The sequence below is a fragment of the Equus caballus genome, chromosome 5 (assembly GCF_041296265.1).
Source record: "Equus caballus isolate H_3958 breed thoroughbred chromosome 5, TB-T2T, whole genome shotgun sequence".
In the NCBI taxonomy this organism is placed as follows: domain Eukaryota; kingdom Metazoa; phylum Chordata; class Mammalia; order Perissodactyla; family Equidae; genus Equus; species Equus caballus.
In genome coordinates this window covers 29087636-29231814 of record NC_091688.1, presented here as the reverse complement: position 1 = coordinate 29231814, position 144179 = coordinate 29087636, and the positions used below count along the sequence as shown (strand labels likewise).

The window sequence follows — 144179 nt, the reverse complement described above, 5'->3', positions numbered from 1 at the left end:
GGAACACCTGATATTGGACGTGGTCACCTCAAGAGGTCACCATGTAGCATAGTGAGCATCACTTTTGAAGGATGAAAAGCCTTATATTCTGACTCATTTGACTGGTGGGAAAATCTGGTTTGGTGAGTAACCATGACCATGAGGAGAGATCTGGGAATCCAGCGGCTGTCACAGGCTAGGCTCACAAGATAAAGTCTCGGAAGCTACTGAGCTGTCTTACCTACCTGTTTTGTTTTGTTTGAGTCCTCTATTAAAGCTGAAAGAAGCAAATAAATCTCCTGGTGGGCACACCCTTCGTGCGTAATTGTGAAGGGCTTAGCTGGAGCGAGCTCTGCTGAACCACCTCCCCTCTCATCAGCCCGTTGTGTTCCCGGGATGCTACAGGAGAAGGGGCTCCTCGGGAGCCTCTAAGGGTGTTGGTAGAATGTAGATCGCCAAGACAAGACTACGACTGTGGCTTTTAGATTGGATAGAGTCAACACCTCCTGAAAATTTTCTTTTTGCCTAGAACCGTGGTTCTTAAAATGTGATGATCGCTGACCAGCATCATCAGCATCACCTAGGAACTTGTTAGAAATGCAAATTCTCAGACCCCACTGAAGACCCACTCGATCAGAAATTCTCGGGGGGCAGGGTGTGTTTTAACCAATACTCTAGGTAATTTTGGTGCCGCTGAAGTTTGAGAACCACTAATTGAGAACATAGAACATCAGTACTCTATTGGGCTCCTGTCTTCATGCAAGTTACAATACGAAATATAAGTAGGAGACATGTTCTCTGTCTCCAAAGAGCGTACAGCCCATTTGGAGATGCAGACTACCATTGCAGTGATCAGTGTTCAAGTGCATGTTATAATAGCTGACTCATCGGTGTGAAACAAGTATGCAAGCATTCAAAGGCAGAGTCTGTGGCCCATGTGGATTGGTCAGGACTAAAGGCTCCAAGGAGCAATGGGTAGGTCTTACTCTGGGCCATCCTGGCAGGATGGGAGAATGGGAGCAAACTTAGCAAGTAGGACTGCCTGACATGCATTCCCTCATGGCCCACTTGTTTCTTAACCCTCAACACATGGGCTTCTATCTTCTACCATTCCCCAAACTTGGCTGTCCAAGGGGCCCCCTCACCAAAGCCGAGAGCATATTCTTCGTCTGCTCATGCATCGTGCCAGAGGTGTCCACTTCTTCCGTTTCAGACTCTTCCCTACATTTAGGGTCTGTACTGCTCCTCATCCCTTTACACCTTGAAAGCTCTTTCCATGTGTGAGAGCTGATTGCATGCAGAGGGCTTTCTCGGTGAGTGATGGTGCACGTTTGCTTGGTCACACACCTTTCCCTTTTGGGGAGTGATGCTCCTCTGCTAACACTTAACAATCCCACACTTTTCCTCCTCTTTGGCTCTCTCCTTAGTTCCTGGAGGGAGGAGCAGGAAGTATGGACTACATGGCCTGTAAGGTCCCTCTCGTGATCTGGATCTGCCCTCTCTATCCTTATCTCCTGCTGTTCCCACCATTTGCTGTGGTCCAACCACACAGACCGCCTTTCTGTCCCTTGAATGTACCAGGCTTTTTCTTACCTAGAGCCTTTGCACTTGCTGTTCCCTCTGATTTGAATGTTCTTTTCCCCAGAAGGTCGTGTGGCTGTTTCTTCCACATTCATGTCATTGCAATGTTGCCACAGCCAAGAGGACTTCCCCGATGATCCTGCTAGAGTCGCCCCGCCCCTGCCCTCCACACCGTTGCCCTGTCTGTCCTCCAGAACAGTTCTCAGTCTCTCAGGTGGATTCTTGTTTGCACCTTTGATGTCAGGCTTCTGTCATCATGAGAATGTCGGCACCGTGAGGGCTGGGACCCCATCTTGTTCACTGCTGTATCCCCCACACCTCCACAGTGCCTGGCAGATAGTAAGTGCTTCATATATTGTGGTCAAATAAATGAATTAAGTGTTCTCAGACTCATTATGCTGGCCATGCTAAGAAACTAACTCCCTTTCGGAATCTAAGTAGACCAGCCTTTTGCCAAATTTGAATGTATTTTAAACAGTAGCCTAACGAATTTCTATCACAGTATTGATTTGTAGAAGAATCAGTATCTCCTTATTTGGGAAGTATTAGATATGTGGACACACATGTACACTTACCAGTATTTACAGTGTCTTTTTATTTGCATCAACGTTTATGAAGTGTTCATACCCGATGCTTGTCTAGTTTATCTCACCGAATTCTTCACACCATCCTGTGAAGTAAGCAGTACGGATTTTCCCCATTTCATGGAGACATTGGACAACATTCCTGGGCTCGCAGAGGCAGCGTGTGAGCACAGGTCTGACTCTAGGATTCCCGCTGTCTGTGCTCCCATGGATTTTCCCATAGGAAAAGAGGAACCATAAAACACTCTTCAGTTCTGCTAGGAGTGAAAAGATTTCCAAAAGGATCTCTACTCTTAACTACGTGACAGAATTTTCTAATTAAAAGGAAAATCAGAACCTTTTGAACCTTCAATTTAATGTTCTCTCCACTGAACTACTTTGACTCAAGACTGCCAGGAAACTGAAGTAGAAGCATACACCTGTGCAATTCCTAATAAGGAGCGAACAGAAACACTTGTGTCCTGTTTCTGCCTTTCCTTAACCCATTTAGTTTCATTTTTGTGGGATTTTTTTTACACCCAGTTTCTGACCATTGCCATGAAGGGAAACATCTGGAATTGGATATTTGTTTACTTGTTTGCCTGCAATGCCACTAGAACATGAGCTTTGTGAGGGAAGGGCCCAATTCTGGCCTGTTCGCCTCTTCATCCCCGGCTGCATGAGGGTTTGAATGACAGCAGGTTGCTGATTTCCATAGTCAGTGCTAGAAACCCACTTCCTCCTCAATAGTCCTGCTTTGCAGCTAATATGTTTTAACATGGCTGGTTATGAAGAGTTCAGAAAAGGAGGGGAATATACGTAGTTCAAAGCTTTCTTTGCCATTTTCAAATGGTAATTCTAAATTATAAATTCTTAAATGTATTTCATTACCATTTATTCAAACATCCCCTTTTATGATTGGATAGGGCAAAGACAGTTAACAGAACATTAACATACATAGTATCACTTGATATATATCATTGTCAGATACTTACTGTGAGTCAGGCGTCATGATGGGTGTTAATAGACGATGCTTCTGTTTAATCCTCACAAGCACCATCGGGGTGGGGTAGGTACCACTTTTATTTCCATTTAACAAACAAGGAAACTGAGGCAGCTGAAAGACAGTGAGTAATTTTCCCAAGGACGCTCAGCTAGGAAGTGTGAGAACCAGGTTCTGCGCTCAGACAGTTTGATTCCAAACTGGACTCTTCACTGCGGAGCTGTGTGTACTGCACGTGGCGGGTAAATGTCAGCCTTCGCGCTAGTTGTCAGGCGAGCCTTTGGTCCCATCATTACATACGACCTGTTCCTATCTTCTCAATTGCTCATTATTGTCAGGCCACTTTTTATGTAACTTTTTTTGATATACATTTGCTCATTTTGGAAATTAGAGAAAAGTACAAAGGAAAATCTGTGATTCAGCCGTCTAGGAATAACTATGCTTATGATTTTCATATTTTCTTCTTTAATTTTTTTCTCTTATTGAGAAAACTAAGATGAGACCTGCATATACACTTTGTTTTCTTTTTTCTTCACCTAACATGCTATATATGTTAAGCCTGTTTGAACATCTTCAATTTTTGTACACACCATTTTTGATGGTTGTATAATATTCTATTTTATGGGTGTATTATTTATGTAATTAGTCCTCTTTGCTTGGACATGTGTACCATTTCTGGTGTTGCTATTATAAATAGTGCTGAAGTGAATGTCTTTGAACCAAATCTGTTTGCATTTCTGATTATTACCTCAGGATAGACTCCTAGTAGAATTAATAAGCCAGAAGGTAGGAACAATGTAAAGAATATTGCCTGTTGCCAGGCTGTTCTCCAGATGATTCTGTTTTACACTTCTCCCAGCAGTGCATAATAGTGCCAACTAGGTACTTTTAAATATGTACCTAAGTAAATTTTTCTTTATACAAATCATAAGTTTTAATGTAAACAGCTGGTATATGACTAACCTTGAAAACTGCATAATGATTAACAAATGTATTATACAACCCAGTGAATTGCAAAGTAATCTACACCTGTATTGAAAGTTTAGCTCCGAAAGGACGGTTGGAGTGTGTATTGTGTCTAGTACCATGTGGAAGACAAAATCTAAGGCAGAGTTCCCACTCACAAGAACCTTATCTTGTTGGGTCAGTAAAAGGGTTGCTGGTGACACAGAATAGGTATGTAATAAACAAAATGTGGTGTGCAACCTGAATGAGTGGTCACGCCCGAGAGAGGTTATGTGCCAGTAATCAGCTTCTCCATCCAGTGCCCTGGATGCTATCTACCAGCTCCAGGGCTCTGGATAGCCTCTGCTTTGGCTGTAGCTGCCTGGGGTGTGGCAAGTGACCTGCCTCCCCTTTCCCAGTGCACACACCTGCACCCGAACCCACAAAGGCCAGTCTCTAAGGGGTGGGAGCATCCATCTCTTTGCCCAGGATTCCTCAGTAAATAAGGATTCAGCAAATGATAGTGGTTTTTTTTTTTTTCAAACCATGAATGAATCAAGCTGATTCTTTCCTTAAAGGATGAGCCTTAACCATTTTCAGTCCCTACTGGATTTATGTTTTCAGCAGCCATGGTGACAGAGAGCTTTTCTCTGTGGTCTGATCTCTTTCTCAAGTCATCCATATACCCATTTGCTTCTGTTGTTATAATAGATACTTTTGAAGGAAAAAAAGGAAAACTTAAATTGCTTAGGTGCATACTTTATGCCAAGTACTGTTCCAGGTGAGGAACATTATCTCAGTTGGAGGGGACATTCTTGAAAACTACCTGGAGTTGCAGCTTGCTTCATTTATTCCACAAGGAGCCATAAGCACATGCTCCGTGCTTGACATGGAGGATGCCAGACAAACACAGTCTCTCCCTCATGGGAGCTTAGCAGCAGATGTAATCAGCTGCTCTCTGTTTTAGCCCTGGTTATAGCTAGGAAGTGCTGGCTACAGCGGCCGGTGAAGAAGGACTCCTCACTTGGTGGGGGTGCAAGGAGGTGTCAGGGAGGGCTGTCCAGGCTGTGTTCCTGCACCCATGCAGATGTGTCCATGGCTTCTGCAGGGAGAGCCTCGGGGAGGCCAGGCACGCTCCCCAACTCCGCCCTGGAGAACTCTTGCTGATTATGCGGTCCTTTGCAAACCACCCACTCTACCATCAGACTCTGGGGCCCCCTTCTTTGTAACTTCTCTGCCCTTCAAAGGTACTTATTGTTCTGGCTCTGCTTGCCCCCCCCCTCCCCCATTCCTTTCCCCTCAGTACCTATCATCTTAGCACAGTGTGCGGAGAGTAACTTTCACTAGGTGTGAATGCCTAATGGGTTTAACCTCCCAGATTGCATTTATTCTTTGGAAGAGGCAGTAAATATTCATTTCTAACTATGGATTTTTGAGCAGTTGCTTTTGAGTGTTGATTGCCTGCAACAGAAACATCTGCTTAAGAGGCATTTCTCTGTCTTGCCACCTAGCTTCTCCTACCCCAAGACCTTCCAAATCAGAAAAACAGAGGTCAGTGACTACGTCACCAAATTCTAATGTCTTACCTGGGCTGGTTGGAGTGTTTGGGGAAGAATTCTAAAACCTGCTCTGGTCTTAGCTCTGCCCTCATCTAGCTGAGCTTTCATTTCTTTAGCTATAAAATGGAGCTAATGGGATTTTGTGAAGATTAGAAGTGTGCTAATAGTGCTGCGCAAACACAAGGGGGCCCCACGCTGCCAGGGAGCCAGCACCGCGTCCACAGGTGAGGGTCTGGAAGCAGACCTAAACCAAACATGCTTAATTCTATTGTCCTTAAGCAGGCAGCTGCTGACAAAGGTAGAGACAGCTTCATTTTAAAAGGCCTGTTTGGCCCAAATATGTTAAATTGCAAGGATATCAGGTAGGTTGGAAAGCTTAGTCATTTATTTTCAAAGAGGTGTGCAGAATTCACTCATTTTTGTTTTAATAATTACTACTGAAGCTTCCTCCCCGAGCTGATTCTCTGGACTTGGGAAATGACTAATTTTAGAAGAGAATGAGGACGGGGAAGGTTGGAGGGCAGCCAAAGACTCCTTGCTCTCTTGCTGCCTCACAAGGTGGCCCGGGAGGTGCTGACAGGAGACAGTTCCTGTGCCGAGTCACGGAGACGGCCTTTTGCCGTCTGTGTCCCCCATCCCGGAGGAGGGGCGGGTGGGCGAGCAGCTCAGGGTGAAGACTGTACAAGACTGATGAGCATCGTTGTGAACCACTGTGGGGGAGGGGACAGATTTTTAGGATTTTGGCCCCAAATGTTATTTTTCAGACCTAAGGAAAACCTTTTAAAGAACTGAGCTGCTTGCCCACCACAAATTCCACATTGAGAAAGATCCTGTGATCCCAATGTCAGTTCTGCTTTCAATTTTCAAGTAGGATTGAAAGGGGATATGGGAACCAAATTGGAATCTAAATTTGAATCCTAGCTCTGATACTTTCTATTTTAGACCTTGGGAACGTTACTTAATCTCTAGGCAGTCTCTGGAAAGTAGGGGTATGACCATCTTGTTGGGTTGTTTCTGAGGATGAGTAGAAACATTTCGGAGCAGGGTAGCCCTCCCATGCTTACAGGAGAGGCTGCAGCCAGAGAGTTATCAGGGATAGAAATTTGAAACTGAATGCAGAACATACACAGGAGCTGCTGGCCTGTGGCAGCCTTGCACACAATGGGCCAGTGGCTTGGGCTCTCGAAGCATTGCCTGCCATCCTCTTACCCTCGTTCTGTCTGGTGCTCAAGGCTCAGAGAGGTTGGAGGGGCAGCTCTAATATACCTTGAAGTTATTAGGGCTTCCTCCCACCTGCCAAGTTTTCTTCTCCTTGATGTCCAGTCTCTTTCCTTCTCTCCTTATTTCCTTCTGGGGCAGGACAAGAACGAAAATCGCAGAAATTGTTGAACACTGAAAAATGCTGAGATTAGTTTTTTCTCCAAACATTTTATTATAAAAATTTTCAGACATATGGAAAAGTTGAAAGAACTGTACATTGACCATCCGTAGAGCTACTGCCTAAATTCTATAATTATTTGCTATATTGGTTCATATCATTTTTTGATACATTTCAAAATAAGTTGCAGACATTAGAACAGGACAAAGGGCTCGTTTTGAAGAGGTGAGTTGATGAGCAACCTGGGGCCCCAGGAGCTGCCCCAAACTGTCTGTCTTGGCAGAGTGACAGGCTCAAGTGCCATGCGCTGCTTTCAGAGCACTGGAACTGGGCCTTTCCCCAGCTGGTATTCTGCTGCTGTCCCAGCACAAGCCCAGGGTCCAAGGAAGGCCCCAAGCTTCCTGCCCTCAGTGTCCCCCATGGCAACAGACATGCAGACAAAAAACTTAGAATCATTCTGTACTTACTATTTTATATCCTGTTCTCTTTTTTTGTAATTTAATATGTCCTTTAGCATTTTTCCATGTTAAATGTCTTTTCAAAAATGTGGTTTTTAGCAGTCTGTCATTCTATAGCAAGGACTAACGCAGTGGGATAGATAAATTTCGTAAAGTTAATGTTGATCCAAAGAACCCAGGCACAAGAGAGAACATACGATATGATCGTGTACTTTTTTGCATGTATATCTCATACTTGAATAATTTTCAAATTCCGTTCTGTGATACACAGTAACATCTCTAACTACCTCTTAGAAACATCAGATTTACTCACACCTCTTTATCATCTGCAGGGAGAGCTTTGCTGGTAACAAAGCAGCGCGCTCCTTCAGGCCTCCTGCAGTGCGGTGCCCCCAGTGCTGGGCGCCATCCTCATGTGTCCTCTCTTCCACAGAGCCAAGATGGCTGTCCTCTCCAAGGAGTATGGTTTTGTGATTCTGACTGGTGCTGCCAGCTTCATCATGGTAGCTCATCTAGCTGTCAACGTGGCCAAGGCCCGTAAGAAGTACAAAGTGGAGGTGAGTGGGCACATAGCTAGTGCTTTCGTAGGCTTGTCCAGTGGCAAGAACTTGTTTTCAGTTGTGCAAGGAGAGGTGAGAAGCTAGTGGTCAGAGATGGCAGTTTCAGAACTGCACCTCTGAGGAATTCTGCCCCTTGCTGGCAGGAAGAAGGCAAGAGAGTGGGGTCCTGCTGGGGAGCAGTTTCCATCTTGTTTTTGTCTCTGGTGGAAAGACCAGGGGTGCTGGCCTTTGAACAGTATGTTTTTGGCTGGAGCTCTTGGCTAGGAAGAGTGTTATTTTCTAAAGAGGGTTAAATGGCAACCATGTTTCCTGGTGTGCCACTTTGAAAATGATGTCTTACAGTGATTTTCCTGTTTCCCGAGTAGAGGAGAAATACGTGGTGCTGAGGTTAGCCTGGGCTTAGACATGACACGTAGGCGGGAGGTCTCTTAATGCTTCCTTTAGTTCTAGCTGATCTAGAAGGGATAATTACTGAAGTCGTCCCTGGTGAGCAATTTTAAATGTCTATTTCTGTTTAGGAACTTATAATTAGGCTCCCTAACTAGGGCTTCTTTTAAAGTTTTCATACCTAGTTTCTGTTTTTTGTTTTGTTTGTTTTGTTTCGTTTCTTTGTTTTGCTGAGGCAGATTGGCCCTGAGCTAACATCTGTTGCCAGTCTTCCTCTATTTTGTATGTGGGTTGCTGCCACAGCATGGCCACCAATGAGTGGTATTGGTCTGCACCTGGGAACCAAACCCAGGCCACCAAAGCGAAGCCCACTGAACTTAAGCAGTAGGCCCCCAGGGCTGGCCCCTAATTTCTGTTTTTTTAATGAACACATCCAGTAAAATTCTCATACACTCAATTTCTGTTCCCCCATTAAGGGAAATCTTAAAAGGATGTGGCATTTGATGACTCTTGAGAAGGAGCTCTTTCCCTATATCTTTGTAATGCATCGGAAAGCCACCAGTGACGGCTTTATGTCAGTGAAAAGCCCTGAGTTTGGCACAAGCCACCTCTATTCCTTGTGCAGCTACAGCTCAGACTTTCATTCTTATTGCTGAATGTTGACAGAAATAGATTGAATCTGCCTCTGAGGATTGAGACCCTTGTCACTGCAAATATTTAAGCAGAAATTGATCATTTCTGAAGGGTACAACAGAAGAGGCTTTGAGATAGATTACCTTTAAGGGTGACTAACTCTCAACAGTGAGTGCTACTCTTCAGCATTTGATCAGTGTGCGTTTGGTTTTAACAGTATCCTACCATGTACAGCACGGACCCTGAAAACGGGCACCTCTTCAACTGCATTCAGCGAGCCCACCAGAACACGTGAGTGTCGGCCCTGCTGGGCCCCAGGGGCATCAGCAGGTGGCGGTTTCTGTCCAACGTCTCTAGCCTTCGGTACTCTGTTTGCGAGTAATAGTGATGATGACAATCATGGGTATGTTAAAAGCATCATTAAAAAATATGGATGTGAAAAGATTGGATATGAAGCAAAATTAGGAGTTGATAGAGTGGTGGGATTCTGAATAATCTTTTCACAGACGTCTTTTTTGTTGCATGAGCGGTCCACAGTATGTGCAGCATGTCCGTCGAAACCGATACTGAGTCTCCCCGCCCTAGAATGGAGAGGCTTTGAGCTCTGTAAGGAAATTACTCTAATTCGCCGAGAGCTTCCTCCTCGGTTTCTTAGGGTTGAGGTCTCTTCCTCATTGTGTTCTGAGTTACCTCTAATCCCAAGCAGAGCAAGAGAGGTTGGATCCTAGTGGCCGGGTCTCCCCCTCCAGTCAATGTTTACTTTTACTCTCAAGTTTCTAACTTGGTGTGTAAGAATGTAAAGCCTTCTTCGTTTTACGTAAACATACTTACAGGGGGCGCTTTTTTATAAAAAGTTTCTGTCTGTCTATTCCAGGCTGGAAGTGTATCCTCCCTTCTTATTTTTTCTAGCGGTTGGAGGTGTTTACCACCCGGTAAGTCTTTCCCGGGGCAGGGGGTGGGGGGCGGTTCATCAATTTGGCTTTAGTTCACTGAGCTATCGGAGAGGGAAGAAGGAAATGAACATTTAATAACATCTTCAATGTCTCCTGCCGTGTGTTTAAAATAACTTCATTCAATTACATCTTACAGAGTTCTTTAAAGTAGGTAGATTTTCCTCCTTTCTTACAGATAGAAGGAAACCTCTTGGATACCATGTAACTTTCACAAGGTCAAATAGCTACAGAGTAGAAGAATCAGAATTTGAACCCAGGGCTGTCTGATTCTAGAAGGTTCGTGTCCATAAGAGTTTTCCTTTGCCGTATTCACTCATTCACGCAAAAAACATTCAGTGGTCTCCTGAGGTTACAGGAGTGAGTGAAACAGGCAAAGACGCCTGGTTTCACACAGCTGACTTTTAATTAGGGTCACAGACAAAAGCAAACTGAGTGCACTGGGGAGGTATGTTCACAGGTGACGTGCGCCACCAATGGGAACAAGGCAGGGGACGGGGGAGGGAGTGTGGGAGCAGGGACATGGCTGTGAGTCAGGTGGTCAGGGAGGAGGGCCTTGCTGAAAAGCTGACGGTTAAACAAAGATTAGAAGCTGAGGGAGGAGAAGTCTGCAGACATCTTCTGGGCAGAAGGAGAGCGAGGGTGAGGCCCTGAGGCAGGAGCTGCCTGCTCTGTTTGGTGAACAGTGAGAAGGGCAGGTCGGCGTCCGTGGGAGCAGCAGGTGAGGGCAGAGCGGGGAGGGGCCAGACCACGGGGCCTGGTAGGCCATTATGGCCCTTGTAGGCCTAGATTCGGTCTACACTATGCCTTATCTAAATAAAGCAAGTGTATCTAAGTCTGAGTAGTTACCATTGGGTCTTGCCTTGAACAGAAAGTATTTCCCTTTCAGGGACCAGACTTTCCCCTAATTGAGTTCTGACCACAGTGCTGGCGCTTCACATTTCTGGTTCTAGGCCTTTCCTAAGCCTCTGGTCTGTACCTGAATGGCCTGTGCTTTTGTTATCAGCTGCCAGAATGGCACGTCTATAGTTCATGACCTTGAAGTCTTGTATCTTTTCAAAGAAACAGCTGCTCATCTCACAGAGAAGGTATTTCTTTCGTGTGCCTCTATAGAGCCCCAATCCTAGCAAGTGACCAGACTAGCTGGTCTAAATAGACTAGCCGGTGTCTCTAGATTAGGCTTCACCTGCTCTCCACTCCCATCCCCTTCCCTGTCCCACTTCCCTAGATCCCATTCCTTATGCTTAATTCCTAAAAATACTCTGAGGACAAGCACCTACTGTTCCTAGGTTGATAGTTATCATGCAGCATTACAGTCAAGAATAGCCTGGCAGAGACTACAGAACTTGCAGAGAGTGACTTATGGGCCTGGGGTTTTTCAGTTGTTTCAGGCACCTACAGATATTTAACTGTATCCAAAATCAACTAAACAAACAAACAAATATCCTAAAGCAGTAAACTTACCCCCACTGATTCCACTAAGTTGGAAAGGCACTTGCGGACAGTGACACACAATGTTTCATGTTCTCACACACCCTCTTTCTTTTTTTCTTCTCTTCTGACTCCTTTTGACCAAATGGGTCACCCCGGGGTGGTGCCCAAATAGAAGGATTTTTCATCTTGCATAAGATTTTACTCTCTCTTCCCAAGGGTGTTGGGCACGGGGACACTTCCCCTCCAAGACCGCGTATTCTGGGTTCACAACATGACACACTCTCGCCGCTTTTTCTAGTGGAGCCCACAGCTGTGTGCGGGCCGCAGCGCAGCCTGCACAGAGCCCCCTCCAGTGGGGACCTCACTGAGACGAAGCAGCACACAGCAGCAGGGGTTCGCAGTCCATCTCCTGTTCACAGGCCCATTTGAGACAACAGGGCTTCTGCTCTAGTCTTGACTTCCCATTGGTTTCCTCTCCTGGCTTACCCTTCGACCCCCAGGCCTGCCTCTCCTTCTCTTGTGTTCTAGCATGTTGAGTTTCCCGGGGCAAGCTGGGAGGTTCCTTCCATCCCACCTGGGAGAAAGCCAGCACTCACCTCCCAAGTCCAGGAGCTGTTAGAAGACTCACAGATCTTTGATTTTCCTGACTGAAACAAATAACTTAATTCTACCCTCACACTGATGGGGAGCATTTTACCATATCCATGAAATAATTAACTTTTTGTTAAAACGTTGTGTAATCAACCCTAGATGTTAATAAAGATTTGCCTGTTTCTTGAATGCACATACTAACGTAGCCCTTTTATTTTAGCGTATAGCTTCTGGCTTGGGCTGGGCCTGGATTGTTGGACGAGTTCTTTATGCTTATGGCTATTACACAGGAGGTAAGTGCATGTGGACATCTGCCAAAGAAATAAATTTAAAATCTTATACGACTACATTTTTCTTCTTAGCAGGGCTTTAAGAAAAGGGGAAGTAATGTGATATTTAGGAAAAGTCTGTTATCTTCTTTTTATTAACCTTTGAATAGTAACAAAACATTTTTATTGAGCATTTTCTATGTGTCACTTACTGTTCTAAGAACTTTGCATATGCTCTTTAACCTACCACAATTCTATGATATAGGTAATATTACCCTGTTTGATAGATGAGGAAACAGGCTTAGAAAAATTAGGGCTCCAGGTCACAGAGCTACTAAGTGTAAACTACAAGCTGTGATTCAAACCTGGGCAGCCTGAGCCCCTGCTCCTAATGCTACTATAAATAGTGTGCCCAAGAGAGAAGGGGGAAAAAAGACATTTCTGGCTGTGCTTTCTTCTTTGAAGAGAAGGAAACACTCCCAAAGGCCCTGGAGCAAAACTGCTTTAATTATTATCCCATAATGTTTTTAAGGTCCAAGCAATGCTATGACACACTACTTTGCATGCAGCATCTGACGTACTGACAGCTTTAGGCTAAAGAGTCGGTTGACCTCTTAAGACCAGAAGGTCTAATGTCTAATCCCACATGCCTTGATAGAATGCTTGCGGATGTTGAAAGCACTGTCATCCTGGAGCATCCCAGCTAACTTCCGCTCTCTCTTCTTTTTCAGAACCCAGCAAGCGGAATCGGGGAGCCCTGGGCTCCATCGCCCTCATTGGCCTGATGGGCACCACTGTGTGCTCTGCCTTCCAGCATCTTGGTTGGGTTAAACCTGGCTTGGGCAGAGGGTCCAAATGCTGCCATAAAGAATTATAGGATGTTTAAAAACTCTCATTCATTTTGAGTGACTTACTTTAATTTCCAGTTATATTTTTTTTTTCTAAATATAATAAAAACTTATCTGGCATCAGCCTCATACCTAACCCTGACTCTATCACTATTTCTTTTTGAGTCTTTATCTAAAATAAGTAGCCTGTTCCTACAAATAAGAGAGGAGCCACAGGTAGTGGGCACCCGTCCTCTCCCTGCCAGCAGATGCTTACCAAGGACGTGAAGCTGGGAAAACGTCTAATTGTGGTACTGTGTTCATAGTCATGCCACAGCGGTGAAAAGTTGGGACTCAAAGAAGGAAAGCCTTTTAGCTCTGGTTAGGATATAAGATTATCTTATCACTTGCTACTAATATATATGATGACAGTAAGGATTTTTAAAAATCTCTTAAAGATTGCTTTTATCGCTTACAGACTGAAATTATAGACTCAATTTAAGATTATGAAACTTAATAGGGGTCAGCCCAGTGGCACAGTGGTTAAGCGCTTTGGCGGCCCGGGGTTCACAGCTTCAGATCCCAGGTGCGGACATGACACCGCTTGGTACACCATGCTGTGGTAGGTGTCCCACATATAAAAAAAAGTAGAGGAAGATGGGCACGGATGTTAGCTCAGGGTCAGTCTTCTTCAGCAAAAAGAGGAGGATTGGCAGCAGTTAGCTCAGGGCTAATCTTCCTCAAAAAAAAAAAAAAACCCTAAAAAAACCAAACTTAATAGAGATGAATGTAACTTCCCACATTTGGATACAAAATCTGATTGCATAGGTACAAATGGGAAAGGACACCTGAGCCACAAACTGGCAGCCTGACAAGGTTTTGATTGACTTGGAGAACAAGGCGAATGGGTAGAATGAGATGGCTGCTCCAAAAGTGAATGTGGCATAAACTACATTAACAGAAATATGTCAGGACCTGTGCTGTCCAGTACAGGAGCCTGTAGCCACAGGTGGCTATTATTATTTAAATTAATAAAATTTAAATAAAACAACAAAAAAATCAGTGCTGTAGTTGCTCTGGCCGCATTTCAAGAGCTCAGTAGCCTATGAGGATGAGGGAGGGGATCTGAACCCAGGATTTAGGCCTGACTCTCAAATCCACGATTTTTCCATTGTATCCCTGTGCCACTCAGAGGAGATGTATCATTTAGGGATAGAATGCTCTGGATGGCCACTGAAGATGGGCAGCCTTGGCCAGATGACCACCTGGAACCCTCGGGCCATTTGATGAGGTTGGACTAGACCGGTAAACACTCCAGTGTGTGTTTGTGAGACATTTTCACGAGTGTAGAGGAAAATAAGGACTCTTTTCATAAAGCTTTAGCTTCTATTCTTTTTTATATTAAAATGTCCCCTTATGAAATGATGGTGATGATGAATGTGAGGGGTTTTTTGGTCCTGACTTGAAAAATTAACATAATTAAGAATTTGTGATAAGTTGGTTTGTGGTTTGGGGGGATTTTTCTGTTTGGTGAGAAAGGCACCTTGGGCAGCTGGAGCCCTCAGGGGGGTCCCCTTTCTCATGGCAGAGCGCAGGCCTCAGTGAAGCAAGGCAGGGAGACCTGGAGACAAAGTGGTGTTTTCACCTTTGTTTGAAGTCTTAACGGGGCCTGCTTTTCAAAGTCCCGTGACCTGTCGTCATCATTTTGCTATTAGAATGGGCTCAAATGAAGCTTCATAAGGAACCCCAACACATAAAAGGGTGCTGTGGCTGTGCCGGAAGTGGGGAACCCAGAGCTCTGCCTTTGCACTTCCCCAGCTCCCCACTAACAGCACTGCCGGGCACCGAGGGCTCAGCGGGATCCCGTGTGGGTAGGATAGGCCTGTCTGGCAAGCTAGGTCCTGTTAAATTCCCTTGTCTTATGGAGAAAAAAGTTGGCATAAGTACCTCTACCACTCACTGCTGACACAGTGTACATGCCAAAGAGTCAGTTTATTTCTCAAGAAAGACACATCCTGCATTTTGTTACAGATGGAAATGAGAGCATCATGCCAGTCTACAATTGCTTCACACTGTACCTCAAGGATCCCTGCCTGCAGGTCATTGTGTGCCCTTGGGCAACTTTACGAGCCTCCCTAAGCCTCAGCTTGCCCGGCTCTAAGTTGGAGATAGTGATAATATTTAACTGTACAAAGTTCTTGGATCAAACGACAGCGCAGGCCCGTGCCTGGCACCGTGCTTCCAGGGCCAAAGGGAGCTCAGGTTCCAGCACACAGGGTGACAGGAAGCGTGGGAGCCGCCTGCTGGTGAAACTCATCACAGGTCAGCAACCAGGTTATCCTCATGTTCTGAGGAGCCCCCGCGTGTGCCCTGCATCCCTGTTCATCCTTTACAGCACTTGCCTCCAAAGATGCTCTAACTCAATAGAAACTGTGCAGCCTCAGGGGCCTGCCTGGTGGTGTAGTGGTTAAGTCCGTGCACTCTGCTCCAGGGGTCCAGGGTTTGCAGGTTCAGATCCCAGGTGCAGATCTACACACCATTCATCAATCAAGCCACACTATGGCAGCATCCCACAGACAAAATAGAGGAAGGTCGTCATGGATGTTAGCTCAGGGCCAATCTTCCTCACAAAAAAAAAAAAAAAACAAAAAAAACCAAAGCTACACAGTCTCTCAGTTCCTTCCCTCCTAAGCAGCACTGTCCAGTAGAACTTTCTGACATGATGGAAATATTCTACATCTGTCTTGTCCAATATAGTAACCACTACCCATGTGTGGCATTGAGTAATTGAAGTGGCTAGAGCAACTAACGAGCTGAACTTTAATTTTAATTAATTTAAGTGGCTACCTGTGGCTAGCGGCTACCGTACTTGGAGGGCACAACTCCAAAGCGGTGCTTCTCAACCTCGGCCACCTGTTAAGTTCACGCAGGCAGGACCTTTCAGGAATCCAGATGGCCAGGCCACACCCCACATCACCTTAATTAGAATCTCAGTATTTTTTAAGCTCTCTCTGGGGAATTCTAACGTGCGGCCAAAGGGGAGAACCATGGCTCTGAAAGCAGTTTGGCGAACAATTTTGCATAAGAATCACCTGGGGATCTTGTTCAAATGCAGATTCTGATTCCCAGGTCTGAGGCGGGAGCCGAGATTCTGCCCGGCTGACAAGCACATGTGGCCGGTCCCAGGCCACACTGGGAAGCATGGCTCTCACCCCGCCCTCCAATCCCTTCCCTTCCGCACACATGGGGTCCTCACCCTTGAGCCCCGCGGCACGACAGTTCTGGCCTTTAGAGTTTACATTCTAGTTGGAGAAGATTTAATAAGCATGTAAACGATTTCAAATAGTGATTAATGCTTTGAAGTAAACAAAACAGAGCAGTGGGATAAGGGGCGTGTGTGGCCACTCTAGCTTTCAGGAGGTAAATGTTTAGCTTTTGGCTTAAGAAGCCCACACGGTGAAGATGTAGGAAAAACATGCTCCCAGAGGAAGAGAGAACAGCAAGGGTGAGGTTCGTGAGGCAAGAGCAAGCCTGGCAGAGTAAGGAACGGGTGAACAGGGAGGGTGATGGAGGATGAAATCAGAGAACACCGATGGTCACAGGACGAGTTTTTATTCTACCTGTAATTAAAAGCCACAGCAGGGGCTGCAGCAGGAGCGTGATGAATTCTGATGTACTCTGCAAAGATCACTCACTGCTGATCTCATTTTTTGATAGTTTTTCACAGCATCCTTTAACTGCTAAGGCTTGGTCTCCTTTATCCCCTTTGCTGACGTCCCCCCTCAGACCCCAAAAAGAAAAAGGTCTTTAGGTACAAGAAAAACCAAGGAATCATTTTTATTCAGAGGAAGCTCAAACTCAGAAGGAGGCATTTCAGAGAAGCTGGGGTGGAGAGTCTGCCCTGGTGAAAGGCAGCCAAAGACTCAGGGACGCTCCCACTTTTCTGGAAGTTCCTATTGGATACCTTCGGTGAAGCATGTCAGCGAACTTTAACCAACTTTCATTCGGCAAGACCCTAGGCAGCAATAGGATCTATGATCTATCAATCAAGAAATAAAGGGCAGGGGGAGGAAAGAAGGAGCCCAGTGGCTGCCTTTTCTAAGTAAAAGACCTGCCCAAGTGAGAGACTGCTTTGACGGGGTCACTGAAAAACCAAGTCAGAGATCAGGATTCTGGGCTATCACGAGGGAATGAGCCAACATGAGACTTCGTTTTTTCTTCGTTCTTGCTTTACCCAAAAAATTTTCAATCAATACCTTTAGCACAGGAATCTGTCAACCAAAGGACTCTTAAAATTTCTATAAAAGGATATGAGTTGAATCTTACAGGGGGCCTCATCAGTATACGGGGTTAATTAGCAGTTACTCCTTTTAAGAAAATCTGAGGAAAGATATGCACCCAAATGTTAACAGCAGTTACCTCTAGGAGCCAAGATTAGATGAGAGAGAGACAGAAAAGGGTACCTTCTGCTTCTTAACTCTAAAAAGTATATCAGAATAGTAGTAGAGAAAAAAGATGACTTCAGGAGAATTTAGCTAGATGACACAATTTCTCTCAAGTCAGAGGAAGGCCTGGCCTCTTGGTTAAATCAATGTTTCCTTAATGTGTTTTGTAGATGTTAATTATTACTCTTACAGGTCACTTCACTAACAAACGAGGTTCTGGGGTCAGCCCGATGGCCGAGTGGTTAAGTTTGCCCTATCTGCTTCGGCAGTCTGGGGTTCACAAGTTCAGATCCTAGGCATGGACCTAAACACTGCTCAACAAGCCATGCTGTGGCGGCATCCCACACAGAAGAGCTAGAATGACCTACAACTAGGATATATAACTACATACTGGGGCTTTGGGGAGAAAAAAGAAATAAAAGAGGAAGATTGGCAACAGATGTTATCTCAGGGCCAATCTTCCTCACCAAAAGAAGAAAAAAGTAAAACTCACTAAAAAGCTCTCTCACCCCAAATGAGTGTGGCTTCTTTAAAAAAAAAACCCCACAAAACATGAGGTTCTTTGTTCAGGTAAATTTGTGAAATACAATAGCTGATGACATCCTGGAACACACCTTGAGCCATGCTAGGTGTGGTAGGCTGAATAATGCTGCCCCCAAATATGTCCATCTCCTAACTCCCAGAACCTGTAAATGTTACCTTCTATTTGGCAAAAAGAGACTCTGCAGATATGATTAAGTTCAGGATCTTGAGATGAGAGATTATGGACTATTCAGATGGGCCCTCAAAACAATCACAAGGGTCCTTATAAGAGGGAAGAAAGGGAGGCTTGACTACATAGAGACAAAGAAGGCAATGGGAGCAGAGTCGGATTTGAAGACGCCAAGGTGTTGGCTTTAAAGATAGAGGAAGGGACCCTGAGGCAAGGAATGCAAGGAATGCCGCTCCAGATGCTGGAAAGGCAAGGGAAAGGATGCTCTCCTGGAGCCTCCGGAAGGCGTGGCCCTGCCAACACCTTGGTTTCTACCCCGTGAAATCATCTTGGACTTCTGATCTCCAGAACTGTAAGATAATCAGTATGTGTTGTTTTAAAGTCACTAAGTTTGTGGTAAATTGTTACCGCAGTCACAGGAAACTAACACTGAGTTAAGCTCTAGGAATTAGGGAAGGATTGCAGAAAGCACAAGAGTCGGAGTCCCACATGCCTGGCTTGGAATCCTGCTCCTCAACGACTGACTTGACTGGGACCAAGACTTCTCCGGTTCTGTTCCTTCATCTGAAAATCAGGGCTAGCATCTTCCTTAGGTTTCGTGTGAGTACTGAATGGGAAGGGATGTCGCAGTAGGAACACAGTGAGAATTCGACTGTGGGTTCCCTTGCCCCTGCTGTTTTCACTTTAGAAACAGGAACTAAACCTTCTCCCCGACGGGGCCTACCATTTAAGTCACACGAGGATCCCCTGGACATGGGTGAGGCACTTTGTTGGCCTTGCTCAGTATCACATATGTGCCCTCTGCAAATAAACACCAAGAGGTTGATTCCATTGTTGTCATGTTCTAAAACTTCAGTATTTGCCCAACACAATACATAATTAAACGTAGGCCCAGTAACAAGAATCATCCCCTACCTCTAACTACTAAATTAGTTGTTGTGATGGTTAATTTATGTGCCACCTTGACTGGGCTAAGGGATGCCCAGATGGCTGGGAAAACATGATTTCCAGGTATGTCTCTGGGGGTGTTTCCAGAAGTCATTAGCATTTGAATTGGTGAATTGAGTAAAAGCAGAAGCCCACCCCTTCCCCCCCCCCCCCCCCCCCCCCCCCCCCCCCCCCCCGCCATGGGTGGGCATCATCCAATCAGCCCAGGGCCCAAATAGAACAAAAAGGCAGAGGAAGGGTGAATTCACTCTCTCTGCTTGAGCTGAGACATCCATCTTCCCCTGCTCTGGGACATCAGCACTCCTGGTTCTCAGGCTCAGGGACTCAGGCTTACACCATCCGGTGCCCTGGTTCTCAGGCCTTCCAACTCAGACTGAATTACACTCCCAGCTTTCCTTGGTCTCCAGCTTGCAGATGGCAGACTGTAGGCCTTCTCAGACTCCATAATCACGTGAGCCAATTCTTATAATCAATCTCCTCTTAGACATTATCTGTCTACCTTTCTACCTACCTACCTACGTATCATCTATCTGTCTATTTATCTGCCTTTCTATCTATCTATTCTATTGGTTCTGTTTCTCTGGAGAACCCTGACTAATATGGCTATTGATATAAACTATTGCACTGAAAGGATGAGAAGGGGGCAGGACGAGGACCACAGCAACAGTCTGAGAAGTCAGCGTTGTCTGCTGGCTCCTCAAGGTCCGGGTGCTCATCAAGGTGAGGAAGAACATGGAGCCTACAAGTTAACAAGGACCATAAAAAGATGACGTCAGCAACTAGAGCTCACTCTCGGGTACTTACTGCAAAGAAGGTCAAGTCCTCTGCCTTATATACTTAACTTCAGCCCTACCCGGTGTCCTTCTACAACCATGAGATGTGTTTAGTTTCAAAACATCAAACCGGAAGGATTAACAGTACGATTTATTGAACTTCAGTATACTATAGGAGCAAACAAATAATACATATACTTGAAAGGTAACCCTTCTGTCCTAAGAGAGCACGCTGTGGTTCAAGGACTCGAGACAGGCTTCCTCCACCACAGCACTGAATGGAAACCAAGCGCTCGCTCTGGCAAGTCAACAGTCACACAGAGCTGACCCCGTCCACTATCTGATCCCCTCTAACCCGACTGTCCACTTTCTCAATGGAATGACAGGAGACAGAGCTTAAAACGTCAGTGAGCAGAAATCATCTCTCCTCATCTCACCAGGACCCTCTAAGGGAAGAAGTTCTCTCAAGGAAGCTAAAGAATGAACACCATCAGTGGGTCAAATCTGTGGACGAAGCATAACCCTGGTGCCACTCTCTCTGTTCTCCAGAAGTATGTTACTGGGTCTTAAAGACATCACAGAAATTTGCTTTAAGGAAAATCACAGCTTTCTTGATTAGTATCTCAAAGGCACTTACGCACATTTTCAATTAGGAAGATGATTGAGTGATGAAGAATAACACTGATCCATTCTCTTAACCTGACTGACCAAAACCCTGGATTTAAAACAGCACGGATTTTAAATGGCACTGCCTCTCGTCAAGAGAGCCGATTCTCATTAGTCCAGAGCTTGGCCACGGTGACTGGTTCCACTGCACATTTTCAAAAAGCAGATTCCACATCACCCATCTCCACGCACACAGTCTTTAGTTGTGAGTAATACTCAATTGTCACACGGCCATTCTCTCTGCCAAACCCTGAAAGGAAGAGAAAGGGTCAGGATGAGCCATCACTGCAATAGTCTGAAAAGTCACACGGATTTTAGAGATGCACATTGCTTCTCCGGGCTGGAGAAGAACACAGAACCCAAAAGTTTTGGGATTAAGTCCTCAATTGCATACATTATCTGAGGAGTTACGCAGGGGAAAAGTGACCCTCTGGCCTTTGGGGATGGGGACAGAGAAATCCTCAGGTCTCATTTCTTACCAATACGAATCTTAATTCCAGGTATTTACTACTCTGGGTTGAAGTCTGAAAAGGTCCAGACTTTCTTATCAAGCTTTAAAGCATTCTTTACAACAATCTACCTGATGCCTTTGAAAATCGGTGTTAACTTAAGACTGAACTCTAAATAACAGGTTTGGTCACCTTTTCTTACACTAAACCTGTGAGAGCAGCCTGCTACTTACCCCTGCCCACTCACAGGGAGGAGGGGACTCTCCAGGTCCCTTGACGTCCCAGACATTGCCTGATCTCTAGGTCACAGGTTCAAAGGACAGCATCTCATGCTGGTCCCTCTTGTGCATCCTGCCCCAGACAAAGGTGGGCTCTGCCTCCTGAGGGCAAGGCCCAGTTCCCGAAAATGCACATCTCCAAGGGGCACCATTCAGAAGGTGACACACACAAAGGTCTGGGCGAGGCCTCATTCTGTCTTTTGTTCCTCCCCAAACCCTCTAACACGGAGCTGGCCGGGTATGTTAGGCCAGGTACTGCTCTGCAGGTCAGGTCATCTTTCTGTCTCTCTCACCCCGTGTAGGCACGTCTGTGAGCACTGATCTGAAGATTTAGATTTGGGGAAGGGGAGGTCGGCCTAGGAGGCCTCATGAAGGCCTAAGCTGCAGATTCCAAACAAACTTTTCCCTGCGCTGAGGGTTAGGTACTAATAAAACAACACCTTGGCTCCCACTCTGCCTCTGGGCCTGTGTGTACATCTCCTCTGGGTACCCCACAGGGACGAGGATGATCACTGGAGGATGATTAGGGAATACCAGGATAATACCAAACAGTATTGCCAAATTAACACCCACCATCTCATCAGCTTGCATCAGGGTTTACATGTTTGCCAACACTGTGATAGTCATAAATATTTGCCAAGAGGGGTCAGACTCTTCAAATGGGCCTCTACAATTCCAAGCCAATTTCCATAGAGAAGAGTATGAGAAATCAGTGAATATTACAGGCCACAACTCCAACGAAAGAACCTCTAAGTAATGGCTATATTCCTGATGCTTCAAGTCTCCTCCTAACATGCTAGACTTATAAATTTGCCATGTTAACATGTCTGATAGATTGTCATTATTGAATGAATGAAATGAATGCACAGGGGCTTAGGGAAAACATTCCTATATGCCATCCAGTGTAATAATAATGACTACAATTGATTGTGAGAGGTTAGATTAAGGGATTTTTTCTTTCTTTCTTTCTTTCTTTATTTATTTTTGAGAAAGATCAGCCCTGAGCTAACACCTGCTGCCAACCCTCCTCTTTTTGCTGAGGAAGACTGGCCCTGAGCTAACATCCATGCCCATCTTCCTCTAGTATCTATGTGGGACGCCCACCACAGCATGGCTTTCCAAGCGGTGCCGTGTCTGCACCCGGGATCCAAACCTACGAACCCCAGGCTGCCGAAGCGGAACGTGCAAACTTAAGCACTGCGCCACTGGGCTGGCCCCTAAGGGATTTTTATTAATTTGGCATAATAGGGAAAACAAAATATATGCTTTCTGAGATACTACTTTAGAGACACTTTACCTAAAAGGAATCTAAAAACTCCACAGTGGATGGTGATGAACACCCCAGTTTAGAACCTCTAAGAGTGGTTTTATGTTTACAGCTACCACAGATTGTGAAGAAAAAGTAATCCTACCCACAAGATAAACCTTTTGAGATGTATATCAGCAGTTCACAAGCCAGGCTACACATGAGAACCTTCTGGAGAGCCTTTGGAAAAAAAAAAAAATGCTTGGCTTCCACTCCCAGAGACTGATGTGGTGGGTCTGGGGAGCACCAGGAATCTATATATTTTCCCAGGTGATTCTGATATACAGACACGTTTAGGAACCTGGTCTACAAGGACTGAATTATGACCGGTAACTCCAGAAACCCGGGTTTGCTCTGACAATCCCCAGCTCCTCACCTGATTTCTTATATCCACCAAAGGGCAGCTCCACTGGGCTGACATTATAGTTGTTAATGAAGCACATTCCAGCCTGAAGCTCAGCCACCACTCTGTGAGCACGCTGGATGTCCCTATGAAGAAAAAGAAAACTGCGTTGGTTATTCATAGTTTCTTTTGCTGCTACTTTAACAGGAAAAGTTAGACTGCCAGTTCTAAGGGTCTCAAAATATTGCCAAATTCTTATTTCTTCAAAATATGTTTTAAAATCTTGTGCCATCCAGGCAAAATAGATAAGAATTGGAGTTTTATAGTCTCATCCAAAAGCACCTATAAAGTAAGTAGCAGCAATACGGCGCCAAAACAATTCAATGGGGGAAAACAGTCTTTTCAACAAATAGTGCTAGAACAACTAAATATCCACATGCAAAAGAAGGAAGGAAGATCTTTCTCTTACACCACATACAGAAATGAACTCAAGCGGATCACAGACCTAAAACGTCAGAGTGAAAACCATACAACTCTTCGAAGAAAACAGGAATAAATCTTTATGACGTTGGGTTAGACAAACCTTCTGAGACATGACACCAAAAGTAACAGATAAGAGAAAAAATAGAATAATGAGACTTATCAAAATTAAAAAATTTTCTGCTGCAAATGAGGCTATCAAGAAAGTGAAAAGACAACTCACAGAAATGCAAATCAAAACTGAGAGACACCACTTCACACCCACAAGGACGGCTACAATCAAAAGGACAGACAGTAACAAGTGCTAGCTAGGATGTGGAGAAACTGGAACCCCCATACATGGCTGGCGGGAATGTAAAATGTGCTGCCACCTTGGAATGCGGTGTGGCAGCTCCTCAAAAAGTTAAGAAGAGTTACCACATGACCCAGCAATTCCACTCCCACTTATATACCCAGCAAAAATGAAACATATATCCTCATAAAAACTCATATACGGATGCTACGTATTCGTAATAGCCAAAAGGTAGAAACAACCCAAATGTCTATTAACAGGTGCACAAACAAAATGTTGTATTATTCATACAATGAAATATTACTCAGTAACAGGAAAGAATAAAGTACTGATACATACTACAACATAAATGAACCCTGAAAACATTATGCTAAGTGAAAGAAGCATCACAAAAGGTCACATACTGTACGATTCCATTTATACAAAATATTCAGAAGAGACAAATCTACAGAGACAGAAAGTAGATCAGTGACTGCCAGGGACTAGGGGGCGAAGAGAATGGGGAGTGAATGTTAATGTTCTTGGGATGATGAAAATGTTCTAAAATTAGATTTGGTGCCAGTAAATATACTAAAACCCACTGATTTGTACACTTTAAATGGGTGAATTGTACGGTACATGAATGATCCAAACAAAGCTGTTTAACAAAAAGCAACGCATACCGGAGCTACCCTCCTTTGCAATTGGCCTTTGTCTGTATTTCGGTCGCAAAGAAAGCAAAAGCAGAGACTTCACTCATTCAATCCTTAAATTTAAAAAGCACCTCCTCACAGGATTTTTAGGGCAGTGAAACTACTCTGTAAGATACTATAATGGTGGATGCATGTCATATATTTGTCCAAACCCACAGAATGTGCACCACTAAGACAGAGCCCTGAGATAAACTGAGGACTTTGGGTGGTGACGATGTGTCAATGTAGGTCACCAACTGTAACAAAGGTAGCACTCTGGTGGGGGATGTTGATAATGGGGAGGCTATGCATGTGTAGGGGCAGGGGGCATATGGGAAATCTTGGTACCTTCTCCTCAATTTTTCAGTGAACATAAAACTGCTCTGAAAAATAGTCTATCAAAAATAAAAAGCAGCTCCGCAATCTTTGAGAAGCTATGACATCAGGTCCTTAACGGAGCCTTGGGTCTTTCTTCCCAGGTTCCTGACCAAAAACTACAAAAAAATTTACCCTTATATATCACCAAGGAAGCAGCATAATCCCAAGTGTAAAGCAGTCTTAGAAAATGGCCTACTACAGCCAAAGACTAATCAAAGTTTACATATAATCGAGCAATCTGCAATCATTTTCAAAGAAATTTTGCTCGCAAGTCACTTTTTGCTTTTATGATAGTGGTTCAAGTTTACAAACAAAGATATTAATTACAGCATTACTTACAATAGTTAAAATCAGAAACAGCACCCTAAACATACAACAATAGATAAAAGATCTACATGTGTTACAATGCATTCCAGTTAGGAACTACTATAACGCCACTAACCATCATGTTTTTGAAGCATACTACCCAGTATTTACTTGCTTATAGGGTTCTAAATTCCTTGCCGTGTATGTTTTAAAAGGCTCCTAACCCAATACTTTACGTAGATCAGGATCTTATTCATCCAATGAATGAATGAAAAAAGACAGACTTTTCATCAATAAAGTTTACAGTTCAATTTAAACTCAGTAGCAGCATTCTCTGGACATGCAGGGCTAAGTACAAAATGCTATTTTGGCATCTTCTGACTTTACTGAAGCAAACAGAAAATGCTGATGAAAATGTAGTGAGGCAAACTCCAGTGAGAGAATAAGATCAATTAAACATCTAAGCAGTTACTGCAGCTCCATTTCTTCAGAGCTGCTTGGGGCATCCTTCCCCACGTACCTGGTGAAGACACCAGCAGCTAGTCCAAAAGAGGTATCATTGGCTCTCTCCAGAACCTCAGCTTCAGTGTCAAATGATAAAATGGACATAACTGGTCCAAAGATCTCTTCTTTCACACAGGTCATGTCATCTCTGCAATTAGCTGCAAACATTATAATAAAACCAAACATCAGTGAAGGAATTATTATTCCTGGCACTTGAAAACGTCTTCTTGTTCATGGTAAACAGTGAAATACAGAGCTTTACAGAAACGTCAATATGACATTGCTAGTGTGAATATAAATTGGAATATCTTTTCTGCATGGCAATTTAACAATAGCTATTAAAGAGCTGTAGTCTTTGTGTAATTCAAATCCACTTTTTTAAATTTATCATGAGGAAATATCTAATGGGGTGAACAAGGATGTATGTATAAGGATTTTCATCACAATATGACTTATAATAGTGAAAACCAGAAGCAACAAACTAAACATCCAAAATAAATGGAATGATCACATGAACTATCCACATCCCAATGGTGAACTTTTATGAAGCTTCTAAAAGTAATGTTTTTGAAGAAAATTTAATAAGTAAATGCTCATGATAAAACATTCACTGAAGAAGATACAAACTGTATAGGATATTGTCCCAATTTCTGTTAAAATGTTACACATGATTAATTTTTTTCTACTTTTCCACATGTTCTTAATAACTGTGATACGAATTAGAAACAATGCTATAAAAAAAGAAAATCCACTATATAAACACAAACCTAAATAATTGAAGGGGTGTTCACTTTATACGAAAATGTACTTAAGTTCCTTAAAGTGGCTAATTCCCTAAAATTATTTAATTCACACTTGACATTTTAAAATACCCATATCTAAAGAAGCTCTTATATCTAGATGTCTAATCCCGAGCCCCAGTAAGTCCCAAGAGAGTGGTGCATTTACTTGCATCGTAGCTGAAAGCTGAAAGCTTATGTCAGTGCTGGTAATCACCGCATGGAGTAAGACATGTTGCTTAAAAGTTGTGTTATACACGTAAACAACGTGGAGGCCGAAAAAAAGCTTGAGAACCCTACTCTAAATACCAGCTTTGGGGCCAGCCCCGTGGCCGAGTGGTTAAGTCCGCACGCTCTGCTTTGGCAACCAAGAGTTTCGCCAGTTCAGATCCTGGGCACAGACACGGCACTGCTCATCAGGCCATGCTGAGGCGGCGTCCCACACAGCACAACCAGAGGCACTCACAACTAGAATCTACAACTAGGTACTGGAGGGCTTTGGGGAGAAGAAGAAGGAGAAAAAAAAGATTGGCAACAGATGTTAGCTCAGATGCCAATATTTAAAAATAAATAAATAAATAAATATCAGCTTTATACTAGCCCAAAGTGTAAAAACCAACCACTCATACATCTACAAAGACGATGTCTAAAATCTCCTACGAGATGGATTAGAGCTGGTGTATACAAAGTAAGAATAGCACACTGGTCACCTGAGTGTTAACACTGCACTGTAGGGACACATAAACTATCTTCAAAGACATATTAAATAATTCTTGGATTGAGTTTAAGGATCGTTTATGATGTTCTAAGTCTTTGAAAAGTAGTAATCCACATCTAATTTTTAGGAAAATTGCTAGCCAGAATATTAAATTACCCAAGACAATTCATTACCCAATAGTCCCAGAAAATACTTTATCATCTTATGCAGGCTGATAATGCCATATGGCTGTGTGTGCAGTGAGTTCTTGGCTGGAGAGTCAAAGAGGTGAGGGGATAAGGTAGCAACTGACATATAACAACAGGAAGGGTTCCTGCCGGAAACGGCTCACTCACTATACTGTAGCCCCCAAATCTCAAGGAAACGAATCTAAAGATCTAGACTCTGGAGTCATTCTCAAACTTCAATGTGCATAAAAATAAACTGGGGACTTATTAAAATGCCGATATCTGGGTCCCACCGCCTGAGAGTTACATTCAGAGGTCTAGGGCAGGGACCAGGAATCTGCCATTTTAACAAGTTTTCCAAGTAATACTGATGCCCTGGACCACAAACCAGGCTTTCAGGCTCACTAGAATAAAGTTATGGTAGTTAGCTCCCTAATCTTTGCCTTGGTTCACAGCTTGTTTAAAAGTAAGTTTTTTTTCCTAATTGTAAAATACATGGTCTCTGTAGAAAATCTGTAATAATCAGAAATGCACAAAGTATAAAGAAAATCACCTTTAACCTCAGCATCCAGTGAAATCCACTATTAATATTATGATGCATACTCCATTCCTTCTTTTTCCTATGTGCATATTTGGTTTTTAATAGATTTACGATAATACCATATAATGATTGTTTGATCTATATTTTTATTTTAAAATATACTGTAAGCCTTTCTTACTCATCTAATAACTACAAGCTAATCCATGGTATGGATGTTAGGTTCGAGGCTTTTCAACATGAGCAAATCTCTCTTTGGCAAGGGCTAAAGGCCAACCCACATCAAATATCAGGTGTTGAAACTGATATGTCTATCACCGTAGGGACAAAAATCAGCTAAATCCATCTTCAAGATAAGGTGTAAGGAATTATACAACATAATTCAACCTATATATAGTTTTTTCTATAATAATCATTATTTTAATGTTTTAATAGTAATTATAATAATTTTATAATAGTTTAATTGTATAATTTAAAATAATTTATGGTTTTTAAGCCTATAAAACTACAATATCTTAGAGAGGTGCTAACATACATTATAAAACGATAGAGAAAAGCATGAGAATGACAATAACAACATCTAGAACAGTGGCCCCCCCGAGGTAGGAGGGAAGTAAATGGGTTTGAGGCCAGAAGGATGACCATATCCTTGATTGTTCAAACCAGGAGATATTTAAGATTGAAAGAAGGTGCTGAAAATTATTAAATTACATAATTTTAAAAAATATTAACATACTGTCTGACAAATTATTTTTTTATATTGATGACCTATAGTTCAAAGAAAAACACATTCTTTACCAACTTTCTTGAGAAATGAAATTCATTACTTTTTAATCAAACATGCACTTTCATTTTTTTGAGCTCTTCGCTTCCAGGACAAGAGGTGTACACTGAATAAGTCCCAGGCGAACTAACACCTATGGTCATCCAAGGAGGTGGGGACACACAGGAGGCTTCAAAGGTGATACCAAACTTCTACTTCTTAAATCTGGGTAGTGGGGACACACAGTTTGCCAACCCTCACTTTACACCATATACATAGTTTATAAAGACTCTTTTATATCTGACATTTAATTCAAACTGTTTAAAAGCAAACAAGGAGACATACTTAATATACAAGGTCTCATGTAATACCCATCCTTTAATTTGGGGTCTTCAGGTACATACAGGTCTCCACCACATAACACTTTAGCACCCTGTCAAAAAAGAAAAAAAAACATAAGAAAAATATGATGCATATTTTATATTAAACATACAACCCCCATGTGCATTTCTGAAATGTTAAGTGTGTCCTGGACAAATGTGTGTAGCAGTCCTCCCTTACCCCTGGTTTCACTTTCCTGGGTTTCAGTTACCCACAGTCAACTGAGGTCCAAAAATACTACATAGAAAATTCCAGAAATAAACAATTTCCTAAGTTTTAAATTGCATGCTGTTCTGAGTAGCGTGATGAAATCTTGCACAGTCCTGCTTCATCTCTCCCAGGACATGAATCATCCCCTTGTCCAGCGTATATGCCACCTGCTCCTCGTCACCAAGTAGCCCTCGGGGTTGTCAGATCAACTGTCACTGCATCATGGTGCTTGTGTTCAAGTTAACCCTTATTTTACTCAATAACAGCCCCAAAGCACAAAAGTAGTGATGCTGGCAATTTCGATATATCAAAGAGAAGCCAAGAAGCGCTTCCTTTAAGTGCAAAGATGAAAATGCTCGACTCCATAAAGAAAGAAAAAAATAACATGCTGACGTTGCTAAGATCTACAGTAAGAACGAGTCTTCTACCTGTGAAATTGTGAAAATGGAAAAACAAATTCGTGCTAGTTTTGCTGTCACATCTCAAGTATGAATGTATAGGAGAAAACTTAGTATACGTAGGGTTTGCTACTGTCCAGTTTCAGGCATCCACAGGGGTTCTCAGAACGTGTCCTCCATGGCTAAGGGGGAACTACTGTACTTAGTCTCTGCAGTGCAAGCGCAAAGCAGAACACTGCTCACGCCATGAAAGCCAAGTGCATATTAACATGAAAAGGGCACAGAGCAAGGAACTTAGGCAGAATTACCCACCTGCTCGCCCCACCCCACCTCCACTTGTTTCTCACCTGCTGCTTTGCCACTTTAACAAACCCGAGGACTCGCTCCAGGTGTGGCCGGTTGATCAGGGGACCCATCCTTGTATCTTCCAGAAGGGGATCTCCAATTTTTATCCTTTGGGTCTGTTTCACCACTTCCTCTGTAAACTTATCAAGAATTTCCTTTTGCACAAATACCCTTGTGCCATTACAACAAACCTAAAGGACAGACACAAATTTACACATAAGTAAGGAGGAAAAAAGGGAAGGGGGGAAAAGTGAGTGCCTTTAAAGTGACAGTATACTTCTTTAAAAAAAGTTCCATTTCTAAAAATTATCCCCATACTGAATAGGATCACATATGTAATTATGGACATAGCATCCTACAAGCGAAACTGTTTGCCTTTTGTGATAAAAGTTATATCTTTTTGTTTGTTTAAATTTTCTTAAGGCCATTAATAGATCAATATGACCCACAGGACTTCTCCTAGTTGCTCACATCAGCTGCTCACTTTGACTGTATATTTTAAGAGTAGGAAGTGAGAACAGGAGAGGAGTGAAAGAGTGAAAACAGATTAAAAACTGAGGGCTTGAGCCTAATAAAACCCCAAAGCATTTCGCAGTCAATGTATGTCTCTAAAATCACAAATTGTGACTATTTAGACCCTCCCATAGATATGAACATAAATACTGTTCAAATGCTATCAGAACAGCAGAATAGAAAAGGAAGTCCAGAAATGGATCCAAGTGCTCGTGGACGTTCAGTTTATGATTCAGGTAGAATCTCAAACCACTGGAACAAAGATGAACTAGTAATAAATGGTGCTAGAACAACTGGTGGGAAATCAGATACATATCTCACATCAAATACAAGAATAAACTCTAAATGTATCAGAAGTCTGAATATGGAATATGAAACCATACAACTACCAAAAGAAAATACAGGTGAATTCCTCTATAACCTAGGTGTAGTAAAAAGATTTTCTAAGTAGTACTGAAAATCTTGATGCAATGAAAGAAAAAGAATGATAAATTTGATAAAATAAAATTAAAAATCTTTTGCATAGCAAAAACAGCCTAAACAAAGCCAAGACAACTGACAAACTAGAAGGAAATATTTGCAATGTAACCACAGATAAAGGGTAGTATCACTAATATTTAAATAACTTATAAAAATTTAAGGAAAATCAAAACTAATAGTTTAATACACCAGAAAAGTGAACTTTACTATATATGAACAAGAAAAAAGAAACTTTAAAAAATTGAGGGAAATGACCGGATGTTGAATTTAAAAATGGACAAAAGTTACGGAAAATTTATGTACATACACACACATAAATGGTCCTTAAGCCTAAAAAAGATGCTCAATCTCATTCGTAATTAGAGAATTGAAATTAAAATTACAGTGAAATACCATTGCTTACCTCGTGAGGAAATAGGCATTCGTACATTGTTGGGAGGAACACAAACTGGTCCAACCCATTTGGAGGGGCATTTGGCGCTATCTTATAAAATTACATATGTACTCAACATCACTAATCATTAGGGAAATGCAAATCAAAACCACAATGAGATATCATTTCACATCCATTATGATGACTACCATCAAAAAACAGGAAATAGCAAATATTGGCAAGGATGTGGGGAAATTGGAACCCTTGGGCATTGCTGACGGGAATGCAAAATGGTGCAGCTGCTAGAAAACACTATGGCATTTTTTTAAAAACTTAAACACAGAATTACCATATTATCTAGCAATTCCACTTCTGGGTATATACCCCAAAGAAGTGAAAGCAGGGATTCAAACAGATATTTGTATGCCAATGTTCATAGCAGCATTATTCACAATAGCCAAAAGGTACAATAACCTAAAATGTCCACCGGCAGATGAATGGATAAAGAAAATGTAATATACACATACAATGGAATATTATCCAGTCTTAAAATGGAAGAAAATTCTGATACATGTTACAACATGGATGAACCTTAAAGACATTATGCTAAGTGAAATAAGCCAGACACAAAAGGACAAACACTATAATTCCACTTCTATGAGGTACCTAGAGTAGTCAAATTCATAGAGAAGGAAAGTAGAATGGTGGTTACCAGCGACTGGCAGGAAGGGGGAATGGGGTTCTTGTTTCATGAGCACCGAGTTTCAGTCTTGTAAGAGGAAGAGTTCTGGAGATGGATGGTAGTGATGGTTGCACAACAATGTGAATATACTTACTTACACTGAACTGTACACCTAAAAATGTTTAACACGGTCAATTTTATGTTATGTATATTTTACCACAAACCATAGCCACAAAAAGTTACATATGCATTTACCACTGCTAGGAATTTACTCTGAAAATATATCTCCAACAATACAAAAATTCACATGCACGAGGTTATTCACCACAGCACTGGTTTGTAATCACAAAATACTGGAAACAGCCTAAACACCCAAACAAAAGAGTAGTTGGATAAATTATACCAGCTGCACAAAGATTTACACTATGCAACTGTAAAAGAGAATGAAGACGTTTTCTTTGAAATGAAATGGAGTGATTGCCAGGATATATTAGGTGAAGAGAGCAAAGTGCAAACACGTGCCTCTAATAGCTATCTTTCATAAGAAAGAGGAGGAAATAGGAAATACACAAGTACCTGCTCATTTGTGTAAACAGAAACACAAGAAGGAAAATCGGAAACAACTTAGGCTGGCCACCTACAGGGGGTCGGCAGGAAGAGGGCAAAGAAGGAAGGAATGGGACCAAGGAAGAAGGAATGGGGAAAACTGCCATTTCTGTGCGCATTTTGGTAAAATTCTGACATTTAGAACCATGTTAGTATTTCACCTAATCAAAATAAATAAATTTTTTAAATATGCAAGGATGGGGGAAAATAAACCCCAAATGAAAGACATGTAGAAATAAATTTCTTATTTAAAATGAGTATCATAACCATATTGAAAGGGGTGGTGAAGGAAGACCCAACCCAATTAACTTTTGAATGCAGAATTTTAACTAGTCATTTGCCACGTTTCAGTCAATGACAGACCGCATATACCAGTAGTTCCCCTAAGATTAGTACCGTATCGCCTAGGTGTGTAGTAGGCTATACCATCTAGGTTTGCTTAAGTACACTCTGTGATGGTCGCACAAGAAAACCACCAAATTTCTCACAATGCATCCCCATCATCAAGCAATGCATGACTGTATACCCTCAGACTTAAGACAAAAAGCTCTGTAAAAAATTTTGAACTCTAATTAGAAGGTTTATTTTTCACAGTGGTGTAGGATCACAGATCTGAAACTATTATAAATGTTCTAGGACTGAGTAATTAAATAAATATATTGTGGATAATGGGAGCCAAATTTCTCACTGTCAGAAAAGGAAATTAGAAACATGGAACAGAAGAGGCTGAAATAAACCCTATAGTATTGGAAATATCTGTATGAACTTCAGGTTATAATACAGATAGATACAGAAATAGACCTGTGTGTGTGCGTGTGTGTGTGTTTACGTACATACACATATGCAAACATCTATTTCCTAGCTCTGCCCTCTGAGAGGGCCTAGAAGCAATGATAGCCCAGTAGCAACGAGTATACCTGGCACCCAGATCATGGTTTCTAAATACCGTTTACCACTAAACAGAACCAAGGCTCCTTAGAGAAATGGCTGACTCCACAGCTTGGCCAGGGAAAGCATAAGATGGGTCTAGAACACCTTACTATGCCAGAAAGTAAAGAAGTGCTAAAAACAAAATAATGAGAACATATCATAAGGTCACAGAAAGGGGCTCCCACTAGCTGAATCTGAAATTATTTGAGCATCAAAATAAATAACGATAGTAATGAGTTATAACCCACAGAATGAAGTAAGAATCCATGGGTCCATAATTCAATTCAAGAATCCACGATAAAGACAAATGAATAGGAAACAAACAGGGAGAAGGGAAAAGTATTTCTTACAACAGAACTAAATACATGTAGAAGGTATAACAGAATTGGAAAACCATCATTTGAAGACCACCATAATAAAAACTACCTCCAGCAAAAATCATCAAAGGGTGCTCAACCTAGTGGGTGAAAGTGGGATGAGGGACAGGATAGCCTTGCGCCATCTCCTACGTGACACTTATTAACTATAAAAGAAGAAACAGTAACTTTGCAGTGAAAACCCATCTTAAGCAAGCGATTAAAGTTAACAACACTGCTGAGAAGGACAAAACATCACTTTTTTGGTGTTTTTCTTGCCAAAAATATATAACTTGAATCTAATCAAGTGGAAACACCAGACAGACCCCAAATGAGGGACATCCCACAAAATAAATGGCCTGTAGTCTTCAAAAACGTCAAAGTCCCGAAAGATATGAATGACGGAAGAACTGTTCCAGACTTAAGGAGACATGACAACTAAATGTAATATGTCTTCCTGGATTAGATTTTGGATCAGAAAAAAAAGTTTTCTTTTACTAAAAGGACATTAGTCAAATAAAATGGCAAAATCTAAATAAGGGCTGTGGATTGAGTAATAGCACTATATTAAGTTATTGACTTTAGCAAGTGGACTGTGCTTATGTAAGAGATTGCACTCGTTTTTTGGAAATACATATAAATATTTTGAGGTTAGGGGTCTTATTCCTGCAACTTTCAAGCAGTTCAGAAAAAATTTAACATGCGTATGTACATCCAGACAGATAAAGAGAAGGACAAAGTGAATGTGATGAAATGTTAACATGTGAGGGACCTGGATCAAAGGTACACGGGAATTCTTCGTCCTGTTGGTGCAACTTTTCTGTAAGTCTGAAACCATTTCAAAATAAGAGACTTTCAAACGTGCTGTTGGCTGGAAGGGTGGAGATTCCTATGAAACCTCTCCCTGGGATAGGTACGTACCTCGCCTTGCGTGAGGAAGTTGGCCATCAGCGCCCCCTTCACAGCATTCTCCATATCACAGTCTGAGAAGATGATCAGTGGAGATTTGCCTCCAAGTTCCAAGGTAACAGGTTTGATTCCTTTCGCTGACATCTCCATGATCTTACAGAACAGCAACAAAAGCATTCAGAAGTTTGACACAAATGAGATCACATGCTGGGTAAACCAGACCCTGAACCTCCAAAGCCACCTTGAACTATGCATGACCTGCAGCCTTGTTCTTCTCAGTACACTTTGCCCTTTGCCTATTTAAAATATCCTTTTCCAGCACACTGAAGAGAATCCACAGAACTGCACTCGATGTTCTGAAGAGAGGGAATTCATTTTAAAATCACTGTCCATTCCCCTGACTGTCATGGGCAGAAACTCTTTTGAATTACTGCTCCTGTGTTCAAGGCTGATGGAGCTCAGAGCACACGTTAAGATCAAAACAATGAATCTGAAATAAGCTGAGAAAATACTCTTCTTTCTGAAGTGGCTGCTATAGATGAGGTAAGTCACCAGACAAGAGAAGTGGCAGCCCAGGCCCTGAGCTCTCAGACACAGGCAGCAGCTGATGACTTCTGTCACCAGCGGGCCTATCACCAGTCTGCTGTGCTCACCACCCTGAGTGTGTTCCCTTTTCCCGCTCCAGACCTTTGCCAATAATACCTAGGGCCCCTCCCAGTTCAAGTAGGTGAGATCAGAAGATAAGCCTCCAACAGACACTCTGGGCAGGCCTGACGCTGCCGTATCGAGATGCCATGTGTGTAAATTAATACTAGTTTTATCTTCACCTTCGTGCCAGTGGGCACACTTCCAGTGAAGGAGACTTTGGCCACATCGTGATGCTGACACAGAAACTGGCCTGTGGCAGCCCCTCCTTGCACCACGTTGAAGAGCCCAGGAGGCATGCCAGCCTCAGTATAGATTTCAGCCAGCAGCAAGACAGACACAGGTGTGAAGGGAGACGGCTTAAAGATCATGGCGTTACCTGCACAAACCCAAGACACAAACAGAGACTTTTTAAGACCGGTGATCCTCGGAGGACAGGACTAGAGGACAAGTCAAGAACAACTCCAACTGTTTCCTGTTCCCCCATCAAATCTGGGGCCAAAAATCTTATTAAGAAGTTAACATATCTTGTTTTTCCCACCTTTGTTTCTCTCATTAAACAGACCCCAAGGCACACACGTGCCCAGTCTTGACCACTGATACCCTAGACTTGCATGTCGGGGCCTTCCCCCAGATCAGTAATTTGGCACTTGCAAGAGCAGCATGAAGTAGGTACAATTAGTTCTATTTTACAAAACTTGAAACTGAAGATTGGAAAGGTTAACAATCTCAAGGAGAGTCCCCAGAACTAGTGACTTAATTAATTTCTCCTCTGTCACCCAGGAATACGCAGAAAGAAGAACAGGAAGTGGCAACAAGAAAAAAGCTGCATTTCAATACAATGTTATAATAGTAATGCTTTTTTAACCTTACAGTTTTTTCTGAGATATAATAAATCATCTTTTCCCACAGATTCTTCAGTTTAAATATTACGAGAAAACTCTTCAGGTCAATCAGCCAAAGCTTCTCTGATGGAAGCCTTGTTAATCATCTCTCTTAAGACACAAACGAAGCAGGAAGTTTATCTTCTGCTTTCCAAAAGAAGTCAAACTTCCGTGCTGCCTCTACAGAGAAATCCATGTCCAGAATCCTTGTCCAGAAAGGAAGAGAACTTTCAAGCAGCACAAATCTAATTTGATTTGACAGTGAAAAATAAGACGTCCAAGGGCTAGCCCATTGGGACAGTGGTTAGGTTCAGTGCACTCTGCTTCACCGGCCCAGGTTCACAGGTTTGGGTCCCAAGCACAGACCTACACCACTTATCAGCCATGCCATGGTGGCATCCCACATACAAAATAGAGGAAGACTGGCACAGATGTTAGCTGAGGGTGAATCTTCTACAAGCAAAAAACAAGAGGAAAATTGGCAATGGATGTTAGCTCAGGGCTAATCTTCCTCAGTAAAAAAAATAAATAAGACCGTCAATACCAAAATCAACTTTCTTTCTTTCCATAAACAAAAATAAATTAGATAAATAAAAATGGGAATATATAGACATGATCTGTGTGCATAACCTACAAGGTAAGCTTAATAAGGGGCAGGGCAGGAATGAACCCACGTCCTCTGAGGCTTTCTATGCCCAACACAGGCCCCTTCTGATGTGAAGTGTGGGTATGTGTGTGGACAAGTAAGGGGCAGAAAATGGGGAGAGAACAGACACTCACAAGTGGTGGAATAATTCATTCTTACCACAAGCTAAAGCTGGAGCAGACTTCCAGCAGGCAATCTGAAAGGGGTAGTTCCAGGCTCCTATTCCCACACACACGCCAAGTGGTTCTCTTCTGGTATAACCAAAGGATCCTCCTGGGAGCTGGATATGTTCGCCTAAAGGGGAAAGAGAGGAGTCAAGAAGGAGGCAGTACTGCTTTCTTAAGACTTCACCAACACCTGTACTCACCTGGCACTCCAGTCAGACCAGCCTCCTCGCTGCTCCCAGGACAGCGGGCTCACCTTATCTCCATTCTTTCATTCGTTTCATTCTTACACTGCTTCCGCACGTTCTCTCCACAAAAAGAATCCTTTCTAGCCTTCAAACCCATGTTCATCAACTTAATATAATTTTCCAAAAATCTACTGGGTGTCCAATAGACAACACAGATGAAATGAAATGGAAATGATGGGAGACAGCAGCAGAGTCTGAGGACCTTAAAACCTCAGACTTCTGGCTCCCCAAGCCCTCCTCTTGCTGTTAAACCATCCAACATGAACTGTGGTAAACTTCATAAACAGTAGATGAACATTTTTTTGCTAAATAGGTAAAACTAGTAAATACGATGCACTCGCTGATTCTTGCAAGAACTGGTTTTTCAACAACTTGATCTAAAGCTCAGGTACCAGGCTAGGTGCTTTATATACATTATCTCATTGAAGCCTTATGATAATCAAGGAGACAGGGATTACTATCTCCATTAAACAAGGAAAGATAAAGTAATTCCCAGTGTCACCCAAGGAGAGAGTGATGAACCTACAATTTTAATCCAGACCTGTCTTAAACCCAAATCTTTACCCTGTGCCATTAGGCTCTGCTCTTCTGCCTTCTCGTCAGCTGGTCACAGAGGGCCAGGTGAGGGCTTACCAGCCATGGATGCAGCCAAGCCTGCATAGTACTCCAGGGACTGCCAGGAAATGTCAATGTCGAAGCGGGCCTCGAAGATGGACTTGCCATTGTTGATGGTCTCCACCTTGGCAATTTCATCCCTCCGTTCCTTGGGGTAAAACCGAAGACTAGATTTAAGACACGTTACCACACACCTCAACACATTCACCACTCAAACAGAACACATGGCCCAATTTTAAAAACTGAAACAGCTTGCACTTTAAATGAAAATAAAAGAAATGGTAGTGTTACATTTGGAAGAGAGATAAAAGCTCTTGCTAAATAGCAGCCCTGTTCTCCCCCTCAAGTTAACTGTCAAAGATTTAAGACCAATACCTCATTTCAAGGTCAGTTAGAAAAGGAATGTTTTGAGAAATGATTATTATGTATGTATACGTCTATAAATATGTATACATACGTGCACATATGTTTGCATGTATAGAGAAACAGAGAATAGTCCTTAGGAAAATTATACAGAGTAACCAAACACACAATTGGCATCTAAGAGATTATATTCACACACGGCTTTAATTCACCCAAAGAAAGGCAGCACGTTAAAGTCATACATATAATTATTTTCTAGTGCTCAGTACTCATCTATTCTCTTCTCAAATATTGTTTCCAGTTGTAGCCCACACAACTTAGAGAAGCTCGAGATGATCCAAGGATAAACTTTAGAAAGGTTTGAGGAGCCAACTCCATGGCCGAGTGGTTAAGTTCACACGCTCCGCTACGGCGGCCCAGGGTTCGGATCCTGGGCGCGGACATGGCACCGCTCATCAGGCCACGTTGAGGCAGCGTCCCCCATCCCACAACTAGAAGGACCTGCAACTAAGATATACAACTATGTATGGGAGGGTTTGGGGAGATAAAGCAGAAAAAAACAAAAAAAAAGATGGGCAACAGTTGTTAGCTCAGGTGCCAATCTTTAAAAAAAGCTAAGTAGGGGCCAGCCCTGTGGCCAAGTGGTTAAGTTTGCGCGCTCCACTGCAGCGGCCTGGGATTTTGCGAGTTTGAATCCTGGGCGTGGACATAGCACTATTCATCAAGCCATGCTGAGGCAGCATCCCACATGCCGCAACTAGAAGAACCTGCAACTAAGATATACAGCTAGGTATAGGCAGGCCCCAAAGAATTTACTTCTAAAAGAAAAAGTTAGTAAGTTCTAAATAAATTACTAAGTAGACATGTTCCTTCAGAAGAGATAATTTGTCCACATTCAAACATAGTCTAGGGGCCGCCCTGGTGGCGCAGTGGTTAAGTTCACATGTTCCACTTCTCAGCAGCCCAGGGTTTGCTGGTTCAGATCCCAGGTGTGGACATGGCACCGCTTGGCACGCCATGCTGTGGTAGACGTCCCACATATAAAGTAGAGGAAGATGGGCACAGATGTTAGCTCAGGGCCAGTCTTCCTCAGCAAAAACAGGAGGATTGGCAGTAGTTTGCTCAGGGCTAATCTTCCTCAAACAAACCAAAAAAAAAAAGCCACATGGTTTAAATCAAATTGTCTTTTAAACCAACAATTCACTTTCTCTTCCCCTGATTCTATACTCACCAAAACAATCTTTTTTTTTTTCCTGAGGAAGATTTGCCCTGAGCTAACATCTGTTGCTAATCTTCCTCTATTTTGTATGTAGGCCACTGCCACAGAACAACCACTGATAGACAAGTGGTGTAGGTCCGCACGGTCAAAGTGGAGTGCACCAAACCTAACACTAGGCCACCGGGGCTGGCCCAAAACAACCTCTTAACACTTAACTTGTTTCCCAGTTACACTGATACTGGAAAAAGGGTACCTAGGGGGTAAACAGGCATCAGTTCTTAAACCAGGTATAAATTATTCCCCATTCTTGAGTTCGTTGAGTATGATTAACATGAAACATTCTTCCAAAAGCAGGATCAACCATGAGCAGCTTAAACTTCCTTTCTAGAATGCAAGAGGCCAACTAGAGCCCAAGAGGAAGTCAGTTCTGGTTCCCTAGTCGGCATGAAGAAACTGACGGAACAGTACACTCCATTTTCAACACATGAAGAAATATTAAACTGGCAAAAGTGAAACGCTGTTGGCTTCTGCGTTAGTACAAGATGAACAGATAGGAAGTAACCTGTGACTATTGCTGCAAAGCCTTGTAATATTTACTAAGAATAGGAAGCTTTATTCTCTTGAGATTTTTTTTTAAAGATTGGCACCTGAGCTAACATCTGTTGCCAATCTTTTTTTTTTTTTCCTTCTTCTCCCCAAGCCTCCTCAGTACATAGTTCTACATTCTATTTGTGAGCTCCTCTGGCCGTGCTATGTGGGACGCCGCCTCAGTATGGCCTGATGAGTGGTGCCATGTCCACGCCCAGGATCCGAACTGGAGAAACCCCAGGCCATGAGCAGAGCAGGCAAACTTAACCACTCAGCCTCAGGAATGGCCCCTTGAGATTTTTTTTTTGGTAAACAATGGACAGGCAATCAGCTTTGAAGACTGTTTCAAGGTTTCGACTCGCAGCGAAAATTCAATTTACTGGTTGGCCACTTGAGATTTTTCCCTGTCTTATTCCATCATCCTCTACCCTCAGAAAAGGTTATTTCTAAAAGTCCATTGTGAGATCTTTTGATATACCATATAAGGATCACCAAAAAAACGTCCCTGACAAAGATTAACAAGGAGTCCCACTTGGATAGTTTAGATCTACTAAAGTCTCTACTAACACTTAATATTGCTTTAGGGAAAATGGGATTCCTTTACCCTCCTGGAATTAAGAGGGCAGAGCAAGAAGGGGAATCACAAAATAAGATTGTCCCCCATAACCACACAGAGCTACACGTATCTCTTGGGACACGTGTGCCTTGTATCTAACACTGTCCTCCTCTAAACCACCCTGCTTCAGAACACAACCGGACAGGCGTCCATTGGGATGAAAGACAAGAAACAAAGGGCAGGTGCCTGGCCTTTCTCCTCCACTTTACATCTCTCAGCAGGCCGTGTTGAGCTTTTATAAGACCGCCGTATGAGCAAAGAAACACTCATCAGAATCCTGACAAGCCCAAGCCCCCGCCTGCTTCAGGAGCCGGAGCTCAGCAAAAAAGTCACAGGCTTCGAAGGCGAACAGACCAGCTCTTCCACTTACTAGTGATACGACCTTAGACAAGCCACTGAACCTTTCTGAGTCTGTTTCCTCACTTGTTACTAAGTTAAATAACAGCTACATTTCAAGATGTTTTTGATATTTAAATACAATCATGCATAAAAGCACCTTGCACATCATAGAAATTTTTTTATAAAGGTAACCCATTTCTGTTCAGTACTAACTGTATAAAGCCTTGCATCTGCTTACAAGCAAGGGACAAGCTTTTGTTTCACCTTTGATAACCTCACAACCAGTTCTAGCATCCTTCACTCTGGTCTCCCCACCATCCTGGAGTGTGCTACACATTCTCCTTACATCTAACTCATTTTCCCCTTCTCTCTCAGAAGGGGAAAGTGCTAACGGGAGGAAAATAGGGGCAAGAATTGTTTTACAGGAGTAATGCTAAATTTCAGCAAAGGTGAAAGGTTATCAATTATAGTCTAAGGCTCACACGCAACATAATAGATGGAGATTTCAGAAACAAAGAAAGGGAGAGACGGAGGAATAAAGAAAGGAAGACAGGCAGGTAGGCCATTTGCTCAGGGACATTAAGAGTGTAAAGGGGAAAGAAGGCAATAAACCAATAATAACAACACAGCCTATTAAATGCGACAGACATAAGTCCAAGAGGCAAGAGAAACAAAGGAACAGCACCAGACTCAGCCTAGGGAGGTGAGGGAAAGTCCTCTAGGGATGATGAAGCTGGAGAAGCTCTCCAAGGAGTACCGCATCACAGCAAGTACAAAAGCATGGGATGTGAGAATACACACACGGCAGAGGAAGAACGACCACTGGGGCTCGTTGTATGTGAAGAGGAGAAGGAAATGAGGCTGGAGAAACAAGGGTTGATCCAGAGGACCTAATGGGCCATGTAAGGAGGGGAGGGCCATCGGAAGTTTTAGCCAAGGAGGGCCACGATCAAACGTGCACTTTTAGGAAGATCCCTCTGGTGGTGGGGTAAAAGATGGACTGATCCGGGGTAGGGCTGAAGCAGGTGCATAATCTACACACACGACCTTTTCTTTTATTTGAACAGTGCTGTCATAGTTTTAAATAAGATCTTCTCTCTCCTTTTAAGCCAAATGATAGCTACTCTCATAAGGAGACCCCAACTGAGGAATGATTGGGGCCTGTCAATAAGATCTCTATAATATGATAAAAGTACCAAAAGATTCAAAGTAAAAGGGGGAACATAAGATCAGGGAACATACAAAAAATATATATATTCATTTTCTCTAAGAATCAATGGGCTTGCAGCAAAGGCGGAGGAATAGGGACCAGATTTACTCTCCACCTTAAGCAACTGAAAACATCAGACAAAATACAGCAAACAACAATTTTCAGACACTGGACGTGAGGCAGCTCAGGTCAGTGATCCTTGAGGGGGAAACCAACAACACAGCTTACTGCCTGGAAAGGTCACAGAGCAGGGAAGAAGCCTTAGGTGGGGCCCAACAGACACCTCAAGTTGAGGAGACAGGTTGGGAGTTCGGGACGATATGATGGCAACAGTCTGCAAGGCTGAGTACGGGAGAGAGGAGAGCTGCACAGAAAGAGAACCCCAGAGATGTGCACAGTCCTCCACAATGATCAATGTGAGGAAACTACCCAAGGCCAGCAAAAGAACTAACCAATAAAGACAGTGAAAAAAATCCCCAGAACTCACACGGGGCCAGGAATAGTTCGTGTTCCCACTAGCCAGGGAGAGAGAAACCTCACTAATACACAGAGCATTGGGTTAAGTATTCAGGAGGGTACTCAGTAGTGGGGAAAAATTAGCTGCTCTGGTCACACCTAACAAAGCGTAAAATCAAGCCTTGCAAGGATTGAACTGATTCCAAGTAACTTCACCGTATCCCAGAACACAGCTCAAGAATATTTTTTAAAGTACAAGGATATTCAGCAACCAACAACATAAAATTCACAAGGTCTAACAGATGGCCAATAAACACATGAAAACATGTCCAACATCACTAATCATCAGGGAAATGCAAATCAAAACTACACTAAGATACCACCTTATGCCTGTTAAAAGGGCTATAATCACTAAGACTAAAAATAACAAATGTTGGAGAGGGTGTGGAGAAAAGGGAACTCTCTCACACTGCTGGTGGGAATGCAAACTGGTGCAGCCACTGTGGAAAACAGTATGGAGAGTCCTCAAAAAACTAGAAATAGAACCACCACATGACCCAGCTATCCCACTACTGGGTATCTACCCAAACAATGTGAAATCAACCATCCAAAGTAACACATGACCCCTGTGTTCACTGCAGCACTATTCACAATAGCCAAGACATGGAAGCAACCCAAGTGCCCATCAACCAATGACTATCAGGATAAAGAAGATGTGGTATATATATACAATGGAATACTATCGAGCAATAAAAAAAAGACAAATTCATTCCATTTGAAATAACATGGAAGGACGTGGAGGGAATTACGCTAAGCGAAATAAGCCAGCCGGAGAAAGACAAACACCAGATGATTTCACTCATATGTGGAATATAAACAAATACATGGACAAAGAAAACAATTCAGTGGTTACCAGGGAAAGTGGGGTCAGGGGTGGGCAGTGGGGGTGAAGGGGAGCACTTCTATGGTGGCAGTCAAGAAACAATGTACAACTGAAATCTCACATTGATATAAACTATTATGAACTCAGAAAAAAAGGTAAAAAGAAAATTCACAACGTGTAGTGATCAAAAATTACTAGGCACGCAAAAAGCATATATATATATATATATATATAGTTATATAACACGTAACCAGGAAGAAAAACCAATCAACAGAAACAGATCCAGAGATGACATATAATAGAACTAGCAGACAAAGATATTAAACATTATTATACCTATATTGCATGTGTTCAAGAAGGCAGAGGAAAACATGAGCATGTTAAGGAGAGACATGAGACACATAAAAAAAACACAGAAAGACCCAAATTGGACATCTGGAGATGAAAAATAGACTGGATGGGATTAACCGCAGATTAGACACTACACAAGAAAAGGCTGCTGAACCTGGGGTGTAACGATGGAAATTATCCAAAATGATCAAGGTGCTAATTCTTAAGAAGACATAACTCTAGAAATCCAGCCATTTGTGACGACATGGATGGACCATGAGGGTATTATGCTAAGTGAAATAAGTCAGAGGGAGAAAGTCAAATACCATATGATCTCACTCATAAGGAGAAGACAAAAACAACGACAAACACACACACAGCAACACAGACTGGACTGATGGTTACCAGAGGGGGAGAGGAAGGGAGAAAATGGTGATTAGGCACTTGTGCGCGGTGATGGATTATAATTAGTCTTTGGGTGGTGAACATGATGTAATCTACCCAGAATTCAAAATATATTATGATGTACATCTGAAAGCTATGTAATGTTATAATCCAATGTTACTGCTATAAAAACAAAAGTAAAAATAAAAAATTAAATTAAATTAAAAGAAGACACAACTCCAAATGCTTATGTCATAGGAAAAAGTGAAAGACAAAATTAAAATAATAAATTATCAGCTTTGTTATCACTTTTGGTCTATCAAATTGAAAATAAATTTTTAATAATAGGGGAAGACATTTTGTTGGGAGAAAATTCTCCATCAATATTTTGACACTTCTGCATGGTCCAGGCTTTCTAAGCAAAGGACCCAAGCAAGTTGTTTGAAAAGCAAGGGCCTCAGCAGTTAAGTTTGCACGTTCTGCTTCAGCAGCCCGGGGTTTGCTGGTTCGGATCCCGGGTGCGGACATGGCACTGCCTGGCATGCCTTGCTGTGGCAGGCGTCCCACATATAAAGTAGAGGAAGGTGGGAATGAACGTTAGCTCAGGGCCAGTCTTCCTCAGCAAAAAAAAAAAGAACAAGAAGAAAAAAAGGAGGAGGATTGGCAGCAGTTAGCTCAGGGCTACTCTTCCTCAAAAAAGAAAAAAAAGAAAAGCAAGGGCCTTGGAAGGCAGAGATACTGTGTCCCTAAAGATACAGACTTGACTTGGTAGAGATGTGGAGATATAAAGCTCTCTACTTCCTCTTCTGGACACATTTGCTTACATTCCAGAATAATAATCCTAGTGACACTTCCCCCTTAACCCTGGAGGAGATCTGCTTCGTGAGCAATCTCTCTCTCCAGAGGAAAGGATGGGCAGATGTGACAGCAGACCCTATTATATATAATAGGGTTCCTCTTCTGTGGTGCAACCCACTGCAACAGGGTAACACCAGCTCTCACTGCATCATCCCATGGGGACTGAGGCTCAGAAAACTAGTGCTAAGGTATTGGCCTGGCTGCTGCATTTTGCTGTGAGTAAGAAACCATCTCTTTCTCTAATCCAGAAACTTCATGTCTTCTATCAGAAGACACACTCTTGGAAGCTGGGTCACTCTCAGACCCTTCACAGTTTCTGACTTTACACACTTACGAGAAAAAAATTACCACAGTCCTACCATCGAAGATACCCATGATTCATCTTTTGGTGTATATCCTTCAGAATTTTCTAATTTTCTGTAATGAGTATCCGGCACTTTTGCTTTTTAAAACTGTAAAAGGTTTAACTTTGTTTTTTAAGAGGAGAACATCTAAGAATCTATGAAATCTTTCCAGGCAATTAAGATAGAAAATAAACCTGAAAAAGAAAGACTTAAGAGTCATCAGAGGAAAAGCATAAAGGAACCAAGGACACATAGACGAAAAGAAAAGGAGACAAGCTACAAAGGATACATTATAACTCAAACAAAGATGGAAAAGAAAATCTGCCAAGGAGAGGTCACAAAGAGCCCAGATCCAGACAGGAACTACCGAATGAAAGCCTGTTTTATATACCAAGGTGGGCATATGGAAATATTTTTCGATTTCATGAAGAAGGTATAACCTAATGGTGCATCAAAGTGTACCTGCAAATCATCACAAAGAACCCTCAGAAGAATGTGAGAGGACTTTTCCAGAGGAGAATAAATGAAAACATACCCTTATTATCCTGGCAGCCTCCAAAAGGATTCGGCAACGCTCCATGCCAGATTTCTGACTCCATATTTTAAAGGCAGCCTTTGCATCCTGAACAGCCAAATTTACTTCCTTTTCTCCAGAACATGCGAAAGTAGCTATCACTCGGCCTGTAAGGATGGGCAAGTCAGTGTTTTCTCATACTGTTGCCACACATGAAAGTATTGTGTATTCAGATTTCTTTTTAGTGATCCCCTTCTTGTTTTTAAGTATGGTTTGATTCAGTAACCACCCCTATACCAGCAGTTCTTTACTCAATTTTGAGATCACTGATCCCTTTAAAAATCTAATAGAAGTTGCAGACTTTTCTCCAGAAAAATGTACTTAACCATATCACAGAATTACAGAAAGATAGTGTTCTTTGCCCTAAGCACACCATGAACTTCGGGTTGAGAACTCCTGCCCTCATCTATTTTACAGCTGGGTTTACTACCATTAACTTCCTATCAATTATTCTGCAATGCTCCTTAACAATGTTCGAGAATCTCAGGGTCTTGCAACAGCAAAGTTGAAACTGTCTCCTCGGTTATGAAAGCTGATTTTAAATCCCTGGTCTGTGATCTACATAAATTATATTATACTACTAATACTTGATGAACATGGTTAATAAACAGCAGTATCAGGAAAACATATCCCTAAAAGAATATTTCTTTCTCAAATATAAAAAAATCCAGTCTCTCCTTTTCTTATTCCTACCTTATTCCCTATCGCTATTCTGAGGCAAAATATGAAATGACCCGTTTTTCTAGACCCAAGAGGTGTGACTGACTCTACCAACAAAAATTCTTTAAGTATGTCAAGTCATCAGTTCCTGCTCCCCTCTCACAGGAACTCCTGGGACTCTGCATCTTTCAGAGAGATTTCACAAACCTGAAATTTCTGTTACAAACTTGAATAGCCAGGTGGTAAACACAGTGGCTAAGGATTAGCACACATTGTAGGTAATTAAATAAGAGCAATTTTTCTTTCTTTTGTTTCAATATAGCGGTGGGGACAAAGAGGCTGTCTCCTAAAGAACGTGATGCTCTCTGTGGCCCTTTCTGCTCTGACAAGTTACTGCTCTGTGGTTTAGTACCATTGGTCAGTCCTAAAGTCTCCAGTCCCTTGCAATCCAGTTTCATCCTCGGCTACATACCATACTGGTTTGCACAAAACATTTACATATTTCTCCCCACAAATATTCGATAAAACCCAGCAAAACAAACACACAAAAAACCAAAGCAAAACAAAAAACCGCTTCCTCCTTAACTTTGTGATCTTTAGTGTTCCCAGAGGAAATCTGGGGCACGGTGCTCGGCACACATTTCACACTGGATACAAGCAGGGTTTTTCTCCCTTTCCCAACTCTGATTCACGTCTAGAAATATTTTAACACTAGGGGATGCAACAAAGGCCTCATTCACGCTCATTAGAATCATCTGCGTGTGCTCCTCCATCCTCGACACAATGTTCATTTTCTGCCGCGTCCTTCTGGAAATCCTCTTCTTTGCACACGGTTGAAGACATTAATGCAGTCTCAGCTTTAATTTCTTAATAATTAACAAAGGCACAACCTCACGCACCGGGGCTTTGTGGACTCTCTGTTCAGGCCGTTGTGAAATTACTCATGACGCCAGCACCCAACTCACCAGCTTTCCCAGTTTCCCCCGACTCCCTTCGTGTCCCTGGCCAGACGCACTCGTGCTTGCACGGAATCGTCCGCTGCCTATTACAGACCACCTTACACTTTACACGGCCCCTTATCCGTGTTCAACAAACGTCTGCTGAACGCACTACAGGAGGGTTCAGGGCAGAAGAACGAGCGCACCGCAGAGGCGGGGAGCTCCAGCCGCGCCCGGCCCCGCCACTCCCCCCGCCGCCCGCGGCCCCGGCCCGCCGTCCCGGCCCTGCCGCCGGTCTCGGTCTCCGTCCCGTTACCCGTTGCCGGCTCGAACGCCTTCTCGATGCCGGACGAGTCCACCGGCTCCACGCGGGCCCCGCCGCGGTAATTGAGCGGCTGCGACACGACGAAGGTGCCAGTGCTCATGGCGGCGACAGGAGCAGACCGAAGAGCGTGGAAAAGAGGAGTGAGCGCGGCCACACTCGTTCGGAGAAACATGGGGAGCCGCCGGGAGGCAGAGGCTGCAAGGGGGGCGGGGCCTCGGGGCTCGCGCGGCCGGCGGGGAGGCAGTGCCCGAGGTGGTCTTCCGGGTGCTGAACTGCGGGAGCGGAGTTAATGGGTCCCCGGGCAAGGGCGGGGCCTTCCAGGGCGGGGAGGGCAGACGTTTGCGGGGACAGTTACTCGGCTTCTCCGCGGTCCCTGTCAGGCCTTCGCTTAGGCGGAAGGATGGGGCTTTACCCCAGGGTGCTCCACAGACACACACACACACACACGCACACACGCACACACGCGCGCGCGCGCTCTCTTTCTAGCTGTCCAGGGACTTCTTCCAGATCAATATTTGCGTAGTACTTTGCAAGAGTTTTCGGGTACATAATTGCATATAATTATCTTAGGATCTCACTCTTGATCCTACTGTCTAAAGAAAGGATTAGAGGATTAGAGTGCCAGGAATATTACTTTGGGGATTATTAAGCCACCATTTCTTTATATGTATACTTGTGGGAAGCATTCCCCCAATCTAGCTGCCATTGTATTGTGACAAGGTCTGGCAATGGAAGGAGAATCGTGCAAGGCACTTCTCCAGGGAACATAATTCTTTAAGCAGAGTCCTTTGTCCTTCTTTCTAAAGCCTATTACTGATTAACGTCTTCCCTCTGTCCTGGAAGCCTTGTCAAAATAGGCAGAACTAGCAATAAACATATCTCAAAGAACAAACAGCAGCCCCCAAGGATGAGGGGGTCTATATTCCGTTAATTATATACTCGCTGTCCTCCTAACTTCTTTGAAGACCCTGAAACTATGTAACCTCTTCCTAAACAATCGATATGTATGCTGCACATCTGGTATGTAGATAACCACCTTTGATTATTACCTTTAGTCACGCACTGCCCCTTACCTATTGTTCCCATGACGACAATAGTTAGACCACCTCGTGTGATTTTTTTCCTATATAAGTGTACCCTGTCCCTGAAATAAATTGGACTTGCTTGCAACTGCTTCGAGTCTCACGTCTAGCACTTACACTTTCGCCGACGCCCTCTCTCCCGCGGGAACCTGGACTCTGCCGAGGCTGGACCCCGGCGTATACTAATACTTTTAAAAGGTATTTTAAAGAGTAAGGGAAGGACTGTCAAGAAGACATATGGGGATCAGCCCTGCCCGGTGGCGCAGCGGTTAAGTTCACACATTCTCTTGACCAGCAGTTAGTTCTCAGCAGAACGTGGTTGGCCGGTTCGGATCCCGGGTGCAGACATACGCACTGCGTGTCAAGCCATGCGTGGCAGGCGACCCACATATGAAAAAATAGAGGAAGATGGGCACAGATGTTGGCTCAGGGCCAGTATTCCTCAGCAAAAAGAGGAGGATTGGCAACATATGTTAGCTCAGGGCTAATCTTCCTCAAAAAAAAAAAAAAGAGGATAATGTGATGTGAAGGTGCTCTTTAAATTCTAGAAGAGCTATGTAAATGCTATTAATGACAAATAGTGGCACAAACAGAAGCCTACCCAACAGGAGATAAAGAGCAAAGGCTTCATGAAAAGGTGTGAGGGAAAAAGCCCTTCTGTGCGGCCATTTGGAGGCCTCCCAAGGGCCCAGGCAGCTAAGGGATCTTATGCAAAAGCAGTCTTGTTCATTCTTCATACTGAACTCCCATGCATCTGCCACAGAGACTTCAATGAACAGCAATTAATTGCCAATTTGGATATTCTGTTATTTCTTGCAGGCTTGTTTCTCTTCTAGGGGCCGCAGTCTTTCTCAATGTTCTCTCCTTTACCTCCCAGCACAGCATTAGGGTTGTGGTTTTCAAGTTTAGAATACAAATGAACTATTCTGGTCAACTTTTTCAGCATTCCATACCAGTTTGTTAGCCCTCTCAATGCTATTGAGATTTGTAGGTCTTAATCTTCAAATGGAAAGAGCAGTTCTCAAACTCAGAACACCTGGGGCCAAACTCGGCTACTACCTTTGTTATTATTGGCCATTTGAAACAGAATTGAAACATATCAGGAGTTGGTGACCAGCGCTGTAGATCTCCAGGATTATGGGAGCAAGGATGGTCATTTATGTGTACAGAGACCATAATTGCAGATTTTGGGGGGGCAGTTCCTATTTAAAACATTCTACCCCAACAAATGCTTTTTTTTTTTTTTTTTTGCTGAGGAAGATTTGCCCTGAGCTAACATCTGTTCCAGTCTTCCTCTATTTTGTATGTGGGTTGCTGCTACAGCATGGCTGACAATGAGTGGTGTATGTTTGCACCCGCAACCGAACCTGGGCCTCCAAAGTGGAGTGAACCAAACTTAACCACTAGGTCACAGGGCTGGCCCCCCAACAAATGCATTTTAACTTGTCAAATCATGACTCCTGATGTTTGGTTAGGAACGTTGTCATGACGTCTGTTGATATAATTAATAGATTATCGAAATAATCTATTAAAAATATTAGCAGTGCCTTACTGTTTTTTTCATATGATAATCAGAGTCATTGACTTTGGAATTTGTTCTTGGAGCTAATAATCCCAGGAAATGAGAGACTACTGACCTTACAGAAAAGTTTAGGACCTCTCTGTATCTGAGATAGCAGACGTATATAGGAATTATTTCAATTCCTTTAAATGTATAAGATATATGTGGTTGTGTTGGTGTTATTTTCTAGAACATAATAAAACTTTCATTATTTGCATGTATATAATATGTAGTCAGTTAAAAACAAACTTTAAAAATTTAAACAAGAATCTCTCTGTACTATTTTTCCAATTTCATAAGAGTCTATAGTGTTTCAAAATAAGCAGTTTAAAAAATAAAACAAGGGGGGCTGGCCCCGTGGCCGAGTGGTTAAGTTCGCGCACTCCGCTGCAGGCGGCCCAGTGTTTCCTTGGTTCGAATCCTGGGTGCGGACATGGCACTGCCCATCAGACCACGCTGAGGCAACGTCCCACATGCCACAACTAGAAGGACCCACAACAAAGAATATACAACTATGTACCGGGAGGCTTTGGGGAGAAAAAGGGAAAAAATAAAATCTTAAAAAAAATAAATAAATAAAAATAAAACAAGGGAGGCTAGCCCAGTGGCATAGTGGCTAAGTTCATGTGCTCCACTTTGGCAGCCCGGGGTTCACAGGTTCAGCTCCCAGGCATGGATCTACACACTGCTCATCAAGCCACACTGTGGCAGCATCCCACATACAAAGTGGAGGAAGACTGGCACAGATGTTAGCTCAGTGACAATCTTCCTCAAGCAAAAAGAGGAAGATTGGCAACAGATGTTAGCTCAGGGCCAATCTTCCTCAACAAAAAAATAAATAAATAAAAATAAAACAAAGAACACATGCTCATTATTGAAAAAAATTTTAAGTAGACATTTTTTTAAAAAAATAAAATTAAAGCAATTATTTTACTACCTAGAAATTATGTTAATAGCTAACTACTTATTGGATACTATCATACTTTACTATGTTTTACTTTATATTATCTCACTTATTCCTCCAAATGACACTATTGAGTAGGAATGATTATCCCCATTTTGCAAATGACGAAACTGAAGTTTGGCAAGACTGAGTAATTTGCCAGAGGGTAGATAGTAAGAGATAGAGCTGAATTTTCTCACATAGCTTAACTGTTTTCTCAGGAAAAAATCCTAGAAGTGGAATTGCTAGGTCTAAAGGCATAATTGTTTTAAACCTTTTGAAAGCAATTTGCAGGCAGCCTTCTTTTAAGTTAGAGGTACTGAGGTGTAGTTTACAATAAAATGCCCTCATTTTAAGGGGACAGTTCAGTGAGTTTTCACAGAGGTATACACTCTTGTAACCATCGCCTCACTCAAGATATGTGGCCAGTTTACTTTTTATTATGAGTGTGTAAATATTAGTCACCATCGAACCAAATAGTATATTTTAATTGTATTTGCTTTCTTGTACAACTTTTTTTTTGTTTTTCCTGGAGTTCATACTTGCTTCTAATTTTCAGTCGTTTACTTTTCTGTGAAGAGTTGACTGAATCCTTCCATATACTCTAGCAGCTCTGTAAAGCAATGGGCCACACAATTCTACATGGTTGAACCTATTGGATAATGTGTTTCGTTTCAGTTTCCCTTGAAGATATCTGTGTTGAAGCCTTCTGACCTACTTATCTACCCTGGACTGCTTGCTCCCTCAACCTGCTGCCCAGCTGTTGCCCTGGGACTGTCCTTTGCTGTCATTCCAGGCATTCATTCCCTTTGCCTCTGCCCTGTTGTTATCCTCTGTTTCCTGTCTTTCATGTCTTCCTCTTCTGTGGTGGACTGCCTTATTTTAACAAAGACATCTTCGGGTAGTAACTTGTCGAGAAGGGTTACAAGGAAGGTAGATTTTTTTGACATTGCCTGACTGAAGAATGTTTATTCTCACCTCATACATGATTGATGATCTGGGTGGGTATAAATCGGTCTAGAATTCTAAATTGAAAATAATTTTCATTTAGAATTTTTAAGGTAATGCTCTATTGTCTTCTAGTTTATAATGTTGCTATTGAAAAGTCTGATATGTAGGTGGTTTTTCATCTGCCTTTCTAACAAGCATTTTTTTAGAACCTTTTCTGCACGGAGCATTGAATGAGACAATTCAAGTAGACAAGGCTGAATAAGTGTCGCACATAGTAAGAGCTTAATAAGTAGCTGTTTCTGTAGCCAGTCTCCAAGATGGCCTCAAATAATCCCTGCCTCCTGGTAGTCACACTGTTGCATAGTCTCCTCTCAAACTGTACCAGGATTGGTCTTTGTGACCAATAGAATGTGGCAGAATTAGTGGTATGTCACTTCAGGAATTAAGTTATAAAAGATATTCCTCCTGGCCAATTTCTCTCTCTGATCGCTTCCTGGGGGATGCCAGCTGACGTGTTGAGAGGTTGCTATGGAGGGGCCCACGTGTGAGGAACTGAGGCCTCTTGCCAGCAGCCACACTAGTGAGCTTGGAAGCTGACCCTCTAGCCCCAGCTTTCAGATGCTGCTGCTCCAGCCAACAGCTTGACTGCAACCTCATGATAGACACTGAGCCAGAACCACCCAAATAAGCTGCTCCTGTGGATTTCTGACCCTCCAAAACTGTGTACAATAATAAATGTTTGTTGTTGTCAGCTGCTAAGTATTGGGGTAATTTTTATGCAGCAAAAGATAACTAATATACTATTGAGTTAATTGAGGTAGTTATGGTTCTCTGCCTACAAAAAAATCATGTCCTTGGCTTTTTTACAGGATAAACACATTTAATAATAGTTTCCTTCAACTTTTATATAAGTCAATGTCCTTTAGAAATCCATTTCATGGATTGTAATTAGTCTTTGGGTGGTGAACATGATGTAATCTACACAGAATTTGAAATATATTATGATGTACACCTGAAAGTTATATAATGTTATAATCCAATGTTACTGCAATTAAATAAATAAATAAAAATTAAAAATTAAAGAAATCCATTTCAAAAGTTCTATTCATCTGTTCATCTAACAGAATTTTATTGTGTGCCAAGCTTGAAGTTAATAGTGATAAATGATCAAACATAGTCCCTATGCTTATGAAACTAAGATTTGAGTAGGATAAGATAGATAATAAACAGATAAACAAATAAGTAAATATGCTATTACAAATTTGAGAAATGGCACGTGACATTTATGGAAGTAAATGAACAGAGCAGTCTGGCAGAGGAGGTGATGATTAAGCTAAAATTGGAAGGAAAAGAAGAAATTAGGCAAAGAAAGTATTGAGGCAGAGCATTCATGACAGAGAGGACTGAATGCATGAAAGTTCTCAGATGAAGAGCCAGGGTGGTCTAGAAACTACTAAGAATCTGGGGTGACTGGAGCATAGCCAGGATGGACGAGAGTAGCTCAAGGCAAAGCTGGAGGATAAGCCTGCCAGCCATGGAGAGGAGTCTGGATTTTATCCTCAGAGCAATGGGACAGTCATCAAAGGAGTTGAGTAGGTGAGTGGCAGGATCCAGCATCAGTTTTAAAAAGCTTACTCTGCCTGCTCTGTGGATAATGCATTCTAGGGGGCAACGCAGGAATCCAGCAGAGAGCTGATTAGAAAGGGTTTTGAAGCCATCTAGTCAAGAGATGATGGTATCCTGGACAGACTGGAGTAGCAGAGAAGTGAATGAGTCCAAGCTATATTCTAAAAGGACAAATGGTAAAATGATAATGGATTGGATGTGGGGCATTTAGTGTTGGATAGAGTGGAATAAAAAAGTTCTGTATTGTGATTTATGTTAGAAATTGTCCAAAGTACTTTCACTTAACCTCTGCAGAAGACAAGAAACCAGATTAAAATTCCAAACAAAATTTAGAAATTGCAGTGAAAGTTTTATAGTGTATGAAAGATTAATTTGAATGAAAAATTATTTTTTAAAATAGGATTAATTTTCTAGTTTTACCTGAAGTCATTAGCAATAGGTGCTATTTATAAATTATCAATATCTCCTGTATGGCCACGTTATAACTTTCTTCGATTATCTAACACATCTCCCAAACCTTGATTCCCATGCAGATAATGAGGTTTACATTTCAGACAGGTAACAAAGGCTTTGTAGTAAAACATTACTTTGAAATGAGAGTCCTTATCTTTTATACCTTGAATAGCAGAAAAACATAACTGGGAAATTTATCCCTTAAGAGAAACAACAGAGAACAGTTAATCTCACCATGATTAGTCAGAAAGTCCTGTGTCTCTCTGAAGTAGTTAGGTTTCAGGTTTGCCCGCAGTATCAAAGGCAAAAATCACAGTGGCTTATACAAGAAAGAAACTTATTTCTCTATCTATCATATCATAACAGTCCATGCTAGCCAGTCCAAGGATAATATGGTGGTTCTAAAGTGTTGGGGACCCAGACACTCTCTGTCCTACTGCTCTGACGTCCTCACATATGTTAACTTCTCCATGCTCCTTCAAAGGCCATTCTCATTTAGCTTCCGATAGAAGAGCTTCTGCCACACCAAGACATAGCTACCATCTTTTGCAACAACAGGCATCCAGGTGATTCTGATACAAGCGTCCTTGGACCACACTCAAAACAACTAAGCATTGTTTCCCAAATTATGTCTCTCAGAATATTGATTCTGCAAGATGCTCCATATAAAAAAGGATTCTACCTACTATGTCCCCTTTTTGGCGATCACAATGATTATTAGCACATTTAGAGCTCAAATAAGTGCTGCAGTAGAGAAATCTGTGCAACACTATAACCCATGATTTTCCAATTTATTTGAATGCAGCATTGTTTTTTCAGGTGACACCTATTAAACACCCTGGGAAATACTGTTTTAGAGTCAAGATGGGAGACTAGACCATTAAAGTTTATCAAGTATGAGTACCTTTAAATAGAGTAATTTCAGTTGAACAGTGAGAAGAAGCTAGAGTATAAGTTATGGAATGAACCAGAGGTGGAATAGATACAGTGGATGTACCACTATACTTTCAAGAAGTATAGTGATAGGAAGAATGTTCAATACAATTTCAGGAAGACAGAGACCTTGAAAATCCAAGAGAAAGAAGGAATAATTGATGGAAAGTCCCAAAGGAAACAAAAAAAGAAGTGGGCCCGAGATAATAAGTAAGGATGTGAAAAGAAGTAATACTGGTTTTCTTTTCTCAAAAAAGAGAAAAGGTAAAAATACGCGTGTAGATATATAAGTTTGGGTGTGAACGACTGTAGCTGACAGGGAGTCGTTTTTTCTCTGTGAAGTAGGAAACAAAATCACCTGCTAAAAATCAGGAGAAAATAAAAGGGTTTTAAGCTTCAGATGGGAGATAGTTTTGGCACAGCACTTATGGGAAATAAGAAACATTGCTCACTAAGAATTAGTGAAAAGGTATTGAGCAGAACTCAGTTCTGAGTTGAGTTTTGAATAACTTTTTGTCCATCCTTACTCAATGGTCCAGGAGGGGAGCAAGCAGGTGTTTGGATTCAACCAGGGTCAAGGATTGATGACGCAGGTAAAGAGGAACAAGGGGACGAAGACCCTTGTGAGAGTGTTATTGAATGATAACTTTATTGGGTTGGTAAGAAAAAGAAATTAGAAAACCATGGGGAAAAGTTAAGCTTCTAGAAGTTTCTAAGATGTGGAAGAGCAGGTTTAGTGGGGACAGAGAAATGGAAGAGTTGAAAGGATAAGAGGGTGTGTTCAAATGAGATTTCTATGTTCAAGATCTCAAAGTTTTAGGTGGTGATTAGATCAATTCATGGAAATGAATTGTTGGAGGGAGCTGGAGGGGTTGCTGCAGTAAAGGATATCTAGAATTGTAAAGCTAATTATCAGGATGTATGATGTAGTGAAATGAGCAATAGCTACCTTTCAATCTTGGTCTGTCCCTTAATCACAAATGAATTTGAACAAGTTGCTTCACCCACTCAGCCTGTTTCCTTATTTTTTTTTTTTTTAAAGGGAGAAAATAATAGTTATCTGGTAGGAGCAATGGGGGAAGACAACCTATGTAAAGTGTCTGGCACAGTGGGCTCAATAAGTGGTAGCTGTTATTATTGGGTTGGTCAGCTATGAGGGTTTTATGGATGCCTGGAATGATGGCAGAAACAGGACAAAAAGGACAAGAATAGGCCAGGTGATGACGTCCTCCATTAAGTTGAGGAACTGACTCGTAGGTTGCTAAAGGAGAATGTCACGATCCGAGAGATTACTGAGGGGGCAGATCTTAAGAGTTCTCGCCACACACACACACACACACACACACACACAAACACACACGAAAAGAAAATGGTAACTATGTGAGGTGATGCATATATTAATTAGCTTGATTGTGATGATTATTTCACAATGTATACATAGATCAAAACAGCAAGTCGTACACATTAAATGTGTACAATTTTTATTTATCAATTACACCTCCTTAAAGATGGGAAAAAGAAATTTGAAAGAACCCAGCCAATGTTAAGTGCCCAACTGTGGTACTTTCTTATCCACTATCCTCCATGTCCTCATCTGAAGTGGGTGTTGAGACTTTTACTTCCAACGATGGTAGAATGACAGGGACCAGACTTATCTTCCTGCTTTAAACAACTAGAAAACTGGGCAAAATATAGGAAACAACAATTTACAGATATTGGACAACAGGTAACATAGGACAGTGACCTCTGAGAGAAGGGAACCCAAGTGAGCCCTTCAAGTTTCCCAGCTCTCAGCCTAAAAAGAGTTTCCAGGCCACAACACAGGGTGAGGGAGCCCAAAGAGAGCGCAGCCATCTTCCTGAACCAGGGAGACATAACTCAGTTCAAGAAGGTCAAGGTGGCTAGAAAGGAAGGAGCTGTATAAAGAGAGAGATTTGGAGACCCCTTGATTTGAAGACTGAGTACTGATCTGTAGCACCTAGTACTGAGGAAAGTCCTCAGGACCAAGGGAAAACCCACCAGAAAGGAATAACAGAAAAATCCCTTGAGCTCATATGGGACTGGGAATTGTTTGTGTTCCCGCCAGCCAGAGTGCACAGACCTTATAATATAAGATACTGTGTAGGGTCCTCAGAAGGATATTGCCTCAAGAGTGGGGCCAAATCAGCCCCAGACTAGCTGCTGCTCTGCTGCAACAAAGCTTAACAGCAAGCCTCAGAGGATCAAATCAATTCCAAATAACTTATCTGTGCCTCAGAACAAAATCTCCCAGATGTTTAAAGGAATACAACAAAGTTCAGCACCCAAAAAGGTAAAATTCACAATGTCCAGGAGCCGATCAAAAATTATCATGCATGCAAAGAACCAGGAGGAAAATCAGTCAAAACAAAGACCCAGAAACCACACAGCAGACCGAATTAATAGATAGGGATGTTAAAATAGTTATTATAAGAGGACCCATTGCTTAAGAAGGTAGAGGAAAGCATGAACACCATGAGGAGGAAAATGGAAGATATATAAAAGACTCATATCAAACTTCTGGAGATGAAAAGCAAAATATCTGAAATTTAAAAATATACTGTATGGGACTAACAGATTAGATACTGTAGAAGAAAAGATTAGTGGCTTTGAAGACATAGCAGTAAAGACTCTCAAAATGAAACACAGAGAAAAAAGACTGAAAAAGACAGTGAATAGAGCATTAGTGGGCTGTGGGGCAATATCTAGTGATCTAACATGTATGTAACTGGAGCCTCAAAAGTGGTGGGATTGGGAGGTAGAAAGAAAAAATATTTGAAGAAATAATGGTCAACATTTTTCCAAATTTCATGAAAACTATAAATTTACCAATCCAAGAAGTTCAATGAACTTCAAGCAGATGAGACATTAAGAAAACTACACTAAAACACATCCTGATTGAAATACTAAAAACCTGTAATAAATAGAAATTCTAAAGTGGGTGCTAAGGAGTATGCTTTCTTCAAGAACTATTCAGCTTGTACAGCCTGATGACTGCAAAAGATTGAGAGCCCAAGATTTGTTTTATTTTAACAAAGACTTTTTTTTAGACCAGGCTTCCTCTGGTTTCTTCAGGAATATGCTCACTTCAAAAGCTTACAAGGCTTTTAATCTACTTGCTTCTATCCAGTTCCATGTGCCAGGGGCCACACCTGGAGTTCTTTTCTGGACAGAACCCTTAAGCCTGTTTCATTACTTTGCTTCCTTGCCACTACGTTTCTCTTTCTCAATTTGGCAGCAGTTGCCTTTAAACCATGTGATGCAATTGGGCAAGACTGAGATGAGATCTTTGTCTGACTAAGATGTCTTAATGAGAGGCCTTCAGGCTACAAATCTTGTCTCTTGCTATTTATGCTTTTGAAACAGTTGGCTTTTGAATATCAACAAGATTCCAAATTTCTGGTCTCTTTATTCCCTTCTTCTACTTGCAAACCACTAGATTCTGGTCTGAGCTCATCCCTTTCTCATAATACCTAGCTAAAAACAGCAAGCATTAGCTAATTCATACATTCTGGCTCATTCTAGCCACTTTCCCTAGCACAATAGGAATTGTGTCTGCCTTTCAAATTACCACAGCAACAGTTCTACCAATGTTTTGCCATGGCATAAGATGAAACTCCACTTTTCAGCCAGTGATATCAGTTCCTAACCTCTTGCTATGCATCTTACTAAGCCTGTATTTTAGATGTTTGTTTTAAATAGCACTCCACTTCAAGGTACCAATTTCTGTGTTAATCAGGGTATGTTAAACTAGTTTATTAAACAAATCCAAAATGTAATAGCTTGAACACAATAGAAATTTATTTACAACTTACTTAACAGTCTAGGGGCATCTGGATTAGGATGTTCAAGATTTGTGGGGCCGAGGGCAAGGAGGAAGGGCTCTGCTCCACATAGTTACTGAAGGCCCCAGGATGCCATCTTCAACACATAGTTCCAAGGATGCTCTCAGTGTCAACATGCTAGTCATCCAGAAAAGAAAAAGAGCAAGAAGGTGTAATGGGTCAGGCATGGAAGTGGCCCATATCACCTCTCTTCCCATACCAGTGGAAAGAACTTTGTTGCATGGCCACACTGAATTGCAACTCATAGTTAGTTAACTAGGAGAGCAAAGTATGGATTTTGGGAGACAGCTCCCCATCTCCACCACAAATAGTCTAATAGTCAGGGTTCTCCAGAGAAATAGAATCAACAGGATATGTTTATATAGACAGAGAGAGAGAGAGAGATTTTAAGGAATTGGCTTACACAATTGTGCTGCTTGGCAGGGGGAAATTCAGGTAAAAGTTCATGTTGCAGTCTTGATTCCAAATTCTGCAGGGCAGCAAGCTGGAAACTCAGGCAGACTTTCTAGGTTGTGATCTGGAGGAAAATGTCTTCTTATCTGGGAAAGCTCAGTCTTTGCTCTTCAAGCCTTCAACTGCTTGCATGAGGCTCCAGCCACATTATGGAGGGTCCTCTGCTTTACTCAAAGTCTCCTTATTATAATGTTTATCGCATCTGAAAAATATCTGAACACGGACATCTAGAATGGTGTTGGACCAAATAACTGGGCACCATAGCCTAGCCAAGCTGACACACAAATGGACCATCACAGACACCCAAGTATTAACTGTGGTTATTTTGGAATAAGCAGTATAGGAAGGAGGATGAGGACAGCATGGGGGAGAGAGACATAGATTTTTGCTTTTTTAAATACCTTTATAAATATTTGTATTTTTACCATGTGTATATTTTACTTTCTTTTTAAAAATTGTTATTTTTAAGAAGGGAGATAAGATTTTATAGACCGATGATATAAATTTGAAAGGAAGAGACTTTTTGAAAAACAGACGACGAGGGAATGGGTTACTAAGAGCATGTCAACCCTGCCTCTTGGTCCTCAGATAGATTTCCCTGAGAGAGTCAGGAAACAGCAGCCTCTGCTCAAGAAGGCTGTGAATTTCCATGTGTGATCGGATACATTTACATAACTACATATTTCCCTCATGAGAAAGTCAGGTTTTCAGTTAAAGTGGCAGGGATATTCTATGATAAAATTGAGGATATAGCAGAGTCTCAGCAAAGACCTGGGGCTGCAGAGGCCTCGGTGGGGAGAGCTAAACCCCAGAGTTTAGGGAGGAGGAGGGCTGGGCAATAAGAGGAAAGACAATGGCGAGGAGACAAGCAGGATGAGGGGGACAAGGGGGTAGAAAGGTATGCCAGAGAGACCCTTCTGGGTCTGCCTGCTCTCTTGCTCTCCTATTTTTAAGGTTAGTTGCCACGTTAAGAGAGAAACAAATCTTTTTGATTGTTGTTTTTCGTGGAAGGACACTGAGAGGCTTGAGGACAGCCAGGAGAGTCTAGGAATAGAAAAATGTAACACCTGCTGTTCATTTATGAAGTCTGTGTCTTCATGCTCAACCACAGGGAGGCTCCCGTTGGCCTATGAGAGTACTCATTCTAGAATCTTCTCAGTGTGTGGTCCACTTTCCCTGCCTCCCTTCCCTTGTATGATGGACGGGTGCCTCCAAGAACAAAGCACTTCATTCCCAATGAGCAGGCAGGGCCGATGACCATCACTAGGTGGCACACGCACCTAAGCAGTAGGTTGAGTGGGCCTGAGAATAAAGTTAGAAAGCTTGATTAAGCAAACCCAGAGTACAAAGAAGGAATTCAAGAATGAGGTCCACAGATTCCAATACCTACTGTATTTTTAAAATCTTTCCCACCAAGCTACTTTTTCTTGTGCCTCAATACTTGAGGCTGGATACTTGGTCATGATAGAAGGAAAAATACTTGCACCAGGTGGCAGCAAACAGCAAGCTAGAGGATAAGAGAGGCTGTCCACCCACCTAGGGCCTGATTTTCCCTGAGACAGCCCATTCTACCTTGAATGGCCTCTCTAAATCATTGTCCACACCCCTTAATATTTGTATCTTACCCAAAAGCCATTTCTCCTTCCCCCAGGCTTGCAGAGCCCCAATTTTGCTCCAATGTCTAACTCCCTCCATATAACCAGGGCAAAGCATGAGTAGACTAAGCCAACCAGGGTTGTCTTGTTCCCCCTGGCACTGATGGATTTAGAGATGGGCGTGTGACTCAGATCCAGCCAGTGAGCATTGGAGAGGCTGGACATCTGCTGCAAAAAAATTTCCTAGCTCTTAAAAAAGCCCCAGCAAAACAAGAGCCTTCACTCTTTTTCATGCCAGTGGGAAAATAGGTTTGCCTAAGCAAGGAAGAGGTTCATCAGAAAATTAGGGGGGCTGGCCCAGTGGCATAGTGGTTAAGTTTATGCACTCTGCTTTGGAAGCCCAGGGTTCCCAGGTTTGGATGCTGGGGGCAGACCTACACACCACTCATCAAGCCATGCTGTGGTGGCATCCCACATATGAAAAAATAGAGGAAGACTGGCACAGATGTTAGCTCAGGGACAATCTTCCTCAAGCAAAAAAAAGATGATTGGCAACAGACGTTAACTCAGGGCAAATCTTCCTCACCAAAAAAAAGAAAGTTAGGGAAAGGGGAAGAAGAGTATTTTTTTCCCTCAATGGGTGTGGAGGAAGCAGTGAAAAATAGGTGGATGCTGCTAGTGTGGATAAGCTGCCCTGTAGGCCCCATGCAGCTTCAGAACTGAGTCTGAGAAGTGGCTGATGCCATCCTCTCGCACTCTCCTTCTCCGTTTTCCCAGTCTCTCCTGAGTAGTGTGGGGAGGACGCTTCAAGGGCCCCAGGTAGTCTCATTACTGACTCAGAGGAGGCTGAGCAGGGGCCGAGCCCCACAGAGCTCTTCTTGCCCCTCCCCTTTTCTAGTCTCTTTTAAGGTGCACAGTAGAGAGACCTAGCTGTGTGGCCCCAGGTAATCCATGGGCTCAGATGCCACCCATCAGCTCAGTGACTTAGTTAAGCTACTTCTTCAGCCTTTAAACAAACCCAAGTTCCTTTCATCTAAAAATACAGTCCCCTTCTACCCTACCCACATCTCCCTCTAGATGAACACCTGTATCTCTCCTTCCTTCAGAACAAGGCTGTTAGGAAAATAGCATACCTGCTGTCTACACCTGCTGTCTTTACTCTTTCAGCTCACATTCACTCCCTAATCCACTGCAATACCTCTACCATGCTAATGAAGCTGCTTTGGATAAGGGTATTAATAAGCTCCATATTGCCAAATGCTTTTCTAACTCTTTCCTAGTAACTTCTTTCGGTGGCATTTGACACTGCTGACCATTCATTCATTTGTTCAATAAATATTTATCAAGCCTTTACCATACACCAGGCATTATTCCAGGTGCTGAAGGTACATTAATGAATAAAATAGTCTGAAATCTCTGTCCTCATGAAGCAGAAAAAGTCAGGCATCGCTTAACGACAGGGATATGTTCTGAGAAATGCACTATTAGGTGATTTCGTCATTGTGTGAACGTCATAGAGTGTACTTACACAAACCTGTATGTATAGCCTACTACATACCTAGGCTATATGGTACCAATCTTATAGGACCACCATCTTATATGTGGTCCATTGTTGACTGAAACATCATTATGTGGTACATGACTGTTCTAGTGGGAAGAGACAGATTAATAAATTAGTAAATTAATATGAAAACTATATGGTAGATCAGAATGTGTTAAGAGAAAGTGTTATGGTACATCAGAAAGTGTTATGGAGACAAGTAAAGCAAGGCAAATGATAGAGTGCTAGAATGATCTGAATGTGGAGTATTTTAAATAAAGGGGCCAGAGGAGGCCTTACTGACATGACCTTTGAGCCAAGACCTGAAAGAGATGATGGAGAGATCCATGCAGAAATCTAGGGGAAGACTTTTTCACGCAGAGGGAAAAGTAAATGCAAAGGCCCTGAGATAGAGTGTGCTTGGTGCACCAGAGGAACAGCCTGGAAGTCCCTGTGTCGGGATGAGAGTGAATGACAGAGAGAGAACAGCAGAAGATGCCGTCAGAGAGTAAGGAGAGGTTGTGGAGAAGGGGAGGAAGGAATGGGGGAATGGACACATCTTACAGGGTTTTGTAAATTCTTACAAAAGACTTAGGGTTTTACTTTGAGTTGCGAAGTGTTATGGGTTGAATTGTGTCCCCCTGAAAAAAGATATGTTGGAGTCCTAACTCACAGTACCTCAGACTGTGACCTTATTTGAAGATTGGGTCTTTACAGAGATATTCCAGTTACAATGAGGTCATTAGGGTGGGCCCTCATGCAACAGAACTGTGTCCTTATAAAAAGGAGAAATTTAGACACAAAGACAGACAGGCACACAGGGAGAACACCACATGAACATTGGAGTTACGCTGCCACAAGCCAAGAAACTGTCAGAAGGTGGAGAAAATCCCAGAACACACCCTTCCCTCGCATCTTCAGAGGGAGGCCCTGCCAACACTTTGAGCTCAGATTTCCTCTTCCTCCTGTACTCCTTTCTGTGTACCTGGGAAGTTCAAAGGTGGCTTCAACTTTAGGCATCTTTACATCTAGGGCCTCAAACAGTGTTGTCAAAGGTCTCTTTCTCTCCCTCTGCTCTACTTCCGTATGTTTATTGGATTGATTCTCTGGTTCTCTACGTTTATCAGGAAAGATGGTTCAAGCTTATATGATTATGACTCTTGATTCAAAGGATGAGAGGCCCTCTTTTTCCTAGTATCCACAAATCAAATATCAGAGTAGTTCCTGACTGGTTTTGTTTGACCCTGTGCCCAGCATGGAGCCCAATCACCGGGGCCAGGAGGGCACAGCATGGTAATTGGCCAGCCTTGGTTATATGCCCACCTTTTAGGAAGAAAGGACAATGTAACATGATACACCACATGGAGGTGCTATGGTTCCTCAAAAGAAACTGTTTTCAGAAGGAAGAAAGTATATTGGGCAGTCAATAACAGCAGAAATATACTACAGTCGCACTGTCAGATTCTCTTAAAATGATTATTTACAATACTTAATTTTTGTAATTATGTGTTCATTTTTCTGACCATTTGTTTGACTTCTACTTTCCCCACCAGATTGGAACTCTATGAAATGGTAATTATGTACATTTTTTGTGACACAGTATCCCCTGGCAATAGATGCTTAAAAAATATTTGGTGAATAGATGGCCTCCTAACCTGTCCAAAAGCTTGCCTTTTCTAATCTATGTCCACTTTACCACCAAAGTGATCTTACAATGTAAATCTGATCATGCCACTTCTCTGCTTGGAATCAGTGGCTTCTTGGAGATTTCAAACCAAACCCCTTACCTTATCATGAATAGGTCTCACGGCTTGCCAATTCCCCATGAGACCCCAGTGTTCCAGTCATCCTCACCTACTTTGTTTCTTGCCTCCTTTCTTTTTCGTACATTATTCTTTCTGTCTCCAATGCTTTTCTTCCAACTTTTTATCAGTCAACTCCAATAATTTGACTCGTCATCTCTTTCAGAAACCCTTCTTGGACCTCTGTTAGATATCCTCTTCTATGCTCCTATAACACATAACATCATCTCTACTTACCATCCTTTGTTGATTCATTCAAATGTTGCCCCATCTATACTTTAAGTTCCTTGAAAGCAAGGGTTTTGTGTTACTGATTTTTGCTGACCAGTACCCCATATCCTTCCCAAACAGAATCAATACTTTCTTTCTGTGTAGCTACCTCTATTGCAATAGACACCACAATCATTAATGTTGTCATCCTTCTTCTAGAGGATATTGACTATGTATTATTAATCCCTGCACCCAGCCTGGTGCTGTTGAGTTGCTATGATGTGACCGAGAAAAATACAATGGGGAGGTGATATTCATACTGTTAGAAATTTAAAGGATCGAGTCTTATTAGAGTTATAGAGATCATGACTTCTACATCTGTAGTCATGTAATTTTTTGAGAGCAGACGTAATAGTACTTCATGTTATTTTGAAGTCTTCTGGGTGCTTTTTAATCTTTACTGTGCATCAATAAACCCTATCTACTGAGATAAGCAGGAAATCGATTTTATTATTATATTTTTTTAATATTATTTTTATTATATTATTTATTGGAAGATATGATTTTTAATTAAATTATCCAGTGGACATGGGTACAACCAGGACTAGAAGAAAATGAAATTTGTTCATCTGTAAATCTAGCACTTTATCAGCAAGATTTTACTTAAAATTTAAGCTTCCAGACAAATGAACTTTAGAAAAATAATCTTCTAGCTACAACCTAGAGCCATTATAAATTGATGAGTAAAGGGGAAAAAAGAAAAATATTGTCAAATGATTGCTTAGTATATATAGAAACAAAGCAATTCAACATTTTACTGTTCAACTCTTTTTAGTAATGTCCCTGATGATTTACAAAGTATCTTTATATATATTGTTCTCATTTTGTCTTCACAATTTTATGAGTATGCAGGTTGCTGCAGGAATTGTCATCTTCCTTTGTTAGATAAGGAAACTGATGCTCACAGTAGCCACTAGCTGTAAGTTTTTTGAGCAGAGAATCCTACTCAACTCTCCTTTGTGTCCACTCTGCTCTAGCCCAGGGTCTTGCATACACATGCTTGGGGGGCAGGTGAATGAATGTCCGCAATTATATCCTTATACTAATGTCAGGTTCTTAGTGTTTTCTGGTCTTCCAAAAAGTACCATTCCAGCATATTTCAGGAACGAAGTCATACTCCTGGCTAATGCTTTTCTAGAAAACCAATTGTTGAACTTCATTTTTAGAACTCAGTTTTCCATTTATTAAAATAATGTAGTCCAGGGACCAGCCTGGTGGTGCAGCAGTTAAGTGCGCACATTCAGCTTCTGGCAGCCTGGGGATCGCTGGTTCGGATCCTGGGTGGAGACATGGCACCATTCTCCAAGCCATGCTGTGGCAGGTATCCCATGTATAAAGTAAAGGACGATGGGCACGGATGTTAGCTCAGGGCCAGTCTTCCTCAGCAAAAAGAGGAGGATTGGCAGCAGTTAGCTCAGGGCTAATCTTCCTTAAAAAAATAAAATAAAATAAAATTTCAAAAAAAAAAAATAATGTAGTCCAAGTCTTAGATAAGTCCACCAATCTAATATGAGCAGTGTTCTCTATTGCCCCAAATTTGACTTCAGCCAAATTTCTGAATTCAACTTCCAAAGAGATCTTTCCCTCTCTAGAATAGTTTTTTTTCCCCCCCAAAATACCTGGCACAATCCATTAGTGGGTGGTAAAATTAGTGGATCATTACCAAATTTTTTTTAAAAAATGAAATAGAATAGAGTGCATATAGGAGGTAAATATTGGTTCATGAAACTTCTGTATCTGGGTTGCAACAATGAAACATATTCCTTATCATGGGTTGTGGTCAAAAAAATTTCAAAACCACTGCTCTAAAGTATTGTCTATCTTGCTTAAAAATGTAAAATTTTCTCTAGAATGGAACACTCTGTCACCAAATCAAGCTAGTTTCACACTTTTTCAACCTTCTTGATATGATGTCTGTTTATGATTGAATTGACTCTGTTCAGCGAATAGTTGGAGTAATTAATGATAAACCTAAAAACTACTTGTGTGAAAAAAGGCCTTTAATTATATTCATGAACAGCCAGATGAGCCTTGGATCCAAATATAATTTTCTAGATTAAAAAATGTGTTTAGCCTCCATCTTCAGAAGGCACCCATTCAAAATATCACCTCTTAGAAGACTTACATTTGTCCTTTTCCACACTCATCTGAGGAAAGCTGGAGAATTTCCTGATTGAATAATTTTTAAATTTTTTCCAAGATTCAAAAAGTCTTGTTAATCTATACCATTCAGATGGTGAAACAGGGATGTGGGGAAGTTTTCTGAAAATAGAGATAATAGAGACAGTGACAGTCATTTAACTGAGACTCCCTGGAGATCCCAATGTGTCTTACATGAAGACATCCTGCATCCACGGTAACAAGTCCAGATAGGAGTCCAGTTCAGGAGTTTCCCACTGTAGTCCCAATGGAGTCAGCCCTACTGGGCGCTACAACAGGAGTATGGACCCTGAAACCCAAGGATCTGAGTTTTTCCTGGTTCTGCCACTTACTGGTGTTTGATGTTGGATACACCAATTAAAATCTCAGAACCTGATTTATCATAATGTAAAATCAGCATAATAAAAAAAAATCCTATCTACCTTATAGGATTGCTGTATTTTAAGATCAAATGCTTTCCGGATGCCAGGCACAGTATTGATTGCTTTATCTAATCCATCAAAAACTCTATGAGGGAAAACCCCATTTAGCTTATGTGACTGGAGTCAGTAATTTGCAGGTTAATCTAAAAAGTCAATCACAGAGTAGAATCACACACAAAATTCATGTGTGTTTCAGACACTTTTAACTTAAAACACACAAATACATACCCATTCACTTTTGATGCAGATCCAAGGCTTTTTGCTTGAGTCTGAGTCTATTGTTTGGCGTCCCACTGGTTTTGTTCTGCAAACACTAAACCCAAAATGTATCACCTCTTTTTTTTTTTCTTGACTCATCATGACTAGCTCATTTATTCTAATGAATCCTTATCTTTATTTTGTTTTCCATGCATAATGTTTAGCAGTAATACAACAGAATCAAACATTAGAAACTCACAGCTTTCAAAAATTGGAAGAATTTAGGGGCCAGCCCTGTGGCCGAGTGGTTGGTTGCGCACTCCGCTTCCGTGGCCCAGGGTTTCGCCTGTTCAAATCCTGGGTGCGGACATGGCATTGCTCATCAGGCCATGCTGAGGTGGTGTCCCACATGCCACAACTAGAAGGACCCACAACTAAAAATACACAACTATGTACCGGGGGGCTTTGGAACAATTTAAACAGAATTTGTGATGATGAAAATTTCATATTTTATGGGGGATGCTTTCCTAAAATAAAATGTTTTTAAATCAAAATCAAAATTTAAAAGCAAAATCTGACTTCCAATTTTGGTTTCTTTAATGTGGAGTATGAACTAAAACACTAAGAAAGGACATGAGTGCTGAATCTTTCTAAATTTTTATTACTTTTTTCAGTCTCTTATTTCACCCACATATAAGTCAAAGCAATTATTTTTAGCAACTTATTTTTATTGAGTCATTCCAAACTATTCAAATTAGTTTTTATAGAAACAATTCTCTTTTTGCATTCATATTCCACGAATTTACATAACATTTAGTCACTTTATATAATTAAAACTAACAAGTAAAACAAGTAAAGTTATACAGTTCACTGGTGGGAGCTGCAGTGCATAAGCACGGCCGGGAGCTTCCGGTGCGCCGTGGGCGTGAGGCAGCATGCTCTTGAGAGAACTGAGAGGACCCCTCTGAAGACTCGGAGAAGTGGATGTTGCATAAGGGAATTCTGACTGGAGCATTAAGCCCATTTTCCAGAGGAGGCAATGGAGGCGCAGGAAGTGAAGAGACGTGTTCATTTTTAACAAGTGACTCACATATGAAAAGCTCAACAGAGACACAGGGAGGAGAAACTTACCCCAGGCATGCAAAGGTGGGGGAAAACTTTTATGAGGAAGTGATGCTCGAGCCGAGTTGAGAAGGTAATAGGAGAAAATCAGGCAAATAAGAGGAAGAATCTTTCAGGTAGAGAAAACAAAGGTAGTAAAGTCCAAAAGAACATGAAAAATGCAGAATTTTCAAAATAAATCTGCTTGCCAGAGCCTGGGATTACAGGGAGCGGGGGTGGAGAGAGGCTGGATGATTGATCCCAGACTGGGATGTCTTTCTGTGCTGAAGTTTAAATTTACTTAAAGGCTACTGGGAGCCACTGGACAACTTTTCTCGGAGGAGCAACACAATTAGACTTATATTTTAGAAAGATTATTGCCATGAGAGGATGGTGACGGATCAGAGTAAAGACTACCTGGGGGGCTACTGCAGGGAAACTAGAGGGACAGTGATGGGGACCTGAATGAACTGGTGGTGGTGATGTCTCCCTGTGGTATTCTCTTCTCACTGGGTCTCCTCCCTTTATCCAACAAGCGTGGGGAAGAATAAGAAAGCAATGTCACCTCCTGCCACCCCCACTATTGACTTAAAATAAAATTGTTTGTGGTAATATTCTGTACCTGCCCATCTTTCCATACATCTGGGGGCTTATGAGTGGGGTTACACCCACTAAGGATGTATGATAATGGGTAGTCGGGTGCCCATCCCTAGGGAGGTTAAATATGCCTTTGTGGGCTAGCCTAGAAACACATTAAAACATTATATGTGACTTTTATAATTATAAGGTAAAATTAAAGAGCATGCCCTAAAAATTGAAAACAAATGTAAATGTATATCCAGTTGGTGGCATAAACTCAAAGAGGAAACTATTCCAGGTAACTTGACATCTCAGTAATCTGACTGTGAACCCAGAACAGGATGGATCTTAAAGAATACAAAAAAACCTCCCAGGGGCTGGCCCTGTGACTGAGTGGTTAAATTCTCGTGCTCCGCCTCAGTGGCGTGGGGTTTTGCCAGTTCGGATCCCGGGCATGGACATGGCACCACTCATCAGGCCATGCCGAGGCGGCGTCCCACATAGCACAACCAGAGGCACTCACAACTAGAATATACAACTAGGTACTGGGGAGCTTTGGGGAGAAGAAGGAAAGAAAAAGAAAAGATTGGTAATAGATGTTAGCTCAGGTGCCAATCAAAAAGAAAAAAACCCTCAAAAACCCTTAGACTATGTTCAGTAGCCATATGCTTCGTAGAAATGTTAGTATTGAAATTCTGAGGCTTTGGGTGGATATTGTGGGATTATGTGATATTCTACCATTCCTGGTACTGAAAACTGGAAATCTTAGCATGGGAGAAAAGAGACACAGATCAAAGAAAATAAGTAAAAACTCCATAGCCCTGAATTTAACTGGAGAGTAAAGCATCGGTATAAATTCACGATATATTTTATCTTAAAACAACAACAAAACACATTACCTATCTTAGTCCACAAAAAAGGCCTGGAAACTCAGTAACGCAGTCTCAATGAACATCCCTAGTGCTCTGATTGCAGTCTCCAAAGACCATTTCCCAGTAAAAAGAATCAGGCCTTCTTGAAGAAAGTGTTGCTTTCAGGTCAGGCAGGAAATACGAGATGGCTTTGGAACATCTTGTCATATCACTTAGCAAGGATGTTACCAATGACAACTAGAGTTATGTGAAATGGACCCAGGAGCCAACTTAAAGAGCCTCTCACTGGCTAAAAATGGGACAATTTGAGCATCCACAAGAAAAATAATATCAGTGAACTGAAGTGAATCATGTTTAAATCTATGAACTGCCAGCAGACACACAGAGAAACTGTTCACCATTGGAGGATACTAGTGAACAACATTATTTTGAATACCAGACAATCATGCATTTATTCTGCCTTTCCCAAAAAACTTACCACTCTGTAACCAAAAAGCAGATGGAGGGGAAGTTTCTATCTGTAGCGGTATTTTACCTAATAAATGAAGACATACTAGAATTGGAGTATCATCATTTTTCAATCTCTAATTAATTAATGAAGCAAAAGCTGCTAACATTACAAAAAGAGACAACCAACAGTATGTAAAACAGGCATGCAGTCAGCAAAATCCAAACTGAGGGAAACTCTACAGAGTAAACAATGCAATTTCTTCAACAAATAAATTGCAAAGGAAGAAATGAGAGAGACATGGTGGGGAACTAAACCAGCAGCCTCCAGACCAGCAGCGTTGGCAATCACCTTGGAACTTGTTAGACGTGCAAATTCTCAAGCTTCACCACAGACCTGGAATCAGAAACTGGGGTGGAGCCCAGCTGTCTGTGTTTTAACAAGTGTTCTAACCAGTGGCACAATGGTTAAGCTCGTGAGCTCTGCTTCCGTGGCCCGGGGTTCACAGGTTTGGATCCCAGGCACTGACCTACGCACTGCTCATCAAGCCATGTTATGGCAGCATCCCACATACAACCTGAATAGAGTGCAACCTGAGAAGCCTAATGCAGGCATTAATAATGCTTGCTTTTTTTTTTTTTAAACTAGCAAGGGGACAATCTATCCTTTACATAGGCAAAGTAGCCAAATCATGTGTTTTGAGAGATGTTCAGAGGCTTCTCTGGCTTGAAATATCATCTCCAATAATTCAGTGATGGTCTGAATCTGGAGTGTTACCTAAATAAATTGTCTTGAAAATTTTCCAGGGCAAGTAATTAAAAAGAAAACTAATTGTGAGGCTGCATAGCCTTTAATATCTCCTTGAGTTTCCATTCTCATGATGTGATAGCTTTATTTCTTCTGCTATTGTGCCCTTTTAGGAACAGGATGTTCTCTCTCCTCCTTCCTTCTCCCTTTTTCCTCCTCCCTCTTATTCACCCTCTTCCACTGAAATATACCTTATGAAGATCTAGTCCAAAAGAAATGTGATTAGAAAGCACAAAACCTTAGGGGGTGGGTGGTAAGATGGACCAAATATTCTCACTTTACAAAGGTAATGGGAGAATTTTGAGTGGGTTCCTTCTCTTTTTATGCTTTATTTTAGCTATTCCATCATTTTTGTCATCATTGTTATCATGATTGTCATTCTTTAATTATTATTTTGCCTGGAATAGTCAATGACATGGAGAAAAGACCATTAGAAATCATCACCATCCATCATCAGGCATCCTTTCTGATAAAAGGACCCTTGAAATAGGGATTTCTGTTCCATCTCATCTGCTTTTATTGAGCTTTTGCTGTGTTCCCTCCCATGCGACCGCTTTGAGGAAACAAGGACAACAAATGAGACAAAGCCTCAACTTTAGAGCTCACGTGCTCTAGCTAAGGACATAAGGGAAGGTGGTGGGAGGAGAGTCACCACATCCCTATGAGGAGGCTGTAATAGGACACAGCATTTGAGAGCCAGGACTATATGACTTTAGAGTGCTTGGGTTCAAATCCTGACTCTGCCACTCATTAGCTAAGCGATGTCGAACAAGTTACTTGACCTCTCTTGCCTCAGTTTCTTCGTCTTTTAAATGAGGATAAGAACAGTAGTTACCTTATGGTGTTGTCTCAAGATAATCCTTAAACTAGATAATCCATAAAATACTTAAATTTATCTATATATTTTATCAATTTCTGTGTTAACCATTGTCTCTTATATCCCACACCTTCCCCCTGGTATTCTTTTTTGTCCCTGACAAAATAATAATTCAATTACCTTGGATTTTGTAGCTCTGAAAATACTGCTCCCAGTTTTGCCCCAATCTTATGGTTTAGCTGTGCATAAAATTCTAGGTTGAGGATTATTTTCCTCAGCTTTGAAGATATTATCCCAATGTCTTCTGGCCTTTATGCTGTTGAGAAGTTTTCTGTCAGTAATGGTTGTTATTTTGCAAATAATGTGTCTTTTCTCACTAGTAGAACAGACGCATCTAAGGAGACTACTGATAAATATCTATATTTATTACAAGAGTTATCACTCCATATAGGATTTCCAATTCCATGGACTAGGAGGGAAGATGATGGTACACATATCCTCTCATCCTTTACAAAAGGGGCATAGCAGGGACTGAAAGCCACTGTGACTAAAAGGAAACTCCACAAGATTAACCACATGACTCTAACCTTGCTTCCAAGGGAGAACTAAGAGTCCCTTTGCAAGAATCCAATAGATTGTCCTAGGGTATGAAGGGAACTGCTGGAAGATCCTCATTTTTATATTCCCCTGAGTTATTATTTTCCTTTTCCCTCATGCTTCCCAATTCCCATAATAGAACAACCTTGTGTTTTGAGTATATGAGACAAGTATGATAAAATAGTACATTAAAAACTTTTATTTTAGCCCTTCCTGGCCAATGTTTACCCTCATGTCCAGATTACTAAAAACATGTATCTAGAAACATGGTAAAACAAAACAGATCTCTCGTTGTAGATGAAATAGCTAAAATTTTGGCCTCTTTATTGATTTTGGGTCATATATTTGGCTTGAAGAAAAACACACAACAAATAGTTCCAATTAAGAGTTACATAAACAAATTTGTCCTCCAGATCTCTAAATACTCATGGAGAACCAACTTCCACGGTACATGGCACACAGCAAACTTGAGAGTCAGTCCCACAGAAAATATTCATGTAAGCAAAGCAAGAAAGATGCTATTTGTTTCTCATTACATAAATATCAGCTGAACTTATCTAATCAAGACACTTATTTAATAAAAATTAATCTGTGACCCAAAGCACTGTCATGTTTGTTGGGTACCATCCTTATTTGAATCATACCAAAAAAGTCTAGAAATAACTCAAAATTAGAAGGTTGCCCATGTGCTAAGGCTGCCTATGGCTCTTGCTACCAAATAGTTGCCAGTCTGATTTGAATGTCTAAAAAGAATGACAAGAATTATACGGTTCTTCTTGATTTCAAGAGAACTTTCCAGAAGGTGGTGGTGGACCAAGAAATCCACCTGCCTGCTTGGTGGCTGCTCGCGAAGGGGCAAGGCCAAGAATCTTCTGGATATTCTGTGAAAAAAACAGAATAAGAGTTGGGTTTTAATATGAGATATAGGGAAGAGTATTTTACAGCAATCTCATATGAAGAAAAGCCATACAAATTAAAATGAACAAAACAGAATGATTACTACTGTGTTATTTTTTAAAAGGCCTAAAACATTACGGAGACCACAGAGCAGTAGAATCCCTCTTGCTGTCCTCTGATGGGACATTGGTCTATTAACCAAAGAAGCTGATTTTGTACAGTGGAGAATCATAATAACAAAAACATATAAAGTACATTCAGTAGCTATTTCTTGTAGCAGGGCCTTTTCTTTGAGTATGGGTCTTCTGGCTGGACTTAGTCATTACGGAACCATCTGAAGCTGAAACTGAAATATTCAGTTTCAATGTCTTCAAAGTGGTGAGAGAACTTAGGCTCTTACAAAGCAATCTGAGTCCAAAATCCTAGATTTTTAATACGTCTCCTCATCTTTTTCAATTGTCTCACATCTAATTCAATAGTTTTTTTTTTTTAGAAACTTACTTTTATTAAACTAGTTTTCAGAAAACTATTTTTATAGTCAGATTTCATCAGTAACTATAAATTAAATTAAATTACATAAATACAACAACAAATAGAACTAGCATAAACATTTTAGGGATAAACACAAGCGGCTCTTGGAAGGCAATGACTCAACTGGCGGAAGCAGACAGGTGTAGGCGTACTAAAGAACAGTCATGAGGGGACAGTGTGATGTAGGGATTCATCGGCATCCTTTAAAGAGGGAAGGGAAAGGTTTATGACCGTGGAGAGGTTAAGTAAAGGTCAGTTGTTAAGATTTTGTACAGCATTTACAAGAGGGAAAACCCTTAAAGATCATCTAATTAGTCTTGCTCAATTCTTTCATTTTATATTGGAGAATTCCAATTAAAACTTGGAAAAGTATGATGGCTTGTCCAAAATTAAACAGTTAAATGAAAAGCAGAGTTAGAATTAAAACCTATGTGTTTTGATTCTTAATCTAATGGGTTGTCTTACACAGTACTTCCTACATTAAAGTTATGGTCTTCAGAACAAACTCCCCCCCCACAGTAGGAAGATGAGCATGTATGCATTCATTCATTCAATAGTTATTGAGTACCTACTGTACCTAAGGCACTGTGAAAATACTCATATTCAGGCTTCTCTGAAGTATACACTCCCCCAATCCTTCATCATTAAGAATGATGAGTGTTATAGATGTGAGCGTTCATACTTCTGAGATATACTCTGTCAGAATACAACCAAATATTTAAATATGAAGATACAACTTTAAGAACTCATTTAAATTATATTTATTTACATTTATTTATTCATTCAATGAATAATATGAGCTACAATACTATAGCTCATGCCTTACATTAAAAAGAAATCTGAAAACAAGGTAAGAAGACAAATCAAACATTAGTAGATCAGGCTACTTCTCCTTAGTAAAGCTGAAGATGTCTGTATTACTTTTATAATAAAAATAGCTCCTTTATGCTCACCTCTAAAAATCCATTGCACAAAGAAAGCAAAAAGAAGACCAAATAATATAATGTCACTGAGTTCCAATTTCTTTTATATAATCAGTACATATTTACCGACCACATACAATGGTATCCAGCATTAAGCAAGGCATTATGGGAAATTGCTTTAAAGATAACATTTTAAATAATAAGACATTACAGATAGCTGCTGATAAATACATTTGTCTAGTTAACAAACACAATAACACAGTCTAGACAAAATATACAAGGGATCATTGCTCCATTATTCTGTAGAGACGGGGTCAATTAAGTGAGCCCTTATCATTTTAGAGATAAAGACCCGTGTAAAAACCTCTGATGCCCTTTAAATTACAGGTTTACTGTGATTTAAAGACAACTGAAAGAAAAACAGGAAATGTTTTGAAGGGCAGACTGAAAGGGCAGACTGTTGCTAGTCTGAGTTATGAATTAAAAACAGATAAATGACTACTGAACACTAGCCACTGCTCTAGATGGGAAACAGCTCTAACAGCAACAACCACAGCAGCAACATAAATGTTAAAACGAAGGCATTTTAGTTAGCCGAGGCCGAATTTCATGGAAATTCAAGCAGCTCTATACTTTGTTCTCCTTGTCACAGGCTCCCTTTGGAAACACTAAATTAAGTTTAACAAAGTTACATCACTCAAGTATTTGTACTTTAATACAAATGCTCTGCCTTTGCTGCATGCAATCTTATCCTTTAGTGAAATTCTAAACAGTTTAAATTCCTATAGTATCACAAATAAACCTAGGTCTTATGATAGTTTTTCTTAGATAAAATTTCCCCTGCTTCTCTGTCAGTGAAGTCTTTTCCTCTAAAATACATGGAGGAACTAACTGATGGTCTCAAGATGCAAAAGACCTAGGTAAAAGACTGGAGGTCACTATTCTGTCCACAGTAGTAATAACATCGTACATTTCTATGCACTTTAAAGTTTGCAAATAGGACTAGATATCTCCTTAGTTATCCTTGCTTTTGAGATGAGAAGGTTGAGGCAGAGAGAGGTTACAAGGCAGAATGTGAACCGACTTAAGTCAAAGTACAGTTTCCCTCTATTAAACCCCCTCTCTCACAGATCTTTATCTCAGGAGTAAAAAATCTTGTAGCAGGTCTGGCTTATAAAAAAGAATTACAATTATGAAGACTGTGTGTGAGTACACCATAGAAAAATACACAAGTTATATTGTTAAGTGAATAAATGTATATAAATCAAAACCCATAGAATGTACAACCCCAAGAGCGAACCCTAATGTAAATTACGGACTTTGGATGATAATGATGTGTCAAGGTAGGTCCACTGACTGTAAAAAATGTACCACTCTGGTGCAGGGTGTTGATAGTTGGGGAGGCGGTGCATATCTAGGGCATAGGGGATAGGTGGGTGATAGGAGGTAAGTGGAGGATAGGGGATATGTGGCAAAGCTCTGTACCTCCATTCAACTTTGCTGTGAACCTAAAACTGCTCTAAAAAATAAAGTAGACAAAAAGTGCTTATAAAGACTGTAAGAATATATGGAAAAATAATAGTTGTATTAATAATAGTTGTATACTCCTTTCTCATTCCCTGTCTCTAACTTTTTGAAATACTGCTAAACAGGATAATTCAAAATAAAGACAAATATTTTTGCCAGTGGTATCTCAAGTGCTAGGCATTGTTCTAAGCACTTTACATGTATGTTCTCATTTAATCCTCACAACAACTCAATGAAGCAAGTTTATTATTATTCTTATATGCAGATAAGGAAAAGGAGATCCAACTGTCAGGCTGTAATTCAATAAATACTTGCTGAGCATCGCACCGTGTAGCAAGTACTTTTATATATATTATCTCCTTTATCGCCTTCAACACCCTCATCCATTGAACCTGACCTGACTACTTTCCAATACTCTCTTAATTCTCCTCCAATTTTCCAGTCCTAATTAATTAGCAAGATTTAGTTTATTGTGCTTCACAGATACTGTGTTTTTTTACAAAAGACCCTCCACCAGCAAAAAGACTAGGACTCACTGAAGGCTCAGGTGACGGTTAGCATTTTTTAGCAATAAATCATTTTTTAATTAAGGTGTGCACATTGTATTTTTAGACATAATGCCATTGCACACTTAATAGACTTACAGTATAGTGCAAATGTAACTTTTATATGCACTGGGAAACCAAAAAATTCATGTGACTTGCTTTAAGGCAATATTTACTTTATTGCAGTGGTCTGGAACTGAACCCACAATATCTCCAAGGTATGCCTGTGTGTATTTTGCTAAAAGACAGGAGTTTTAATATATTATAAAGATGATATGGAACAACACAATATAAATGCAAAATATAGTAAGATGTGGTAAGGTTTTGGAAAAATATAAAACACTGATTTTAAATTTCTGTTCAGTCCTGTCTAATAGGGTAAAAACTGAAGAGTGTATGTCAGAAGGGAAAAACAAAGGAAAACCATTTTCCCGTAATCATGCCTTCTATTGGCAGGAAACCCAGAAAAATACCACTACAGGATTTGCGTTCCTTCCTCTTTGTGAAGGTTAAGAACCGGTGATCAAGAAAAGGAAGTTGTTGGTTGCTAACTAGATATTTTGGGAAGACCCAGGTCACTGGTAATAAATACATTCTACTAAATTTTATTTCTTAGTCATTTAGCTGAAATAACTCAGCCATGGCAATCCTCAGTTCACTCTGTTAGTTTCTCTGGCATCTGGCAGCCAGCCCTTGCTTCCAATTGATTACAACTTCTCATCAAGTTCTCAAAACATAATCTTTACTGTATCCATAAAGCTGTGTACAAAATCCAATTGCCTCAAATGGCCCCATCCAGGAGCCCCAGAGTTTTCACATTATATCTCAACAGGCTGTTTGGCAGAATGACGTAGATATTAAATATTTACTGAAAAAAAAAACGATAGTGCAACACTGGTGTAGCTGAAATATGACTGGATTAGCAGTCAGAAGACTTGAGTTCCAGTACAAGTAGGCAAAGGAACAACAGGCAATGTTTCACTTTGCCAAATCTCACTTTCCTTACACTTAAAAGGGGGCTGATTAGATCATTTTCAAACCTTTAAGCCAAAGAATCCTTTCTTTAAACAAAATCTCATGTAAAAACCCAATACAGAAAACAGATAAAATAGAGTTGGGGTCCTGAAGTCCCCTGCTGGCCCCTTCAAGTTTCCCCACCAAACACCTTCAAGGGGCCACAGTGTCCTGTGGCTCTAACATTTTAGAATGTGTCTAGGTTGTAACAAATTATACTGCAGACTTCAATACATATCTCCAAAGTGGAAATCAGGGATGAGCATATCAAATCTACACCAGAGTAATGTCATTTTTTTCTGCCCTAGGTTGTCCAAAGGCCTCTTTTGTAATGAAGGTGTATTTTTTTGGGGGGCGGGGGGAGGGAAATGTCAGGGGATCAAGAGACAATCTCAATATCTCTGTCTCTGTCTCAACCACCTTTCCAAAGAAAATTTCCCTAGATCTCTTGTTTAGCCCCTTATCTGACTATCAGTCAAGGAGAATGTTCTGAATTTTAGTTTAGCGTAGGAAGACAAAAAGTCTCATTTTATTTTTTAAATCTTATAATGGATCATAGGACCCATTTGGCACTGTGTGGTGTATCTAAAACTCAGAATAAAACTGTAGTCTTATGGGTTTTAAGAACCAAAGAACAAGGTTTAGGGCAATCAAAGCAGCTGAAAATTGAGGGAAAGATTCCTGGAAAAAAACAGAGAGCTAACAGAAGGGGATTTCAAAATTCTACATCTAAACTCTGCCCAAATTTCTGGCTGATTCAAACTATACTTCAAGCAGCCCAACTAAGACTAAAATAACAGATTTCAAGTGCTGTGCACTATAAAGGAACAGAGTTTAGAGTTGAGGCCCAAGTTAATTGCCTGCTTAGACCAAAAAAATCAATATTCTTCCAAAGAATAACAGAACCCAGAGTCTCTACAGCTTATCATTCACAATGTCCAAGATACAATCCAAAATTACTAGACATACCAAGACCAGGAAAATATGACCCTTGTTTAAGAAAACAGACAAAAGATAGAGTCCATCCTTGAGATAATCCAAATGTTGGAAGTAGTAGACAAGGAAGGTTTTTAAAGCAGCTAAATAACTATGTCTAAGGACATAAAAGAAAATGTGTTTATAATAAACAAACAAAGGAAATCTCAGCAGGAAAAAAAGGATAGCCAAAAAAAAAAAAAAGAAACAGAACCAAATGGTAATTCTGAAACTAAAAAATATTATATCAAAATTTAAAAATCATTGGATGGGCTTAAGGTTAACTCAGATTAGAGATGACAGAGGAGTTGGTGAACTTGATGACAGATTGACAGAAATTATCCTCTCTAAAGCACAGAGAGAAAAAGATTTTAAAAAATCGAACAGAGCCTCAGGGTCCTACTGGACAATACTGAAAAGACTAATGTATAAGTAAGTGAAATCACAAAAGAGAAAGAGAGGAAGAACGAGGAAAAAACAAAGTTTGAAGAAATAATTGCTGAGGGCTGACCTGGTGATGTAGTGGTTAAGTTTGGGCACTCTGCTTCAGTGGCCCAGGGTTCATGGGTTTGGATCCCAGCATGAACCTACACACCACTCATCAAGCCATGCTGTGGCAGCATCCCACATACAAAGTAGAGGAAGATGGGCACATATGTTAGCTCAGGGCCAATCTTCCTCAAGCAAAAAGAGGAAGATAGGCAACAGATGTTAGCTCAGGGCCACTCTTCCTCACCAATAGAAAAAAATTGCTGGGGCCGGCTTCGTGGCCAAGTGGTTAAGTTCGTGCACTCCGCTGCAGTGGCCCAGGGTTCGGATCCTGGGCGCGGACATGGCACCACTTGTCAGGCCACATTGAGGCGGCGTCCTACATCCCACAATTAGAAGGACCTGCAACTAAGATATACAACTATGTACAGGGGGGGTTTGGGGAGATAAAGCAGAAAAAAAAAAAAAAAAGATTGGCAACAGTTGTTAGCCCAACTGCCAATCTTTGAAAAAAAAAAAGGAAAAGAAAAAAATTGCTGAAATTTCCCAGATTTAATGAAAACCACAAAGTCTAGCAGGATAATTTTTTTTTAAATTCCCTAGCCACATCATAGTCAAATTGCTGAAAATGAAATTTAAAAGAGAAAATCTAAAAGAGGCTAGAGAAAAGTGACACATTATCTACAGGGATACAAAGAGATGGAGAACTTCTCATCAGAAACAACGGAGGCTAGAGATAGTGGAAAGGCATTTTAAAATGATAAAAGGATTAAAACAAACAAAAACAGCCAACCCATAATTCTGTATCCAGTGAAAATATCTTTTAAGAATAAAGACAAGTAAAGATGTTTTCAGATAAAGATTAAAGAGAGTATGTCACCAGCAGACTTGCGTGAAGAAACACACAAGAAAAGAAAAAGAAAAAGAAATCACTTAATCCTGTACTGCGAGGTACCCACCTTAAGCAGTGACATGCTTCATCTCCTGTTACATCCCATCGACAACTCTGGACCCAGTGCTCTCTATATTCACTATACACTTTCAGGCCTCTATGTTTTCAAGCCTCCAAGTTTCCTATGCCAAGAACACTCTGATAAGATTGGAAAACCCTACTCATTCTTCAAGATACAACTCAAATGCCCTCTCGTATAAATCTTAGTTTCATAGAACCCATCCCTGTAGCCATTATGCTTCCAAAGCACGTTTTTTTTTCCTCCTATAGCATTTTGTACATGCACACAGATACACACAAAGAGAATCAATCATATTCTACCGATTCTTACGGGTTTGTCTTTCCAAGTAGACTGTGAGTTCCACAAGGGCAGAGATCATCACTTTTACCCTTATATTCTCAGCATCAGAGATGAATTCTGGGCATACTAAAAGGATTTGAATCAATCTTCAGCATTGACAGGGATTATTCTAACTAAAGTCTTGAATTTATGCACTGAAACAATTCAGAAAGGGAACAGATTAAGATGATGCCTCAATAATCTGTTCTCAATTAGTAGTTAGCTGTCATTTTCTGAACCACAAGCACTCTCTTAACTGATCTGAAATTAAATACTACAATACCTTGCTTGTGGATAACCTGATTGTAGATGAGCTATACTGACATTAATGAATTAGGTTCTAAACCTTAAATAAAGTGACATAAATTAATGATGAGGTGCAGGAGATGGCAGGCATCTAATTCTTTTATCATTCTGATGACTTTAAGATATACTGACATGACATAATTAGAAGCTATTTTGATACATATACAAGGCATATCAAAATACTTTGCCCTCAGAAAGCTGAAAGTGTGAGAGAAAATAAAATTTACCTATTTTTATCACTGTCCTGAGCACATATACCTGTTGAAGGAGACAATGACAAATTCTCACTGATACTTTTTCAGACTTTGGTCATACATACATGAAGTTATATATTAAGATGTAGGTGATGAAAGAAAAAAAAGATAAGAAACTCTGTCTTCCACTTTTCCTCAGAATCACTAATCGATTTGCTGTCAAAGAAAGGAAAATTCTGTTCATAGCTTTTACACGCATATAAATTTCTAAGAATAGACCATTTTTCACTTAGCTTTAGAGCACTTTATATAGAAGAGACTATCATTTACTCAATCTACCGACTCATAATAATAATAAGGAAAAAAAAGAAAAAACCTTAATTTTAGGAGTTAAAGAAATTTCCTTTTATTCTTGAATTCCATCACTACTGGACTAGCTTAATGCCTCCGATGGAAGCTGGCAGATCTGCCATTTCCGTTGCTACAAATTCATACAAAGGAAACAGTTGTGATGTGAAGGTCAAGGCAGCTAATCATTTATCACTAAACATTAAGGAAGTAAACAAAAGGAGAAAGATAAAAATAAGAAAAGGTAATTAGATTTATTTTCAGTTGATATGACATATCATCATGTGCTAATCTGTAAAAAGAAACTTTGTTCTATCTTGGGTTGGGAAACGAATATTAATTTTAAAAAATACTCCAAAGTGGCAGGGTTAACAGATTTTTTAAAAAGTGTCACTTCAAGAACAACTGCTAACATTCTATATTATTGTCATCTGATTATCATAAGATGGTGAGGTTGTACACTAAACCCCATTTCACCTTTGTGAAAACTGAGACTCAGAGGTTATACGATTTTCCCAAGGACACTAATCCAGTAAGTGGCAACAAGATTCAAACGTCAATGTTTTACCTCCTAATACTATATTTGCTCAATCTTACTATGCCCTCTTCTCTATCCCCAACATTTAAAGTTTCTGAAGGAGGAATGTCTTAAAATCTATAATATGATCAGTATAGTACTATTTCTGCTTTTCCTTGAAAGCTCTTAGTCAACAGTGAATCAAATAATCAATAACATCCTAGAATGGAAAAAAAATGTGTAATAGTTGAAAACCAGACTCACAAATACTTATGTGAATTAGTAATATGTCATAAAACTGCCTTAGTTTACATTTAATTCTTGTTTGATATGCTTCTACTCTGAATGATCAGTACAATAGAAATAATTTTAAATGTACTTCTACACCTTCATATTTGATAACGAGTTTTTTTAAAGTGAAGCTAAAGGTGGGAAATTTTAACCTTTTTATTTCAAAAGAAACAAGTTTCATGAGGGCAAGGACCATTAGATGTCAGTTTTGTTTAGAACTGTATATAAACCCACAGCACAGAGCCTGATACATATACTTGCTCAATTTTGTTGAATGAAGAAATGAATGAACAACTGAGTCTATCAAGGAATTATTAATAATGTGATAATCAGTTCTCTTAAGGATGGGGAAACAAATGGCTGGAACAGATACCCTTAACTCAATCTAATATTAATCTCCATGATAATAAGGGGGTTATCATTGTCATGAAAGGACTAGAGCTAGTTGGTTTAATTACACCATCACTCACATTTAGTAAAAGAAATGGATTATGGTAAATACTATAGAAATGTTATTATTAACACTCACATATGTACATGTAGTCATAATCTTTCACAAATAAAAGACTGCAAAAACATAAACTCAGGAAACCAGGTGGTAAAATACCTAACCACTGCAGCAATTAACTGGTGAGACTTTAAAGACATCAATAACAGAAATGTTTCTCTTTCTCCTAGATGCTATATTCTGGTTTACTATATGAAGACTTCCCCAATAAAACAAACAAGGCCACCCTCATTGCTAGAGGTAAACTGCATAAAATGTACATTCCTTTTATACATCTAGTGTAAACAGTAACCCCCCAGTGAATGAAATAATGATTTTTAGTCACTGAAACAAAAATATAAGAAATTACTTGGATCCTTTAAAAAATGATCTCAAGCTGGTAGTGAATTGAAGCCTCAAGGTTAACAGTATTGGGTAAAGCGGTGCAGTTGTTGTGGAAAATGGTATGGTGATTCCTCAAAAAATTAAGCACAGAATTACCATATGATCCAGCAATTCTACTTCTGGGTATATAATCCAAAAAAGTGAAAACAGGAACTCGAACAGATATTTATACACCCATGTTCACAGCAGCATTATTCACAATAGCCAAAACGTGAAGGCAACCCAAGCGTCCATCAATGGATGAACGTATAAAAGAATGTGGCATATACATATGTTGAAATATTATTCGGTCTTAAAAAAGGAAGGAAATTCAGACACATGCTACAACCTGGATGAACCTTGAAGACATTATGCTAAGTAAAATGGGTCAGTCACAGAAGAACAAATATTATATGATTCTTCTTATATGAGGTCAAATTCACAAACATGAATAGTCAAATTCATAGATACAGAAAGTAGAATGGTTGTCAGGGACTAAGGGGAGGGGAAAATAGAGAGTTAGTATTTAATGGGTACAGATTTTCAGTTTGGGAATATAAAAAAGTTCTAGAGATGGATAGTGGTGATAGATGCACAACAATGCGAATGTACTTAATGTCGCAGAACTGTACTGTTAAAAATAGTTAAAATAGTAAATTCTATGTTATGTCTATTTTACTATAATAATAATTAAAAAAAAGATTAACAGCACTGGAATTACTGAATATAGGAAACCAGAAAGTAGCTTTTGGATATAAGAGAGGATTGACTTGAGAGCACGTCAGGAGAATTCCTGCTACAATGGGCAGTCACACTGACAAGTTTAAACCTTTGAGACTGTCTAGGTACAACATATATGTTTTGACCCACTCCTCCATATTCTTTTACGCTAGGGCTTCAGATCACACTGCTTAGCCCATACTACAACACCAGCACATGCCAAAACACCTGATTATCTAAACAAGGCGTAAAGAAAGGAGAAGTCGCACCCTATGAAACCTCTGTCACTGGGATCTGAACAGACTTGCAAATTTCAAAGATGAATTTAGGTAGGCACTCCAGAGAAAATAGTAATACTAGGTTTCTGACAGGGTTTCATCATATTCAAACACACACCAGACTCAAGAATAATCATTCAGCTCACTGCATTCTTTCGACTCTCTCGAAAGAATGGCTTCTTAGTCTTTGAAAATAGTGGTAGGCAACCTGTGATCTCAAATGAATCCATGTTTTCTCCGAAAAAATGACATAATAGTTGGCAAAGTACAGGAAGGCAAAAAATGAGCAAATAAGGTACACAGTAATAAACTCCAAGTGAACTGACCTGTGATTAAAATATAAAGAATGAAACCACAAAAGTACTAGAAGAAAGCAAGGATGAATCTCTTCATAATTTAGGAGTGGAGAAGATACTTCTCATCATAATTCAAAATCCAAAAACCATAAAAGGCTGCTAAATTTGAGGGGAAAAGAATCCCCAGTAAATAAATAAAATTTTGCATAGCAAAAACCATTGTAAGTAAATCTGAAACACAAATGACAAGTTGGAAAAATTATTTGAAACTTATAGCCCACAAAGAAAGGGCTAATCTCCCTACATAAGGGCTAAAAAATAAGAAAAAGACTAACAACCCAATAGAAAAATAGGCAAAAGCGTACACAATCTCTCATTTACCAACAAAAGAAAAAAATATATAAATAGCTCTTAGACAAATAGAGATGCCCAATCTAAATGCAAATCAAAATCTTACTTATCAGATTGATAAACATTCAAAAGACTGACAATTTCTACTGGTGAGGCTGGGAGAAACATGCACTTTCATACATTGCTCTTAGGAGCAAAAAATGGTATAACCCTGGAGTGAAGTCAGCATCACAGTGGAGTGAGTTCTTCCCTTAGACTCTCCTCCCTAAGATACAACATAAAAGATGCTCATAAACCAACAGAGGACATTCACACAACACAAGAGACATCTGAGAGATCCACACAGCGGAGGGTGTGGAGGTGCTGGACCCCCCAGGAGGCAGGGAAGGAGGTAAGGGTATCTCCCCTCCCTCCCCAAATGGCAGTGATCCAGGGCATGGGACCACATGCAGCTCTGAGCAGCCCTCTGCAGGGATGCCTTCGCTCTCAGAGTTGCCTCCCAGTCCATGGGAAAGCTCTACACCAAGGAGGCTAAGAAATCATGGGAGAGTATTCACCAAGCCAAACAGCCCAGGAGGGCAGACAGTGAGGGCAGAGTAGGAGCACCCGTGGGATTGTACACACGAAAGAAAGAACCCCCCTCCATCACCACGTGGTGCACCAGCTCAGCTGGTCAGACACAGCAAAGGACCCCTGACAGAGTGCCTGCGCATATGTGTGTAAAGCAGTGGCTGCCAACAGGCAAAAGGAGATGGGCCCTGTCAACACTGCTTCCCAAGAACAGGCACAGCTGCCAGTGATTGTGGTGGGCTCAGAATACACAGCTCCTGACCCACTGCCAGTGGCAGCAGATGGAATCTGCGAGTAGATACTACCACTGTACGATGGCACAATTCCACCCAATCAAATAGTATGAAGAGGTATATTAACACTCCAGATCAGAAGGAAAACAACAAGCACTCAGATATCAATCCTGAAGTCATACAATTTTACAATATAAATGACAGAGAATTCAAAATAGCTTTCATAAAACGTTACAAAAAACTCAGAAAGACAGTTCAATGAAATCAGGCATAAAATTAATGAACAGAGCATATTCTTCACAAAAGAGCTTGAAACTACAAAAAAGGAATCAGAAATGTTGGAGATTAAAAACACAATGAATGAGGTGAAGAAAAATCTGGAGTCCTTAAATAGAGCTGATTTATGGAGGATAGAATCCGCAATTTAGATGACAGAAATATAGAAATGCTTCAGGTGGAGGAGGAAAGAGAAGACTAAAAAGAAAATGAAGAAATTCTCCTAGAAATATCCTATTCAATTAGGAAATGCAACATAAGGATTATAGGTATTGCAAGAGGGAGGAGAGAAGAGGAAAGGAGCAAAGAGCTTGTTCAAAGAAATAATAGATGAGAACTGCTAAAAGAACTCATAACTACGTCAATGTAAAATAAAACCTTCTCCGAGGCATATATTAGTAAAACTGGCAAAAGTCAATGAGAAAGAAAAGATATTAAGGGCAGCAAGGCAGAAGAAAATAACCTACAAAGGAACTCCTATTGGGCTGTCAGCAGATTTCTCAGCAGAGAGTTTACAGGCTAGAAGAGTGTGGAATGATAGATTTAAAATTCTAGGGTCTGGCCCCATGGCCAAGTGGTTAAGTTCACGCACTCCGCTGCAGGCGGCCCAGTGTTTCGTTGGTTCAAATCCTGGGTGCAGACATGGCATTGCTCATCAAACCACACTGAGGCAGCGTCCCACATGCCACAACTAGAAGGACCCACAACGAAGAATATACAACTATGTACCGGGGGGCTTTAGGGAGAAAAAGGAAAAAAATACAATCTTTAAAAATAAAAAATAAATAAAATTCTAAAAGATAAACACTTTCAGCCAAGAATACTCTATCCAGCAAAAATATCCTTCAGATATGATGGAGAAATAAAAACTTTCCCAGATAAACAAAAGCTGAGGGAGTTCATTGACACAAAACACCTCCCACAGGAAATGATCAAGGTCCTTATACCTGAAAAAAAAGAAAGCGTTTACAAAGCCTTGAGCAAGGAGATAAATAGGCAGACAAAATCAGAAAACTGCAGTTCTCTATCAGAACAGGTTAGCAAACACATACTTATGACATTAAAGATAAAGGGAAGAAAACATCAAAAATAACTATAATCACTTCATTTTAACAACAAACTCACAACACAAAATGGAATAAGTTGTAACAACAACTCAGACGGAGAAGAGGAAAGGGATGGAACCCACCAACTAAGGAAATGATTCATCAGAAAATAGACTACCTCATCTATGAGATCTTTTATACAAACCTCATGATAACGACTAAACAAAAAACTGGAACAGAGACACAAATGTTAAACAATGAGAAAACCATCATAGAGAACCACCAAACTGAACTGGCAGTTGGGGAAACACACAGGATGAGAAAGAAGGGAAATACAGAACAACTGGAAAACAAGTGATAAAATGGCAGTAGTAAACCCTCATATATCGATAATCACTCTAAATGTAAATGGATTGTTCAATCAAAAGACACAGAATGGCTGGATGAATTAAAAAACAAGACCCAAAAATATGCCACCTCCACGAAACATATCTCAGCTCTAAAGACAAACACAGGCTCAGAGTGAAGGGATGGAAGATGATACTCCAAGCTAATGGCAAACAAAAGAAAGTAGGCGTTGCCATACTTATATCACAAAAAGTAGACTTCAAGATAAAAAAAGCAATGAGAGACAAAGAGGGGCAGTATATAATGACAAAGGGGACACTCCACCAACGGGACATAACTCTTATAAACATATATGCACCTAACACAGGAGCACCAAAGTACACAAAGCAACTATTAATAGGCCTAAAAGGAGATATTAACAGCAACATAATAACAGTAGGAGATCTCAACACCCCATTTACATGAACGGATAGATCATCCAGAGGAAAGTCAACAAGGAAATAGTGAAATTAAGAGAAAAGCTAGACCAGACAGATGTAATAGATATATATAGAATACTCCATGCAAAAACAGTAAAACACACCTTCTTCTCACGTGCACATGGAACATTCTCAAAGACAGACCATATTTTGGGAAATAACACAAGCCTCAATAAATTTAAGAAGACTGAAATCACCTCAAGGATCTTTTCCAACCATAATGCTATGAAACTAGAAATTAACTAAAAGAGGGGCTGGCCCAGTGGTGCAGCAGTTAAGTTCGCACGTTCTGCTTTGGTGGCCTGGGGTTGGCAGGTTCGGATCCCAGGTGCGTACCTACCCCCTGCTTATCAAGCCATGCCATGGCAGGCATCCCACATATAAAGTAGAGGAAGATGGGCACGCATGTTAGCTCAGGGCTGATCTTCCTCAGCAAAAAAAGGAGGATTGGCAGCAGATGTTAGTTCAGGGCTGATCTTCCTCAAAAAAAAAAAAAAAAAAAAAAGAAACAAAGAAATTAACTACAAGAAGAAAGCTAGGAAAGTGACAAATATGTGGAGACTAAACAACATGCTCCTGAACAACCAATGGACCATTGACGAAATTAAAAAAGAAATCTGACTAAAAAACAAAGACAAATGAAGATGAAAACACACCGTATCAACTCATATGGGATGCAGCAAAAGTGGTCCTGAGAGGGAAGTTCATAACAATACAGGCTCACCTTAACAAATGAGAAAAATCTCAAACTACACCAAACAGAAATAGAAGGAGAAGAACAAACAAAGCCCAAAGTCAGCAGAAGGAGGGAAATAATAAAAATTAGAACAGAAATAAATGAAATTGAAAGAAAAAGAAAAGACAGTAGAAAGGACCAATGAAACTAAGAGCTGGTTCTTCTAGAAGATAAACAAAATTGACAAACCCTTAGCCAGACTCACTGAGAAAAAAAGAAAAGACTCAAATAAATAAAATGAGAAATGAAAGAGGAGAAATTACAATGGATACCAAAGAAATACAAAGGATTATAAGAGAACACTATGAAAAACTATATGCCAACAAATTGGACAATCTAGAAGAAATGAAATGGACAAATTCTTAGACTCATACAACCTCCCACAACTAAATCAAGAAGAAATAGAGAATCTGAATAGACCAATCACAAGCAAGGAGATTGAAAACAGTAATCAAAAACCAACCAAAAAATAAAAGTCCAGGACCAGACGGCTTCTCTGGAGAATTCTGCCAAACACTCAAAGATTTAATACCCATTCTTCTCAACCTGTTCCAAAAAATTGAAGAAGACAGAACACTTTCTAACACATTCTATGAGGCCAACATCACTGATTCCAAGGCTAGACAAGGACAACACAAAGAAGGAAAATTACAGGCCAATATCGCTGTTGAACATAGCGACATATTTGTTGTTCAACAAAATATTGGAACTGAATACAGCAATACATTAAAAGGATTATACACCATGAGAAAGTGGGACTTATACCAGGGATGCAGGGATGGTTCAATGTGATACACCACATTAACAAAATGAGGAACAAAAACCACATGATCATCTCAAAAGATGCAGAGAAAGCATATGACAAGATCCTACATTCATTTATGATAAAAACTCTGAATAAAATGGGTATAGAAGGAAGGTACATCAACATAATAAAGGCCATATATGACAAACCCACTGCCAACATCATACTCAATGGAAAAAAACTGAAAGCCATCCATCTGAGAACTGGAACAAGACAAAGGTGCCCACTCTCACCACTCTTACTCAACATAGTCCTGGAAGTTTTGGCCAGAGCAATTAGGCAAGAAAAAGAAATGAAAGGTATCCAAATTGGCAATGAAGAAATGAAGCTCTCATTGTTTGCAGATGACATGATTTTATATACAGAAAACCCTAGAGAATCCATCAGAAAACTATTAGAAATAATCAACAACTACAGCAAAGTTGCAGGGTACAAAATCAACTTACGAAACTCAGTTGCATTTCTATACTCTAATAACAAACTAACAAAAAGAGAACTCAAGAATACAATCCAGGGGGTCGGCCTGGTGGCGCAGCAGTTAAGTGTGCATGTTCTGCTTCGGCAGCCCGGGGTTTGCCAGTTCAGATCCCGGGAGCAGATATGGCACCACCTGGCACGCCATGCTGTGGTAGGCATCCCACATATAAAGTAGAGGAAGATGGGCATGGATGTTAGCTGAGGGCCAGTCTTCCTCAGCAAAAAGAGGAGGATGGGTGGCAGTTGTTAGCTCAGGGCTAGTCTTCCTCAAAAAAAAAAAAAAAAAGAATACAATCCAACTTACAATCTCAACACAAAGAATAAAATATCTAGGAATAAACCTAAGTCAGGAGGTGAAAGACCTATACAATGAAAACTATAAGACATTGTTGAAAGAAATTGATGATGACATAAAGAAATGGAACGATATTCCATGCACATGGATTGGAAGAATAAACATAGTTAAAATGTCCAAACTACCTAAACCAACCCACAGATTCAATGCAATCCCAATCAGAATCCCAATGACATTCTTCATGGGAATAGAACAAAGAATCCTAAAATTCATATGGGGCCAAAAAAGACCCCAAATAGCTAAAGCAATCCTGAGAAAAAAGAACAAAGCTGGAGGCATCACAATCCCTGACTTCAAAATATACTGCAAAGCTACAGTAATCAAAACAGCACGCTACTGGTACAAAAACAGACATACAGATCAACGGAACAGAACTGAAAGCCCAGAAATAAAACCACACATCTACAGACAGCTAATCTTCAACAAAGGAGCTAAGAACATACAATGCAGAAAGGAAAAACCTCTTTAATAAATGGTGTTGGGAAAACTGGACAGCCACATGCAAAAGAATGAAAGTAGACCATTATCTTTTGCCATACACAAAGATGAACTCAAAACGGATTAAAGACTTGAAGCTAAGACACGAAACTGCAAAACTCCTAGAAGAAAATATAGGCAAGCTACTCTTTGACATCAGTCTTAGAAGGATCTTTTTGAATATTAAGTCTAGCTGGGCAAGTGAAACAAAAGGAATAAATAAACAAATGGGACTTGAGCAGAGTAAAGAGATTTTGCAATGTGAACAAAACCAGCAACAGAATGTTAAGACAACCCACTAACTTGGAGAAAAGATTTCCAAATCATATATCCAACAAGGGGTTAGTCTCCAAAATATATAAAGAACTCATACAACTTAACAAGAAAAAGCAAACAACCTGATCACAAAGTGGGCAGAGGATATGAATGGACATTTTTGCAAAGAAAATATACAGATGGCCAACAGGCACATGAAAAGATGCTTGACATCACTAATCACTAGGGAAATGAAAATCAAAACTGTAATGAGATATCACCTTATACCTGTTAGAATGGCTATACCTACCAAGATGAAAAACAATAAATGTTGGAGAGGTTGTGGAGGAAAGGGAACCCTCATACACTGCTGGTGGGAATGCAAACTGGTACAGCCACTATGGAAAACAGTATGGATATTTCTCAAAAAATTAAAAATAGAAATACCATACGACCCAGCTATTCCACTATTGGGTATTTATTCAAAGAACTTGAAATTAACAATTCAAAAAAGACTTACGCACCCCTATGTTCTTTGCAGCATTATTCACAACAGCCAAGATGTGGAAGCAACCCAAGTGCCCACCGACTGATGAATGGATAAAGAAGAGATGGTTTATATATACAATGGAATACTACTCAGACATAAAAAAAGACAAAACTGTCCCATTCACAACAACACGGATGGATCTTGAGGGTATTAGGTTAAGAGAAATATGCCAGACAGAGAAAGACAAACACTATATGATTTCACTCATATGTGGAAGATAAAAAAAACACATGGACAAAGACAACAGATTAGTGGTTACCAGAGGGGAAAGGAGTTGGGGGTAGGCATAAGGGGTAAAGGGGCATATATATATGGTGACTGACCAATAATAATGAACAACTGAAACTTAATGTTATAAACTATTATGACTTCAATAAAAAAATGATATAACCCCAATTTGCCAAGTTTATAAGTTTATATTTCAGTCTATCATCTACCACTTGTGTAACATATAGCTTTCAGGTGCATAGTATATACTAATACAAAGGTACTTTAAAGTATACAAAGACAAGGCCCGGTGGAGCAGTGGTTAAGTTCCCACGTTCCACTTTGGTGGTCCAGGGTTCGCCGGTTCGGATCCCAGGTGCGGACATGGCACCGCTTGGCAAGCCATGCTGCGATAGGCATCCTACATATAAAGTAGAGGAAGATAGGCATGGATGTTAGCTCAGGGCCAGTCTTCCTCAGCAAAGAGAGGAGGATTGGCAACAGATGTTAGCTCAGGGCTAATCTTCCTCTAAAAAAAAAAAGATAAGGCCGGCTTTATGGCATACTGGTTAAGTTTACAACCCTTAGCTCTCACTCTTTTTTACTGTGAATGTCTGATTATCATGTTGGTCAAATGTAAATCCTATAACCCAGATTTTATCTCAGTTGTGAATAACTTAAAATCACCAAATTATTACGCCTATTTGTTTTCCTTAAGTGCCACAAAGGCACAGATGTGTAATAAAGAAGAAATGATACTTGGAAAATCAAACTCACTCTTTACTTTAGTACCTTTAGATAGCTGTAATGAAAAAGGAACCTGAGAGCTCTAAGAATGGGATGTGGAAACCATGTTTGGTTTTATGGCTATTTCCATCCCCAAGGATTAGTAATCTAGATCTTTACACATTTGAAACAGCTTTAGATGATATAAGGGAATTCTAAAACAACCAACTGAAAGATCTCAGTAGCAACAGCAGACACAGTATTACAGAAGTCAATGCTAATTTAGGGTATGAGAGTAAGGAAGGACATACATATTCAATAGCAGATGTGGTCACTCACCTGTCGAATCGACATGGTGCAGAGAATATACAGGAAGATGAAGGAACAGTCTGTGGTGTCATCCCCCAACAGATTTCGATGAGACAGCCCTTGGATGTAGGAAAGGGGGGTGAAAGGAAGCTTTGCCACCACTCTACCATCAAATCTACAAAGGAAAAAACAAAGAATTGTTATTTTTGGAAGATTGACAAGCTACTTAGTTCCCGAGATGAATCTGGGACAGAAATAGAACATTAAGTCCCTTGATCTCTAAAAAACAAAGAAAGGGTGATATTCTAAAAAGAGACCTGAAGTACAAGGATGTAAGGAAAGGCCTAGATTTTTCCCATCAATCTTTTTCTAAACAGGTGATTCTTAATTTTTTCAGTATCAGGACCCCTTAACACTCTGAAAAATTACTGAGGAACCCAGTAAGTTTTCATTTAGAGGTCATATCTATCAATATTTACTGTTCTATAAATTAAAACTGAGAAATGTTAAAATATTTGTTAAATCATTTAAAAGGTAAAATCATAAAAAGGTAAATAATCATTATAGTTGACATAAATATTTTATGAAAAATAAGTATATTTTCTAAAACAAAAAAGAAATTAGTGAGAAGAAAGGCTTTTTTTTTCTTTTAAATCTCTTTAATGTTTTATTTAACAGAATACTGCTGGATTCCCATAGCTCCTTCAGCATTCAAGCTGTTGCAATATTACACATCATGGAGCCTCTGGAAAATTCCACTGTTCATTCATGAGAGAATGAGAGTGAAAAAGGCAAATGATGTCCTAGAACTATTACGACAATAATTTTGACCTCAAGGACCTCCTCAGAGTCTCAGAGAGCCCCCCACTGTCCTAAACCATGACACCAATAATATATTATAAACCCTCTTTTCCAAGACTCAAAGATTCCCAATATACACGCTAACAGGACAAACATTTCTGAACAGAAATTCATGGAAAACATAGTAGTGAATGAAAAAAGTAGATTATTAAATTGTATATACAGTATACTGAGATAACTTTTAACATACTTTGTGTCTGAAAGTAATTCCTTTTTTTCCAAAATAAAAAAGAGAAATATTTCTAAAAGAGAAAAGCTTAGAAAAAAGCTAGAAAAAAATACCTACCAGTATATATACATTGACATGCTGGGGATATAACCTTCTTTCATACTTTTCTATGAATAAGTTGTATAATCAGACAACAATAAAAATTATAAAAATTAATGTGGTTATGGACAGTGATAAATTAGCCAAATAAAGTATTTGGTTCCAGTTAAAGTGGGTAGAAAATTCCCTCTTAGAAAAACACTTGGTGTTTAGAATGTTTCTATGGAAAGAGAGGAAAAAGAGAGGTAGCAATACCATCTTTGTCTTTGGGAAAAAAATTCCTAAATATTCAAACTATTATGGTTCTAAAGAGCTTCTTACACAACTGTACTCCAAAGAATACAGAATAGAATGAACTATCTTCTACATGTATGATTACCCACTTACTACTTCCAATTGCCTTCCTAGTTTATATTTATACAGGAAAAGTGCTCAATCATGAAGTGACTTTACCTGTATATGACAAAAATATTTAAAGATCTGCTTGAAGTAATCATTGTCATTCTTTTCTACTAAGCTAACAAAAGCAAAACAAAAGTAGTAATGTTTCCAGGAGAAGATACTTCCATTGACTCATAAGAAGTATTAAATGCAGTTGTTCCAATATTTTCTGGTTATATGCCCTATACAGCATGCTGCTCTGGTATGCCACTCTGACTATCCTTCTGTGGAGTTAAGCTGTGAGAAGAAGGGATGGAACAGATACAGTCCAAGATGTTTATCCCCTCTTACTGTTAACGTACAGATCCAACAAATTCATCTTAAGTAGTTATTTTAATTTTTGTTATTTTCAACTTGAAATTGTAACCAAAAAGAAAACCTTTTAGAACTAATAAACAAATTCAATAAAGTTTCAGAATACAAAATTAACATACAAAAATCAGTTGCATTTCTATACACTAACAATGAACTATCTGGAAGAGAAATAAAATAATCCCATTTACAATAGCATTAAAAAGAATAAAATACCTAAGCATAAATTTAACCAAAGAGGTGAGAGATCTACACACAGAAAACTATAAGACACTGATGAAAGAAATTGAAGAAGACAAAAATAAATGAAAAGATATTGGAAGAGTTAATATTGTTACAATGTCTATACTACCCAAAGCCACTGATAGAGTCAACACAATCTCTATCAAAATTCCAACAGATTTTTCACAGAAACAGAAAAAGCAATCCTAAAGTTCATATGGAATCACAAGAAACCCCTAATAGCTAAAGCAATCTTGAGAAAGAACAAAGCTAGAGGCATCACATTTCCTGATTTTAAACTATATCACAAAGCTACAGTAATCAAAATAGTATGGTACTGACATAAAATGGACGAATGGAACAGAACAGAAGGCCAAGAAATATACCCACACATATATGGTCAACTAATATTTGACAAAGGAACCAAGAATATTCAATATGAGAAAGGATAGTCTCTTCAAACTATCAAAATATCCAGTGTTGGGAAAACTGGATATTCACATGCAAAAGAACGATACTGGACCCGTATCTTACACAACTCACAAAAAGTAATTCAAAATGGATTAAAGTCTTAAACATAAGACCTGAAACTGTAAACTCCTAGAGGAAAAGCTCCTTACATTGATCTTGGCAATGATTTTTTGGATATGAGACCAAAAGCACAAGCAACAAAAATCAACGAATGGGACTACATCAAACTAAAAAGCTTCAGCACAGCAAAAGAAACAATCAACAAAATGAAAAAGCAAACTATGGAATGGGAGACAATATTTGCAAACCATATATCTCATAAGGGTTTAATACCCAAGATCTATAAGGAACTATATAATTCAATAGCAAAATAATAATAATAATAACAATCTGATTAAAAAGTAGGTAGAGGATCTGAATAGACACTTTTCCAAACAAGACACACAAACGGCCAAGAAGTACAAGAAAAGACGCTCACATCACTAACCATTAGGGAAATGCAAATCAAAACCACAACAAGATATCACCTCACATCTGTGAGAATGGCTATTATCAAAAAGACAAGAAACAACAGATGCTGGCAAGGACATAGGGAAAAGGGAACCCATGTGCACTGCTGGTGGAATGTAAATAGGTACAGCCACTAGGGAAAACAGAACGAAAGTTCCCCAAAAGATTAAAATAGAACTACTATATGATCAGCAATCCACTTCTGGGTATATAGCCAAAGGAAATAACACAAATTATTATCTCAAAGAGATTATCGGGACCTCCACGTTCATTACAGCACTATTCACAATAGTCAAGACATGGAAACAACCTAAGTGTCCATTGACAGATGAATGCACAAAGAAAATGTGAGATAGATATATTTACATATACACAATGGAATAGTACTTAACCATATAAAAAGAAATCCTGCCATTTGTGACAACATGGGCATTATGCTAAGTGAAATAAGTCAGACAAAGATAAATACTGTATGATATCATTTATATGTGGAATCTAAAAAAGTTGTACTCATAGAAACAGAGTTAGATTGGTGGTTGCCAGGGGCCGGGGAGTGGGGAAAATGGGGTGATGTTGGTGAAAGGGAACAAACTTCTAGTTACAAGATGAAAAATTTTTCAGGAATCTAATGTACAGCATAGTGATTATAGTTAACAATAGTGTATTATAAACTTGAAAGTTGCTAAGAGAGTAAATCTTAAATGTTTTCCCCAACACCACCACAAAAACAAAATGATAATTATGTAAGGTGAAGGATGTGTTACCCAACCTTATTGTGGTAATTATTTTGCAATATCTACATTGTACATCTTAAACATACACAATGTTATATGTCAATTATATCTCAATAAAGCTGAAAAAAAAGATTAAACCAAAGGAAAACCTTTTATGTTTTGTAAGTTATTCATTTATGCGAAACTGAACAACCACTATGCATGAGACCTTAAACCAGCCACAAATGTGAAAAAAAAAGAAACTTCTGAAAATTCTTACTTTTAACGAATTAATTTTTCCAGGAGACTAGAAGCTCGTCACAGGAATAGCTAAGTGAACTGGCATCTAGCTTAATAAAGAAAAGAGTTAGGGAGAGAAGGGGAAAGGTGCAAAGAGAGAGAGGGCTTATAATAGGTAAATTATTTCTTTAAGTGCACTTACTCTCTGTGATTCTAGAGGACAGGAACTACTCACGAATGGAGAAGTACAGGGAGGCATATTTTGGCCCAGTAAAAGGAATTATTTTTAAGTCCTCAAAGCTACTCAATGGCGGGGGGGGGGGGGGGGGGGGGCGGGGGGGGACCAGCCTGGTGGTGTAGTGGTTAAGTTTGTGTACTCTGCTTTGGTGGCCCGGGGTTCGCAGGTTCAGATTCCGAGTACAGACCTAGCACTGCTTGTCAAGCCACACTGCGGCGGCATCCCACATAAAATAGAGTAAGATTGGCACAGATGTTAGCTCAGTGACAATCTTCCTCAAGCAAAAAGAGGTAGACTGGCAACAGATGTTGACTCAGGACCAACCTTCCTCACCAAATTAAAAAAAAAAACAAAGAAATCAAACAAACAATTAAACCACTACTAAATAAAAGTATGTTATCTCAGAAACCATCAAGGTCCTCATTGTTGGAAATAACTGAACAGAGAATGGAAAATTATCTACTAGAGGTATTATTGAAAGGATTTCTGTATTGGGACAGAAGTTATGTGTTAAATGACTTGCAAGATCTCTTCTAAGATTGTAATGTTTCAGCTTTACAGAAATGATCCAGGAAGAGAAAAAAAAAAGAGAAATAAATAGCTAAATTCAATGCCTCCTATTGCTCTGGCAATCTGGGAGCTCAGGTCCTTCCCATCTTAGTCTAACCTTAGGCATTTTTCTTAAAATCTGACAGCTGTCAACAAATGTTAAGACTGAACGGGGTATTAGCGATAGGTATTCCAATCTATAATCAACAGAAGATCAAAGTGAAACTCAGAGAAATTATGTTAGATTGAATAATTCGGTTCAATACAACCAAAATATATACTAGACTTTTAATTTCACATGCCAGCCTATAAAGAATAGAGATATAGCCTTTAACTTGTAGGTGCTGACAGTCTTAGACACAATAATATTACATATTTTGAAATGTACAGGGCACAAAGACCACAACAAAAACATGAACACAATATAGCAATTTTGTTCCTTGGTATCTATCCAAAGGAGTTAAAACACGTTCACACAAAAACCACACACAGATTTTTATAGCAGCTTTATTCACAACTGTCAAAACTCAGAAGCAACCAATATGTCCTTGACTAGGTGAACAGATAAAGAAACTGTGGTACATCCAAACAACGGAATATTATCCAGTGCTAAAAAGAAATGAGCTATCAAGCCATGAAAAGACATGGAAGAACCTTAAATGTATACTATTAAATGAAAGAAGCCAATCTGAAAAGGCTAAATACTATATGATTAAAATCATATGACATTGTGGAAGAGGCAAAACCACAGAGACAGTAAAAAGATCAGTGGTTGCCAGGAGCTGGGGTGGTGGAAGAGAAAAGAGATGAACAGGCAGAGCACAGAGGACTTTTCCGGCACTGCAAGTACTTTGTATCTACTATAATAGTTGATACATATCATTATACATTATACTCCAAACCCATAGGCACACCAAGAGTGAACCCTAATGAAAACTATGGACTTTGAGTGGTTATGAAGCGTCAATGTAGGTTCATCAACTGTAACAAGTGTACCACTCTGATGGAAGATGTTGGTAACGGGGGAGGCTATGCATGTGTGGGAGCAGGAGGTATACAGGAAATCTCTGTACTTTGCTCTCAATTTTGTTATAAAACTAAAATTGCTCTAAAAAAATAGTCTTAAAAAAATGAATACAGGGGCCGGCCCTGTGGCCAAGTGGTTAAGTTCGCGCGCTCCACTTCAGCGGCCCAGGGTTTCTCTGGTTTGGATCCTGGGCATGGACATGGCACTGCTTGTCAGGCCACGCTGAGGTAGCGTTACACATGCCACAACTAGAAGGACCCACAACTAAAATATACAACTATGTTCTGGGGGATTTGAGGAGGAAAAAGCCAAAAAAAGATTGGAGACAGTTGTTAGCTCAAGTGCCAATCTTTAAAAAAAAAGAAATGAATACAGCACTAGAATATATACTAAAACACTTATATTATGTGAACCTCCACCAGTACTGTAAAACAAAACAAGCAAAAATCTGCTGATTGCCAGTGTTCTGAATAAAAAGAAAATAGTCTACTTAACAAGAACAGCCTTCCTTTTTGCCAACAGCAACCTTTTACAAGAAGACTGATTATAACGAAGCTTTTCAAATCATTTCCTCCTGAAGATAGTGTATTTGATTTCTTCGATTTCTATAGCTTGGAAAACCTATACTATAAGAAAAAGCATCTAACACCATTTCATCTTGTACTGACGAACTGCGTAAATAGTCAGGCATTTCAATATTGGTCTACGGCCAAATAACTTCATCACCAAATATTTGCTGAGTACTTAATTATATGGTACATGCTTTTAAGAAAATGGCCCTTGACTCGAGAGCTTTAAGAATTGAAAAATAAATGAAAATACATAAGACATTCAATGCTACATGGTTTATGTAAGTGACAATGCTATGAAAACTCAGCAGAGAAAACATTTGGGGGCTCTGCTGACTAGGAAAGTAATTCTGTTCCTCATATTTTCTTGTATATATATATATATTTTTTTTTTTTTTTAAAGATTTTATTTTTTCCTCCTTCTCCCCAAAGCCCCCCGGTACATAGTTGTGTATTCTTTGTTGTGGGTTCTTCTAGTTGTGGCATGTGGGACGCTGCCTCAGCGTGGTCTGATGAGCAGTGCCATGTCCGTGCCCAGGATTCGAACTAACGAAACACTGGGCCGCCTGCAGCGGAGCGTGCGAACTTAACCACTCCGCCACAGGGCCTGCCCCTCTTGTATATATTTTTGAAAACCGCAGTCCTCTAAAAATTTCATAAATATCAAAGTAGCAATATAGGCAATCTCTTCATCTTGTTCCCATCTTTATTAGATTATCTTTAGTATTTCAATATTAAGTACTTAGCCCTCTTCTGATTGCTCTAATTCAATTCAGATTAGAACTAGAGGCAAGTGGGAGAAGAAGGGAGGGAGAGAGGGAGAAAGGGTGGAAATTTGGAAAGAATGAGACAAATTATTTGTCTCATCACATGATTATCTAGAAAACCAGAGAATCAACTTAAAACCCACTACAAAGGTGCCAAGAACATATGATGGAAAAAAGATAGTCTCTTCAATAAATGGTGTTGGGAAAACTGGACAGCATATGCAAAAGAATGAAGGTAGACCACTATCTCACACCATACACAAAAATAAACTCAAAATGGATCAAAGACTTGAAGATACATCCTGAAACCATAAAACTCCTGGAAAGTAATATTGGTAGTACACTCTTTGACATCTAACGAAAAAGGATCTTTTCAAACACCATGTCCTCTCAGACAAGGGAAACAGGAGAAAAAATAAACAAGTGGGAATTCATCAGGCTAAAGAGCTTCTGCAACACAAAAGAAACTAGGATCAAAACAAAGAGACAATCCACCAACTGGGAGAAAATATTTGCAAATCATATATCTGACAAGAGGTTAATCTCCATCATATATAAGGAACTCACACAAATGAACAATAAGAAAGCAAACAACCTGATCAAAAAGTGGGCAGAAGAGATGAACAGACATTTTTCCAAAGAAGATATACAGATGGCCAATAAACACATGAAAAGATGTTCAACATCACTAATCATCAGGGAAATGCAAATCAAAACTACACTAAGATACTACCTTACGCCTGTTAAAATGGCTATAATCACTAAGACTAAAAATAACAAACGTTGGAGAGGGTGTGGAGAGAAGGGAACCTTCACACACTGCTGGTGGGAATGCCAACTGGTGCAACCACTATAGAAAACTGTATGGAGAGTCCTCAAAAAACTAAAGATAGAACTACCATATGACCCAGCTATCCCACTACTGGGTATCTACCCAAACAATTTGAAATCAACAATCCAAAGTAACATATGCATCCCTATGTTCATTGCACCACTATTCACAATAGCCAAGACATGGAAGCAACCCAAGCACCCATCGACTGATGATTGGATAAAGAAGATGCAGTATATATATACAATGGAATACTACTCAGCCAGAAAAAAAGCCAAATTCATCCCTTTTGCAATAACATGGAAGGACCCAGAGGGAATTATGCTAAGCGAAATAAGCCAGTCTGAGAAAGACAAACACCAGATTATTTCCCTCATATGTGGAATATAAATAAACACTGGGACAATGAAAACAGTTCAGTGGTTACCAGGTGGAGGGGGGCACAGCGGGTGAAGAGGAGCACTTATGTGGTGGCAGTCAAGAAATAATGTACAATCGAAATCTCACATTGATGTAAACTATTATGAACTCAATAAAAAAAACCCCAAAAAAACAAAAAACACCCACTATAACCTCTTAGAGTTCGGGAAGATGATCACTTAGAAAACAAAATCACAAAATTTGGTAACCTATTTATATACCAGTAGCAATGAGCTAGAAAATATAAGATCTATGCAACACTTATTTGAAAGGAAACTACAAACAGTAGGTAAAATAGACTAGCAGAAATATCATATTCCCAGATGGGAATATTAAAAATTATAAAGGTGTCTAATATTTCAAAATTAATGTATAAATTTAGTAAAATTTCAATCAAAACTTGAAAGGACTTATTTTAGAGGAACCTGACAAATGAGTGATACCAAAATTCATTTGAAAGAATAAGTATCTCAGGAACAGTGAACAGTGCAGTTAGAGCAGAACAACCCGTAGACAGCGATACAAAATAAAGTTTAAAAAACAGGCTGGGCCAAAGCATGGAGTGCCATGAAAGCCAAGTTAAGGAGTTTGGACTTCAATCAGTAGTCAGAGTGGCACGATGAGAAGTATGGACTTTAGAGTTAGACAAGGGTTAAATCCCAGCTGAAAATTTACTAGCTTTCAGACTTTGGGCAAGTTAAGTAACTTGGAGTCTCATAGCCTCATCAGTAAAATAAAGATTATAATCCTTATCTCAGAAGGCTAAGACTAAAAGGGTAACATATGTAAAGGGTTTAGTGTAGCGCCCAACACACAGTTACTAGTCAATCAGTAGCAGACATTGTTATTAGGCAATGAATAACATGCTTTTGAGGCTGGTTAACTTAACCATGTTGTTGTGACAGGAGATGCCTGAAGGAGGGAGAGCTGTTAGGAAGCTACTGTGATACCCAAGGTTAAGAAGCAATAGAAGAGGGGAAAAAAGGAAATAAGCTGAAACTAGAATGGAAGCTGGTGCTAGGATGGATGACAAGAGGAGAGGGAGGAGGGGGGAAGAGAGGCAAGGCAGCCAGGCAGGCAGGCTGGCTGGGTGACTAGACAAAGAGAGGTAAACAGGAACTGTTTACTGATGGAACAGAGTGTTGATAGCGTTAGAGATAACTCAGTCTCTAGCACTAAATGTGGGACACAGTGGATATACTATAAATGTTTGCTGAGAGGAAGAAAGGTGGGGGGATTTCAATTCCAGATGACTAGAACTGAGTACCACTGAAAGACACACAAATATCAGGAGGAGTGCTGCTTTGGCAGAGAACACAATGGGTTCCAAGTAAGTCTCAAAGTAATGTAAAGAGAAATAAGCCTCTCCAAGGTCCAAAGACAGGCTGCTCTACAACCCAAGAAAAAGGCAAAATATAGCTGGGGGTATAGTGTATTGTTACAGAATGTCTCCCTTTCTCTCTCTCCTTTTTAAGAAATCTCTAGAATGGCCCCTATATAGAAAAGAATAGTAAAATTTTAACTGGTAAATCAATATTTCCTATATAGATATCTATTCTATTCTAAGGCAGCTTGAAGGCTTAGACTGGGCAATTTTCTTTTACCTCCCACACAGTGTGAGGCACCAAATAATGGCATGCAGCTTTTTGAACTGAATAAATATTTTAAAAACATATTCACAGAAAATTAAAAACTGGAGGGAGAAAATCAAAAAAAGGCAAATCAGAATGATTATTAACTCAAGGGGTAAAAAAACACGAGATATATTATATTTTGTGGTTGTGTGTTTCCATGATTGTAATCAAATACATTAGTTTTGTTTAGTAATTAAACCAACTAGGAATTCAAATCAAAATTATATGCCAAGGTCTAGTTTTAACCACAGAAAAGTATCAAAGAGCTGGCAAATTCTTCTAAAAAGATGACCTAACTACCTCCTAGTATAAATAATGAACATAAGCCAAGATGATTCACTTCCATGTTTCACAACTTAGTTTACAAGTCAAGACCTCTCCTTACTTAAATGTAATGTCAACACTCTCTTATATTAAGGACACCATAGTCTTTGAAAATTAGATTCACATTACTGACCTGTCAAAAGGATATATGTAATTTTGCATTATTTTTTCCAAATAATGTTAATAGGTTAACACTGAAATATCTAGACTCTCAATATTTATTTCTGGGATGAGCCTGTCTTCAAGACTCTCTGAGCTATCATGGGCTAAAATAAATAAACTACAACCTAAGAGTCTTTAGAAGACATTTTCATCAATAACACTCAGACTCTCATAGTTTGAAACTTTGGTTTCACTGCAAATGATTCACTAGTATTTTCATAAATGAACCATTGGCATCTTAGAAATCAGTAATTATCATTTAAAATTTTTTCATTCATGTTTAAACGGGATCAAATTCTTACTTCAGAATAGTACAGATATCACAACAGAAGGAAGAGGGTCGTGTATTTACAAGTATTTTTTATTTACTCAGTAAATATCTGTATAAGTGCTGAACCCTAAGGATATAAAAACTATTACATGTAAGTACTATGAGGAATCTATAGTGTATTAGAGGGAGACAGACATAAGTTTGGCAAAAGAAGAATCGGGAAAAGTTTCATAAAGAAGTAACCTTTGACTTGAGTTTTGGAAGATAATCAAGTATTTGCAAGGTGTGGGGAGAAACACACATTTTGTGTCACAGATACAAAAGTGTGAAATAACTTGGGCTTGGAGTCAAAAAGGACTTTTCAGCAAGAAATAAGCCAGAAAATATAGATAGGACAAAAACAGGTAAAGTTGAGACTTACTCCTATTGGTCACTGGTTTTCAAATAGATTTGGGCATCAGAATGAACTGTGAGGGTTTTATTAAAAAGCAGAAGCCTCGGCCACAACCTAGTCTTACAGAGTCAGAATCTTTAAGCATGGGGTCTGGGCCTTAATATTACGTTCTTAATTGTGGTAAAAAGAAAACTAACAGAAACTTTTCAATTTTAACCGTTTTTAAGTGTACAGTACAGTAGTGTTAACTATACGCACACCTTGTTGTGCAACAGATCTCTAGAACTTTGATCTTGCAAAAATGAAACTCTATACCCATTGAGCAACAACTCTCCTTGTGCCCCTGAGTTCTTTTTTAAAGCTACAGAATGGTAAAAAAAAAAAAAAAAAAAAAAAATTAAAAGAATCTATATATTCATCAATAGGAAAACAGTTAAATAAAATATGGTAATCCATACCATGGGACACTATACACCAGCTAAAAACAACGGAAGAGATCTGGAAGTACTGATAAAGATTTCTAAACCCAAAGTTAAGTAAAAAGCAAGATGCAGAACAAGACATAGAGTATGAAACTGTTTAGGTAAAAAAAATAAAACTTAGAAGAAGGACACACTATCTACTAACATTTGTTTCTTTTTTTATAAAAAGAGGAATATTAGAGTTTGGAGAAAGGCAAAAGGTCACTATCACTTTTTTTTCTTTTTATATGCATCTTTGATCAAAATTGTTGGGTAATAAGATTCCCATTTTACAGCTGAGAAGTTAGGTTATGCTTTAAATAATTTGTAGAAGGTTATACATTTAGTAAATGGGAAAGAAGCCTGAATTTTAACCCTTGTCATCTTAAGGTCCATTCTTTCTTTTTTAATAGATTTTACTTTTTAGAGTAGTTTTAGGTTTACAGCAAAATTGAACTGAAAGTACAGACTTCTCATACACCCCACACTCCTAAACAGTCTCTTAAACAATCAATATCCCCCACCAGAGAGGTACTTCAATCACAACTGACGAACCTACATTGACAAATCAGTATTACCCGAAGTCCCTGGTTTACATTAGGGTTCACACTTGGTGGTGTACATTCTGTGGGTTTTAATAAATGTATGACATGTATCACCATGAAGTATCATACAGAATAGTTTTACACCTCTAAAAATTCTTTGTGCTCTGCTTATTCCCTTCTCCCTCACTCCTCTCCCTAACCCTGACAACCGCTGATCTTTTTACTCTCTCTCCAGTTTTGCCTTTTCCAGAATGTTACCTAGTTTGAATGATACAGTATGTAGCCTTTCCAGATTGGCTTCTTTCACTCAGCAATATGCATTTAAGGTTCTTCAATGTCTTTTCATGGCCAATAGCCCAATTCTTTTTTTTTTTTAGGAAGATTAGCCCTTAGCTAACATCTGCTGCCAATCCTCCTCTTTTTTTGGCTGAGGAAGACTGGCCCTGAGCTAACATCCGTGCCCATCTTCCTCTACTTTATATGTGGAACGCCTGCCACAGCACAGCTTATCAAGCTGTGCGTAGGTCCACACCTGGGATCCAAACTGGTGAACCTGGGCCACCGAAGTGGAATGTGCAAACTTAACTGCTGCGCCACCTGGCCGGCCCCAATAGCCCACTTCTTTTAGCACTGAATAACATTTTATTGTCTGGATGTACCGCAGTTTATTTATCCATTTACATCTCAGTTGCTTCCAAATTTTGGCAATTATGAATAAAGCTGCTACAAACATCTGTGTGCAGGTTTTTGTGTGAACATAAGTCTTCAACCCATTTGGGTTTACTTTCACTTTTTATCCTCTAGTATTCTATATTGTTTGAATTTTTTAGAAGCCTTTGTGTATTACTAGTATAACAAAACTATTCTTAAAAGCTCCATATTTGATTCTGATACACACTCGGTTGAGATTTACTGCATCAACTTTGGGAAGCTACCGACATATGATAAACAGGTCATTTCAAATCATCAGGGAAAATACGGTTTATTCACTATCTGGTATTGACAATGGCTAAGAACTTGATAAAATTGGAAACTAAACACCAAAATAATTATAGATGAAATGATCTAAATATAAAAAGCAGAAAATAGAAAAAAAATCTATAATCTGGTATGAGGAAGGCATTGTTTATATAACAGAAAAGAGTTAACAGATTTGACATAAAAATTTATATTTTCCATATATTTCCGAAAAGAGAGTTTAATAGCCTCAACAGATAAAGAATTCTTGAAAATAAGAAAATAAAAATGGAGGGAGAAGGAAGACATTAATTAGAAATTTAGAAATGGAAAAACATAATAAGTGTATGAAAAGATGCTAAACCACGCAAGTAATCAAAGGAATGCAAATTTTAAAAAGCAATAGTCTCCAACTATTAGACTGGCAAATATTAAAGATACATAATTACTAGTGAGGACAAATACATGCAGAAGACCACTCGTAAGTACTGATGGCAATAATATAAAAACATAAACTAATGACACCGTTCTAGAGAACAATCTGTATCAAAATTTTACCCGAGCCATCCTTCTGGATATACTCTGAGGAAAAAACAAGTATACGCTGGTGTACATACTATCTGTGAATATTCTATACGAAGATTAATAGAAGATTGGTTAAAAAATTAGGGTACATTCATTCAATGGAATACTTACAGACATTAAAAAAGAACATGTTAGAGCTATATGTACTGTATTTTAAAAATTATCGCAGGGAAATATAGCAGGTTACAAAACAACTGTCATTGTGTATAAAGATTTATATTTACAAAAATCTAAATGTTCATATACATATAGAAAAAGTACAAATCTTGAAGAATATGCACTATATTTGAGGAAAGTAGAGTGATTTTTACTTTACATTTTATACATTTAAGTATTTTTGGAATTTTCCAGTGAGAATGTATTACTTTAATAATTAGAGAAGAAAATATAATAAAGGAGGTTCCACCTTGGGGGAGAAAGATGACATTGGGAGAAAAATTATATTTGAAGCAGATACTCTTCCACTAGAGCAGCCTTTCAGACCTACTGTGTGTGTGTGTGGGGGGGGGGTGGTTGTGTGTATGCTGGAGGAGATCAGAAGATTATTTACCCTAATATGTTCATAAACAATATTAAGAAAGAGAATCACATGAATATAAAGCAGAATTACTACTGCCAAAAACAGCCAGTTATTTCTTAGGCTATTTCATTAGAACTCATTTGTACATAAGACTAAGTAATAAAATAAAATGCTGAACTTTAGGCAAAGCAGGACTCAAATCTGTCACAGTAATCACACAATAAAGCCAAAGCCAATCAGAACAGCCACACACACACTCACATACACACACACATACACACACACACAGAGGACTAACCTATAAAATATAATTTAAAAAATAAGAAGTATGAGAAAAGTAAGTAGAAGTTAAGTACCAAACTAAAAAAGTAAAGAGGAGTACTCAGCCAGCTCTATACTGTCCAGAATGTAACAATTTAAGAATACTTCAGTATTTGAGTTGTAGCAAGGAAGCTTACGAGTTAATTATAAAACCTTTCAGTGTCTCGTTTGCCTGGTAATTCATAGTGATATGTACCCCAAAAATGAGAGAAGTCATGGTAGAAGGAAAAAGAGTATTGAGTTTAAAATTATAAGACAGAAATCATGAGACGTCTAGAAAACTTGAGCAAGTTATTTAATCCTCCAAAAGTCCCTGTAGTAATCATTAGTTAGGTGGAAATTTTATGTTAAAACCATTTTGGACATGTCCTCCAGTCCCTCACCTAAGTAAAAATAATCACTCACTTCTTTCCCCCACTGTACCTCATCTACACAGATTTCTATTATAACACCCATCGATGCATTTATTTATCTGTATTTTCTTCATGTCACTTTCTTTATAAAATTTTGATATTACTAAGGGCAGAGGCCACATCTTATTTGTTACATTCCAATACCTAGCACAATGCCTGGCACAAAGTAAGCAATGAACAGGTGGGGAGGGAAGAGTTGACTGGAGGTAGAGGGGAGGTTCAGAGAGAGGGAGAGGCAGACAGACAGAAATGAAGCAGGGGAAGAAGAGTAGGAGAAAGAGAAGGAAAAGAAGAAATGAGGGAAATCCTAATTCGCCTAGGATGGCTCAGGTTAGCTTTGACAAAGAATAAATGAATGTTTGTCATCTCTGGACATTTTCCCAGCTTCTGTCAAAAGCAGTTCCACAATTACTCAGGCCTGTTACAGGCTAGTTTAGACAACAGTAACTTACCTTATCATTAAACAAGATTATAGTTGCTAAGACTCTATTTTAAGAGTCAAAACATCTCTATATGACTACCTTCGTTTTGAAGCAGAATGCTAGTAAGCAACTTAAAAACACAGGGGACATATTAAATTCTTTTCAGAGGCCCCATAATACCTTAGCCTTTGCCTTGTACATAAAAATATCCTCAATATTAAGAGGGTGAAAAAGTTATATAATTGTATTTTTTCAAAATTGAATTTCTTGATTTTGATAATTGGATTGAGGTTATGTAAAAGAATGTCCATGTTCTAAGGAAATAACACATTTTAGTATTTACAGGTAAAGGGAGATAAAGCCTACAGTAGACTTTCAAATGATTGAGAAAAATATATAAATTATGTATGTATGAGTACTTATATGATATGGAGAGACTCAGAAAAAGAGAAAGCAAATGGGGCAAACTGTTAATTGTGAATCTGGATAATGGACATACTATTCTTGTAACTTTTCTGCAAATGTGAAATATCAAAATAAAATATTATCAAAAAAGTTAATTGCTCATATACACACTCACATAGAGCAATACTTAGGCAAAACCATATAAAAGGATACTCACATGGAATTGAACATCCCCATTAAGGCAGTAAAACAAAAGCCAATTGCAAACATGGATTTCATCCGAACCTGTAAGGAGACCAACAAATTGTCATTTCACACTAAAGAAAAACCACCACTAACATACACCCCAAAAGTTTTGGTTTCATGTCATTTTTAACAGGTGCTCCTTAGCAAAAAGCTGTTTCTTGGCTAAGCCACCCTCGACCTCCAAGCCCACTTCTCTTGCCACCTTCTGATGAATAGTATTGGGGTGGCCATGTAACCCAATTCTGGCCAATGACTTATAAGTCTAAGTACTGAATGGACTTCTAAGAGGGACAAACTTGGCTATACTGCCCATTCTTCTTGCCTGAAGGTAGTGTCATCAAACAACCAAAAACCTTGAACTAAGGATGACTAACCTAAAACCTTGATGACATTACTGAGCTCACACACCAGCCCTGGACTACTAACCTCTGGACTTCTTTAGCAAGGGAAAAAAACTTTATCTGTTTAACCCCTTGTTAATTAGGTATTCTGTTACTTGCAGTTAACTTCTTTCTTAATTACATAGGCCATAAAAGTGTAAATAAACAAAAGATTATAAAGATATAAGATTAACAGATGTCATATCTGGATAACAGATTTAGGGCAATTTTTATCTTCTTTCTGTAGTTTCCAAATTTGCTACAGTGAATATGTAATAATTGTATGAACAGAAAAGAAAAGCTATTTTTTAAAAAAGGCACTTCTAAATTATAATCTTCCTTTTTTTTGTTTTTTTGAGGAAGATTAGCCCTGAGCTAACTACTGCCAATCCTCCTCTTTTTGCTGAGGAAGACTGGCCCTGAGCCAACATCCATGCCCATCTTCCTCGACTTTCTATGTGGAACACCTACCACAGCATGGCGTGCCAAGAGGTGCCATGCCCTTACCCAGGATCCAAACCAGCAAACCCCGGGCCACCGAGAAGTGGCACATGTGAACTTAACCGCTGCCCCAACAGGCTGGCCCCCTTTTTTTTTGAGGAAGATCAGCCCTGAGCTAACTACTGCCAATCTTCCTCTTTTTGCTGAGGAAGACTGGCCCTGAGCTAACATCCATGTCCATCTTCCTCTACTTTATATGTGGGACGCCTACCACAGCGTGGCTTTTGCCAAGCAGTGCCATGTCCGCACCGGGGATCCAAACCAGCGAACCCTGGGCTGCTGAGAAGCAGAACATGCGCACTTAACCACTGTGTCACCGGGCCAGCCCCCTAATCTTTCTTAATTAATAAGACTTTCAAGAAATAGGAGATAAAGAAATATAGCAAAGGTCTCTCGGTAAGCAAAAGACAACCGTTGCACAGTTCAGGTGTCTCATGTGAAATATACAGAAATTAAGTAGAAAATTAGTCAAGCCTTATAAGTAGCCTATCTATGCCTTAGAAAGACATTCTTGCACAAACTCTACTCTTTATAAATAATGAGTAAATGGGTAATGAAATCACTTTTCCTTACACTTTATGGTGTGCCTGACACTCAGAACAAAAGGCCTCTTAAAGAAAAAAATGCAACAATAAAGGCCATACATAACGCTCCAACTTCTATATTGGGATTACCCAGGTCACTATAAAACCAAAGATTCAGGCTTAACATAAGGAAGAAAAGAAAATCAACATAAAGGAGAAGCTAATCAAGAGCTATGTGAGAAGGACAAATTACAACCTCCGAGACAGCCTAAAAAAGCTATTCATATTACTAAAAGGAAGTTTAAGCCTAGTAGCATATTTTCACTTCCATCTGGTCCAGGAACATTCATGATATTATTTATAGCCTGCATAAACTAAAAATTTCTGAAAAGGTAAGTGTAATCTACTTTACGCAAATCAGGATCTTTTGCTAAAAACATTATGTGGTTTACCACAAAGTTATATTTAGGACTCTCACCATTGATAGATCTCTGTTGTTATTCTTCAGTTTCTCTTCTTGCCTCTCTGAAAAGAATTAACAAAATGGTTAATATACACAGTGCCTAGTACAAAGCAGATGTTAAACTGTCACTGATTGTTGACTATAAAAGCACCCTGTCTCGATATCACTTAAGACAAGCTGATTACCTGACATATTGTACACACGTACTAACAGAAAATTCACATGCAGCAGAGCACCAAAATATTTCAATTTAAATAAATAAAAATCTTTAAACTTTAACTTAAAAAAAATTACCTCTGGTATTGTCTTAACTCTATACATTAAGATATACTCTTATATTACATCGATGGGAATTGTCAATCAGTTGATTCATAGGTGTAAACGTAATGATTACACTTAGGTTTCAAATATTAATTACCCATCTCTCATGTTTTTTTCTCTCTTTCAGTTTCTTTAAGAGAGCACACAGTCTAAAAATTAAAAGTCAATTAAGATGAATTTAAAATTCAGGTTCTTTCATATTACAGACTAATCAATCTAAAAACAAGCATAATTTTATAGTTGTCACTTTGAAAGCTGGGAAATTTGGCAAATATTTCAAGAAAACTGTTATACAAACCGAACTCAAATTGCTAAAGAAGCCTCAACTGTCTATTAAAGCCCTATTTACTGTATTCCACCAACATAAGGGACTTCATTGGTGCACCTATGAAGCAGCTGAGGCCCAGCAAAGGGGAAGTGGCTTGTCAGAGACCACACAAATATTTTATGGCAAAGCCAGGACTAGAACCCAAGTTTCCCAACTCCCAACCCAATGATCTCTATATATACTATCTACTGTTTTCTTTGATCATGTATTGTATCACCAAGATTAATTTATTCAACAAATACTTACTGGTTATCTACTATGTGCCAGGCACTCTTCTGAGAACTAGGGGTAAGTGAAAGAACAAAACATACAAAAATCCCCACCCTCACAGGAAGATTATGAAATAAAAATACAATATCCTCTAAAATAAAAAATATACCTTCAGAATATATTAAACTGGCATGCGGGCTGGCAAAATCAGGCAGGTAAAGAAAAGGAACAAGAGTAGGCCTTCAGGAAGCCTGGCGTGCAGACTGGACTGCAGTTTCCAAACAGTACATGGCAGGATGAATATATGATCCCCCACCTTGAACTCTTCCTATTTAGTTTGTTCTCCCTGGGAGGAAAGGACACAGGCAGGAGAGAATGGGGATGCTGAAGACACGTGGAAGAAAATGAACAAAAAGGAATGGAGCTATGGTCTATCTCAGAGGCTAGAGATTCTTTTCTACCTGTGCAGTCCTCTTACAATATAACAAGACTTTCTTAAATTGGAGGGTAGAGGATTGGGGTAAGAGATGACTAGAAGGTAAACAGGCATAAAACAACTAGAGGGGAAAGGACTCCCACTAAGAAATGAAAAGAAAGGTATAGAAAATCATCTATGCTAGACACGTCAGCATACACTTGATTCCCTATTCTTTCATCCAATCAAACAGCAAGTCCTATTAATTATACCTCATGAATACTTACGAAATCCAACACCTCTCCTCCTCCTTACTACCATTTCCTTAGTTAGGATCTGACACCTCTTATCTATGTTATCTCAAATCTCCTAACAGGTCTCACTGCCTCCAAACTTGTTCTCTCAAATCCATTTTCCACATAGCTGCCTGTCAGAGCTACCTAAAAAGCAAAACTGGGGGCCGGCCCGGTGGTGCAGCGGTTGAGTTTGCACGTTCTGCTTCTTGGTTGCCCAGGGTTAGCTGGTTCGGATCCTGGGTGTGGACATGGCACTGCTTGGCAAAAGCCATGCTGTGGTAGGTGTCCCACATATAAAGCAGAGGAAGATGGGCACGATGTTAGCTTAGGGCCAGTCTTCCTCAGCAAAAAGAGGAGCATTGGCAGTAGTTAGCTCAGGGCTAATCTTCCTCAAAAAAACAACTGACCAATATTATGATACTCCCCAGCTTAAAATTCCTAAAAGACGATGTTCCAACATCACTTAAGTCCTATATCTGGTCCCTGCTTACTTCTGCAGCTTCATCTCCGACCACTCCCATGAATTTTTATGTTCCTGCAACACCAAACAACTTTAAGTTCCTTTATTTATGATGTTTTTCTATTGATTCACTGTCTTTGGTCATAAAGTCCTTTCTACTTTGGGTGACCAATTGTCCCAGTTTTCCCTAGACTGTTCCAGTTTTAGCTCTGAAAATCTCAGATCCCAAGAAACTCCTCAGTCCCAGACAAATTGGGATGATTGGTTACTCTATTTCTACATGGCAAATTTTATAACATCTTTATCCAAACCTTTCCTGGCTAACCAGTACTCAACTTTTAAGCCTCAGCTCTCGTGTTATCTCTTTTTGAAAATCTTGATTCCTAGGCAATATCATTCTATAGAACTTTCTATAATTATGGAAATATTCTATATTTGTGCTGTCAATATAGTAGTCATTAGCTACCTGTGGCTACTGAGTGATTAAAATGTGGCCAGTGTGATCGAGGAACTAAATTTTTAACTTCATTTAATTTTTTTTTTCATTGAGTTATTGATAGGTTACAATCTTGTGAAATTTCAATTGTACATTAATGTTTGTCAGTCATGTTGTAGGTGCACCACTTCACCCTTTGTGCCCACCCCCCACCCCACCTTTCCCCTGGTAGCCACTAAACTGTTCTTGGTCCATAGTTTTAAATTCTTCATATGAGTGGAGTCATACACAGATTATCTTTCTCTTGCTGGCTTATTTCACTTAACATAATTCTCTCAAGGTCCATCCATGTTATTGCAAATGGAATGATTTTGTTCTGTTTTGCAGCTGAGCAGTATCCCATTGTATATATGTACCACATCTTCTTTATCCATTCGTCTGTTGATGGGCACTTAGGTTGCTTCCACGTCTTGGCTATTGTAAACAGTGCTGCAATAAACATTGGGGTGCACAGGACTTTTGGGATTGCTGACTTCAGGCTCTTTGGATAAATACCCAGTAGTGGGATGGCTGGATCGTATGGCAGTTCTATTTTTAGTTTTTTGAGGAATCTCCATACTGTTTTCCATAGTGGCTGCACCAGTTTGCATTCCCACCAGCAGTGTATGAGGGTTCCTTTTTCTCTGCAACCTCTCCAACATTCGTTGCTATTAGTTTTAGATATTTTTGTCATTCTAACGGGTGTAAGGTGATATCTTAGTGTAGTTTTGATTTGCATTTCCCTGATGATCAGCGATGATGAGCATCTTTTCATGTGCCTATTGGTCATCAGTATATCTTCTTTGGAGAAATGTCTGTTCATGTCTCCAGCCCATTTTTTGATTGGGTTGTTTGATGTTTTGTGGTTGAGTTGCGAGAGTTCTTTATATATTAAGGATATTAAGCCTTTGTTAGATATATGACTTGCAAATATTTTTTCCCAGTTAGTGGGTTGTTTTTTTGTTTCAATCCTGTTTTCATTTGCCTTGAAGAAGCTCTTTAATCTGATGAGGTCCCATTTGTTTATTCTTTCTATTGTTTCCCTTCTCTGAGAAGGCATGGTGTCCGAAAAGATCCTTTTAATACTGATGTCAAAGAGTGTACTGCCTACGTTTTCTTCCAGAAGCCTTATGGTTTCAGGTCTCACCTTTAGGTCTTTGATCCATTTTGAGTTAATTTTGGTGAATGGTGAAAAAGAATGGTCAATTTTCATTCTTTTACATGTGGCTTTCCAGTTTTCCCAGCACCGTTTGTTGAAAAGACTTTCTTTTCTCCATGGTATGCCCTCAGCTCCTTTGTCAAAGATAAGCTGTCCATAGACGTGTGGTTTTATTTCTGGGCTTTCAATTCTGTTCCATTGATCTGTGCACCTGTTTTTGTACCAGTACCATGCTGTTTTGATTACTGTAGCTTTGTAGTATGTTTTGAAGTCAGGGATTGTGATGCCTCCTGTTTTGTTCTTTTTTCTCAGGATTGCTTTAGAAATTCGGGGTCTTTTGTTGCCCCATATGAATTTTAGGATTCTTTGTTCTAATTCTGTAAAGAATGTCATTGGGATTCTGATTGGGATGGCGTTGAATCTGTAGATTGCTTTAGGTAGAATGGACATTTTAACTATGTTTATTCTTCCAATCCATGTACATGGAATGTCTTTCCATCTCCTTATGTCGTCATCCAATTCTCTCAGAAAGGCCTTGTAATTTTCATTATATAGGTCCTTCACTTCCTTAGTTAAATTTACCCCAAGGTATTTTATTCTTTTTGTTGCGATTGTGAATGGTATTGTATTCTTGAGTTCTTTTTCTGTTGGTTCATTACTGGAGTATAGAAATGCTACTGATTTATGCAAATTGATTTTATACCCTGCAACTTTGCTGTAGTTGTTGATTACTTCTAACAGTTTTCCAATGGATTCTTTGGGGTTTTCTATATATAAGATCATGTCGTCTGCGAACAGCGAGAGTTTCACTTCTTCTCTCCCTATTTGGATTCCTTTTATTCCTTTTTCTTGCCTGATTGCTCTGGCCAGGACCTCCAGTACTATGTTAAATAAGAGTGGTGATAGAGGGCATCCTTGTCTCGTTCCTGTTTTCAGGGGGATGGGGTTCAGTTTTTGCCCATTGAGTATGATGTTGGCTATGGGTTTGTCATATATGGTCTTTATTATGTTGAGGTAGTTTCTTCTATGCCCATTTTGTTCAGAGTTTTTATCATAAATGGCTGTTGGATCTTGTCAAATGCCTTCTCTGCATCTATTGAGATGATCATGTGGTTTTTATTCCTTAGTTTGTTGATGTGGTGTATCACGTTGATTGATTTGCGGATGTTGAACCATCCCTGCTGTGTCCCTGGTATGAATCCCACCTGATCCTGATGTATGATTCTTTTGATGAATTGCTGAACTCTGGTTGCCAAAATTTTGTTTAGAATTTTTGCATCTATGTTCATCAGTGATATTGGCCTGTAGTTCTCTTTTTTCGTGGTGTCCTTGTCAGGTTTTGGTATCAGCGTGATGTTGGCCTCATAGAATGTGTTAGGAAGTGTTCCATCTTCCCTAATTTTTTGGAATAGCTTGAAAAGGATGGGTATTAAATCCTCTCTGAAAGTTTGGTAGAATTCCCCAGGAAAGCCATCTGGTCCTGGGGTTTTATCCTTTGGGATGTTTTTGATTGCTGTTTCAACCTCTTTCCTTATGATTGGTCTGTTCAAATTGTCTGCCTCTTCTTGAGTGAGCTTTGGGAGACTGTAGGAGTCCAAGAATTTATCCATTTCCTCTAGGTTATCCATTCTGTTGGCATATAGTTTTTTGTAGTATTCTCTTATAATCTGTTGTATTTCTGCAGAGTCTGTTGTTATTTCTCCTCGCTCATTTCCGATTTTGTTTATTTGAGCTTTCTCCCTTTTTTTCTTTGTAAGTCTGGCTAGTGGTTTGTCAATTTTATTTATCTTCTCAAAAAACCAGCTCTTTGTCTCATTGATCCTTTCTACTGCCTTTTTCGTTTCAATAGTATTTATTTCTGCTCTGATTTTTATTATTTCTCTCCTTCTGCTGACTTTGGGCTTCATTTGTTCTTTTTTCTCTAGTTCAGTTAGGTGTGCTTTAAGGTTGCTTATTTGGGATTTTTCTTGTTTGTTAAGATGTGCCTGTAGTGCTATGAATTTTCCTCTTAATTCAGCTTTTGCTGTATCCCATATGAGTTGGTATGGCATGCTATCATTTTCATTTGTTTCCAGGTATTTTTTTATTTCTTCTTTAATTTCTTCAATGATCCATTGCTTGTTCAGTAGTGTGTTGTTTAGTCTCCACATCTTTGTGCCTTTCTCAGCTTTTTTCTTGTAATTAATTTCTAGCCTTATAGCACTATGATCTGAGAAGATGCTTGTCATTATTTCAATGTTTTTACATTTGTAGAGGCTTGCCTTGTTTCCCAACATATGGTCTATCCTAGAGAATGTTCCATGTGCACTTGAGAAGAATGTGTATTCAGCTCCTTCAGGGTGGAGTGATCTATATGTCTATTAAGTCCAATTGTTTTAGTTTTTCATTCAGCTCCACTATTTCCTTGTTGATTTTCTGTCTGGATGATCTGTCCATTGATGTCAGTGGGGTGTTGAGGTCCCCTACTATTATTGTGTTGTTCTTAACATCTTCCTTTAGGTCTGTTAATAGTTGTTTTATGAATCTTGGTGCTCCTGTGTTGGGTGCATAGATATTTATAAGCGTTATTTCTTCTTGATGAAGTGTCCCTTTGATCATTATATATTGTCCCTCTGTGTCTCTCTTTACCTGTCTTATTTTGAAATCCACTTGGTCTGATATGAGAATTGCAACACCTGCCTTTTTTTCCTTGCTATTTGCTTGAAGTATTGTCCTCCACCCTTCACCCTGACTCTGTGTTTGTCCTTGGGGCTGGGGTGTGTTTCCTGGAGGCAACAAATTGTTGGATCTTGTTCTTTAATCCATTTTGTCACTCTGTGTCTTTTTATTGGAGAGTTCAATCCATTCACATTGAGAGTGATTATTGATGCATGTGGACTTAATGCTGTCAATCTGTCGCTCATTATCTTGTTTTCCTGTGTTTCTTTTCCTGTGTGCTTTAGACTATCCATTTAATACTGCAATTTCTTATGCTGGGTTTCTTAGATTTTTCCTTATCTATGATTTGTGACTCTGTTCTGTACTTTATTTTAGTGTCTACCTTGAAGTTTGTATTTAGAATCTCGTGTATAATATAGTCTATTCTCTGGTGGTCTCTTACTTACTCAACCAATACTGATTTAGACCCTTTGCTCTTCCCCTCCTAAATAATTATTTTCATTTTTTATTCCAACTCGTCTTATTAATTTGTAGTTAGAGTGCTAAGATTGTCCTTGTTTTGGTAGTTTCCTTATTTTTACCCTAATGCTATAGTTGAATATTTGCTATCCTGTTCTGGTTCTATCCATTGGTCTCCCTAGTCTGTGGCTTGTGTCCCCTTTCTCCCTTTTTTCTTTTTTCAAGTATGAGAGCCTTCTTGAGGATTTCTTGTAATGGAGGGCTTTTAGTTACAAATTCCCTTAACTTTTGTTTGTCTGGAAAAGATTTAATTTCTCCCTCATATCTGAAGGAAATTCTTGCTGGATAGAGTATTCTTGGCTGAAGGTTTTTATCCTTTAAAGCTTTGAATATATCACTCCATTCTCTCCTAGCTTGTAGGGTTTCTGTAGAGAAATCCGCTGACAGTGTGATAGGGGCTCCTTTATAGGTTATTCTCTTTTTTTTCCTTACTTCCCTGAGTATTCTTTCCTTATCATTCCTATTTGCCAACTTTACTATTATGTGCCTTGCGGTGGGTCTTTTTACATTGACAAATCTAGGAGATCTAAAACCCTCCTCTACACACATTTCTCTGTTGATCCCTAGATTTGGGAAGTTCTCTTCAATAATTTCGTTAAGCACACTTTTGGCTCCATTTTCCTTTTCCATATTCTTGGGAATTCCTATGATCCTTATGTTCTTACTCCTCATTGAATCCATTATCTCTCGGAGATTTTCCTCATTTTTTTTAATTCTTAGTTCTCTTTCTTCCTCTGTCTGGCATCATTCAGCCTGTCTGTCCTCGATTATGCTGATTTGCTCCTCTATATTGTCTACACGGGCATTCAGGGAATCCGTATTCTGTTTTATCTGGTCCATTGTGTTTTTCATCTCAAGTAATTCTGTTTGATTCTTCTTTATGACTTCAATCTCTTTTGTGAAGTAACTCCAGAACTAGGCTTGTTTCTCTATCTTTCTCTCTACCTCATTGAGTTTTTTGATTATAGCTGCTCTGAATTCATTATCACTTAGTTTACCTAATTCCAAGTCCTCAGGACTTAATTGTGTTTTTATTGTTTTCCTTCTGGTCTGGGGCTTTTATAAATTGCTGGATGGTAGAGGAGCGGTTTTTTCTCATGGTGGTAGAATTCAGTTGCAGTTACAGCCTGTCGCCACTAGATGGGGGTCGAGACAGCGTGTTAGCTCTCCGCCTTGGGGCAAGATGGCTGCGCCCACTGGATTTGCTGGGGGGGAGGGGCTGTTACTCACAGGTGCCGGTCTGGGTTCAGATCAGTTCTGTTCTCTGGTCTCCCAAGGCCCTTGATTTATAGGGTCCCCGTGGATGGAAGCTTTCCCCCCCCATCAGCGGGTCTCCACTGAATCAGCGGCAGGAGTCCTGGATGATCCCCCGGTCCTGCGGCCCCTGCCCCGCTCCTTCCCGACCCGTGCCGCAGCAATCGCAGACTCTAGGGGAGGGAGCGATGTTCTCTCCTACTGTTCCAGCGCCTCCGAAGGTGTAAAGCTAGGTTTATGATCTCCGCCTTCTTGGTATTGTAGGTCTCTAACGAGCTGGCATTATGTTTATTCTCTGAAATTCAGTTCTTCCAATCTTTTGTTGTATTTTGGAGGGGAGAGAATCCCGGGTCAGCTCACCCTGCCATTTTGCTCCGCCCCTCAACTTCATTTAATTTTAATCAATTTAAAATTTAAATTTAAACAGCCAAACGTAGGTAGAGGCTGCTACACTGGACAATGCAGTCATAGACACCAGATTCACAAGATTAGAAGTCTTCCCTTTATGTGTGCAGAATATGCCAAGCACAACTCTATCAGTATACTCACTGAGTTTAGACATTCTGTTACAATGATCTGTTTATGTCCCCATCAACCCAACTAGATGGCAGATTCCTGGAGGGCAAGGACAACTACGCCTTCTTCATCTTTGTATCCTCAGTAACTAGCATGTAGTTAGTTGTTCAACATTATGGTATGTGCTCAATATTGTTTCATGAATGAATCAGCAACATAATAAAAGCTGATCTGAAGATAGAGTACACCAAACTTGTTTCCAGGGAGAGTAGTCCTTTATTATAAAGCTGGGAGCCTGAAGAGGCAGAAGAGGCACAGAAAGGCTGAGAGCAAACTAAAGTGACATAGTTTTTCTGAAGTTCCATTCCATTTTTTTAAAAATTCTGTCTCAACAGAAACTGTAAGCATAAGTACTGTCAAGGTAGACTGTAGGCATACATGGCTTAACAAGAACACAGCAGCACAGGTTTATGATACATACCCACACTACTTGTGCACGATTCTTGAAGATTTTTCAATTCAAATTGTTATTAAGTGCCTGCCATATACAAATAAAGTAGGTTTAGTTGGTTTCAAATAATTCAGAAATAAGTTTAATGTTCACTTGGTTTTGGAGGGGATGAAAGAAACAGACTCAAGTTTCTTAGATATTTGCCTTCACTTCTGCCTAGCTCTGACAAACTTAATGGCACAGCACTATGAGCTATACAAGATCTAACTAGATGGTATAGCAGAAGAAGCTAAGACTGATTCTCAGCATAGGTATTTTACTCATGGGTAATTAACAGCTGCTTATGTCCGAGGCTACTTAAAAAGTGTATGTTATATACTCCAGTGATTACACTTTTTACTAGGCATCATTCCCAATAGAATACAACAAAAAGGACAGTAGTATATAAAAAGGTAAAGTTGGGAAAAAATCTCTCTCTAAAGAAAAAGGACAAAAAGCAGAATAGAATAAAGGAGCAACAAGCTAAACAGATATATTTAACAGGGAAACACATGCAAAGTTTCATCTGAAATAAACTTCATCTGTCTAATTGGTAGAAAATGCTAAGATGCCTCAAGAAGCACAAACATGATAAAAACAAAGAACTTAATATTAAAAAGTCCTAGACAATGTAAGAGTTAGAAATCCAAAAACGCCCATAAGGGAAAGAGCAAATCTGATTTAATGGAAATTTTGCCAATAGGAAACAATTTCAGGTACTCCTCAATTATGAACAATAAACTTGTAAATATCCCCATAAAGCCACAGTTAGGTTTATATACCTCGCCTTCTCCCCACTAACCCCTAACTGATGATACCTTTAAATGGCTGCTGGGAGAAATGCCTAATCTAAAGTCTTTCCATTTTCATTTTTCTCCATGCTCTGCTCAGTTAATTGCATCTCAGATGCTCCTATTCTGTCTCTCAATGCTCACATTCTCTTTTACCCCCTCTTTTTTAAATTTCAACTCTTAGAAAAGTATTAAACTACTTCTCTCTCTCTCTCCTCCATTATGACTACCAAACCCTGACTCTAATAATTTCTAGGCAAAGATTTGTTCTAATTATTCATTCTCATTATTTTAAAATATAAGATTCAAGTTCTACAAGGATATTGTTAGACACAATAAGAAGTGAAACGTTTAAGTCCTTAAAAGTACTTAAGACACCCTTTTAAAGTTTCTATCTCCCATCTTCTGATTAAATCTACTTTTCTTTCAGCCTTAATGACTTAAATAAATTTTTAAATGTCATTTCATATCCAATTTTTCTTTTAATTATCAGCATTACAAAAAAAGAACAAAAAGAAACTATTGTTCCTAAAAATAAAGTTTTTACATCATATTATCGGTTAAATAAGTTTATGAAGACTTGCTTTTCAATATAAGCATCATGTGATACACAGTTTATACGAGAATAATCTAAGTTCTAATAAACTGTATTGAAAAAGTATCTTTGTTTTTTGTAAAGAAGTTGCTTTTCCCTTAACACAAGACTTTGTTTCCCCAGGTGAATAATTTCTAGGAAAGTCATATTAGTAACTAAAATAAGTGCAAACAATTTATTTTGAAATGATTTAAATGTTTATTAGCAGGAATCGAATACTTTTGAGAATAACAATTCATGTAATTATGAGACTGGTTTTGGCTGAGATGGTGCAATAAATACTAGATAGTCTACTGCTTGAAATGCATAACTTCAACTACCCCAAACAGTTAAGAGTATATTGAAATAAGTAAAAGTGATTGGCTCTCTCCACAGCCCTGGGTGTAACTTAGCCCTTTACTGCTATCAGTTAACTAGCACAAATCTTCTCAGAATGTTGTCCCTTGCCCCAGTAAGGTAGGGAAGTCACTGTCTCCGTCTTGTGTTATTTGCATCTTGGCGGTGTGTTACCTAAAGAACTACAGCTAGGGAACCTCTCTCCTAAAGTAGAGAGACAACGCAGCATCTAGGAGCCCAAGACTTCCAAGATGGTTGCACTTCCCAATCTCTTTCAACTGTTATGTTGACATCCGGAGGGTGAAAACGTGTGTCTAAAACCTTCTATACCTCCCTTGAAGATGTAGAATTTAAAGGTGCCAAGTGCTGGAAATAAACAGTATATATCATTTAGTGTTCACTTGTCCTGTGTAAACTATTCTTGACTTTATGCCGTTCAGAACCACAGAATTTAATACAGGGGAGAATCATGCCTCAATCCCACCGTTTGAAGGAAATTCTATGCACCCTCTTATTACTGAACTTTTGGAATACAACTCTATGAAATTTGAGGAAATTTCAAGGAGAGAAAAAACTGGAAATATGAAGAAGACACATTTATATTCTAGAATGATTTACTATCCAAGATGACAGACGGAAGGAAAAATTAAAATTCTAAAAGCGAATACTCCAATTAAAAAGAGGCTATATTTCCTGTAGCTATTGGAATAAGCTAGCAGCAATGATGACATCCATTCTGACCAGAGAATGAACAAACCTCAAGCCAATCTATTATATATTTTTATTTGACAGCATTAGGCTTTGTACCACAAGATAATTGACTTATCTACAAAAGGAATATTTCACCATTTACCTTATTCAATAACCAGTGTCTTTTCTGTCAAAGAATGTAAATCAATTAAAGCACAAGGAGGCAACTGGGGGCTCTGATCCAACTAATAGTTTGGGAGATGGAAAACATTTTCAAATAAGGCAAAGATGATCAAAATAACAGATGCCTCTCTATAGATGAAAAGAATTAGGTAACCTATGACAGTTCTACAGTCTGAGTTGTCTTGAATGGGAAGACCAATTAATATACCCTTGAAATTTCATGTAGATTTGGAAATGGAAAAGAAGCAAAATTTAAGCCAAATGTCTAATGCAGCCTTTTTTTTTAAGGAAAATCCAAATAGCGTAGACAAAAGCCCTAGAACGAATATATAAATTCAGGGCCCCAAATAAATTAAATTTCAAAAAGTCCTCCCGTTATTTCCAAGGCACTAAGAAAGGAGATACCCACTCCACTGGGTTAAGCTTCAGAATGGTGCCCTCCCTTCCGTAGCCACCTTCTGGGGATATCTGCCTCTCACCACAGTCTAGGTTGAGGGTCAGCCTCATGAAGATTCCTAACATCCCCTGTCCTGCCACCACTGACCCAAAAGGCAGCCAATCCATAGGTTTCCCCATGACCTATGGTGCAAAAAGATGCGCTGAGCCAATCGGATTCCTTCTTTCAGAAATTTAAACCAGAAAATCCTGGGAAAGTCAATCAATTAACAGTGGAAGCTGAGACAAAATTTACAATATAGTAGTGGCTCTCAAACTTTAGTGTGTCTAAGAATGATCTGGGTAGCTTGTTAAAAAAAAGCAGACTCCTGGGTACCATGTCCAGAGATTTTGATTCAGTAAAGTCTGGGAGTAAGACTCAGAACCCTTCATTTTTAACAAGTATGTCAAGCAATTCTGATGTAAGTGGCCTACAAAGCACAAGAAGAATAACACTGATATAGAAAGAACCCCAGGACACAAGCCAAAGTTAGGTAAAGGCAAAAATTAAATGCTAGAAAAACACTATAGAGGAAGTGGGGAAGCTGAACAACAGAAGTGACAGAAGTCTATATTAATAGCGGAGCTTTAAAGACAGTGGAGCCCACTGGCTGGCTTTACCTCAGGGCTTGCTCTGCTTGCAGGCCTTGCTTTAACACACTTCCTGCCTTCCTATAACCAGCTGGTTCAGCTTGTCCTGAGTTTTGGATCACATATCTCCTTAAAATAAATCCTTCATCACTTGAAGTAACTTGAATGCAGCCAAAAGAGTTAAATAACATTCATGTATCAAAAGTAAATTAGTTTCTCTTCCGTAAGAGGGCAATGTAAAATAGGCAAAAAATCCACTCCTGAAATTCAGAATGGTAAACATTAAAACTTTCAGTTCAAATGCAAAAAACATTTCAGCTTCAAATTAATGGCTCTATCCAAGACCATTGTCAAAGAGCTTCACCTAATGAAATCAATGACATTTAGCTTCTCTGAAACAGTGAACATTACTGACCCCTTCCGTCTTACTGAAAATTCCCTTCTTTCAGTGCAGCAGTATCATTCTTTGTAGTCGCCCCATCACCATACATATTTTTGTAAAGAAGCTCAGGTGGGGAACCTGAGCAAAGGGAAAGTAAGGGTGGCATAATGACAAAACTGTAGATAGGGTCAATACACAGAAATACATTTAATTGGTCCGATAAAGTTGCTGGAGATGAACAGCAAATGCTCATTAGCAGTTGCTTCCAACGGGGGAAAAACACCTGTTCAAGCACAGCGTCCATAAAATAAAAATAAATCAATTATTTAAGAGAATTACTGTTTTTCTTGACATTGAAAACTAACAGAAAGTTTCCATAATTTCTCATCAAAAGAGCATTGTGTGCTGTTGTAGACAATGTCCTCAAAAACCTTCCATAGTGGTACTACAATAAAGTGTGTCTGGCTGAGTTTTTCATGACATGCCTAATAGTGCAAATGTCAAGGTGGAACAGAGTAGAAGCAATTTTATGAAGTCCAAAATAATGCAGTTTAGGTTTACAGATTTCTGATAGTCTGGCTTAATCTACAGGAAAATTTACAAATGTACAGAATGGATAGGTTGCTTGCCTTTTAAGCAACTCCTAATAAATATCATGTCTTGTGCCTCCTGACAAGATTTTGATAAGTAATTGCTCATAAATATTATTTCTTTCAATGTCTGATTTTTTTTTTGGTGAGCAAACAATTCAAGGTTCCATTCCATGTTAAGATAATTTTTAATTTTGATACTTTGTGTTGTCAATTTAAGGGCAGAGGGTAATCTGCCTTCCATTTTTATATCTTTCCTATCCTTTATAGCAAAGCTACTTGAAGGAACTGTCCATGTTCAATAGCTTTACTTCCTCACCACCCATTATCTCCCTAATTTATACAATCTGGTTCCTGTCCCCCATCATACCACTGAAATCACTCTTGCTAAATTGCTAATAACCTCCATTTTGCCTCTTAGACATTTAATAACACGCATGTTCAAATCCTTCCTGCCCCTGGAACTCTCCCCTCAACTTCTGTGTGACACAACTCCTTTCCAACATCTTGGGCAATATTTTTTCAGAGCTCCACTTCTGCTACTTTCCTTAAATCTCTCTGTTTCCTCAAGACTCTCTCCATCCTCAACCCTTCGCTTTTCCACTTTTCTTACTCTATATGGTCTCCCTATGTGATCTCATTTACCTTGTGGACTCAATTACTACTTATAAGCATGATTCTAAAGTCTATTTGTAGCTGTTCTCTCTCTCCCAGCTCCAAAACCATACATCCAACTGTGTACCAAACATTTCCACTCTTCTGTCAAACAGGCACTTCAAATCCAACATGTTCAAACCTGAATCATCTCTTTCCTCCTCATCCCAATCTGCTACTTCAATATTTCCTCTCCAAATCAGGAGTGTGGGCTTCTTCCCAGACTCATCTCTCTCCATACCCTACAACTAAACAGTCATCAAGTCCTGTTACCTCTACCTCCTCTATATCCATTGAATCTGTACCATCTACTCCATTTCCACTGCCACTACCTAAGTTCAGATTCTTGCCATTTTTATGCCTGGGATACTTAAAAGCTTCATGATTTCCCTACCTCCAAAATGATCCCCTCTCCAATTTATCCTTCAAACTATTGCCAGAGGTGTCTTCCTTAAAACTGGGTGTCAGGGCCGGCCTGGTGGCGCAGCGGTTAAGTTCGCACATTCCACTTCTTGGCGGCCCAGGGTTTGCCGGTTCGGATCCCCGGTGCAGACATGGCACTGCTTGGCAAAAGCCATGCTGTGGTAGGCGTCCCACGTATAAAACAGAGGAAGATGGGCATGGATGTTAGCTCAGGGCCAGGCTTCCTCAGCAAAAAGAGGAAGATTGGCAGTAGTTAGCTCAGAGCTGATTTTCCTCAAAAAGCAAAAAGGGGCCAGCCCGGTGGGGCAGCGGTTAAGTTCGCACGTTCCGCTTCTCGGCAGCCCGGGGTTCGCCGGTTTGGATCCCGGGTAAGGACATGTCACTGCTTGGCACGCCATGCTGTGGTAGGTGTCCCACATATAAAGTAGAGGAAGATGGGCATGGACGTTAGCTCAGGGCCAGTCTTCCTCAGCAAAAACAGGAGGACTGGCAGTAGTTAGCTCAGGGCTAATCTTCCTCAAAAACAATAACAAAAACAAAAACACCCTGGATGTCAAGCCTCTGTTCAAATCCCTTAATGCTTATGGGAAGCCCTCTGGATACAAGTTAAACTTATTACCTTAGTTTAATTTGTAAAGATCTTTATGCACTAGCCTCTACTTATTTCTCTAGCCTCGTCTGCCCAGACATTACACATACCTTCTTTTATTTGTTATATTATTTATAGTTCAAGGTATATACCTTGCTATTTGATCCCTCTATGCCTTTGCACATGTCTATCCTTCTGCCTAGAATGCACAGGGCTTAAAAATGTAGATTCTAAAGTTATAAATGAGCAGGCTCAAACCCCTTCTCTACCACTGACTTAATCCCATCACACCACCGAATGAGCAAGAGCAAGTTATTTAACCTCAATTTTCTCATCTATAAAAATGAGGTAACACGGCTCACTACCACATATAATTGTTAAGAGAATTAAAAAATCTGTAAAGTGCTTATCTTAGTGTGTTACAGATGGTAAGTGCTCAATAAATACTGACTAGTATTTTATTTATGTTTTGATTTAGCTAATTCACACTAAAGCCTCAAGATTCAGCTAAAGCATTATCTCTTCAAGAAAACCTGACCCTGAGGTTGATTTGGATATCCTTTCTCTTTAGTTTCATAACATTCAGAACATACCTCTACAAAAGTATTTGCCATACTACATTGGTCTGTTTTCCCTCTCTCGACAGACCTCCTAAAAGACAGATTTTTTTCTACTTTGTTTCTCTAGTGCCTACCAGAGTGAGTGACACATACAAAGTAGATGTATAGTAGTATCTTGCCACAGAACTAAATGAATAGGTCACTCAGAAAACATCTGATACCCCTATACTAAATTGAAAAGCTTTAATCAGCATAGGACATTGGCATAGTCCAGTCTGGTAGAATTCTCTCCTGAGATATAAGAGCAGTGACCTAGGTACAGAGACACAGCTTCTGAATCAAATGCATAATTTCACAACAATTTTTTCCTGATTTCAGAATCAGGAAGCACCATAAAGTATAAATACAAATCACAGCTAATCATTTATAAATTGCCTTTTTGGAACAGCATTATATTCTATAATTAAATTCTAAATTACACTGAAAAACCAAAAACATCACTATTTTTCAGACTAGATAAAAATCGTTAAGCAGAACATTTCCTACCCCTTGGTAGATTTCCATCACTAGTGAATTCCCAGTAAGGAAGCCATGGCAACAATAAATACAAGTAACTCAGATTTAACTGGAAATAATCATCTCAGATGTGAAAAACAATACGCCTTTACCAACTATGCCAAGAACTCTCAGCCAAGTTTAAAAGCCACAACTGTCAATAGCATTTTACTAAAACTGAAATTTCAAAGCTAAGAGCAAAAAGGAGCAACTGCTTGAACTTGTCCTATAAAATGGTCGAGAGAATCAAGTAAGACAACATACACAAGTGTTTTGTAAACCATAAAATTATACAAACATGAGTTACTACTATTAACAACTTTATTGTATTTTCATCATCTAAGAATTTATTTTTTCCAAGAAAATTTAAATTTTGTATATACCAATAACTCATCTTACCTATTTTCTTTTTTTGTTGTCGACCAGCTGACTCTGTTATTGTTTCCTTCTTCTTTTCCACTGTAAACATAGTAACACATTAAAAATTAATAATGCATTATGCTATAGAAACAAAAGGTGCTTTATCAAAGCTGAACCAAGGAAAGAAGCTTATAAGAAAGTTAAACATTGACTTTGATTATGATCATGATTAAGTCAACTGGTGTGCTCCCAAACCTGCTGACGGTAAAAAGTAGACACAACATTCTAAGACTAAAACAGCAATAGTCTAAGCATCATTAATCAAATACCCATAAAGGACTGTAAAAGGACACAATCATAATCAAAACTGAGATGCTTTTCAGACCATCAGCTGAGGGTGATTGCCTTAGATAGAGTCTAAGCACAATTTTCAAATTCTGCTCTCTCAGATAACTATGTAAATTGTAGTTCTAGTCTCATATTCACTATAGAAGATAGGAAGTTATTCATTCAGTTATTGGCTGCCTAAGTAACAGGCACTGTTCTAGGTAGAGAAAAGGATAAACATGATCCTTGCCCTCCCCAAAGGGCAATCTAGTGAGAGCACATAATTGAATAACAATTACAGTATAGAAAATTGGCAAGGTAGATATATGCACAGGGTAGGAAGATCAGGAGAGCCAAAAAGGCTAAGACCAACTTTTTTTGATGCATTTCAATTAATATGATGATAGACTAACAGTAAGCTTTAGAAGAGGAATAGTGTAACATATTGATATTTTATATGTACTATCTTTAATCACCTATGAATGGACTAGGAACAAACACGCCAAAAATTACCTTTACTTAGTTTATTTATATTATCTGTTCTGTATACTATCTTAGTATACTTCATTTACTAACAAAGAGTACACTACATGTATTATTTCTAAAAGTTACATTAAAGAATACTGGCAGATAGGAGTCTTCCCATTAGTAGGTTAAGTATGCTGCCTGAATTCTAAAGCGAAATTGGTATTACTGCTTTATCAAATAGATGTAAAATTCAATTTGATTCCAATATTGCAAATGAAATGATAAAGTGCTTACAGAAATAAAACGTGTCTGTGTGAATATATAAATTTAATGTTTACTGTTCTAGGTAGGTAAAAAGACAAAACATGACATATATACATGGTGGGGGGAGAAAGAGAGAGATTTAGAACGAACCTGCTAGTACGAAATAAAAGGAAATTAAGTCAATAGAAGATGTTACAGAAACAACATTTTAAAAGGCAAAATGGACAGAAAACATTGACTGTTTTACTCTTTATCACTATTATTAACTAAAGAAACAAAAAATATTTCTCTCCCACTCCAGAAGGACTATAACATAACTACTTGGCATTAACCATGACTACATAAAAGACAAGGGGGGAAAAAAGATAGAAGGCTAGAAAATAGAAACATGAGATGATATTACGAATATTAACCTGGCCTTCGAGCAGACTGGATTGAGACTAGATAAATCTTTTCTAGGGATAAGATAAATTAATATAATGCTTTTCTAATCTCATCAGGTTGCAAAGAAACTCTTTTGTGTTGATATTTATTCACCAGAACCTCCGCCTGTAAGAAATAGAAATGTCAGAGTTCAAACAGATGTTCAAACAGCCACATAGGGGTTCTGCTCCACCTTCCAATGCCTTAAACAGTTGTGTGCTACCACCCCTGGGACTGGCCCCATCCAGCTGCACTCCTGAGAGAGCTGACAACAGTCTTGGGAGGGCTACATCAATTGTGAGCCCCTGAACCTAACAACCAGCCACACTGGGAGCTTGCTACTCACTTAACACAAACAGCAGCAGGTGTGTGACATTAGACCTTGCAGCCAACTATGCTGGGGCTTCTCCCACCCAATAAGGTGACTAAAGGAACCACAGCTGAGCCTTACAACTAGCCAGCCAGGAGTACAGCCTAGCTTTCCTATGCAACTGCAGTAAGAGTAATCCTTCCACAACAGGAGACACTCCTGGAACATTTGGAACTGGTGACGAGAGGGAAGCACATTGCCAGGCCTCGAATGGCATCTCTTACATAAGGCCACTTCCCCAAGATGGGGAGACATAGCTGATCTACTTAATACATAGACATAAGCATAGAGAAAGAGGTAAAATGGGGAGACAAAGTAATATGCTCTGAATAAGGGAATAGGACAAATCCTCAGAAAAAGAGCTAAATGAGACAGAGATAAAAAATCTACCTGATAAAGAGTACAAACTAATAGTCATAAGGATGATCACTGATGTTGGGAGAAAAACAGATGAACACAGTGAGAACTTCAACAAAGAATTGGAAAATATAAAAAAGAACCAATCAGAACTGAAGAATACAATAATGGAAATGAAAAATTCATTAGATGGAATCAGTAGCAGGGTAGACAATACAGAAGAACAGATCATTGAGCTAGACAAAAGACTAGAGGAAATCACCTAAGCTGAACAGAAAAAAGAATTAAAAAGAATGAGGACAATATAAGGGACCTCTGGGACATCAAGCATACTAACATCCATAGTATCAGTGTTTCAGAAGGAGAAGAGAGAGACACAGGGGCAGAGAATCTATTCAAAGAAATAATAGCTGACAACCTTCCTAACCTAAGGAAGGAAATGGACATAGAGGTACAGGAAGCAGAGAGAACAACAAATAAGATGAACCCAAAGAGGCCCGAATCGAAAGACATTATAATTAAAATGTCAAGAATTAAAGAAAGAATCCTAAAAGCTGCAAGAGAAAGGCAACAAAGGAAACCCCATAAGGCTATCAGCTGACTTCTCAGCAGAAACCTCACAGGCTAGAACGCAGTGGCATGATATATTTAAAGTGCTGAAAGAAAAAACCTATAGCCAACAATACTCTACCCAGCAAGGTTATCGTTCAGAATGGAAGGAGAGAGAAAGAGTTTTCCAGACAAGAAAAAATTTAAGGAGTTTATCACCAATAAACCAGCCTTACAAGAAATGTTAAAGGGACTTATTTAAGTGAAAAAGAAAGACCACAAATAGGAATAAGAAAATTATCAGAAAAAGTTAAATCACTGGCAAAGACAAATATACAGTAAAGGTAGCAGATCAACCACCTATGAAACTAATATGAAGATCAAAAGACAAAAGTACTAAAATTATCTATTTCCATGATAAGAGGTTCATGGATACACACACATATGCACAAAAGAGGTTAAACATGATGTCAAAAACATAAAAAGTGGGGGGAGAGGAGTAAAACAGTAGAGCTTCAGGCTCAGTCCTGGTGGCCTAGTGGTTAAACTCAGCGTGTTCTGCTTTGGCAACTGGGGTTCAGTTCCTGAGTGTGGACCTACACCCTTCTGCTAGTGGCCATGCTGTGCTGGCAGCCCACATACTGAAAAACACAGGAAGACTGACATGGATGTCAGCTCAGGGCAAATCTTCGTCACCAAAAAAAAAAGAGTTGAGCTTTCACCAAGAAGTCAAACTTAAAGAGACCATCAACCTAATACAGACTGCTATTTACATAGGTTATTACATATGAACCTCATGATAATCACAAACCAGAAACCTAGAAAAAATTGAGAGAAAGGAACCCAAACATAATACTAAAGAAAGCCATCAAACCACAAGAGAAGAGAGAGCAGGAGAAGAAAGGAACTGAGAAGAAGTACTAAAACACCCAGAAAAAAAGCAATAAAATGGGGCCCGCCTGGTGGTCCTTAAGTTCACACATTCTGCTTTGGCGGCCCAGGGTTTGCCTGTACAGATCCTGGGTGCAGACATGGCACCGCATGGCAAGCCATGCTGTGGTAGGCATCTTACTTATAAAGTAGAGGAAGATGGGCACGGATGTTGGCTCAGGGCCAGTCTTCCTCAGCAAAAAAAAAAAAAAAGTAATAAAATGGCAATATGTACATACTTATCAACAGCTACTTTTAATGTCAACAGGCTAAATGCTCCAATCAGAAGATGTAGGGTGGCCAACTGGATAAAAAAATAAGACCCATATATATGCTGCACACAAGAGACACAATTCAGACCTAAAGACGCTCACAAACTGAAAGTGAAGGAATGAAAAAAGATACTCCATGCAAAAGGCAATGAAAACAAGGCTGGGGTAGCAATACTTATATCAGACAAAATAGACTTTAAAACATAAACGGTAACAAGAGACAAACACGGGCACCACATAATGATAAAGGGAGCAACCCAACAAGAGAATATAATACTTGTAAATATCTATGCATCCAACAAAGGGAACCTAAATATATAAAGCAATTATTAACGGACATAAAAGGAGAAATAGGCAGTAACACAATAATACTAGGGAACTTTAACACTCCATTTACATCAATGGATAGATCAGCCAAACACAACATCAATAAGGAAACACTGGCCTTAAATAACACATTAATCTAGATGGCCTTGTAGATACATACAGAGCATTCCATCCAAAAACCACAGAATACACACTCTTTTCGAATGCATATGCAACATTCTCCAGGATAGATCACATATTTGGCCACAAAACAAGTCTCCATAAATTTAGGAAGACTGAAATAATACCAAGCATCTTTTCTGACCACAATGGTATGTAGAAATCAACTACGGAAAGAAACCTGGAAAAGTCACAAATATGTGGAGATTAAAATGTCACAAATATGTTTTTAAAAGTCACAAATATGTGGAGATTAAAATGCTACTGAACAACTCTTGGGTCAATAAAGATATCAAAGGAAAAATCAAAAAATACCTGGAGACAAATGAAAATGAAAATACGATACACCAAAATTTATGAGACACAGCAAACGTGGTACTAAAAGGGAAGTTTACAGCAATACAGGCCTACTTCAACAAACAAGAAAAATCTCAAACAAACAATGTAACAGGGGCCAGCCCGGTGATGCAGCGGTTAAGTGTGCACATTCCGCTTTGGCAGCCTGGGGTCTTCTGGTTCAGATCCCAGGTACAGACATGGCACCACTTGTCAAGCCATTCTGTGGCAGGCGTCCCACATATAAAGTAGAGGAAGATGGGCACAGATGTTAGCTCAGGGCCAGTCTTCCTCAGCAAAAAGAGGAGGATTGGCAGCAGTTAGCTCAGGGCTGATTTCCACCCACCCCAAAAAAACACAATGTAACAGTGCACCTAAAGGAAGTAGAAAAAGAAGAACAAATAAAGCCCCAAATGAGCAGAAGGAAGGAAATAATAAAAATCAGAGCAGAAATAAATGAAATAGAGACTAAAAAACAATAGAAAAAACTAATGAAATTAAGAGTTGGTTCTTTGAAAAGATAAACAAAATCGACAAACCTTTAGCTAGACTCACCAAGAGAAAAAGAGAGAAGGTTCAAATAAATAAAATCAGAAACAAAAGAAGAGAATACAACAGACATCTCAGAAAGACAAAAGATTATAAGAGAATACTACGAAAAGCTATACGCCAACAAATTGGATAACCTAGAAGAATGGATAAATTCTTAGAATCATACAACCTCCCAAAACTGAATCAAGAAGTAATAGAGGATTTGAATAGACAAATCACCAGTAAGGAGATCAAAACAGTAATCAAAAACATCCCAAAGATTAGAAGTCCAGGACCAGACGGCCTCCCTGGTGAATTCTACCAAACATTCAAAGAAGACATAATACCTATTCTTCTCAAACTCTTCCAAAAAATTGAAGAGGAGGCAAAGATTCCTAACTCATTCTATGAAGCCAACATTACCCAGATAACAAAACCAGACAAGGAAAACACACACACAAAAAATTACAGGCCAGTATCACTGATGAATATTGAGGCAAATATCCTCAACAAAATACTAGCAAATCAAATAAAACAATACATTAAAAAGATCATACACACGATCAAGTGGGATTTATTCCAGGGATGGTTCAACATCTACAAATCGATCAACATGATACACATTAACAAAATGAAGAATAAAAATCACATGATCATCTCAACAGATGCAAAGACAGCATTTGACAAGAAACAGCATCCATTTCTGACAAAAACTCTGCACACAATGGGTATAGAAGAAAAGTACCTCAATATAAGAAAGGCCATATATTACAAACCCACAACTGATATCATACTCAACAGAGAAAAACTGAAAGCTATCCATCTAAGAACAGGAACCAGACAACGATGCCCACTTTCGCCAGTCTTATTTAGCAAAAGTATTGCAAGTCCTAGCCAGAGCAATAGCTGACAAAAATTAAAGCGATCCAAACTGGAAAGGAAGAAGTAAAACTGTCACTATTTGCAAATTACATGATTTTACAAATAGAAAACCTTAAAGAATCCACCAAGAAGTTATTAGAAATAGTAAATGAATACAGTAAAGTTGCAGGATACAAAATCAACATACAAAACTCAGCTGCATTTCTATACGCTAACAATGAAGTAGGAGAAAGAGAAATTAAGAATACAATCCCATTTACAATTGCAACAAAAAGAATAAAATATCTAGGAATAAATTTATCCAAAGAACTGAAAGAACTCTACACTGAAAACTATAAAACACTGTCAAAAGAAATTGAAGAAGACATAAAGAAATAGAAAGATATTCCATGCTCTTGGACTGGAAGAATTAACATAGTTAAAATGTCCATACTCCCTAAAGCAATCAACAGATTCAATGCAATCCCTATCAAAGTTCCAATGAGAGCTGCCCCAGTGGCATAGTGGTTAAGTTTGCCTGCTCTGCTTCAGCAGCCCAGGGTTCATAGGTTCGGATCCTGGGCATGGACCTAGTACTGTTCGTCAAGCCACACTGTGGTGGTGGCATCTTACATAAAATAGAAGACTGGCACAAATGTTAACTCAGCAACACTCTTCCTCAAGCAAAAAGAGGAAGATTGGCAATGTATGTTAGCTTAGGGCCAATCTTCCTCACCAAAAAAGAAAAACAAAAAAAGTTCCAACAATATTTTTCACAGAAATAGACCAAAGAATCCTAAAATTTATATGGCACAGCAAAAGACCTCAAATACCCAAAGGAACCCTGAGAAAAAAGAACAAAGCTGGAGGCATCACACTCCGATTTCAAAATACACTACAAAGCTTTAGTAATCAAACAGTATGGCACTGGCACAAAAAGAGACATACAGATCAATGGAACAGAACCAAGAGCCCAGAAGTAAACCCACACACATATGGACAGCTAATTTTCAACAAGGGAGCCAAGAAGATACAATGGAGAAAGGAAAGTCTCTTCAACAAATGGTGCTGGGAAAACTGGACAGCCACATGCAAAAGAATGAAAGCAGGCCATTATCTTATGCTATACAGAAAAATTTAACTCAAAATGGATTAAAGACTTGAATGTAAGACCTGAAACCATAAAACTTCTAGAAGAAAACACAGGCAATACACTCTTCACCATTGGTCTCAGCAGCATATTTTCAAATACCACGTCTGAAAACAAGGGCATCCAAAGAAAAAATATACAAATTAGACTACATCAAACTAAAAAGCTTTTGCAGAGCAAAGGAAACCACCAACAAAAAGAAAACATAACCTAACAATTGGAAGAAGATATTTGCAAACCATCTATCTGATAAGGGATTAATATCCAAAATATATAAAGAACTCATACATCTCAACAACAAAAAAACAAACAACCCAATTAAAAAGTGGGCGAAAGATCCAAACAGACATTTTTCCAAAGAAGATATACAGATGGCCATCAGGCACATGAAAAGATGTTCAACATCACTAATTATTAGGGTAATGCAAATCAAAACTACAATGAGATATTGCCTCATGCCCATCAGAATGGCTATAATTAACAAAACAAGAAATAATAAGTGTTGGAGAGGAAGTGGGGAAAAGGGAACCCTCACACACTCCTGGTGGGAATGTAAACTGGTATACCTACGATGGAAAACAGTATGGAGATTCCTCAAAAAATTAAGACCAGAACTACCATATGATCCAGCTATTCCACTACTGGGCATTTATCCAAAGAACATGAAAACACAAATGAGTAAAGATATATGCACCCCTACATTCACTGCAGCATTATTCACAATAGCCAAGACTTGGAAGTAACCTATGTGCCCATCAAGGAATGAATGGATAAAGATGTGGTATATATACACAATGGAATACTACTTAGCTATAAAAAAAGACGAAATCTTGCCATTTGTGACAACATGGATGGACCTTGAGGATATTATGCTAAGTGAAATGTCAGAAAGTCAAATACTGTATGATCTCACTCATAAATAGAAGATAAAAACAACAACAATCACATAGATACAGAGATCAGATTGGTGGTTACGGGGGGGGGAGGGTGAAAGGAATGACTGGGTACGTGTGTACAGTGATGGATGGTAACTAGTCTTTGGGTGGTGAGCCTCATGTAATCTACACAGAAATCGAAATATAATGATGTACACCTGAAACTTACATAATGTTATAAACCAATGTTACCTCAATTAAAAAATAAATACAACTATAGAAGCTTCTCTGGCAACTATATTATTTTGCATTTAGGTGTAAACTGAAGACTACATTTATTTCCATAATGCAGATAATCAGGGACAAAACAATTAGTGTGGATACTAAAGAAGCACCAAATTCACAGAGCAAATTCATATTTACATAAATATTTGAGGTATGAGAATATTCATCCAAACAAATTTGAAGATAAGAGTGTTTTGTATTTCATAAGACTACTAAATGATATATGTGACATGAAGAAATCTGCATATAGATGCCATTGCATGCTGGCTAACTAGTTTATGCTCACAGCGGAACAATTTCTCACAAAGAATATATGTGATATTATGCTATAGAGATAATTTATTCTTTAATCTATTCAACACACTTTTATCAAATGCCAGGCACTGTGTTAAGTGCCAGAAATACAACAGCCTTTGCCATCACAGAAATTACAGTTTAGTTGGGGAGTGGATATTATTTCAATAATCATAATCATACAGGGGTAAAATTGTAATTATGACAAATTCTCTAAGGAGAGGTATATGGATAAACTGGAGCCCATGACAGGAAGATCTGACCCTGTCTGGGAGACTAAATGAAGTTTTGACACCTGAAGAATGTACAGTAGTTTGCCAGACAAAATGATAGGGAAAATTATCCCAGGTAGAGGGAACAGCAAACACAAAGACCCAGCCCCATAGTAGGAAACATCAAGACTAGTTCAGAGGATAGAATAAAGGCCTGAATGGCTAGAAATAGAGAACAAGGAAAAACACAAGATGTGGTTGGAGGGGAAGATTGGGAAGCACCAGATCATGCTGACTTTGTAGGCCACACCTTTATCCTAAAAGCAACGGGAAGAAATTGAATGTTTTAAGAAGTGAAGGAACATAATCAGATTTGCGTTTTAAAAATTACTCTGGATGTACTGTAGAGAATAAACTTGATTGGCTGCATGCAGACCAATGAGGAGGCTATTGCAGTAAATCAAATGAAACATGACAGACATTTGGACTAGGTAGTGGTGGCAGAAACGGAGAGATGTGGAAAGACTGAAAACCATCCAGGAGGACAACAATATTAGGGCTTGACAGTGCACTGCACAATCAGGGGGAAAGAAGAAAGCATTCAAATCAACAAATATTTATTAAACATTTACTCATGTAGCCACCACTCTAGGCACAAGAGATACATTAGTGAACAACAACAACAACAAAGCACCTGCCCTGGTGAAGCTTCCATTCCAGCAGGTGGAGATTAATACGATAAATAAGTAAATCATATAGTGTATTAGAAGGTGATAAGAGCCATGGGGAAAAACAACAGAGCAGGATCAGGGTGATCAGGAGCAGCAGTGGGACAGGAGGTGAGCAGGCTGCAGTTTTTAAAAAGGGTGCTCAAGTTAAGACTCACTGACGTGAGCTTTGAACAAAGATTTGAAGAAGATCTGAGGGTTGACTAAGCAGATAACCTAGAGTAGAACATTTTAGACAGAGGGAAGAGCCATTAGAAAGGTCCCAGCACATGAGTGTGGCTAATGTGTAGTGAGGAATCGCAAGCAGGTCAGTGTGGGTACAGCAGAGTGAGGGAGAGGGAAAGAGTGCTGGAGCAGTAACAGGGGAAGCCCTGTGGCCCACTGTGAGGACTTCGGCTTTTCTTCTGAGTGAAAATGGGACACCATGACAGGGCTATGAGCAGAGGAGGGACATGATCTAATAGCCTTTTGAAAGAGTTTTTCTGGCTGTTATCTTGGGAACAGACTACAGGGAGACAGGAACACTCGCTGGAGGCTATTGCAATAATCATGCAAAAGATGACAGTGGCTTGGACTATGGTAGTTATCAGTGGAGGTGATGAAGAGTGGTCAGCTTCTGGATATACCTGAAGGCAGCCCAACAGCACTGGATGTGGCTTGTGAGAGAGGAGTCAAAGAACCAAACAAGGATTACGGCCTGAGCAACCACAAGGACAGAACTGCCAGTGACCAAGATCATGAAGGCTACAAATGAAGCAGCCTTGGAAGTGAAAAACAAGTGTTCGATTTGGACATATTGGGTTTGAGATGTATATTACACATTCCAGTGGAATTGACAAATTGATAGCTGGATATGAATCTTGCATTAAGGAGAGAGGGCTAGGGATATAAATTTGGGGGTTATGGGCATATAGAGAAGCGCAATAAATGAGTTCAACAAGGGAGTGAGTGTAAAGAAAAAAACAAATTTTGGGTCACCCTCAAAAACAGGAAGTCTAAAAGAGGAACCAACAAGAAAAGTACAAAAGAATGACAAGCAAGATAAAAGCAAAACTGAGAGAGTGTGGTGTCCTGGAAGCCAAATGAAGAAAGTGTATTAAGGGTTCTGGCTCACACTATTGGAAGCATGGAGGTACCATTCACCAAACAGGGAAACCCTGGAGGACCACATTTGTGAGGGTAAAGCTAATAAGCTTAGTTTTAAATATGTTGAGTACATTATCAACATTGAATAAGTGAAGGAACAGTTACTGTAGTTTAAAAAGCCTGAGTTTGGTTTCCAATTCTTTGTCTGCTCTGTGATGTTAGTATGTCGCTTGACCTTTCTAAGTCTCCACCTCCTCTTCCATAAAGGGAGAATAATATTTATACAACTGACCACAATGGTTGTTTTGTAGACCAAATGAGATACTGTAAGAAAGAAAACTTCAAAATCTTACAAAGACATAAAGAAAAGTCAGAACACAGAAAATCATAGGATTTTCCTTTCTTTTTGGTGAGGAAGATTGTCACTGAGCTAAGATCCATGCCAATCTTCCTCTATTTTGTATGTGGGACAGTGCCACAGCATGGTTTGACAAGCAGCGTATAGGTTCGTGCCTAGGATCCGAACCTGCAAACCCTGGGGCCTCGGAAGCAGAGTGAGCGAACTTAACCACTATGCCACTAGGCTGGCCCCCAAATCGTGGGAATTTTAAAATGCAATAGTTAGATTTAATCTTTATAAGGTAGAAAAGAACACTGGAAGACAAATGAAGTCTATAAGGAACCGTTCACATTATACCTCTGGTTTCCCTCTCAGCTGCGTCCTGTGGAATCCTCTTTTAAAGAAAACAAACTCTACTTCTTCTTAACCTTTTCCTCAAATACTCCTTCAACCTCCTCACCCAACCAAAACTTGGCTTATCCCTGAAGATACCACTTGCCTTGATACCAATGATAATGACTTCTTGTTCTCCCAACACACCTTACTCGTTACAATTTCCATAGTTGTGCTCATATGCTATTTCCTTTGCCTGGAATTCCTTCCCCCATCTCATTCTCTATCCAAATTCTAACCATCCATGAGGGACCGCAAGGCCATCTGCAACACAAAGGCTCCCGAGGCTCCTCACAACTGAATGAGCTCTCTTCTTTAGAACCACCACAGCACATAACATGTACCTCTCGCTGTAGTTTGTACTATACATTTTGCATAAATGTCTTACATTTCTAAACAGACTTCAAGTCGGATTCATCCTTCCTATAAAGTTTTTGCATCAGTTGATGCTCCTAAAATATTTACTGTGAACATGCACTCAGTGAGCTCGATATGTTGAAAGTATTTCTAAAGGATGTCGCCATACTCACATTTTTTACTCTGCTTTTCCACTTCCGCCTTCAGTCGCTTGTACTTGTCTGTCCTGTAAACCAGGACCCAGGTTATACCTGAAACATTAAAAGCAACACGCTAGTAGAGAAACGTTTGAAATGGTCACAACAAACTGTTATTAGTGGTTACTGTTGGGTAAGGAGAGATTTCAACTTTTTGCTTTATATTTACCAGTAGTTAACATTTTTCAAATGTTAAGACAACTGACTCTTCAACCAAAACAACTGCGACATGATGTGAAGGCGTCTACACAAATACCCGCTCCTGTTCAAGAGTAGCCCCGAGATTCCCTGGAGCAGATGAGCCCCTAAGCAAGCAAGGCTCGCGACCTCTCCCTTGGTAGCGCGAGGGACCCCAGGCCTAGGATCCTTCAGCTCGGGGACTGGTCAAACGCCAGAGAAGCAGCCGCTCTTACCCTCAGCGAGAAGAGCCGTGCACACGGAGATAAAAACGATGAGCAGCGTGTCCGCGAACATGGTGCTCATCTCGCACTTCCGTCTCTGCACTCCCACCTGCCAGGCAGGGAAGCGCTCCAGAGTCAGGAAAAATGAAGCGAAAACGAGTTCCCTAGCTTTCAGGACCACCGAGTAACACCCCGACTCTGACAGCTAGGAAGTCACTTCCGTTTCCGGGGCACGGCGCCGGAAGTGCTCCTTCCCTAGAGTCGCGTGGCCGCGTGAATCTAGCCGAAACCAAGCCTGAAGTCTGCGCAGATGGGCTGACGCTCAGGCCGAATCTCGCGAGAGCTGGAACTTCCGCTGCTGAGACAGAATTGCGGCGCCCGACGTCACCCGGCAGCGTTTACTCGCTGGGGTGCTGGGGCGCGCGCTCTTCTCGGCTAGAATCCAGGTGTTTGCACGCGTCTGCGCTTGCTGCCTCCGCCCCACATCTAAGGCCGATTAGATCGTTTAGCGTAGGTTTGTCGGAAAGTGGGAAGACTGACTTCCGCAAACACGTACAACACGTACTGAACGGATGTGTTTAGGTGCAAGGCCACGATTTGGAGCTGGGGACGCGAAAATCAACCAGTCGTGGGCCGCTGGCTTCAATGAACTCACGTCCTAGCGGAGGAGGCAGACTTGTACACACGCTGTGATTAGGGTTTTAATAGAGGTATGACCAGAATGCTGCGGTGACCCAGTTGAGGGGGAGGTCAGAGAAAGCTAGTGAAAGGAACTGAAGCCGTGGCGTGGAGTAGGAGTGCTTCTGGAGATAGCAAAGACCTTTCTAGGCAAAGCGAAAGGAAGAGACACGCATGCTTGAAAATACGTGGTGTGTAATAGAGCAGTGAGTGGTGTGTCGAGAGAAGGGGTCATAAACCCAGACGCCTACGGTGGTCAGATATAAATGATCTTATGCAGGCTGGGCATAAGAACACGGTGGGAGGTGGTACGATGAATAAGGGGGCACTAACTTTATCTGAAAGGGACAATTGATACGTCCAACCAGTTTCCCTGGGAGAAGGGGGGACCCCATTTCCAATATCTTCCCATTTTTCAAGAAAATCCAGAAATCCCGATTTTATTTGAAAGTTCAATTTATAAATGTTGGCAACTCATGAAAATTAAAAAATGCTGTGTAAGTTCAAGAAAATGTCTCAGCAGCTTGGTGTCAGCCAGAGTATGCGTGTGTGAGTGTGTATGAAACTCTGCAAGCTGGCTGAACTGTCTCCCCTTGACTTGTGCTTTCTATCCTTGGTTCTTTTCTCTTAGATGCCAATGCACTTTATTTATAGCTCTCCTATAACTACTTTTGGCCTTTGTTAGTTGTATGTGCATTTCTTGTCCCCTCTTTAGATTTGGCAGCAGAGACCCTGGCTCCTTTTAACAGACATTGAGCTGCTACTATGTGTCAGGAACAATGGTAGGCACTGTAGGGTCAGAGAGGGTGATTAAGATACTATTCCTGACTTCCAAGCTGCTCTTTGGAATTTATACATTATAATAAGGTACAATAGAGGTGTTCATAAAATGTTATGGGAGCAGAGATGAGGGCGAGATTGGTTCTTCCTGGAGGAGTTGGGAAGGCTACACTGTTGACCTAGACCTTGATTTGAGTAGAAGTTCAGATAGCCTAGGTTTTTATTCAACTCTTTATCACCTCTGGTAAATGTTGAGGTGCAGTAAGAGCATAACCTTTGAAGTCTGACGTGGTTTTCAATTCTGGCTTTGCCACTTAATTGACAGCCGTCCTTGAGCATATGGTTTAACATCTTTGAGCCTCAATTTCCTTATCTGTAAAATGGTGATAAAAACACCAGCTGCATAAGACTGTTACGAAGATTAAATGAGAAAGAGTGTATTATAAAGCATTTAAAGCTGTGCCTGGCACACATAATTCATCAAATCCAACAGGCTGCTGATTGTAAAATGCACCGTTATTTTATATACTACTAAGAAAGAGAATAAACAATTTATTAAACCATGACACACCATCGCTTGTAAGATGCATCCCATTCAGAGGTGTTAAAATGTGGAAAAAAAAGAAGTCTTACAATCCATGAAACAGTAATAAAAAGCATTTCAGTTATGCCTATGTAAATGTTTACTTTAGAACCATGGACTGCTAGCATAACATTTCCTTCTCTAGAGCAATGATATCATGACCCGATGCCCCTTGTTGAAGAGCAGTGCTAGAGGCAAGTCCAATATAACACCTTTACTACATTCTACTGGATTCCTTTATCATACTTCCAAGTTTTCTAAGCTCTCTCTTGTAGTCATTTTTATATTTCAGAGTTTTTCCCATGAAGACCACCCTCCCAATTGTCCTGCTACAATTTCTCTGACCACTACATGGCTTTTGTCCTGGGACTTCCTTTTACTGTTTACAAATCTGCCTTAGTTTATACTTTCTTTATGTTGTGGTACAACCTTAAGTAACTTCCTGTCAAGGGTAAATGGGAGCTAAACTTTCAATGTTCTTACATTATTATTAGTAGTAGTAGTAGTAATAATACTGTTCTTTAAACAAATGTTTAGCACTAGGCTATGCACTGTGAAAGATTATGAGAGAAATCCCTACTTATAACCGAGGTATGAAAGGATGTGTATGGGCTTTAGGTTTGAATCTTAACCCCACGACATGTAAGCTGTATTACTTTAGCAAGTTATTTAATTTCTCTGAGCCTCTTTTTTTTTTTTTTTTAATCTGTAGAGGGAAAAATACTACGTTCCAGAAGTACCGTGTGGTTTATATAGATTGACAGCAAAGTTCTGGAGTCAGACTACCTGCATTCAAATCTTGGCTTCACCACTCAACCACATAGACACTTTTAGGCAAATTATTTCACTGTGCTTTGCTTTGGTTTCCTTAAGTGTAAAATGGCATAATAATAATAGTACCTAGGTCCAAAGGGTTTTAGTTATTTTTTTAAAGATTATGTGAGTAAAGTCTTTAGAACTATACCTGACTCATAGAAAGGGCACAATAAGTGTTTATTATTATTTGTTCTATTAAACCACCTAGCACATAATCTCTGAACTAATTTTTTTCTCATTCTATTCATTTCCCCTGTGATCTTATTCTCTTCAATAGCTTCAGTTGCCATCTATCCACTGATGATTCATAAAATAGTATCTATAGCCCAAGTCTCTTTCCTGATTTTCAGACCTAGTATCTAACTGCCAACTGGACATTTCCATTTGGATATCCCAGAGTGAACCTATTCAATTCTTTTACCCAAACTCCAATCTTTTCTTCTTCCCTTATTCTCTTAATGAGTAGTACTATCATCTGCCTAGTTTTTCAAGCCAGAAATATAGGAACTATCCTCAATAACTCCTTTATCCTACACATCTAGTCATCAAGTTTGATAAATTCTCCCTCCTTCATATCTCTTCTTTTCCACATCTTTCAATCCCCTTTACTACACTTTAGTTCAGGTCTTCCTGAA

General features: G+C 39.7%; 3 protein-coding genes and 1 long non-coding RNA gene across 8 annotated transcripts in view; 1 reads left to right on the top strand and 3 right to left on the bottom strand.

Annotated features, from left to right (window-relative positions):
• The window catches only part of MGST3 (microsomal glutathione S-transferase 3), a 20977-nt gene extending 7703 nt beyond the window's left edge, over positions 1-13274 (top strand). For both annotated transcript variants that reach the window (XM_001493508.6, XM_014739654.3), the window contains exons 2-6: positions 7900-8023; positions 9264-9337; positions 9921-9978; positions 12242-12314; positions 13022-13274. In XM_001493508.6, the coding sequence (XP_001493558.1) occupies positions 7907-8023; positions 9264-9337; positions 9921-9978; positions 12242-12314; positions 13022-13167 (468 nt within the window). In that variant the 5' untranslated portion in view covers positions 7900-7906 and the 3' untranslated portion in view covers positions 13168-13274. The remainder of the gene's footprint in view (positions 1-7899; positions 8024-9263; positions 9338-9920; positions 9979-12241; positions 12315-13021) is intronic.
• A 6854-nt stretch (positions 13275-20128) lies between these two features.
• Positions 20129-48615, bottom strand: ALDH9A1 (aldehyde dehydrogenase 9 family member A1). Of its 2 annotated transcripts, none has more exons than XM_001492799.6 (11): positions 48097-48615; positions 46144-46289; positions 38037-38166; positions 37151-37285; positions 35644-35840; positions 34829-34969; positions 29970-30158; positions 28979-29066; positions 25685-25826; positions 23071-23183; positions 20129-20911 (listed from the first exon to the last, which is right to left on the bottom strand). In XM_001492799.6, the coding sequence occupies exons 1-11, from the start codon at positions 48275-48277 to the stop codon at positions 20817-20819; spliced, it is 1557 nt and encodes a 518-aa protein (XP_001492849.2). In that variant the 5' UTR covers positions 48278-48615; the 3' UTR covers positions 20129-20816. The 2 variants fall into 2 exon arrangements, with proteins under 2 accessions (XP_001492849.2, XP_023496571.1); XM_023640803.2 differs by lacking the exon at positions 48097-48615 and adding an exon at positions 47808-48033.
• A 10836-nt stretch (positions 48616-59451) lies between these two features.
• Positions 59452-60197, bottom strand: LOC138924247 (uncharacterized). The gene is made up of 2 exons (XR_011439076.1): positions 59921-60197; positions 59452-59634 (listed from the first exon to the last, which is right to left on the bottom strand). It is a non-coding gene; the product is annotated as an uncharacterized lncRNA (long non-coding RNA).
• Positions 60198-73362: 13165 nt separating this feature from the next.
• Positions 73363-141023, bottom strand: TMCO1 (transmembrane and coiled-coil domains 1). 3 transcript variants are annotated; one of them, XM_070267897.1, is made up of 8 exons: positions 140700-141004; positions 140263-140340; positions 128235-128294; positions 111376-111422; positions 109464-109531; positions 93423-93567; positions 92125-92189; positions 73363-74059 (listed from the first exon to the last, which is right to left on the bottom strand). In XM_070267897.1, exons 1-7 carry the CDS (start codon positions 140767-140769, stop codon positions 92148-92150), a joined length of 510 nt encoding a protein of 169 aa, XP_070123998.1. In that variant the 5' UTR covers positions 140770-141004; the 3' UTR covers positions 73363-74059; positions 92125-92147. The 3 variants fall into 3 exon arrangements, with proteins under 3 accessions (XP_070123998.1, XP_014595137.1, XP_070123997.1); XM_014739651.3 differs by lacking the exon at positions 92125-92189 and having other exon boundaries at positions 140700-141023; XM_070267896.1 differs by lacking the exons at positions 73363-74059; positions 92125-92189 and adding an exon at positions 81837-81935 and having other exon boundaries at positions 140700-141000.
• Between the last annotated feature and the right edge of the window lie 3156 nt (positions 141024-144179).

Excerpts from the sequence above, each read along its gene's own strand:
- ALDH9A1 (XM_001492799.6), bottom strand. The coding sequence starts at position 48,277 with ATGTTTCTCCGAACGAGTGTGGCCGCGCTCACTCCTCTTTTCCACGCT. Across the intron at positions 23,184-25,684 it reads GCTGCTGGTGTCTTCACCAG|GGACATCCAGCGTGCTCACA; the intron begins GTACGTGGGGAA and ends TTTTCTTCATAG. Across the intron at positions 20,912-23,070 it reads TGGTGGATATAAGAAATCAG|GGTTTGGCAGAGAGAATGGC; the intron begins GTGAGGAGCTGG and ends TCTTCCTTTCAG.
- TMCO1 (XM_014739651.3), bottom strand. The coding sequence starts at position 140,769 with ATGAGCACCATGTTCGCGGACACGCTGCTCATCGTTTTTATCTCCGTG. Across the intron at positions 111,423-128,234 it reads ACAACAAAAAAAGAAAATAG|AGAGGCAAGAAGAGAAACTG; the intron begins GTAAGATGAGTT and ends AATTCTTTTCAG. Across the intron at positions 74,060-93,422 it reads GCACCATGTCGATTCGACAG|AATATCCAGAAGATTCTTGG; the intron begins GTGAGTGACCAC and ends TTTTTTTCACAG.